General features: G+C 40.6%; 1 protein-coding gene and 1 long non-coding RNA gene across 3 annotated transcripts; both read right to left on the bottom strand.

Moving 5' to 3' along the window:
- Positions 1-20,198: 20,198 nt before the first annotated feature.
- LOC136306714 (uncharacterized) lies at positions 20,199-45,811 on the bottom strand. The gene is made up of 3 exons (XR_010725662.1): positions 45,757-45,811; positions 36,744-36,820; positions 20,199-20,672 (listed from the first exon to the last, which is right to left on the bottom strand). It is a non-coding gene; the product is annotated as an uncharacterized lncRNA (long non-coding RNA).
- Positions 45,812-50,650: 4,839 nt separating this feature from the next.
- KIF5B (kinesin family member 5B) lies at positions 50,651-115,588 on the bottom strand. 2 transcript variants are annotated; one of them, XM_066233830.1, is made up of 26 exons: positions 115,045-115,588; positions 102,267-102,354; positions 83,769-83,842; positions 81,927-82,031; positions 81,365-81,413; positions 80,756-80,811; positions 80,572-80,659; positions 79,912-80,036; positions 76,261-76,365; positions 75,857-76,002; positions 75,027-75,175; positions 74,397-74,590; positions 73,480-73,548; positions 72,839-73,045; positions 71,858-72,001; positions 66,327-66,515; positions 65,578-65,695; positions 64,965-65,030; positions 64,761-64,866; positions 62,859-62,960; positions 61,495-61,555; positions 61,309-61,382; positions 60,990-61,092; positions 58,851-59,067; positions 58,179-58,329; positions 50,651-53,065 (listed from the first exon to the last, which is right to left on the bottom strand). In XM_066233830.1, exons 1-25 carry the CDS (start codon positions 115,168-115,170, stop codon positions 58,199-58,201), a joined length of 2,892 nt encoding a protein of 963 aa, XP_066089927.1. In that variant the 5' UTR covers positions 115,171-115,588; the 3' UTR covers positions 50,651-53,065; positions 58,179-58,198. The 2 variants fall into 2 exon arrangements, 1 of the variants encoding a protein (XP_066089927.1); XR_010725711.1 differs by lacking the exons at positions 50,651-53,065; positions 58,179-58,329 and having other exon boundaries at positions 58,930-59,067; positions 60,990-61,096; positions 61,312-61,382.
- Positions 115,589-131,771: the final 16,183 nt, after the last annotated feature.

The raw sequence follows: 131,771 nt of genomic DNA, 5'->3' as shown, positions 1-131,771 counted from the left end.
TTGTAAGCATGACAAAATACAGTAAATGCTTTTGCTCCATATGCAGGAGCATTTTCAGTTTAGCCAGTTTAGGAAATCCAATAATAGAACAATGCATACAGACCATGAGCTATAGCATGCTTAGCAGCCTCTCCTGTTCTGACAGAGGTTACTATAGATCCGGTATATGAAGCCACTGTAATGTGGACATACGACTGTTTGCCAAATGAAGGTATATGAGTAACATCCATCTGCCAAAGTTGTCCTGGTAGGGGTCCTTGAGGGTTAACTCCAAATGAGGGGGCAGTATAGGACCCCTTGGACAGGATTTCCCAATCTGCCGTGCTGCTTCTCGAGAAAGTTGAAACTGTTTACACTGGGCTGCAGCGTTCTGGTGACAAATAGTATGAGACTGACTTGCTCAGTCTGTCATGGTTGCTCCATATAATTTTCTTTTGGGTAGCTTGATCAACAAGGGCATTCCTAGGCCCTGGCCTGTTGGTTCATTGCTAGACCATTGACCTGGTGTGCAGGATTCCTGGGCCAGAGCACACAGGAGAAGCGCCCATCTACTTCTCAACCCCTCCCCCTCTCTCTCCTTTCCGTCTCTCTCCTCCCCTCCCACAGCCAAGGCTCCACCGGAGCAAAGCCACCCCGGGCACTAGGGGTGGCCCCATGGCCTCTGCCTCAGTTGTTAGAATGGCTCTGGTTGCAACAGAGCAACACCCCAGATGGGCAGAGCCTTCCCCCCTGATAGGCATGCCAGGTGGATCCCAGTCAGGCGCATGCGGGAGTCTGTCTGACTGCCACCCCATTTCCACCTTCAGAAAAATACAAAATAAATAAAAGAAAAAATACAACAAAAAACAAAAAAAGAAAAGTAAAAAAAAAAGCATTCCTTTGTGTTAAACCTTCAGGGAGCATGGAGTGAGCTTGAATATGTCCTATGAAACATGGACCTCTATGTTGACATACAAGTCTTTGAAGAAGGAGGAACTGCTGAAATAGTTCATCAGTATTTGTCCCTAAGACAGCAGTCCTTATAGTGGAAACACCATAAGTAAATGTTTGCTGTCTGTCTATAGATTAAAGGGGGAATATGGCAAATGCTGAAAAGCCATGATCTTTGTGCCCCTCCCCTCCCCAACCTCCTCCCTCTCCTCCCCCCACCCTGTAACCCCAACACTGTTGTCCATGTCTCTGAGTCTCATCTTTATGTCCCACCTATGTATGGAATCATATAGTTCTTAGTTTTTTCTGATTTACTTCTTTCGCTCAGTATAATGTTATCAAGGCCCATCCATGTTGTTGTAAAAGATCCTATGTCATCATTTCTTATGACTGAGTAGTATTCCATAGGATATATATACCAAAGCTTTTTAATCCACTCGTCCTCTGACGGACACTTGGGCTGTTTCCAGATCTTTGCTATTGTGAACAATGCTGCCACAAACATGGGGGTGCATTTCTTCTTTTCAAACAGTGCTATGGTGTTCTTGGGGTATATTCCTAACAGCAGTATAGCTGGGTCAAAAGGCAGTTCAATTTTTAATTTCTTGAGGAATCTCCATACTGTTTTCCACAGTGGCTGCACCAGTCTGCATTCCCACCAGCAGTGCAAGAGAGTGCCCTTTTCTCCACATCCTCGCCAGCACTTATTCTGTGTTGTTTTATTGATGAGCACCATTCTGACTGGTGTGAGATGATATCTCATTGTGGTTTTAATTTGCATTTCTCTAATCATTAGTGGTGTTGAACATTTTTTCATATGCCTTTTGGCCATCTGTGTGTCCTCTTTGGAGAAGTGTCTATTCATTTCTTTTGCCCATTTTTGGATTGGATTGTTTGTCTTTCTTGTATTAAGTTTTACAAGTTCTTTATAAATTTTGGTTATTTAACCCCTTATCAGACGCAATGTCAAATATATTCTCCCATTGTGTAGTTTGTCTTTTTATTCTGTTCTTATTGTCTTTAGCTGTGCAGAAGCTTTTTCGTTTGATAAAGTCCCATTTGTTTATCCTGTCTTTTATTTCATTTGCCTGAGGAGACAAATCAGCAAATATATTGCTACGACAGATGTCAGAGAGCTTACTGCCTATGTTTTCTTCTAAGATGCTTATGGTTTCACGGCTTACATTTAAGTCTTTTATCCATTTTAAGTTTATTTTTGTGAGTGGTGTAAGTTGGTAGTCTAGTTTCATTTTTTTGCAGGTAGCTGTCCAATTTTCCCAACACCATTTGTTGAAGAGGCTATCTTTACTCCATTGTATTTCCTTACCTCCTTTGTCAAATATCAGTTGTCCATAGAGCTGTGGGTTTATTTCTGGGTTCTCTGTTCTGTTCCATTGCCTGTTCTTATGCCAGTACCATGCTGTTTTGAGTACAATGGCCTTATAATATAACTTGATATCCAGAAGTGTGATCCCTCCTGCTTTATTCTTCCTTTTCAAGATTGCTGAGGCTATTCATGTTCTCTTTTGGTTCCATATAAATTTTTGGAATATGTATTCTATATCTTTGAAGTAAGTCATTGGTATTTTAATCGGTATTGCATTGAATTTATAAATTGCTTTGGGTAATATAGACATTTTAATGATGTTTATTCTTCCTAACCATGAGCACGTTATATGCCTCCATTTATTCGTATCTTCCCTGATTTCTTTTATGAATGTTTTATAATTTTCTGAGTACAAGTCTTTAATGTCCTTGGTTAGATTTATTCCTAGGTACTGTATTTTTTTGGTTGCAATGGTAAAGGGGATTGATTCCTTGATTTCTCTTTCTGACAGTTCATTATTAGTGTATAAAAATGCCTCTGATTTCTGAGTATTGATTTTATATTCTGCCACATTGCCGAATTCATTTATCAGGTCTAGTAGTTTTTTGACTGAGACTTTAGGGTTTTCTATGTACAATATCATATCATCTGCAAATAATGATAGTTTTACTTCTTCTTTTCCAATTTGGATGCCTTTTATTTCTTTTTCTTGTCTGATTGCTGTGGCTAGGACTTCCAGAACTATGTTAAACAAGAGTGGTGAAAGGGAGCACCCCTGCCTTGTTCCTGATCTTAAGGGGATTGCTTTTAATTTTTGCCCATTGAGTATGATGTTGGCTGTGGGTTTCTCATAGATGGCCTTTATCATGTTGAGGTATGTTCCCTATATTCCCACTTTGCTGAGAATTTTGATCATGAATGGGTGCTGGATTTTATCAAATGCTTTTTCTGCATCTATTGAAATTATCATGTGGTTTTTCTCCTTTCTTTTGTTTATGTGATGAATCACCTTGATTGATTTGCGAATATTGTACCAGCCTTGCCTCCCAAGAGTAAATCCCACTTGATCATGGTGTATAATTTTTTTCATTTATTGCTGGATCCGGTTTGCTAATATTTTGTTGAGGATTTTTGCATCTATATTCATCAGAGATATTGGCCTAAAATTTTCTTTTTTTGTGTTGTCTTTGCCTGGTTTTGGAATCAGAATTATGCTTCCTCATAAAAAAAGTTTGGAAGTCTTCCTTCCTCTTGAATTTTTTGAAATAGCTTGAGAAGGATAGGAATTAGTTCTTCTTTGAATACTTGGTAGAATTCACTTGTGAAGCCATCAGGCCCAGGACTTTTCTTTTTTGGGAGTTTTTTGATAGCTGTTTCAATCTCCTTTGTTGTAATTGGTCTGTTTAGGTTTTCTGATTCTTCCAGATTGATTTTTGGAAGATTATATGATTCAAGGAATTTGTCCATTTCATCTAGGTTGTCTAGTTTTTTGGCGTACAGTTCTTCATAGTATTTTCTTACAATATTTTGTATTTCTGTTGTGTCAGTTGTTATTTCTCCACTCTCGTTTCTAATTTTTTTTATTTGAGTCCTCTCTCTTTTTTTCTTGATGAGTCTTCTTAAAGGTTCATCGATCTTGTTTACCTTTTCAAAGAACCAGCTTCTGGTTTCATTGATCCTGTGTATTGTTTCTTTAGCCTCTATGTCATTTATTTCTGCTCTGATCTTTATTATTTCCTTCCTTCTACTACATTTGGGCTTTACTTGCTGTTCTTTTTCTAGTTCTTTTAGATGCAGGGTTAAGTTGTTAATTTGAGCTTTTTCTAGCTTCCTGAGCTATGCCTGTAATGCTATAAACTTCCCTCTCAGGACTGCTTTTGCTGTGTCCCATAAATTTTGAGTTGATGTATGCTCATTATCATTTGTTTCTAGGAATTTTTTAATTTCTTCTTTGATCTCAATGTTAACCCATTCGTTATTTAGTAACATGCTATTTAGTTTCCAAGTGTTTAAATGGTTTTCAATTTTTCTATTGTGGTTGATTTCTAGTTTAATGCCATTATGATCAGAGAAAGTGCTCAATATGATTTCAATCTTCTTAAATTTGTTGAGACCACTTTTGTGCCCTAACATGTGGTCTATTCTAGAGAATGTACCATGAGCACTTGAAAAGAATGTATATGCTGCTGTTTTAGGGTGAAAGGTTCTGAAGATATCTATTAAATCGAGTTGATCTAATATGTCCTTTCAGTCTGCTTTTTTTTTGTTAATTTTCTTTCTTGAGGATCTATCTAATGATGTTAATGGGGTATTGAAATCCCCTACTATTATAGTATTGCTGTTGATCTCGCCCTTTAAGTCCATCAAAGTCTGCTTTATATATTTAGGTGCTCCTATATTAGGTGCGTAGATATTTATAATGGTTATATCTTCCTTTTGGATTGCTCCCTTTATCATTATGTAGTGACCTTCTTTATCTCTAACTATGGTCTTTGTTTTAAAGTCTATTTTGTATGATACAAGTATTGCTACCCCAGCTTTTTTTTCATTTCCATTTGCATGAAATATTTTTTTTCCATCCTTTTATCTTCAGTCTGTGTCCATCTTTTGATTTCAGATGTGTCTCTTGTAGACAGCATATGTATGGGTCCTGTTTTCTTATCCACGCAGCTACCCTGTGTCTCTTGATCGGATCATTTAATCCATTAACATTTAAGGTTATTACTGATACGTAATTGTTTATTGCCATTTTATTTTTAACTGCATTCCTCTTTTCTTGTATTCTTTTTTTCCTTTGATCTGTGTACAACAGGTCCCTTAGCATTTCTTGCAGCCTTGGTTTGGTTGCACTGAATTACTTGAGGGGTTTTTTTGTCTGTAAAGCTTTTTATTTCTCCTTCAATTTTAAATGATAGCCTTGCTGGATAAAGTAGTCTTGGTTGTAGGTTCTTGTTCTGCATTACTTTGAATATTTCTTGCCATTCCCTTCTAGCCTCAAGTGTTTCTGTTGAGAATTCAGAAGTCATTCTTATGGGGGCTCCTTTGTAGGTGATAGTGTTTTTTTCTCTAGCAGCTTTTAATATTTTCTCTTTATCACTTAGCTTTGGTATTTTAATTATGATGTGTCTTGGTGTTGGTTTCTTTGGGTTTCTACTTAATGGAGTCCTCTGTGCTTCCTGAACATCTGCAATGTTTTCCTGCCTTAATTGGGGGAAGTTTTCTGCTATGATTTGTTTGAACAAAGTCTCTATCCCTTGTTCTTTCTCTTCTTCTTCAGGAACCCCTATGATGCGGATGTTGTTTCTCTTCATGTTGTCACAGAGCTCTCTTAAGAGTTTCCTCAGACTTTTTGAGTCTCTTTTCTTTTTTCTGCTCTGCTTCCGTGCCTTTATTTATTGTGTCCTCTAACTCGCCGATTTGATTCTCTCTTTCATCCATCCTGCTTTTAATTTCTTCCATTGTATTCTTTATTTCAGATATTGTATTTGTCATTTTTGACTGATTCTTTTTTATTATTTCAATGTCTTTTTTTATATTTGTTATTTCTTTATTTAGGTTTTCATAATGGCCATCTATGGTTGTTCTAATGTCTTTTAGCATCCTAACAATCGTTATTTTAAACTCTGCATCTGGTAATTTGGTTATATCTGATTCACTTAGGTCCTTTTCTGGGGATTTCTCTTGGTTTGTGTTGTATTTCTCTGCCTCCGCATTTTCTCTTCACGGGAGTGGCTGTGATCACTCGCTTGGGTGTACAAGCGTTGATGGCCTTTGCCTTTGCCTTTGCCCCGCCCCCGTGTGTGATGTTATGCTCGGTCCTGTGGGCACTGGCGAGCACCTTTGCTCAGCTGCGGGTCTCCGCCTGTTTCCAGGCTTTCGCCCTGCCCTTGCAGGAGGAGCCCGCTCGAGGAACAACTGCTAGCCTTGGGTCTACCTCCGGGCAGGAATGCGTGCCCAAGCTCAGCTCAGTAGCGGAACTCCGCCTCTTCTGGGCTTTTGGCTCCACCCCCGTGAGAGGAGCCGGCCACCGAGTCAGACCTCAAGGCTGTGCTCCTCTGCCCTTGCCCTGGGGCTTTTCTCCACCCTTTCCAGGGTTCCCGCCCTTCTCCCGCAGGCTGGATTACAGGCTGCCGGCAGCTGAGTTTGACCGCTTTTGCACGCCCCCTTCCCTGAGCCAGGCAAGATTGAGCCCACACCTGAGCCGAGTGGTGGCCAGCTGGCTTCTGCCCCTGCCAGCAGAACCGTGCTTTTGTCTCCCGCTGCCGCTGGCCCTCCGGCGAGCCCTCAGCTGCGTGGGTGGGGGTGTTGCTGCTCGGACCCTAAGACTCACTGCTATAGACCGAAAAGCTCCCTCCTTCTATGCGACTCTGCTCTGAGTGCTGCGGGGGAGCTTGTTTGGCTGCTCTCCTGCTTCCCTTTGCTGGTATTGCTGTTTCCGAGGGAAATATTCACTTCAGCTTTGGAGAGTGACTCGTCCCAGGGGTTAGGGTGGCTATCTCTTAAAATGTTTCTCCCTGTGCCTCCCAGATTATACTCTCTTCCTGTCACTCTGGTCCTCTCCCCTCTCCCTCCGTCCCCAGGAGCCTCAGGTGAGTGTTTGTGAGAGAGATGTTCTGCGTGGTTCCTTTAAGAAGGATCCTGGGTCTGAGAAATCAGACTCTTTCTCACAAACAGTATCCTGACTTATTTCCAGCTAAATACTGTCCTTACGCCTCTTCTGGGCTCTGGGGCTACAGGCTCGGGCTTTGTTCCTGGGGCTCAGGACCCTTCCCCCTCTGCTAAACTCACTTCCTGCCACGCAAGTCTCTCCCTGCTGCTGTTCGCTCAGGGGAGCTGGGCAGCCCTCTCCGCGTTTCCGCTTTTCCTGCCAGTCTTGGTGTGGCTTCTTCAGTGTTCCTTGGTTGAAGAGTCCTCTTAGTTTAGTCCAAAGTTGGTTTTTCCAGATGATAGTTCCAAAAATTAGTTTGTATTCCACTTTGGTTCTGGGAGGTAGATGTTGGTACATCCGCCTACTCCTGCGCCATCTTCCCCCATCTCTCATTGCAGTTTTGATTTGCATTTCTATAATAACTAAAGAAGATGAGCATCTTTTCATATATCTGTTGGCCATTTGTATTTCTTCCTAGGAGAAGTGTCTGTTCATGTCCTCTTCCCATTTTTCTATTGGATTGTTTGTTTGTTGTTGAGTTTTATGAGTTCTTTATATATTTTGGATATTAGGCCCCTATCTGAGCTGTTGTTTGAAAATATCATTTCCCATTTAGTTGGCTGTCTGTTTATTTTGTTATCAGTTTCTCTTGCTGAGCAAAAACTTCTTAGTCTGATGTAGTTCCATTCATTAATTTTTGCTTTCACTTCTCTTGCCCTGTTCATTGTAGTGCACTATTTTGTGAGTACTTTTGCACTCCATTGTCCTTTGCTACTGTTAATCTCCATCCTCTCCTCCCTCTTTCTTTTTGTTGTTGTCACAGTTTAAATTTGGTATTATTGTGTTCTTCCTGGAGCTTTTACTTGTGACTTTGTTTTTTTTTTTGTTCTTTGTATCTGATTGGAGAACCCCCTTTAGTAATTCCTGGAGTGGGGGTTTTCTGATGATAAATTCCCTCATCTTTTCTGTATCTGTGAATTTTTTTATTTCTCCTTCATATTTGAAGGATAGCTTTGATGGGTATAGTATTCATGGCTGAAAGTTCCTCTCTTTCAGGACTTTAAATATTGGGGTCCACTCTCTTCTAGCTTGTAGAGTTTCTGTTGAGAAATCGGATGATAATCTAATGGGCCTTCCTTTATATGTTGTATTCTTCTTTTCCCTGGATGCCTTGAAAATTTTTTCTTTGCCATTGGTTTGTGCCAATTTCATTATGATGTGCCTTGGAGTAGGTTTGTTGGGGTTAAGAAAACTCGGAGTTCTGTTTGCTTCTTGAATTTGAGGCTTTAGTTCTTTCCACAGGCTTAGGAAGTTATCATCTATTATTTGTTTGAGTATGTTCTCCCTTCCATTTTCTCTCTCTTCTCCCTCTGATATACCTATTATTCTTATGTTATTCTTTTTGATGGAGTCAGATAATTCCTGTAGGGCTCTTTTTTTTTTTTTAATTTTTGAGTCTCTTTCTTCTTCTCTCTGTTGTGCCTCAAGTTGCTTGTCTTCTATTTCATTAATCCTACCTTCTATCTGGCCTGTTATATTAGCTAAGCTTGTTACCTCGTTTTTCAGCTCGTGTATTGAGTTTTTCATCTCTGTTTGATTTGTTTTTATAGTTTCAATTTCCTTGGAAATATATTCTTTGTGTTCATTGAGTTGTTTTCTGAGCTCCCTAAATTGCCTTTCTGTGTTTTCTTGTATATCTCTGAGTATTTTTAGGATTTCTATTTCAAATTCTCTGTCATTTAACTCCAAGGTTTCCAATATATTACATTTTTTCTCCATAGATTTTTCCTCACCTATCTGTTACCTTTCTTTCTTTTGTATCCATGATATTCGATTTTCTCTTCCTTAATGGCATCTGAGGGTGGTTTTGTTGATAGTATTAATGAGATTTAATAAAGAAATAAAAAGTTAAAAAATAAAAATAAAAAAAATGTTTAAAAAAAATTAAATAAAGAAAAATAAAATTAAAAATTAAAAAAAGGGAAATTATTCCCCCCCTCCTTTTTTCCTCTCCTCTCCTCTCCCCTCTTTCTTGAGAAAATCTTGTTGTGAACTGTGAATTATATTGTACTAAATAGAACAAACAATGCCTGTACTGGAGGGCCTGAATTGGGGAGAAGTAATAAAGGGGCAAAAAAAAAACCCAGAAAAAACAAGGGGGTATGGACCCACAAAAAGCAAATAAGGAAAAAATTTGGGTCAAGAATAAAATGATTTGCTTATAGGTGTTGGTTGACTAAGAGTTATGATGAGAGGAATAAGAGGGAAACAGGAAAATGAGGGGACAAATTAAAAAATTACTATTATATTTAGTGGAACAAGAACTAGATAAAATGGAGAGCCAGGGATGGGAGCACTGCTAGTGAGTTAAAAAGGTGAAGTAAAAACCCCCAAAATGCCACAAACATAAGTTTGAGTCCCAGATAAGATAATTTGTTCATTATTGAGGTTTGAATGAGAGGAGACGTAAAGGAGAAAGGAAGAAACTAATATAGAGGGGGAAAAGAAAGAGAGAGAGAGAGAAAAAAAGAAGGAACCACTAAAAGAAGAAAAAAGAAAAAAGAGGAGAGAGAGACAGTTAAGGTTTTTGGAGTGCAACCCTCATAGAAAGGAAGAGGAAAGAAAAGATAATGGGAGATGTAACACTTATGGGTAGTGTAGTTCAAGGAGAGGAGAGAGTAAGACCAGCAGAGAGTTAAACAACCAAATTGGAGGAGGAAAAAAAATCAAGAATGAAGATAAGAGAAAGAAACAAACAAATATAATAAAATGGGATAGGTTATAAAGTCTGCGGATTATTCTTGATTTTGAGAGGTTATCTTCTTGCTTTTTCTTTTCTCTCCCTCTTCCTGGTCGGTGACTCTGTACCCCGGGTTCTGCCCCTTTGGCATGCTCAGGTAGAAGTTTGCAGTTGATAAGTCTCTATGGTGATGTCATGTATTGTGCTTCAGTCTCGTTGGCAGTCGAGGCTCATTAGCATTTGTAGGCTCCAACAGTGAGAGTCCGTGTTCCTGGAGCCTTTCTCCTAGTCTTTCCTTCCTCAATTAGTAGCCTGATAATCCAGCTATGGGGTTGCTGCTGCCTCTGCCTGGATAGTTAGAGGCTCAAAGAGGTGGCCATTTCCCACTCTATTCCCACTCAGCACAGGGCTCTGGGTAAGGCTCAGTCAGTCAAAGCTGCTAGCATAATCAGGCGGGGCTTCCGCCCACTCAAAGACCTCTGGCTCTGCCACTCTGTCCGGTAACACAGGTGGGCACCCACTCCTGGGGCCCTTGGAGGAAACTCTTGCTCACTATCTGTGCGCAGACCAGGATATCAGGCCGGCAGTCTCACCCTTTGAGTGAAACCCCTCCCGCACGGACAAGTTGCAGCATTGGAATTGGCTCTCGCTCCCTCCCCGTGCGCGGCTCCCTCAGGGCGCTGGGGCAGCCCGGAGATTCCACTTTTGGCCCACACAAAGGCCCCTGACTCTGCCTCTCTGTGGGACAACACGAGTGTCCACTGCTGAGGCACTTGGAGGACTCTCTCGCCCACTATCTGCACACGTCGACCAGGAGATCGGGGAAAATGGCTGCCCCGCTTGTCTTTCTTTGTCTGGGTTTGGCATGAGTCTTAGCTTGTATTGACTTGGTTGCCACAGGCACAGTTTTTCCTCGGCTTGGATCTCCGTACCACAGCCTGGTTCGGCCGTTTGTGCCGCGGCCTGGATCTATTCACCCCCTTTACCCGCCTCAGTTTCTATATTCTCAGTTCCCAGTGAAAGCCGCCCTGTTAAGGTTAGTGAGGAAAGTGGAGCATTTCTTACTCTCTATTTCCTTCGGGGTTTGATTATAAATTTAGCCAATTTTTCGCTCGACCATACCTTCGGGTGTATTGCGAAACATCTGGAAGCTCCAAGGATAGGTTTTTCTGTTTCTGGTTGAAGATCTTGTTGAGTTTTGGGGGAGATTTATCGGTATCGCTTCCTACTGCGCCATTACACTGACGTCATCTCCTCATGTAAATTTTCAATCAGAAACTATAGTGAGCTCTGCCTGGGATGCTTTGAGAAACTAATAAAATTGTTATGAAGCAAATACTCTGCATAGCAAATCATGTGAAACCAACAGATAAGTATCAGTATTCTTTTATACAAATGGTGCCTTTAAAGCCATTCTCTATTTGTTCTTTAATTAGGGTTATTTTGTAGGACTAGAATCAAAAAGATGTTTTAAAAGCATAGATATTGAAGAGTTTCTAAATGAGATGATTTTTTTGTTCATTATTTGAACGTTTTCTCTTTTATATTGGTATTAAGTCTAAAGTGGTCATCTAAGTACCTAAAGTGTATATATGTGTTAGCATTTTCTTTTTGGTAATTTGTAGAGCAATTTTGACACCATAGGTCTGTTTTACTTTTCAGAATTAAATAATTGTGATAAATTTTAATATTAAATGATCTTTTAATGTAAAGTTTTAATTCTATTATAGTTCATTGAATATGGACTACAACCAAATTTAATTGCTTGTTTCGTAAGTTCGTTATGTCACATCACAAATTTAAAAGGTAGTTTTTATTACATTTTACAGATAGTCAATTACTTATCATTGTCATTTTTTAGTTAAAAATAATTTTTTCATCCTGGCCAGATGGCTCAGTTGTTTAAAGCATCATCCCAAAGTGCAGAGGTTGCTGGTTCGATCCTTGGTTACGGCACATGCAGGAACAGATCGATGTTCCTGTCTCTCTCCCTTTCTTTCTATCTAAAGTCAATAAAATAAACATTTTTAAAACGGTAGAAATGAGCCTGACCAGGCAGTGGCGCAGTACATAGAGTGTCGGACTGGGATGCGGAGGACCCAGGTTCAAGACCCCCAAGGTTGCCAGCTTGAGCACGGGCTCATCTGGTTTGAGCAAAGCTCATCACTTAGACCCAAGATCGCTGACTCGAGCAAGGGGTTACTCGGTCTGCTGAAGCCCCCCCACCCCCCCGTCAAGGCACATATGAGAAAGCAATCAATGAACAACTAAGGTGCCACAACGAAAAAATAATGATTGATGCTTCTCATGTCTCTTTGTTCCTGTCTGTCCCTACCTATCCCTCTCTCTAACTCTCTCTCAGTCTCTGTAGAAAAAAAAAAAGATAAAAATGAAAATATTTTTTTATTTTTTGTAGCTATTACTAGGCTTTTATTCAATAGCTTTTATCCTCAATGAGTTTATTTAGCATAGGAAAGTTATACATCACTCCAGATTTAAATCTCACTAGTATAATTCCTAGAGTTATTGCCCAACTTTAGGGAATTGGAGAACTTGCGAGAGACACTAGGAAAACTGTATAATCTTTTTCATTCCCAAACCTTTAGTCATCATAGAGAAAAACGGCAGCTGAAGCAGGACTTTCTCCCTGCTGTCATTTCCTGCTTGCCTCTCATTTTTGCTATGGGCTATAGTTAGGTGACAACAGAATTCAGTTGTTTCAAGTCACTTCATAGCCCTAGGAATTCCTTAACCTTAAAAGTACAGCTTGACCCTGGCCAGCTGGATAGAGCATCAACCCAGCATGCAGACATCCTGGGTTTTATTCCTGGTCAGGGCACATAGAAGTGACCGTCTGCTTCTCTCTCTCTTCCCCTCCCGCAGTCAGTGTCTCGGTTCAAGTGTTGGCCCCAGGTGCTGAGGATAACTCCATTGATCCAAGCATTGGCCCCAAGCTGAGTTGCCAGGTGGATCTCAGTTGAATGCATGCCAAGAGTCTGTCTCTATGTTCCCATCTTCAAAAAAAAAAAGTGCAGTTCTCTCAGTTCACCTGGATGCAAGGACTCTGTGTCTAGTGAAGTTACAGAACCCCTTGCACTGTTTATGCCAACTCTTCAGGGAAGAAAGTTTCCGAATCTTTTAGTTACTCAAGTGGTTCGACAGTGGACTTTTAAATGTCATCATGTCCTGGATAAAATGTCCTGCAAGAAAATCTACTCCCATTGCTCTAACCACCTTTCTAATAAATAATTTAGTGTCCTACATATCTTATAATCCAAAAGGAGTTGAATGATGCTGAATTCTACCTCTAATACGTAAAGACACATGCAGCCCCATGTTCATAGCAGCACTGTTCACAGTGGCCAAGACATGGAAACAACCAAAAAGCCCTTCAATAGAAGATTGGATAAAGAAGATGTGGCACATATACACTATGGAATACTACTCAGCCATAAGAAATGATGACATTAGATCATTTATAGCAAAATGGTGGGATCTTGATAACATTATACGGAGTGAAATAAGTAAATCAGAAAAAAACAAGAACTACATGATTCCATACATTGGTGGAACATAAAAACGAGACTAAGAGACATGGACAAGAGTGTGGCGGTTACCAGGGGTGGGGGGAGGGAGGACGCAGGAGGGAGGGAGGGAGAGATTTAGGGGGAGGGGGAGGGGCACAGAGAAAACTAGATAGAGGGTGACGGAGGACAATCTGACTCTGGGCAAGGGGTATGCAACATAATTTAATGACAAGATAACCTAGACATGTTTTCTTTGAATATATGTACCCTGAATTATTAATGTCATCCCATTAACATTAATAAAAATTTATAAAAAAAAAATTCTACCTCTAGAAAGGAATTGGTTACTTCCCTCTCTCTGTCCTACTGTTTGATGAAGTTCTCTTTCTGGTTATGCATCAACCGTTAAATAGTGTCTGCACCTGGAAGCCTATAGGTGGGGTGTGAAATGCAGCGACGACGTGAACATTCTGCTGTCTCTGTCTTGGGTCTGTCGGACTCTTGAGTGTCAGCAACTTAAATCACAAAGTGGTGCAGCAGAGTAGGGCCAGCAGAGCATGCCAGAAGGTATCGAGTTAAGTCCAGAAGGATCAGGTAAGGTGGGATCAGAACTAAAACCAAGAACTTGAGATCTGGCCTGACCAGGTGGTGGCGCAGTGGATAGAGCATTGGACTGGGATGCAGAAGGACCCACGTTCGAGACCCCGAGGTCGCCAGCTTGAGCGCGGGCTCATCTGGTTTGAGCAAAAAGCTCACCAGCAAGGGGTTGCTCGATCTGCTGAAGGCCCGTGGTCAGGGCACATGTGAGAGAGCAATCAATGAGCAACTAAGGTGTCACAACGAGGGACTGGTGATTGTTGCTTCTCATCTCTCCGTTCCTGTCGGTCTGTCCCTGTCTATCCCTCTCTCTGGCTCTCTGTCTCTGTAAAAAAAATAAAAAAATTAAAAAAAAGAACTTGAGATCTGGAAGCCAGAAAAAGGGTCCCAAAATGATTTCAGGATCTAGGTATAGCAAAAATGGGGCAAGGTGTTTAGGCAGCTCCCTTGTGAGGCAGGGGCTCCTCCCATGCTGGGACTTAGTCTGAAAATGTGGGAGAGCCTGACTTTGCAAAGGGAGACAATTGGGACCCACATAGGTGGGAGTGCTGAGGAGGCAGCAGCGGGAGAGGGTGGAGGCAAGGGGGAGGGGCCACTTTTTCTGATTCTAGGAACTTTCCAGGTCACAAAATAACGCTAGGCCTCTTTCCTGAATGTTCATTTCCACTCGAATGCCATCTAGGGAGGTATCCTACGTAGATCCTTAGTTGAGAGGAATTCACATGTTCCATGAGAATTAGCTCTTCTGTTCAACACATTCACTCACACAAGAGCATCCAGGCTCTACATTTAACCTCTGTGAGCCTCAGAGCTGAGGCTGGTGGATAAAAGAGACCCTAAGTTGGGGACTTTTTCATTCACTTAGTTTTGATTCAAGAGCCCTTTGATTTGGGATAAATGGCTTTCTCTTAGGAGGTATTATTGTTGGGCTGGCAGTGGTTAATAGGGCATAAGTGTGGCTGATAGATGCTGAGTCCACGTTCCTACCTTAAGGAAACCCATGTTCCCAACTCTGGACACAATAGCTCTAATACTGGGTTCTTAGCCCACAGGTAGAAGTGAAAATGAATTGTGGGACCCTGTGCAAAATAAAAATATGGTGCCTCTTGTTTCAAGATGGCAACAGCCCTGGCTGGTTGGCTCAGTGGTAGAGCGTCGGCCTGGTGTGCAGAAGTCCCGGGTTTGATTCCCGGCCAGGGCACACAGGAGAAGCGCCCATCTGCTTCTCCACTCCTCCCCCTCTCCTTCCTCTCTGTCTCTCTCTTCCCCTCCTGCAGCGAGGCTCCATTGGATCAAAGATGGCCCGGGTGCTGGGGATGGCTCCTTGGCCTCTGCCCCAGGCACTGGAGTGGCTCTAGTTGCAACAGAGCAACGCCCCGGAGGGGCAGAGCATCGCCCCCTGGTGGGCAGAGCATCGCCCCCTGGTAGGTGTGCCGGGTGGATCCCGGTCAGGCGCATGCGGGAGTCTGTCGGACTGTCTCTCCCCGTTTCCAGCTTCAGAAAAATACAAAAAAAAAAAAAAAAAAAAAAAAAAGATGGCAACAGCAGAGCATTGAATAAATGTGAAGGTCCTCTGTGTGTGACCAGAGCAACTGCATAGGTCACAACCCATGATACCAACCCTGCCCACAGGTTATCTTTAGACTTGACATATTGAAATTATGTGACAGTTTTCCCTTCCTTGAACATTGTTTCTCCACTTATCATATTTGCCGGGGAGGAGTGTGGCTAGTAATTGTCCAAGTACTGAGTGACAATGGTGTGGAATGAAGAAATAAACTCAGAGAAATGAAGTGTGGGACCGGGAGGTCTCTGCAAGCCGATAGCAAGCCAGAGCAGAGCAAAGCTTCGGGTCTGTTTTATTATATAGTGCAGAGCCATATGCAAAATAAGGAAGTCTGCGATACAAAGTCATATCTGAGGCATAAACAGGAATCCATTTAAGGTGTAAAGAGGAATCCCCCCCACCATGCATAAGTGAAATCGTCCAACATTGGAGCAAACAAAGGGTGAGAAGAAGGGCATGTAAATTGCCTCTAGCAACTTAATCTGAGGTTGTGGGAAGAGTTTAGCCTTTAGCAATTTAAGCAAGTGAGGTAGGGGGTTGGGCAGCAAGGACTCTGTCAATTTACAGCCAGTCCCCCACACCTCTGTCCCCCAAAAATGTAAACTGTAAGGATCTTATCAGCTTGCAGTCTGCCACATAACCCCCTTCTATATTTTTTTAATTTTAGCTTGTGTGCTGAGATTTGCACTCATCTGATTTCCCGGATTCTGATTCAGAGACATACTGGAAAAATATAGAATAAACACAAAATTAACATAGCCAATGCTAACAGATACCAAAATGAGCATCTTAATACATTAAAGGGATTATTAAAGCTGTTGAATTCACCAAGCGCAAGAACAAACGTCGGAGACTTTCAGGGGTTTAGATCTTACTTTATTGGCCAAGTTTAACCTGTGCAGGGACGAACTCTCAAGGTGTCCGGAGACACCGTACCCACAAGGGGCTGCAAACAAGAGTCATGCCTGGTGCTTACAACTAGGTCCTTATATATCCTAAGTGAGCAAGCATTATACAGAAGCAGATGTGGCAGTTAGCTATTCGCTAGGGAGGTCGCGTGCAGCATAGCAACAGGGGAAGGGTTTAGCTTAGTGTAGAATTTCAAACATAAACTTCTGATAAGGGCCTCTAACCAATAGAATGCAGGATGTTTGTCCAGCTTTGTGCTGATCTCTTTGTTCTCAGCCTCACAGGGATCCTATCAGCCCTTCCCTGTTCCTGCTCCTCCAAGAGTTAAACTCCGGCAGCCACTGCACACCTCCCCGAACCTAACAAAAATCTTTTAGATTATCAAACAAATTCTTAGCCAATACAACAGGATCTATAATAGAGTCTTTGCTATTTTGGATGTCCTTAATATGTTCAAGTCCATGTTGACACCATCACTGTTCCACATTCCCTGCAGATGCAACCCACCCCACTGCAATCCCATTGAGAACTGTCACAAGGAGCAGGAGTCACACTCAGGAAAAGTCCGCAAGGCCCTGGAACTGTTCTCACATTCTCACTCTGTAGCTCATTCCAAGTCCCATGATCACTGCTTCCAGCACATTAAGCTTTTGCCTTAAGCTTAATGGGCATTCTGGATCTCTGGAACCAGGTTGCTTTCCAGGGGCTGGTGTCAACCTATGATGAGGTTTCACGTTCCTTTTCCTCGCTGGCATTCAAAGAGGACCTGTTGCCAACAAAATTGGAACTTATCCTCACCCCCAAGTTAGTAATTTGAATTTTGCCACTCAGGACCAGCTAATATCCTGGTATAACATGAGGGACTTAGGCGTTGCTCAGCTGGTGTAAAATGCCTCTTGGCTACAGTAAGTCCTGAGGAACAAATGGTCAAAAAACTTAAAAGTAAAATAAGCCTTATACAATTGTTCTTATAGGGTGAGTCTCTCAGCCTGACTCCCCCTTTTTTGTTTCTTAATTTATCTTTAAACGTTTGATGGGCATGCTCCACAATGCCCTGGCCCTGAGGATTGTAAGGAATACCTGTCTTCAGGGTGATTCCAAAGTCTGACAAAATGTAAATGCTTTTCCTACTTTTGCAGGAGCATTGTTAGTTTTAATCATCTTAGGGAGTCCTAAAGCAGAAAATGCATACAGTTGAGCTGTGACATGCTTAGCAGCCTCTCCTGTTCTGGCAGAGGTTACTATAAATCCAGAATATGTATCCACTGTAACGTGGACATAGGACTGTTTGCCAAATGAAGGTATATGAGTAACTTCCATTTGCCAAAGTTGCCCTGGTAAGAGTCCTCGAGGGTTAACTCCAAATGAGGGGACAAACTGTAGCACAGGAAATTCTGGGCAGGATTTAACAATCTCTAGTGCTGCCTCCTGAGAGAGCTGAAACTTTATGCAGGGCTGCAGTGTTCTGATGATGAATAGTATGAGGCTGGATTGCCTGATTTACTACAGTTATTCCAATAATTTCCTTTGAGTGGTTTGATTAGCAAGGGCATCCCCTTGTGCTAAAGCTCCAGGGAGCACAGAGTGAGCTCGAATATGTCCTCAAAACATGGAGCTTTATGCTGACTGTTGGTCAAATAAGTTTGTAAATCTGATATATATGTTTGCTCACTTATAGTTTGCATTGGGTGAGGGGGACAGGCTGTAAGCAGGCAGGGTCATTTTAGACTAAGGCTTAGTTTTAAGACTAAGCCTTTCCCACCCCAAGTGACTTCGTATCAGAGACTTCCTTGTTTGTATATTGGATTAAAGGTTTTGATTTCTACACTGTAAAATGGGGCAGAGGAGCCCATGCTGGGGGAGAGCAGAGAAAGACCATGTGGAGGAGAGGAGAAGCAGCCAAGATGACGGAGTGCTGAAGGAGAAGCCAGTTTGTGCAGAGAAAAGGAGATGGGGAACAGAGGTGAATAAGTCTGGTGAGGTATAAACTTTGATTCTAGGAAACTCGAATAAGTCAGTGGCTTTGGGAGCCCTGAATGAAAAGGGAGTGTTTTCCCACTGTGTGTATTTCTTGCCCACCAGGCACAAGCTAGGATAAAGGTAATGGCCCACCAGTTCTTGGCTCTGTTGTTTCAAACAGAATCAAATGTGAACCTGCATGGGCCAGGCTGCTGTGATGGTGGCTGTGGCTACTGGCCATACACTGACATACAAGTTTTTGGAGGAGGAGAAATTGCTGGAATTGTTCCTCAGCAGCAGTTGTCCCCAAGTCAGCAGCCTCTATAGTGGAAACAACCATAAGCATATATCTGCTGACTCTATACAGATTGTTGTAAAGTACCCTTACTTCAATTCCACGGGTTTACATAGAGACATCAAATCCGATGAATTTTTTTTTTTTTTTTGTATTTTTCTGAAGCTGGAAACGGGGAGAGACAGTCAGACAGACTCCCGTATGTGCCCAACCGGGATCCACCCGGCACGCCCACTAGGGGCTACGCTATGCCCACCAGGGGGCGATGCTCTGCCCCTCCGGGGTGTCACTCTGCTGCGCCCAGAGCCACTCTAGCACCTGGGGCAGAGGCCAAGGAGCCATCCCCAGCGCCCGGGCCATCTTTTGCTCCAATGGAGCCTTGGCTGTGGGAGGGGAAGAGAGAGACAGAGAGGAAGGAGGGGGGGGTGGAGAAGCACATGGGCGCTTCTCCTATGTGACCTGGCCGGGAATCGAACCTGAGTCCCCCGCACGCCAGGCCGATGCTCTACCGCTGAGCCAACCGGCCAGGGCCAAATCCAGATGAATTTTGAAGGGTTTTATTAAAGGAGGAGATTTCTTAAATATGCCGGCCACACATGACTAACACGGGGCATTGCAGACCCAAATCGTGTGTGTCAAATACATTTCAGAGGCTGTTTATATACCCTTGATCACATACAGGCTGGGGGGAGCATGATATCATGGCATAAGCTTATAATATTTGTTTAGGGAATTTATAGAAACATTAAAACTTTTAAGGTAACAAAATCAAAGACATTTACAAATCTTTCAGTGTCTATCTCTCCTCCTTTGCCTAGAGGTATGTTACTCTCAGGATTCCAGGAAGGGAGAAAGAGCCAAATCAATGTAGGGTGGTATATAAATTCTGTCTCTTATTGTAAGAGAAAAGGAGTTCCTCAAACAACCTTTACTCTTTAGTTAAATGACCGATTGTCCTTACAAGCCAGAAACTTCTACATTCTTCCCCCTCCCCTCCCCAAAGGAAGGACGGGACAGGAAAGCCTGACCTTTCCTCTTAAAATATCAATATTAATTTTGCAGCTTTTAGGTACCTTACTACATTCCCCACTGGTTTTGTATTCTAAGTCAAATCTTTGACTTAATTTAATGGTAGAACATGAGGCTGCTGAGTAGGAATATTAGCTTATAACATGTAACAGATATTTAACAGACAGCATTAATAGCAATACAGTTCATTAAAGAAGCAAATGTGGCCCTTGCCGTTTGGCTCAGTGGTAGAGCGTTGGCCTGGCGTGCAGAAGTTCCAGGTTCGATTCCTGGCCAGGGCACACAGGAGAGGCGCCCATCTGCTTCTCCACCCCTCCCCCTCTCCTTCCTCTCTGTCTCTCTCTTCCCCTCCCGCAGCTGAGGCTCCATTGGAGCAAAGATGGCCTGGGTGCTGGGGATGGCTCCTTGGCCTATGCCCCAGGCACTAGAGTGGCTCTGGTCGCAGCAGAGCGACACCCCGGAGGGGCAGAGCATCGCCCCCTGGTGGGCAGAGCATTGCCCCCTGGTGGGAGTGCCAGGTGGATCCCGGTTGGGCACATGTGGGAGTCTGTCTGACTGTCTCTTCCCGTTTCCAGCTTCAGAAAAATACAAAAAAAAAAATTATGATGAAAAGAAAAAAAAAAAGAAGCAAATGTTACTGATTAATTTTTTATAAACTGTATAAATTTTTGCAACTTACATAAAATTAACTGGCCTTTATAACAATTTATTTTTTCTTTTTTTTCTTAAAGTCTAATTTAAAGGAGGTTCTTAGTGAGTTTCTTCATGCATTAGCCATATGTAGACCAACCAGCTTCCAGTTTGTAGTTGGAGTAGGGCATGCTGTCCTTCTCAGGGTTCACTTACAAGGGTTGGTGGGGTCAGTCTCCGCTGTCCATGAGGGTGTCTCTGCTGGGACTGCATGTTTCAATCAGCTATGGTGGACCCAGGTGGGCATGCCATCTACCTTGGCTGCAGTGGAAATGGTCAGGATCACTGTGTGTGGACCTGTCCATGTAGGAGTCAATTCTTGGGTGGTGTACTCCTTTACCCAGACTGAGTCCTCAGGCTGAAAAAGATGTACTGGATCTCCTGGCAGTGCTGGAAGTGCCTCTCGGACAGTCCTTTGAACAGCCTGCTGAGTAATTTGCAGATCCTGCAAGTACTTAAGGAAGGAGTGGTTACTTAACTAAGCTTTTCTTTCTTTTCTGAGTTTTGGTAGTAATGGAGGGGGTCTTTTAAACATTATTTTAAAAGGCATAAAATTTTCTCTATAGGGGGTACACCTTGCCCTAAGGAGGGCTAGTGGGAGTAAGGTTGGCCAGTTTTCACCGGTTACAAAAAACAAATTTAGTTAGAATTTTTTTAAGGTCTGATTCGTACGCTCTATCTGACCTGAACTTTGAGGCCTGTAGGCACAAAGTAATTTTCACTTAATATTTAAGATTTTGGCTAAGTCCTGGGATATCTTGGCAATGAATGCCGGCCCATTGTCAGAACCCATGGCTGTGGGGAGGCCATATTGTGGAATTATTTTATGAAGTGATTTCCTAAGTACTGTGGTAGCAGTTTCTGACCTAGTGGGGAAGGCTTCTACCCACCTGGAGAAAGTGTCTACACAGACTAGGAGATACTTGTACCCTGCATGGGGTGGCTTTATTTCAGTAAAATCAATTTCCCAATGTTCTCCTGGCATGATTCCTTTTTCTCTAACTTCTAAGGGTGTTTTCCTACTTTGTTTTGCATTTACTCATGTGCAGGCCTGGCAACGTCCTACAACGCTACTTAGTATCTGGTCCAGGCATGGTATGAAATACCTGGATTGGAGCAATTTAGTCATTTCGGATGTGCTGAGGTGGGAGGCTTGATGTATTTGGAAGGCTATTGTCTGCCTTAATGTCTCTAGAATTAAGATTCTTTCATTTGGTAGGATTCACCAGCCATTGACATTTTCAGTAGCTCTTTTCTCTTCAGCTAAGGTAGTTGCTTCCTGACTGTAGTGAGGGGTGTCATGCAGCTCAGGCAAAGTCACTAAAACTTGGAGAGCCCCACTGGTTTTATGGCTACTGCTCGGGCCTCTAGGTCCACTGCTCAGTTTCCCCGGGCTTCTCTTGAATCTCCTTTTTGGTGCCCTTTGCAGTGAGTGATTGCTACAGCTGAGGGGAGTTGGGTAGCTTCTAGTAATATTAAGATTTCTTTTTTATTTTTTATATCCTTCCCAGCCAAGGTAAGTAGCCCTCTTTCTTTATAAATGGCACTGTGTATGTGTGCCATAGCAAAAGCTACCTGCTGTCCATGTAAATGAAAACTGCCTTTCCTTTTCTCCATCTGAGGGCCTGGGTAAGGGCTATTCTGCCTTTTGTGCTGAAGCTCCCCGGCTCAACACCTGTGACCAAATGACCCAATCCAGGGTCACTACTGCAGTCCCCACGTACCTGAGGCCGTCCTGTGTGTAGCTGCTCCCGTCTGTGTACAGTACCTCATTGGTGTCAGGCAGCTCAGAGCCCTTTAAGTCTGGTCAGGCAGTCTGTATGATGTTGATGACCTCTGTGCAGTCATGTAATGGGATGTTCAGGTCGTCATCTGGGAGTAGGCTCGTGGGGTTAATGGCAGTTGTTTTCTGAAACCGTATCCTGGGCTGATTTAGGAGTGAAGCTTGGAACTGGGTTACTCAGGTGTTAGACATGTATCTCTCTGGAGTCCCCTTTAGGAGTGCTTCCACTGCATGTGGTGCTGTCAGAGTTAGCTCTTGACCTAATGTGAGCTTGTCAGCTTCTTTAACTAGGATTGCAGTTGCAGCTATGGCCCTCAGGCAGGCAGGCCATCCAGCCGCTAGGACAGGTAGGTAACCAGTCGTTTCCAAGGTCCTAAAGGCTGAGTTAAAACCCCTTTTGTGATTCCCTGAGCCTCATGAATGAATAGCTGGAAGGGCTTCGAGACATCAGGTAGGGCAAGAGCATCTGATCCTAAAGCCCTCTTAAGGTCCTCAAAGGCTTTTGCTCTCAGTCCAGTTTAGGGGTTGTGACCCACCCGTGCAGGCATAGAGAGGCTTTGCTAGTTTGGCAAAACCTAGAATCCACAGTCTACAATATCTTATAGCCCCAAGGAATTCTCTTACTTGCCTTTTAGTTGTTGGAGTGGGGACCCGGAGTATGGCCTCGATGCGTTCATAAGACAGAGTTCTTTGTCCTTCTTTGACCCTGTAGCCCAGTGTTTCCCAACATTTTTTGTGCCATGCCCCACCTTAACCTTTCTAAAATTTTTATGTCCTCCCCCATGTAACATACATAATTTTTAACATTAAAAAAATTGATTTGTTCACTTAATAAACATAAATGATAGGTTCTAGGAAGAAATCACTATGAAATTGTTAACAAAACACAGTAAGTAAAATTTCAAAACATATAATGAAAAACAGAAATTTAAATTCCAAATAATTTTAATACAGATTTTTCTATATTAATTTATTATTTTAATTTAGTGTGATCCTTGCGCTTGATGCTTGCTGCACAGAGATTTTATATTAGGTTCCTATTTGGTTAGCTTTAGTCTCAAGTCTCCACATTGTGTTATATCCAGCCGATTTCTTTTTTTTACCAGTAAATCATTTACAGCACTAAATCCACATTCAGCTAAAAATGAAGATGGAAATGGTAGCAATAGTTTTCTTGCACATTTGGTTGAATTTGGGTATTTGATTTCTGTTTCCTCACAAAGCCATGCCATCGCTCCTTTGATATTAAATAAAGCTTTAACTGACTCATCATTTTGCAATTCTGTGAGTTCTTCTTGATACTGCATATTTGATATATCAAACAAATCCACTAACATTGGCTGCATCATCCATGTTGGGAAATCATTTTGTTTTAAATCAGAAAATCTTTCTTTTAAATCAGCCGATAGAATATTCAAATGATTGACAATAACAAGTAAAGCGGTATCAGTTACTTCACATTTTTGGAGCCAATGAAACTGTTTAAAGTTTTTGTCGTTAATATGTTTCTGACATAACTCAATATTGGTAATGAAACCAAATATCTTTGCTTTTGCATCGACAAGAATTTTATTTGTTCCTTGAAGTTGCTTATTTAATATATTTAGTTTTTCAAAGATATCGGCTAAATAACTCACAAATGCTTTACCATCTATTGTTAACAGATACTTCATTTCAGGTTTGTCGCTTAAAAAATCACTAAGAGGCCCTGGCCGGTTGGCTCAGCGGTAGAGCGTCGGCCTAGCGTGTGGAGGACCCGGGTTCGATTCCCGGCCAGGGCACACAGGAGAAGCACCCATTTGCTTCTCCACCCCTCCGCCGCGCTTTCCTCTCTGTCTCTCTCTTCCCCTCCTGCAGCCAAGGCTCCATTGGAGCAAAGATGGCCCGGGCACTGGGGATGGCTCCTTGGCCGCTGCCCCAGGTGCTAGAGTGGCTCTGGTCGCAACATGGCGACACCCAGGATGGGCAGAGCATCGCCCCCTGGTGGGCAGAGCGTCGCCCCATGGTGGGCGTGCCGGGTGGATCCCGGTCGGGCGCATGCGGGAGTCTGTCTGTCTCTCCCTGTTTCCAGCTTCAGAAAAATGAAAAAAAAAAAAAATCACTAAGAGTATCAAACAGTTCCATAAATCTTTTCAAACAGTTTCCTTTAGATAGCCATCTTACTTCAGTATGAAGGAAAAGTCTCACATGGTCTTCATTTTGTTCTTCACAAAATAGCTTGAAAAGACGCTCACATTTGGCATTAGCTTTAATAGCATTAACACACTTTATTACTGTATGTAATACTTCATTCAGAACAGGCGAGATGTTTTTAGCTACCAAGTTTTCCCTATGAATAACACAATGCACAAGAATCATTTCTGGATTCGTATCTTTCATCAATTTTAAGCAGCCATTTTTCTTGCCCATCATATTGGGAGCACCATCTGCAGCACAAGATGTTATATTTTGCATTGGTATATCATTGACATCTAAGTTGTTTTTTAGCTTATTATATATATCTTTGGAGGTAGTGGTGCTTTCTAATCTTTTACAGAACATTTCTTCAGCAAAATGTCCTTTATCAATATATCTTACGTAAGTTATCAATACTGCCTCACTGTCTCTCAAAGTTGATTCATCCATTTGCAAGGAGAATTTTCTTGTTTTCAGCTTTTCAATAAGTTGTTTTTCAATATCCTCACTCATTTCGTCTATTCTTCTGCTAACAGTATTATTACTGAGTGGCATAGCTTTTACATCTTTGTCATCTTTTTCAAGAACCATTTTAAGAAATGCTGATATTAAAATATGTGTTAAAATATATTCAATGTGACATAGAGTAAACGTATACTAAAAATTCATATTTATTTAAATGTATATAACACCATTTACTACACTACCACCACAAATCAAAAGGTATCTATATTTTTCCACTTGACAAAATTTTCTGGAAAGTTATGCTTCTAAAATTAAAATTGTCATGCATGCACTATTATAGCCCCAATAATATTTATAAAATATTATTGCTTTCTAGCCCCAATGCAAGAAGTACTTAATAAAGAGTTTAATATTGATAAAAATAAAATCAAATACTTACCAATTATATCTATACAATATATATATGTATATTTATTAAATCAACGAGCTTTTACAACAGTTTTGACTGACACTTATTTCAAATTAACACCAACTGAATGATGTGAAACACTACAGAAGTTGTGATGGGCCGATTAGGTGAGAATAACTGCGTTGTTTAGCGAGTTTTTAAAACGTCCGGGGTTCCCCGCGGCAGATGGCAAGCTCCGCGGTGAACCCTGGACAAAGTTTACTTGACGACGCCAATCACCCAGTTGATATTTTGGTCTCGTCAAACGAAATTATACTTAATAATTATTTACCGCAATTATTTAAGAATTACATTTTTTGTTAAATTTGGCACCGATATCTAGCATTGCATTTAAATGGCCCAGGGCGAAAGAGTTAAAGTCCTGTTGAGTCCATTTTTAAATTGCCCCCCTTAACTATCGAATTGCCCCCCTGTGGGGCATGGGCCCCATGTTGGGAAACACTGCTGTAGCCTAAATAAGTAACCTCTGGGGTGCTGAGTTGAGCCTTTTTAGCTGACACTTGGTACCCTAATACTTGTAGTGAGGCTAGGAGGTCTCGAGTGGCCTCGAGACAGCGCTCCTCCATAGATGCTGCCAGTAGTAGGTCATCTACGTATTAGAGTAGGGCACAGTCTTGATGTTCCTGCTGGAAGGCTACTAGGTCTGTGCTTAGGGCCTCATCAAAGATAGTAGGAGAGTTTTTGAAGCCTTGAGGCAGTCTAGTCCATGTTAGTTGGCCAGAGAATTCTCCTGCTGGGTCTATCCACTCAAAGGCAAAAACAGGCTGGCTTTTAGGGGCTAGCAGGATATTGAAGAAGGCATTTCTAAGGTCTAGGACTGTATAGATCCGGTGCTCAAGGTGCAGGAGGCTGAGCAATGTGTACGGGTCATGGACTGTAGGGTGTATGGTCTCTATCAACGTGTACGGGTTAGGGACTGTAGGGTGTGTGGTCTCTATCAACGTGTACAGGTTAGGGACTGTAGGGTGTGTGGTATCTATCAATGTGTACGGGTTAGGGACTGTAGGGTGTATGGTCTCTATCAACGTGTATGGGTTAGGGACTGTAGGGTGTGTGGTCTCTATCAACGTGTACAGGTTAGGGACTGTAGGGTGTGTGGTCTCTATCAATGTGTACGGGTCAGGGACTGTAGGGTGTATGGTCTCTATCAATGTGTACGGGTTAGGGACTGTAGGATGTATGGTCTCTATCAACGTGTATGGGTTAGGGACTGTAGGGAGTATGGTCTCTATCAACGTGTACAGGTTAGGGACTGTAGGGTGTGTGGTATCTATCAATGTGTACGGGTTAGGGACTGTAGGGTGTATGGTCTCTATCAACGTGTATGGGTTAGGGACTGTAGGGTGTGTGGTCTCTATCAACGTGTACAGGTTAGGGACTGTAGGGTGTGTGGTATCTATCAATGTGTACGGGTTAGGGACTGTAGGGTGTGTGGTCTCTATCAACGTGTACGGGTTAGGGACTGTAGGGTGTGTGGTCTCTATCAACGTGTACAGGTTAGGGACTGTAGGGTGTGTGGTATCTATCAATGTGTACGGGTTAGGGACTGTAGGGTGTATGGTCTCTATCAACGTGTACGGGTTAGGGACTGTAGGGTGTGTGGTCTCTATCAATGTGTACGGGTCAGGGACTGTAGGGTGTATGGTCTCTATCAATGTGTACGGGTTAGGGACTGTAGGATGTATGGTCTCTATCAACGTGTATGGGTTAGGGACTGTAGGGAGTATGGTCTCTATCAACGTGTACGGGTTAGGGACTGTAGGGAGTATGGTCTCTATCAACGTGTACGGGTTAGGGACTGTAGGGAGTATGGTCTCTATCAATGTGTATGGGTTAGGGACTGTAGGGAGTATGGTCTCTATCAACGTGTATGGGTTAGGGACTGTAGGGTGTATGGTCTCTATCAACGTGTATGGGTTAGGGACTGTAGGGTGTGTGGTCTCTATCAATGTGTACGGGTTAGGGACTGTAGGGAGTATGGTCTCTATCAACGTGTATGGGTTAGGGACTGTAGGGTGTATTGTCTCTATCAACATGTACGGGTTAGGGACTGTAGGGTGTATGGTCTCTACCCATTTGTTAACTTCTCAAAGGTCCTGGACTAGTTGGTAATCCTTTGTTCTGGGCTTTACGACCGATAATAAGAGACTGTTCGATGGGGATTGGCAAGGCACCAAGATTCCTGCTTCCCAGAGACACCATATGTGGCAGCTATTTCCTCCTTAGCTTCCTGACTCATTGGATATTATTTTATCACTACTGGAGTCGCAGTGGATAGCCATTGTATGACCACAGGTGGCTGGTGGGCTGCTAGTCTAGGAGGGTTGGTTTCAGCCCATATTTCTGGGAAACTTTCCTGAAGCTACTGGAGTAGAGATGGGCTGTGGGTATTTTCCAGTTCAGCTGATTCCTGATAAAGGTATTCTTCAGAGAGGGGGCAGGTTAGGAGTAGCTGTAACCCAGAGTTTGAAATTCCCTTATTGTTTCCTATAGTTAAGGTGGTATTTTCCCCCTTAAAGGAGATTGTGGCCTAGAGTTTTTGTAACAAGTCCCATGCTATCAGGGGATAGGGGCACTCTGGTATGACCAAGAATGAGTAGGTGACCATTCCTCGCCCTAGATCAGGAGTAAGGAAACTTTTTGGCTGAGAGAGCCATGAACGCCACATATTTTAAAATGTAATTCTGTGAGAGCCAGACAACAACCCGTGTATGTTACGCATTATCCAATAAAAATTTGGTGTAGTCCCGGAGGACAACTGTGATTGGCTCCAGCCATCCGCAACCATGAACATGAGCAGTAGGAAATGAATGGATTGTAATACATGAGAATGTTTTATATTTTTAACATTATTATTATTTTTTATTAAAGATTTATCTGTGAGCCAGATGCAGCCATCAAAAGAGCCACATCTGGCTCATGAGCCATAGGTTCCCGACCCCTACCCTAGATTGACTGTCCGCTGGGTGGTCCATGGGTAGCAAGCAGTTTTTCCAGTGGCCCCTTGTACTGGAGTTTTGTGAGTGGTGATGGGCCCCAGAGGCTTAGTTAAAACCAAATGTGTTGCTCCAGTGTCTATTAGAAAGTCCCCAGTTTTTTCCATTTCTGCGGTTACCATAGGCTCCCGGGGGTTCAATGAAAAGAGCCTTCGCCTCATCAGTCCTCGAGGTTCAGGATCTTAGGACCTGCCTTGGCTGTTTGTAATATGGGACATTTATTTTTCCAATGCCTTTCTTCCTTACAGTAGGTGCATTGATTCTTTCTTAGCAGAGTCTTATTCCTCCTCAAATTTCTTCCTTCTGTATTTCACTCTCTTGGGGGCCCCTTGCCCTTAAAAGAGTTTGTCTCTTGGAGCGCTGCTAACTACTGTTTTAGCTATTCTTTTATTTTGTTTTACCTCAATTGTCTTCCTATTATGAAAAACTTTCTGAGTTATTGAAATTAACTGGGACTTACTCATGTCCTCAAACCCTTCTAGCTTTTGAAGTTTCTTTTTAATATCTGAGGCTGACTGCATGACAAAAGCCAAATTAACAGCCACGCTGTTTTCGGTAGCATCCGGTCTATGGGGGTTTACACCCGGTATGCTTCACAAAGGTGTTCAAAAAATGCGGCAGGGGATTCCTGTGGATTCTGGACAATTCCTGCAACCTTCGAGAGGTTGGTGGGCTTTCGGGCTACCGCCTTCAGTCCCAACAAGAGATATGGGTGAAAACCGTCCAGCGAGGCTTTTCCCCCCTGGGAGTTGTGACCCCATTGAGGTCTAGTGGAGGGGAAAGCCGCCTCGATGTGATCCCTATTTTCCTCCATTTATCTTCCTCCCAGCCTTAGGACTGCTTTTTTACCTTCTTGTCTAATTCAGTTTCCTCAGGGGGCTCTGTAAGGACAGGAAGTCTTGGGGCTGTTCTTATATTCCCTTTCTGCTTTAGACTCAAATCTGGCCTAAGAAGATGTGGCACCCTCTTAGTATAGAGCATGCTCTTAGCCATTGTGGCGAATTCATTGTTAATTTTTTTTCCCCCCAGAGAGAAGGATAGATAGGGACAGACAGACAGGAACGGAGAGATGAGAAGCATCAATCATTAGTTTCTCGTTGCGCATTGCGACACCTTAGTTGTTCATTGATTGCTTTCTCATATGTGCCTTGACCGCGGGTCTTCAGCAAACTGAGTAACCCCTTGCTCGAGCCAGCGACCCTGGGTCCAAGCTGGTGAGCTTTTGCTCAAACCAGATGAGCCCGCGCTCAAGCTGATGACATCGGGATCTCGAATCTGGGTCCTCGGCATCCCAGTCCCAGTCCAACGCTCTATCCACTGCATCACCGCCTGGTCAGGCTCATTATTAAATTTAGCAATTGATCAATATATGGAAACTGATCAAGGTGGCCTGGATCCTCAGTTATGATGTTGCAAACTGCCCTGACTAGCCGGGGATTAAAAGTTCTGGCTGATGGCCATCCAACTCCAAGGGAGGGCCATTCTGATTCACAGAGAGTGTGAAGCCTTCTCTTGGACCATTTAATTCCATACCTGTGGCTGTCTCCATAAGCTTCTTGAAAGTGCTTCAGGAGACAACAGAAAGGGGTCTTTTGTGTACTGGGCCTTCTTTCCATGTTTAATAGCTAGGGCCACCAATATACAAAATTGAAGCTGTCCGAGAAAATCTAGGAATTAGCACACTAATAAAAGCAAGAAAGATAAGACAGACAATAACTAGCACCTAGAATAAAGGATGTTTGCACAAGACAAAGGAAAGGAGCCAACTGAAGAGAATAAGTTCTTCAGGGGAGAAATCAGACAGAGCCCTGAAGCCAGAGGTCTTGGATCCAAGAACAAAGAGAATCTACAGTGTGAACAATTCACTATTTAAGATTGCCTTCTAGTATTAAGCCAGAAGCCTCCAATTTTTGACACAAGAACTTAAACCAGCAACATTTACCTCTAGACAAAGGGATTATGAGCCCCTTGCATGAACATATATATTCTGTAAAAGGTATATAAGATGTAAGGAATCTAACTTCGGGAAGCTCGTGGTTTATTGCCTCTTTTGGGGTCATGCTGCTCCACCAGCTATTAAAATCCTACTTCCTTATCAACTTGTCTGGGCTTCTCTTTCCCCTTTGATTCCTGCTACATTCCCACACACTCTGATGTCATGTCAGTGTGCTCTGTTTTGCTGTTCCTTCCATTGGAAACACTCTTTCCAGCTTCCTAATGTTACCTCCTGTGTATGCTGAATCATGGCCCTCAAAGATACCAGGTCCTCCTCTCTGGAACCTGTGAATGTTACACATGTGGCAGAAGAGACTCTGCAGGTGTGATTAGTTTTGTTTTGTTTTTTCAAATTATGAGAAAGCTTATTTAGAAAGTTACAGAAGTAGTAGAAGTGAGCCAGCTGGGCTGCGTGGGCTCCAGAATCTAGTTACAAAAGCAGAAGAAGAGCCCTTGGAACTTAGAAGAGAGAAAGCAAAGAAAATGTACCTGGGGGAAAGAGCAGCGGGGTGGGGGAGATTTGGACATGCTGCAGAGGGAGTGTGTGCCTGTGATTAAAGGGCTTGGAGATGCGGAGATTATCCAGGATTATCAGGATTTATGAGTTCAGGGTTTTTGTTTTGTTTTGTTTTTACAGAGAGAGAGACAGACACACAGACAGACAGGAAGGGAGAGAGATGAGAAGCATCAATTCTTCATTGTGGCTCCTTAGTCTCCTTAATTGTTCATTGATTGCTTTCTCATATGTGCCTTGACGGGGGGGGGGGGGGCTACAGCAGACCAAGTGACCCCTTGCTCAAACCAGCAACCTTAGACTCAAGGCAGTGACCTTGGGCTTCAAGCCCGCGAGTGACCTTTGGGCTCAAGCTAGCAACCATGGGGTTCTGTCTATGATCCCACGCTCAAGCCAGCGATCCTGTGCTCAAGCTGGAGAGCTCGTGCTCAAGCCAGATAAGTCTGCACTCAAGCCAATGACCTCAGGGTTTTGAACCTGGGTCCTCCATGTCCCAGTCTGATGCTCTATCCACTGCACCAGTGCCTGGTCAGGCTATAAGTTCAGTTTTGATGGTACAAAAAGTGTGCTATGGGAATGGCTGGAAATGTGTGACTACCTGGCTAAGGCAAGCTTATGAAAGATGTAGATTACATCCCATAGGTCTTGGAAATTTATCAGATAGAATTTAGCTGCAGAGAGCAGGTGACCTAATTAACAGTGGCTGAAATAATAGGTGAGAGAGAGAAAGAGAGAGAAATATTTATTGGTCACTTCCCATATATGCCCTGACTGGGTATCCAACCCACAACTTTGGTGTTTTGGGATGACACTCTAACTGACTGGCTAACCAGCCAGGGCTGGAAACCCAATTTAATTCCATAATTTTATCATGCCAGAAGCATGTTTGGTTTTAATTTTTTTTAAATGCTATTGGTATCGTACACATTGGCTTATTAATAATTAAGGTATTTTGAGCCCTGGCCGGTTGGCTCAGCAGTAGAGTGTTGGCTGGGCGTGTGGAAGTCCCGGGTTTGATTCCTAGTTAGGGCACACAGAAGCACCCATCTGCCTCTCCACCCATCCCCCTCTCCTTTCTCTCTCTCTCTCTCTCTCTCTCTCTCTCTCTCTCTCTTCTCCTCTGGCAGTCAAGGCTCCACTGGAGCAAAGTTGACCCGGGTGCTGAGGATGGCTCCATGGCCTCTGCCTCAGACGCTAGAATGGCTGTGGTTGTAACAGAGCAACACCCCAGATGGGCAGAACATCGCCACCTAGTGGGAATGCTAGGTGGATCCTGTCAGGCGCATGTGGGAGTCTGTCTGTCTGACTCTCTGCTTCCCACTTCAGAAAAATATAGTAATAACAGTGATAATAATAATAATTAAGGTATTTTGTATACAGAGTCCCTAAGTGTGGACAAAAACTTTCAGTGTTATTTGCTATGGGGTTTAAACAAAAGTCTTTTAATTTTTTTTAATTAATTAATTAATTAATTTATTTATTTTTTTTCATTTTTCTGAAGCTGGAAACAGGGAGAGACAGTCAGACAGACTCCCGCATGCGCCCGACCGGGATCCACCCGGCACGCCCACCAGGGGCGACGCTCTGCCCACCAGGGGGCGATGCTCTGCCCATCCTGGGCGTCGCCATGTTGCGACCAGAGCCACTCTAGCGCCTAGGGCAGAGGCCACAGAGCCATCCCCAGCGCCCGGGCCATCTTTGCTCCAATGGAGCCCTGGCTGCGGGAGGGGAAGAGAGAGACAGAGAGGAAGGCGCGGCGGAGGGGTGGAGAAGCAAATGGGCGCTTCTCCTGTGTGCCCTGGCCGGGAATCGAACCCGGGTCCTCCGCACGCTAGGCCGACGCTCTACCGCTGAGCCAACCGGCCAGGGCTTTTAATTTATTTTTTAATTTATTGTGTTGACATGGTTTCAAGTGTCCTACTCGATATAACAATCTGCATACCACATGTGCCCCTCATGCCTCATGCAAAGTCTCTTTTCACTCCTATTTTCTCCCCCTTTACCCCACTCTCCTTAGCTAATATCCTTTCCCTCTGGATAGTGCTACTCTGTATGCATGGATTATGTATATAGGTTCTTTGGTCTTTTCAATGTAGAAAATAACTGCACACATTTGAGTGTAGTGGAGTAATCTATTGCATGACCTTGGATGGGAACACAGCCAACAAGAAAAGAATGTTTTGCCAAGAGAATTGTTTTGTGATTCTAAGGCGAGTCACTGAAACAAGTCTATGTGACTGAAAGTGGTTGCTAGACTCTCTTCTCAGTAAAACATTCTCATAAGATTTTACTGTTCCCTTCAAGGCTATTCCTTGAGATAAAGAGAGGAATGTTGTGAGAACCATAGAAGCAATAACAGTTAATGTTTTTTGATATTGTATTGTTATTAAGCTATCATGCAGATGTAGTCCATGTATTCTTAATTAAAGGTTATGCTTGATGCTATGCCAATTTCTAAGTAAACAAGCTTTTTGAAATCTTGTGAATAAAAAATAGGACACAGCGCAAACTCGAAGCCATTTGCCTGAGTGAGCGGTGGTCCTTTGCTAGTTCACTGACATTTCGCCTGCTGATCTCTCTCTCTGTGCCTCCGACTCACAACAACATTTGAGTGTTTTGTTTTTTTCTTTTTCTCTTTTTAAGTTACAGGAGGGGAGATAGATTCCCACATGTGCCTCATCCTGGATCCACTTGGAAAACCCCATCTGGGGCTGATGCTTGAACCAACTGCGCTATCCTCAGTGCCTGGGGCTGACACTTGAACCAATCAAGCCACTGGCTGTGAAAGGGGAAGAAAAAGAGAAGGGGGAGAAGTAGAGGAAGAGAAGCAGACTGTCACTTCTTCTGTGTGCCCTGATCAGGGATTGAACCCAGATATCCGTATGCTGGGCCAATGCTCTATCCACTGAACCAACTGGCTAGGGCTGACAACCTCATTTTTTAAGTGCTGAAAGAAAGTAACCCTCTCAACCTAGAATTCTAGGTCCAGTTCAAGTATCTGTAAAAAATAAAGACAAAATAAAAGCATTACTTGATCCATGGTCAAAGAAGAAGTCACAGGATAATAGGAATGTATCAATATTTTGAAATAAATGATCAGAATACCCATCATATAAAAACTTGTAGATACAGTTAAACCAGTATTTAAACAGAACTTTATAGCATTAAACACTTTCTTAGAAAAGAATAAAGGTTTAAATCAATACCTTAACCTATCACCTTTAAAAAACTTGAAACTAAAAAGAAAATTTATCTCAAGGTAGAAAACAAGAAGGAATAAAGAGCAGAAATCAATGGATTAGCAAATAGGGAAATAATTAAAAAATTAATATTCAAAGTTGGGTTTTGGAAAATAAATTTATAAAATCAATGATTTCTTGACCAAGAAATACAAAGGATGTATAATAGAAATTACTGATATCAAATCAAAAATTGTACATCAGTAGAGACTTAAAATGATAAAATAATCTATTGGTAAAAATGGATGAATTTCTTGTAAGACAAAATATACCAAAATTGACCCAAAAAGAAACAAAATAGCTGAATAGCCTTATTTGTTAAAGAAAATGAATTTGCAGAAAAACTCCATGCAAAAATGACTTCATTGGTGAATTCTGCCACACATTTAAGGGAAAAGTGAAGAAATGCTATTAACTATACATCATATATTTCAGAAAATACAAGAGGAGGAATATTTACTGGCTCTTTTCCTGCAGGCAGCATAACCCTGATATCAAACCTGAAAAAGGTGTTACAAGAAAAAGAAATAGCAGGCTAACATTCCTCATGGTCATAGGAACAAATACCAGTGACAAACTGTTAACAAACAAAGGCAACAATATATGAAAATAATAATGTGTCATGACCAAATGTGAGTCATTTTAGGAATGCAAGGCTGGTGCAAAATCATTCAACATAAATTGCCACATTCACCAATTATAATAGAAAAAATGTCACAAAACTCTTAAAAGATGGACAAACATTATATGACAAAATTCAAATGCCATTCATGATCAAACATGTCAATTAACTCTGAGTAGAAGAGAGCTTCCTGCGTCTAACAGAAATGGCTATGAAATGCCTCCAGGCAATTATCATACTTGATGAAATATTGACCATGTTTGCCACAGAGTTGGGAACAAGGAAATGATGTCTGCTCATAGTACATTTTCCCACGTTTTTCTGGACATTTTAATCCAGTACTATAAGGCAAGTAAGAAATAAAGATTACATAGAAAGAAATAAAATGGTCTTTATGTTACCTTTACATAATTTTGTAAAGAAAATGTTTCAAAATGCAAGAACTGATAAACCTAACAAGGTTACACTATATAAGGTAAGTATTCTAAAACCAATTGTATTTTTGTGTACTAATAGAAAACTGGAACAGGAATTTAAAATTAGTATTATTTTAAATGTCATAAGAATAAAAATATTGGCCCTGGCCGGTTGGCTCAGTGGTAGAGCGTCGGCCTGGCGTGCAAGGGGTCCCAGGTTCGATTCCCGGCCAGGGCACACAGGAGAAGCGCCCATCTGCTTCTCCACCCCTCTCCCTCTCCTTCTACTCTGTCTCTCTCTTCCCCTCCCGCAGCGAGGCTCCATTGGAGCAAAGATGGCCCGGGCGCTGGAGTGGCTCTGGTCGCAACGGAGTGACGCCTCGGAGGGGCAGAGCATCGCCCCCTGGTGGGCAGAGCGTCGCCCCTGGTGGGCGTGCCGGGTGGATCCCGGTCGGGCGCATGTGGGAGTCTGTCTGACTGTCTCTCCCCTGTTTCCAGCTTCGGAAAAATACAAAAAAAACAAACAATAAAAATATTAGAAGTAAATCTACCCAAATGTATAAGATACTCTTGAGAGAAATTAAAGAACACACGTAAATAGAAAGATAAACTATGTTCACAGATTGGCTGCCAGAGAGGAAGAAGTTTTGGAGGGAGGTGAAAAAGGTGAAGGGATTAAGTACAAATTGGGTGGCGACAGTGGACGGAGCATCAGACTGGTATGTGGAAGACCCAGGTTTGAAGCCCCAAAGTCACCAGCTTGAACACAGGCTCATCTGACTTGAGTGTGGGATCATAGACATAACCCCATGGTCACTGGCTTGAGCGTGGGATCATAGACATAACCTCAGGGTCACTGGCTTGAGCCCAAGGTCACTGGCTTAAAGCCCATGGTTCCTGGCTGGAGCCCAAGTTCGCTGGCTTGAGCAGGAGTCACTCGCTTTGCTGTAGCTCCCAGGTCAGGCACATATGAGAAAGCAATCAATGAACAACCAAGGAGCTGCAACAAAGAGTTGATGCTTCTCATCTCTCTTTCTTCCTGTCTGTCTCTATCAGTCCCTCTCTCTCTGACTCTCTCTCTGTCTCTGTCAAAAAAAAAAAAAGTAAAGTACAGCATTGGAAATATAGTCAATAATATTGTAAAACTATGTATGGTGTCAGGTCTCTAAACACTGTTTCTCCATAAAAGTAGATAGACTTCCTGCCCAGGACAGAGCAGATACAGAAGAAGCTGCAAGTACCCTGTCATGCCGGAAGGAAAGAGAGCCATCAGAATATTAGGACAGCATAAAAAGACAGTCACTAAAACACATTCCCACTCACTAAAGATGGGACAACATGGACACAGAAAATAATGATTACAGAGCATTAAAAACATAAAATCTGTGTTATCAATCTATGGAATACCACGAATTCATAAAGATAACTAAAACTGAAAGTAGAACTCTAAACAACTGGAAGTTACTCTTCTGAGAGCTGGTGATGAAAGAAAGAGAAGGCTGTTCAGCTTTCCTCACACAAGCTGTAGGTCAGAGTAATGAACTGGACTAGGGAAAGTCCTTCATAGAACTGTTCACTTACTCCACCAACTTTATAGCTGTTCACTTACTCCACCAATTTTAGGACAAAGCATTAAAAAAAAATCTACCAAGTTGAGTGAGTTGACCGTGCCCATCAATCACACTTTTAGACTGACAGACTAGGGTTGTGAAGACTCCGGCTGCCACAGGGCTCTGCCAGGACGGGCACCACAGACAGTCATGGCGGGGATAGCCCACGGGGCACAGGAAGCAGGATGGGCATTGGCATTACAGAGCCCCATGAGAACAAAAGGGTCAAATAATTTCCTACCTTCTTTGGAAATGACTTAGAAGGTTACCTTCTTTTTCTGCAAAGAGCCAGATAGATGGTCTGTTGAGTAGCCATAGCTCGTACGTAAAAAAAAACTTAAAAAGGAAGTGGTTGTTTGGGTTTCAATAAAACTTATTCACTGAAATTCAAATTTTACATAACACAAAATATTCTTCTTCTTTTGATTTTTTTTCAACATTTTAAAAATGCAATAAAGTATCCTTTGTTTCTATGCCAGTGGTTCTCAACCTTTCTAATGCCGTGACCCCGCAATACAGTTCCTCATGTTGCGGTGATCCCAAACCAAAAAATAATTTTGGTGGCTACTTCATAACTGTAATTTTGCTACAGTTATGATTCGGAATGTAAATACCTGATATGCATTATTTATTTTCCGATGGCTTTAGGCGACCCCGCCGGGGTCGCGACCCAAGGTTGAGAACCGCTGCACTAGGCTGTACAGAATCAGTGGGTCAGGGTTGGCCTATAGTTTGCCCACCACTGGCTTTCGAGTTGGGGAGTCAGTTATTCTCACTGGTTTTCACCTTTTTACCACTACTATATATTTTGTCGACTCAAACTGTGAATCATCCTAAAACATAGAGCCTCATCTCATGTTTTCTCAGAACCAAGGGGACTCCTGAGAGGCTGTCTTTGACCTTGATCTGAGGGTGAATTCCAATACAAATTTGTACCTCTCTCTTTTTAAAAAAATTCATTTTAGAGAGGGTGGAGAGAGACAGACAGAAGGAGAGAAAGACAAGAGAAGGAGGAAGAGCAGGAAGCATCAACTCCCCTATGTTTCTTGACCAGGCAGGCCAGGGATTTCAAACCAGCGACCTCAGTGTTCCAGATTGACACTTTATCCACTGCGCCACCACAGGTCAGGCAAATTTGTATCTCCAACATCTTTCCCCAAACATGACCCAGCCTTATTGCCCCGAGAGAAGGTCATGACAACCAGGTACTCAGTTCATGCTAAGATATTCACTGGAGTGTTGTTTAGAATAATTATTTAAAAAAAACAACCAGATAGAAATTATGAAATTCATAAATATGTGTAATTTTATCAGGTCACCCCTAAGTGAAAAAAAAACTGGTAACGGAATAGTAATTATCATATGATCCCATTTCATGCATTCACTAAACAACTGTGGTTTGTATCATTTAACATTAGTCTAAATGTACTCAAGATTTACTGAAAGGTTAGAAATGTATCTAACCACCAGATACCAAAGGAGTCTTAGATTAGACTCTATTTTTTTTAACCTGTCCTAATGCTAAGGTTCATAGGGTGAAGCTGTATTTCGTGGTTTTCCGTATTCGAGTTCTGTTCGATCTCAGGCTCTAGATATAGCTAAAGCTTTAAGTGTGGCACAGTTATGTTCCACTGAGTTGCAAGAGAGCTCTAACATACCAAGGATAACAGGTTCCCATGCTTAAAAGCAATCAAGTCAGGAAAGGAATGATCCTTCTATTGACAGAGATATAAATTCCATGTCTAAAATATACATCCTAAAGACACATTGCTTCACAGGAAACACTGGTATATACCAGTGCCAGCTGCTGCTTTAAATGAAAAGAAAGCGCCTCTCAAAGTCCACACACGCCACATCCACCACTTCCTAACATCTTTCTTATCACACACCAAACATTACATAATATTTCTATGATATATCCTTTCATAAAAATTAGTGAATTTTACTGGGACTTTCTTGGACCTATCTTTCTGCTGAAAGAATTAGGTTTTGCTCTAGGCTCTGAAATGGGACAGTCATTAACTGAATGATTTCAATGGCCATTCCAAATTCAAAGACATTTTCTGTCAAAATAGTGTCCAGACATATTTCCCAGTATAGCCTCTTAGAGTTTCTGCAATGAGATTAAATAACAATGTTAAGATATTAAAATTAAATATTCCAAATTAAATTAAAATACTTCCCAAATCATGTCAACATATAGTGATGCTCTAAAAATATAACCCTTCCCATTAATTTCCTAGTGATATAACTAAAGGTTAAAATCTTAAAAAATTAAAATCTAAAATCTTTCTGTTAAAGCCAAAAGCTAAAACGTAAATTCTAATGTCCTTGTGCATAATTAATCCAGAGAAATTAAAGTCCCAAATCCCAACTTCAAGTCTGAAATCGTTCCCTGCAGCTTCTCCTTCTGCTCAATTTCAGTGAGAGGATTTGGGAATATCTGCATCCTTGTAGCAGCAGCAGCCTTCCTGGAGCAGGTGCAGAACAGGACATCAGAGCCAAGTTTGTTCTCTGCTAAGCAGCTCAGGAGCCTCACTCATAAGAATTCAAAGCAAAAAATATACACAATAATTGTTTCCCACACCTACACACTTTAGAAAACAAAGCAGTCCCCAGGTTCTATTAGAGTTATCGCAAATGGGTTTTCCAAAACCTAGTGTTTTCAAAGAAAAATAACAGAAAATCAGAACTATCTAATAATAATAATAAGTTTTAATTTACCAGGATGTTTATCAACCCATGATGCTTATCTGGACCTGTAGTCATGACCCTGAAAACCAATTAGGATTTTACTTGAATGTTCATAGCAGCATTGTGCGTAATAGCCAAAAAGTGGAAACAATTTATGCCCATGAACTGATGAAAAATGGATAGACAAATGTATATTTCATCTAATGAAATATTATTACTTAGCTCTAATAAGAAATGAGGAATGCTGTCTGACCAGGCAGTGGCGCAGTGGATAGAGCGTTGGACTGGGATGCCAAGGACCCAGGTTCGAGACCCTGAGGTTGCCATCTTGAGCGCGGGCTCATCTGGCTTGAGCAAAATAAAAAATGCTCACCAGCTTAGACCCAAGGTCGCTGGCTCAAGCAAGGGGTTACTCAGTCTGCTGAAGACCCGCAGTCAAGGCACATATGAGAAAGCAATCAATGAACAACTAAGGAGTCCCAACGAAAAACTGATGATTGATGCTTCTCATCTCTCTCCGTTCCTGTCTTGTCTGTCCCTATCTATCCCTCTCTCTCTCTCTGACTCTCTCTCTCTGTCCCTGTAAAGAAAATAATAATAATAATAATTTTTAAAAAAAAGGAATGAGGAATGCTACAGGCAACAATACGGATGAACCTCGCCAACATCCTGCTAAGTGAAAGAAGCCAGTCACAAAGGCCATCCAATGATTGGTTCCATTTGTATGAAATGTCCAGAACGGCAAACCCATACAGGAAAAAGCGAGTATGCGGTGGTCAGTGGATTGCAGAGAGGAGAATTCAGGCTGGCAGGTATGAGAACAGGGTTTCTTTTTGCTGTGATGGAAGTACTCTGAAAGTTTGGAGTGATGATGTTTTACAACACAGTTGTACTAAAAATCACTGATTTGTACACTTTCAAACACTGAATGTTATGTTATAGCCCAATGTTTGAAAAGCAATTGGGAGAAACCACCCATGAGAGGTTAAATTCAACATTGGGATTTAGTCTCTTATGTGTAAACAAGATGTAATAGGGACTGGAGTTCACTCATCTGTTTCCTAGGGATTGTCATTTAAGATATTCCTGCCTTACATTCTTTAATGCTGGCAGTGGAAGCAGTTGCAGGTATCGAGTCCTAACCAGTGGTGGGATTCAAATAATTTTACAACCAGTTCTCTGCCCTAATGACCATTTGAAGAATAAAAAAACTATATTATGCCAAAAAGTAATTTATTATTTCATGCATTCAATACTTACAAAAGAACAATAAAAGAGGTACACAAAACTAGATTATAAGAGTTTTAAAATATTAATAAAAATATTAAATAATACCTGACAAAAAACAATAAACCTGTTATATAACACATTTTCAGTGACAGCTGGTACCTCCTGGTAGTTTGGTACTTTTTCTCCTTACATTATATGTTTGTTTACTGAAGTAACAAATACGAGGGAATTAAAATGTAGTAGGTCATCAAAGGTATAAGTTTTATGAAATGAATAAATAAATATTACAAGCATAGTTCTGTCAAAATTTTTTTCACCTATGGACGGAATGAACATTACTATGGGTGCTTAGAATATGCTGTTGCACAGATGAACATTAGAAAAGAGTAAGGAATGTAAATTTGTGATTTCCACATTGGACATCTGCTCAGGCGCCCACCTTAGAGAGAGCCCTGATTAGGTTATCGGTTCTGTGGAACTGGTGCGAACTGGCTGAATCCCACCCACCACTGGTCCTCACTGAGACATTCTTCCCACCAGCACTATCAGTCCCTCAGTTTATTGTTTTTGTTTTGTTTTTTTAAATTTTTTATTTATTCACTTTAGAGAGGAGAGGGGGAGAGAGAGAGAGAGAGAGAGAGAGAGAGAGAGAGAGGAGAGACAGAGAGAGAGAAAGGGGGGAGGAGCTGGAAGCATCAACTCCCATATGTGCCTCCCAGGCAAGCCCAGGGTTTCGAACCGGCAACCTCAGCATTTCCAGGTCGACGCTTTATCCACTGCACCACCACAGGTCAGGCAGTCACTCAGTTTTGACTTATCCACTGAGTGCCCTATTTCTGGCATTCTAATGCTGATTTGTGGGTGGACTTCAACTTTTGATGTCCTCTCCACTTTTTTCCATGAACCAGTATTTTTGTTCCTGAGCCACAATGGCTGTTGCTACTCACTATGGAATTGCTCAGGCCCTGGAAACCTGCCTACCAAGGAATGTTCTCTCACCTCCTTTGACACCAAAACTGTTTCAGCTGGAGAGCCACAGCAAGTAAGCAAGTTCTGAGATGAAGTTGCTTTTGAAGAAGTGCGCCCTAATGGCCTTCTGTGTCATTACTACTCAAGAGAAGTGTTCCTGTCTGCAGCATCCTTCCTGCTGGATGCCTGTTCTGTTCAGTTTTCTCTCCTAGAAGTTTCAGGGAGACAGCTGATTAACCTTCTTCATAGGTTCTTTCCTTCTCGACCTAGTGGGTCCATGTTGTTTTCTGGATCTGAGTACTTTCTTTTTCTTCTCCACTGATCTTTGCTTTACACATGTTTTCCAATCTATTCCTTTGGCTTTTATTTTATGCAGTTTTCCATAGTGAGATATGTGAAAACATCAAGTTCTGGGTCTGCCAAAGCCATCTGCTATTTTTTGTTTGTTTGTTTGTTTTGTTTTGTTTTTACAGAGACAGAGAGTGAATCAGAGAGAGGGATAGACAGGGACAGACAGACAGGAACAGACAGAGATGAGAAGCATCAATCATTAGTTTTTCACTGTGCGTTGCAACACCTTAGTTGTTCATTGGTTGCTCTCTCATATGTGCCTTGACTGTGGGCCTTCAGCAGACCGAGTAACCCCTTGCTGGAGGCAGCGACCTTGGGTTCAACCCATCTGCTTTTGCTCAAACCAGATGAGCCCGTGCTCAAGCTGGCGACCTTGGGGTCTCGAACCTGGGTCCTCTGCATCCCAGTCTGACGTTCTATCCACTGCGCCACCGCCTGGTCAGGTGCCATCTGCTATTTAAACAAATTTTGTCCACATCCAAATTTCCTGGGTCAGATAATCCCTCCCAGAAGGGATGCTTCAGTCAGACAAACATGTATCACGAAATCAGTAACTCAATAGAATAGTCTTTTCTACTACCCTCCATCCCATATAACTCATCTTTTCTTGTGCCTTTCCTCAAATCCTAATCATAACTTTTTTAGAATGTTTTCCCAGGATACAGCATAGATTAAGTGGTTATCTTAAAAGTTATTGACCAATTTTTGAGTTTTTTCACTGATCTGACCCAACTTCCTCTCAAAACTGTCCTGATAGCCTGTAGCCAATTCATATTGTTGTCCCAATCCTCCTTGCTACCACTAGGGAGTGTCTCTGCATCTTTCTGACACATCCTGTAACGGTCACTCTAGTCAGCTGAGATCATGCTCTTTTCCGCTCCTCTGGCCTGCTCACTCTTTCTGATCTAGTAACAATGAAAACGCACCTGTTTTCTGAAACCTTGTTCAAGAGCAGATGCGTCATTCATATCTGTCTATCCCAGGGGTTGGGAACCTTTTTAGCTGAGAGAGCCAAAAACGCCACATATTTTAAAATGTAATTCCGTGAGAGCCATACAACGACCCATGCACATTACGCATTACCCAATAAAAATTTGGTGTTGTGGAGGACAGCTGTGATTGGCTCCAGCTACCCGCAACCATGAACATGAGCGGTAGGAAATGAACGGATTGTAATACATGAGAATGTTTTATATTTTTAACATTATTATTATTTTATTTTTTGGTATTTTTCTGAAGCTGGAAACGGGAGAGACAGACAGACTCCGGCATGCGCCCGACCGGGATCCACCTGGCACGCCCACCAGGGAGCGACGCTCTGCCCACCAGGGGGCGATGCTTTGCCCCTCCGCGGCGTCGCTCTGTCACGACCAGAGCCACTCCAGCGCCTGGGGCAGAGGCCAAGGAGCCATCCCCAGCGCCCGAGCCATCCTTGCTCCAATGGAGCCTCGCTGCAGGAGGGGAAGAGAGAGACAGAGAGGAAGGAGAGGGGGGGGGTGTGGAGAAGCAGATGGGTGCTTCTCCTGTGTGCCCTGGCCGGGAATCGAACCTGGGACTTCTGCACACCAGGCCGACGCTCTACCACTGAGCCAACCGGCCAGGGCCTATTATTATTTTTTATTAAAGATTTGTCTGCGAGCCAGATGCAGCCATCAAAAGAGCCACATCTGGCTTGCGAGCCATAGGTTCCCAACCCTTGGTCTATCCTGACCTTACAAGGCTCAATTCCACTTCACATCGGGTGAGTCTGATCCTCAAATCTTAACCTTTCTCATGAGAACATCTGTTGCTTTCTCCAGCTAAATCAATCTGAATCTCTTTATTGTGTTTTTTTTTTATTAATCTTTGCATCTATTCTTATAGCAAGGTTGAAGCACACTTTTCAAATCACTCTGGTTTCTCTTTGCAAACTGATTCCTTGAGACTGAGCCCTCCAGGCATAGGATTTCTGAATTACTTTTGGGGGCTTTGGGCTTGAAATAGCTTCACAGAGGTGTTTCTCTACCTCAAACCAATAATGTGCCGTGTGTGTGTGTGTGTGTGTGTGTGTGTGTGTGTGTATTCTCTCATTATGCACTTTTCTATGGTATGTGACATCACGGTATAAAAACATGAACAAGTATAAATGCTGTACAGACTTTGTTTCTATTATGGATACAGTTAAATCACTTTAAAACCCTCGCCTGACCAGGCGGTGGCGCAGTGGATAGATCGTAGGACTAAGATGCCAAGGACCCAGGTTTGAGACTCTGAGGTCACCAGCCTGAGCACAGGCTCATCTGGTTTGAGCAAGGCTCACCAGCTTGAGCCCAAGGTAGCTGGCTCAAGCAAGGATTCACTTGGTCTGCTGTAGCCCCCGGTCAAGGGACATATGAAAAATCAATCAATAAACAACTAAGGAACAGCAATGAATAATTGATGTTTCTCATCCCTCTCCCTTCCTGTCTATTCCTCTCTCTGACTCTCTGTCTCTGCCACAAAAACAAACAAACAAAAAAACAACTCAGTAAAGTGCTCTTTAAGGGGTATTATGAGTGGGTCCTTTGCTGGGAACCAAAAAGCCAACAAAGTTTTTTTGTTTGTTTGTTTGTTTTAGTGGGCCATTCTTTTTAATTATTATTATTATTTTTGTATTTTTCTGAAGTTGGAAACAGGGAGGCAGTCAGACAGACTCCTGCATGCGCCCGACCGGGATCCACCCAGCATGCCCACCAGGGGGCGATGCTCTGCCCATCTGGGGCATCGCTCTGTTGCAACCAGAGCCATTCTAGTGCCTGAGGCAGAGGCCATGGAGCCATCCTCAGTGTCCGGGCCAACTTTGATCCAATGGAGCGTTGGATGCAGGAGGGGAAGGGAGAGACAGAGAGGAAGGAGAGGGGGAGGGGTGGAGAAGCAGATGGGCGCTTCTCCTGTGTGCCCTGGCCGGGAATCGAACCTGGGACTCCTGTACGCCAGGCCGACGCTCTACCACTGAGCCAACTGGCCAGGGCTCCAACAAGGTTTTGGCAGTTTAGATTTTTGGGGGATAGAGGTGTGGGGAACTGGCTGTAAGCTGGCAGTTTACCCAACGCCCCATATCATTTGCCTGATTAAGTTGCAAAAGGCTAAGCCCTTCCCCACACCTCCATGTTAGCTGATACTCATCCTACCCCCCTTGTCCCCCAGAAAGACTGGAGGCAAGTTTCTTCTATCTTATTTTGTGTATAGTTAGGATGCTACGTATGGTGGAGGTTTTCTGCACTTGGCAAAATTCTTAGATTGCTTGGAAACGTAATCAGAGATCTCACTGATTTGGTAATGGCCCACTTTGCCCTATAAATAAAGCAAGATGCAGTTTTGGGGCACACTCTCTTCTTGCCATCAGCAATTGTAGAGCCGTTCCAAACCCATTCTTTAATTCTTTAAGCGTATTTTCTTAATTCCGCGCCATTCCCACTTGGGACCTGGAATTACTAGTCACGCTGGTTCGCCACAGTCCTTAAGTTTTGGTTTTTGCTGCTCATAAAGTCAGCCTGAGCCCTAGCCCCCAGGAGAGGTCTCCATCACCGTGCTACAAAAAGCGCAGGTGGGAAGACAGCCAAGCGCCGGTGACAGGAAGGCTGAGCTCCACCTGGCTGCACCCCGGCAGGTGAACACTTCTCCCAGGTGTGTTCACCGCCTGGAGAAGAACACCGCCCCCTCCCGGTAACCAATGGCCGCCGCCCCGCTGACTCGATTACCTGTTCATTCTATCTCTATCATCTACGCCACTTATCAAAACAAACAAACAAACAAAAAAAAAAAACAACCCACAAACAAACCATAATCAGCTTCACTCTCCGGACGTTGCCGGCCCCGGCCCCGGCCCTGGCAGCTTTGTGGATCGTTCCCGATCTCTGCCTCGGAGGCGGAGCGCGAGTCTTCTGCCTCCCGCGCTGCTGCTCCCTGGGCTGGATGTTAACAGCCTCTACCTCCCCACAAAGGGGTGCATCTTCACCGCAAAGAAGCTATAAGCTTAAGAGAAGACTCACCTCCTCTGCTTTTTGCCCCTCCTGAGCACAATAATCTTTCTCCTGAAGAGCCAACCACCTCACGCCACCATTTCCCAGCAGCGTAGTCTGGCAGTTCAGAATCTCTGCCCTTAGGCTCAGTAACCAAGCAACGCCACTAAACACAAGTGCGCATGCGCCTGCCTCAGCCAATGACATCAGTGCAGGTGCACAGAGGTCCGGTGGTACCCAGAGAGTATGGGCTAGGTCCAGGCATCGCAAATCTCAGGGATTGCTTGCGGCCAAGTCTGGGTTCCGTTCAAACATCCGTGGGAGTTGCTCAAGTGTTCCCAGATCCTTGCAAAAATCAGACTCACCCTAGTGGAAAAACGGTCTTTGTCTACCTAACTGGGGCTAGTGTGGTGTGAAACTTCCTGATGCTCAAGGTCTCCACCCCCAAAGAACTCCCTTTAGAAAAAAATTTCTAAATCTCCTTGTCCCTTAGTTTATTCCTCTTCCACATCCATCTGGGACCCAGCCAATCTCCAGGGAATTCAGTGGACACAACAGCAGGAAGATGTTAATGGTTTGAGATTGTGGCAACCTCTCAAGTGCGAATGGTGTGAAACCGGTATAAGGTCCCCAGATGAAATGAAAGCACATTCCAACATGACTCAATCATCCCTCTTTGGCCCACCCTTGTATTTCCGTTTTATTTCCCCCAAATAAATCTGTAATCCAAGATTTATTTTGGAGTATGGTTGTGAACCTGTAAGAACTTAAAAAAAAAATGGCTGTTCACTTGTCGCAAACCATCTTTTCTTACCTAATTTAAAATACCACTTTACTGTGGCCCTGGCTGGTTGGCTCAGCGGTAGAGCGTCAGCCTGGTGTGCGGGGGACCCGGGTTTGATTCCCGGCCAGGGCACATAGGAGAAGCGCCCATTTGCTTCTCCACCCCTCCCCCCTCCTTCCTCTCTGTCTCTCTCTTCCCCTCCTGCAGCCTAGGCTCCATTCATTGGAGCAAAGATGGCCCGGGCGCTGGGGATGGCTCCTTGGCCTCTGCCCCAGGCGCTAGAGTGGCTCTGGTCTCGGCAGAGCGACGCCCCCTGGTGGACGTGCCAGGTGGATCCCGGTCGGGCGCATGCGGGAGTCTGTCTTTCCCCATTTCTAGCTGCAGGAAAATACAAAAAAAAGAAAAAAAAATCACTAGTGTGCATGAAATTCTCAGGTTGAGCTTTTTGGGTTTATTTTTTTAAGTTCTTTTTAAAGCATCTTATTTATTTAGTGACAGAGATAGTGACAAACAGGAAGGGAGAGAGATGAGAAGCATCAATTCTTCGTTGCGGCACCTTAGTTGTTCATTGACTGATTTCTCATACGTGCCTTGAATGGGGTAGCTACAGCAGACCGAGTGACCCCTTGCTCAAGCTGGCTACCTTGGGGTCTCGAACCTGGGTCCTCTGCATCCCAGTCCGATGCTCTATCCACTGCACCACCGCCTAGTCAGGCGAGCTTTTGTTTTCTGTTGTCCACTGAATGACCTGCTGCTTCCTTCATTAGTACTCCACTATTTTTTCTTTAGAAAATGTATTTTAATATGTTCCAAAGTTACCCCTCATCCTTTTTTAGTATTCTGGCAATGTTTACCTCGAAATTACTTCAAATTTTAGCCAGTATTCCAAGTTAAAAAATAACCGCGAGATAATTTGCTAGAGAACTTTAACTCACAATTTCTTGAAATCAGTGTATCCAGCTAAATATTACATCTCTCAATTTGTTTCTCATTAGCTTTTCAGATTAATCTACATAGCACTACATATATATGTTCTCTATTATCTAAAATTAAATAGAAATTTTCATTTATGTGGTTTTCTATTTATAGTCCTCAAATAAGGCCTATTCTCTAAAAGTATTATTTAAATGATATAAATAATTACATACATAAACTGTATGTAATCCCCATAATAATCTAACTTAAATACTACAAATAATTGACTTATTTCAGATGTGGCATGAGTTTGAAGAAATTCTAAGTAGAGAATTAAAAGGTTTGTAGCCAAAATTTATTAAATTTTGATAGCACTGATTTCTGAAATAGTAAATTGCATTTGATTGCAAGTTTGGATAACAGACACTATTAAATATTTTCTTATACACAGTGAATGAAAAATGTGAAAGCATAAGCATTCATAAAGAATATACTGTTTCTGTATTTATTCGTGTTCCATAGCTTTCAAAAATATCAAGTCCATGTCTCTTTCTGGCCGTCCTCTTCCTCCCCTCTGCCACGTCTACGGACTGTCAACCTGCACACAGAGCTCTGGTCAGAAAACCGGGCTCCATCTTCCTCCCATGTTCTTGCTAGTGACACAGGCCTAATAATTAGACTCATCCAGTCACATTTAGTCTGGCAGTTACAGTTCATGTAGCTGTCACCCGAGGGGCGACATTTAAATCTCCAGTCATTGACTATGTCATTGGTTTACCTTTGATTAAAACCACCAAAATTCATAGTTTTTGCCAAATAATTCAGCTTTCTCTCTGCTAATTACCCTCCTCTGCCCCTTTGCTCTAGCATCTCACCAAGCTGGACTACTTATAATAGCACCAGTGTTCCCCCTCACCTGCAGTCTGGGGGTCTGCTTCATTTTTCTGGCACATTTCATTTTTGTCCTTCAGATACCAACTTACATGTCACCTCCACCAGGAAACCGACAACACTGACACAAAATTGGGATGTCCCTTCTGTGTATCCCAATAGTGTCATTTTTTACTTGTTGTATACATGACTTGTTGCATACCTGACTCAGTGGAAATTGCTGGTTTCCCTGCCTTTTTATAGTACACGGCTGTTCAGGGATGGACCGCGTGTCATCCTCATCTTGTAACTCCAGTGCATGTGACACTATCTTAGCACATGGTTGATGAAAAATGAATCAAGGACGCGAAAACCAGACTTTGCCACTGTAGCAATAAATTCAGTGTGCAATGGGCAAATTATGTTTTAGTATTCTTGTTATATATTGCATTCTCATTCTTAACACTTAATTTTAGATAAAGAATAAAATTCATTTTTGTCCCCAGATATTGTTGAATTTGAATCTGAATCCTATAGAGCTTATCCTGGAAGATCAATAGCTATTCAAATTCGCTTCACGATTTAATTTTGAAAGCATCACAACACTGCAGAGATATTAAAGAAAAAGTGTGTGATAGGACCCAGGTTCGAAACCTCGATGTCGCTAGCTTGAGCGCGGGCTCATCTGGCTGGAGCAAGGCTCACCAGCTTGAGCCCAAGGTCACTGGCTTGAGCAAGGGGTCACTTGGTCTGCCGTAGCCGTAGCCGCCAGTCAAGGCACATATGAGAAAGCAATGCATGAGAAACTAAGGTACCGCAACAAAGAATTCATGCTTCTCATCTCTTTCCCTTCCTGTCTGTCCCTATCTCACACACACACAATTTTTACTGGACTATTTACATAATTTCATTAAACATAGTATGTAAAATCTTATGAAAGAAAAAATCTTTTTGGAGCATGAGTGGGATGAAAACTGAGTTTTTTGTTTATTCAGTGAGAGGAGGGGATGTGGGGCAGAGAGACACTTGGAATGCGCCCAGACTGGGATCCACCTATAAGCCCCCTAAGGGGCATCTGAGGCCTTCCTTCATTGTTCAGAAACTGAGCTCTTCTTTAGCACCTGAGGAGGGAGGCCATGGAGCCATCCTTAGCACCCAGGGTCAACTGGCTCCAATTGAGCCATGGCTTCACAGGATAGAAAGAGAGGGAAGGGGTGGAGAAGCAGATGGGCACTTCTCCTGTGTGCCCTGACTGGGAACTGAACCTAGGACTTCCACATACCAGGCGACACTCTACTGCTGAGCCAACCAGCCAGGACGGAATACTTCCATTCTTAACCTTTAATAAATTGATGAATTGTGTTCTGTAACATCAATGGTGGCTAAAATACCAATGAGACACCTAGACATTATTTGCCACCCGATGGTAGAATACCACCACCTGTGAGGTAATACTGCCCCTCCCAAACAAAACCAACAAAAAAAATGAAGCTGATTAAATCTGTGAATCCAAAAACAAATCTGGAGAAAATACCTAAAGAGGAGTATGTTAAATGATATCAAAAGGATGCAACCAGCAAAACCTGGGAAACACTGCAAGACAAGTAACCTGGTTTTCTTTATAAACTGCAGGGGGAAAAGTAAAAAAAATAGATGAAGAGGACCTCTACTATAATATATGGATTTTAACTGGATCATGATTCAAACAAATTAACAGAAATTAAAATTTTATTGAAAAATTATCAATATTTGGTGATAATGGTATTTTGCTGTGTTTTAAGGAGGTGTGTATTTAAAACTATATACTGAAATATTTATGAAAAAAAGCATATAGCTAGGATTGCTTCAAGATAATATGGGGATGTGTGCACAGAGTGGGGGTTATAGATGAAACAAGATTAGCCATGAGTTGATAACTGTTGAAATTGAGTGATAGGTACCTAGCACTTCATTACTTACTGTCTGCTTTCATATATGATTAAAATTTTCATAATAAATAATTTTTTTTTAAAAACCCAAAAATTCAATTACCACTAGAATCTAGGAAGTCTTTAAGTTTTCTCCATCCAGACCTGAATGACCATTGAGGAATACTGAAGAACAGACTTTAACACTTTCTTAACAAATCAGGTTCAGATGAACAGAATCCCGTATACTCGAGAGAAGAAACATGGTGACACTTTCATTTCTAGCTCTCCATCCTTCCACCTACATATTTCTTACCTGCTTTTCAACGAGTATGCAATTCATTAGGAAACAAAATATACATGAATATGACATATTAGTCACTAGCCACTGAGTTATATAAGAATCAACCTTATACTTCATCAAGTAAGATTTTAAAAAGTCATTACATTTCAAAAAAAATTTTCCTCTTTATTTAAACATAAAACACATTTATAGCATGCAAGTTAAACAAAATTATATGGCATCTTCCCAAACTATTTCTCTTTGAATGCATCTTAAAGCACTGAAAATAAACCAACATATTCCACAGGTAGACTCAGACTCTTCTATCAACTTGCTTGTGTCAAACTGAGTTATGCACAGTAGTTTTCTTAAGTTAGGCAAATAATTTAATGGATCACCATGAATAAATATTACTTTTATTTTACTAAGTTTCCCTTCTGAACCATTAATCAATACCATTCAAAGGAACGTTAATATATTCAGTCAAAAAAAACCCACAAAAAACAAACACCACAAATTGAAATAAGTGTCCATATTCTACATGATCAGAAGTTTTCATCTATAAGAGTACATGCTATGTTATGTGTAAATACCTACAGCAAACGAGTACACTGAAAACAAATTTATGAAATTCCCTGTACACGTTGTGAGCTTAAAATTTTAAATAGAAAAAATCCATTGAGATATTTTTAAAAACCTCACATTGTATATTCTGAACCACACACTAGGTACAACTCGTTGTTACACAGCACCAATGCCCAAGATACAGCTAAAAATGAAACTACCACATTCAGACAAAAGGGAAAAAATTCTGCTTCATTTATGAATATTGACAAAGAAGCAAGTTTTCATTTGCAAACAAAATATAAGTGTCTATGTGAATGCAGCCAAACATTTCTCAATTTAGAAAAGTACCAACATAATAGGCTGTAGCACTTTTATTTCAGTCTTGCTGCACCAAGGTTTCATCTCAATTTTTAGATTGTTTCTTCTGATTACTCCTAAAAGCAACAGAATCATTTTAAAGGTTGCAGACTACAGTAAAGATTTTTGACTGTTAAAAAAATAAATAAATAAATTTATCTTTTAAATCAAAAATTATATAAAAGTGGAAATTACAAGTTAAGGAAATAGAAAAATATGCCAATTATGATCTGAGTCTTCTGACTATGGCTCCAAATTTATTACAAATATGTGTATAAAACTTCTTCAAAAAGTTAATTCTGCCAACTAAATCCTAACACAGAACTTGACAAGTTTCTCTGACGGAATACCCTTATACTCCATTCTCTGCAAATTTCTGCTACTGCAGCTGCAGCCACCCCCCACCCTCATCAATGAAGCAAATATTGACCTCTTTCCCTATTACTTTTACAGCTTTCTAAAAGAAACTGTTGATTTAGTTTAATCATCTGAGGAAGGAGTGGCAAAAACAGGGACACTCAGTATTATAACATTATGGGCTATAACCAACAAAAGAATTTATTTAAGAATTATTAGTGAGTTACGACTTCTAGGCTAAACAAGAAATAAACTAGTATATGATTTAAGTGTAGCAGGTTAAAAATACCTCAAGAATTTGAGACCAAAATTTACCTACACATTTATAAATTCATATTTGTCTGGTTCTTCCACTTTTCTTCTCAATTTCCATAGGCTATAGGTTTATATCAACGAATACAATACTAACAATATAAAATCATGTTTAATCCTATATTATCTTAATTCATTTCACATCAAGTGGATAAATTAATATTCATTCAATTCTTATATTAACTAGCAAGCTCACTCCAGAATAAAGCAAAGTATTTTCATTCCAACAAGCTATGTTGAATATAGAATTGGGGGAAAAAATACAATTCCTTTTGCAAACTCTCTTTCTTAAACTGAGATTTGTTTTCGATTCTGTAAAATATTTCCATTCAAGAAAATCCAGCAACAGGCATTTTATGACATTACAATAAAGTAGGCTTGCTCAGTCTCAAATGTCTTTAGGCAGTTTAAGGTTTCAGTGCTCAAACAGTAGTTTTCAGAAGCAAATATCAGAGAGGATACAAGTTATTTTGACTCTGAAATCATTTTAAGGGAAAATACAGTACTGACAGGATATATTTTGTGGGCATGTAGTGTTGTTAAGTGGTAAAATTTAAGACATTTAATCTAAATGTTTCATTTCCCCTAAAATAAGGAAGATATTTTAATAAGAAAAACAAGAAGCAGTAGCAGCTAGATAATTTGAGGTCAAAACATAAACACACACAAGAAACAAGTACAAAAAGCACAATCCTATATGGTACAGTTAGCTTGGCACGATAAAGACTAAATTTAAGACAAAAAAGACAAACTGTGTAATAAATAGGGCCACAGTTGTAAACTGTCATTTTTCCCTTCTAAGATGCCAAAAATGCACTCTAGTTGTGCTGGGAAGCAGCAGAGTTTACAAGAAAAGTGGGCAGAAAACAGCTGTACAGGTATAATTTATACATTTAAAAAAGTTATAATTCTATTTAATTCTCAAGGGATAAAGGTTATAGTCACTGAACAGTCACTTGATATTATGTCCTCTTCATACTTCAACACCTGTAAATGGGAGAAAGCATATGGAAGATTTTTTATTTGCGTAACACTTGTGTTTGAAATAATCATGAAAGAAATTAATTATTTCAGCCAATAGCTTTGACTACTTTTCCTCCCCAAATTTAAAAAAAGATATTTCTTCTATAATTTACCTCTTAAGTAGAGCTATTTACAAACAGTATAAAAGGGTCAGTTTTTCATTTGTTTTTATTTTTCCCAAGAGAATTAAAAGTAAGCTGGTGTATAAATTATATTTAAAAAAGAAAAAAAACAGATGAAAAGCAGCCAACAGTGTCAGTGACATTTCTTTTGTGTGTGTGACAGAGAGAGGGACAGATACAAAGAGGCAGGAAGGGAGAGAGATGAGAAGCATCAATTCTTTGTTACCGCACCTTAGTTGTTCAGTGATTGCTTTCTCATATGAGCCTTGACCAGGGTATTACAGCAGACCGAGTGACCCCTTGCTCAAGCCAGCAATGTTGGGCTTCAAACCCCTTTGGGCTCAAGCCAGTGACCATGGGATCCCATGTTCAAGCCAGCGACCCCGCGCTCAAACTGGTGAGCCTGCGCTCAAGCCACCAACCTCAGGGTTTTGAACCTGGGTCCTCTGCATCCCAGTCGGATGCTCTGTCCACTGTGCCACCACCTGGCCAGGCGTCAGTGACACTCTTAAGCTAAGGTCTATTAACTAGCAATGTTATATATACTGCTCACAAAAGTTAGGGGATATTTTATAGCTTCATATTCATTTTGAAATATCCCCTAATTTTTGTGAGCAGTACATATGGTAGCTATTAAAAAAAAGGGGAGAGGTGTGAAGGGATGGGGTACATAGAAGGTACATATGGTAGGAGAGTGACAGTAAAATAAACAATTTTAGCAGCTGTTACCTGGAGGCATCCTTGTGTTAAACTACTTACAAATGACTCAACTTTCAAAGTATTATGTAAGCTAGAAGACAAGCCATTTAAAACTCCGTACACTAAAGGTATCAATATTAAAATTACATTGTCTTTGTTCCCAAAAAGAACCCCAGTGTTTTTTCTTGATAATTAAAAGAATAATTTAAAATTTTCTCCAGTTTTTTCCCAGTAATTTACCACTTAAATAGATTATATGCTCCTCAATTGTGGTTTAAGACGGACTAATGTACAAGTTAAAAAAAACAACTACTACAATCTTTGGACCAGCAATAAGATAAATTTGTAGATTTATATTTTTAATTACTTCAGGTCTTGAAAACCTAGGTTAGCAAGGTTAGCAATCTCCCTCATGAGCTGATTACACTGGGATCAGCATTCTATGCAAATGAGGTATGAGTTCAAAGGTTACATATGAATTGTAATCTGAGTACAATATCCAAAAAGGATAAACTTTTATCTGTATCTGTATTTTATGCTTCAAAGAAACCCTTGCTTTATGTCCTACTTCCTGAAAAGGACTTGGTCTGTACTAGGTAATAACATTGTGTTTTAAAAAGATTTATTGATTGATTTTACAGAGAAGAGAAAGGGTGGAGAGTGAGAGGTTATCAACTCATAGCTGCTTCACTTTAGTTCACTAATTGCTTATCACATGTGCCTTGACTGGCAAACCCAGGGTTTTGAACTGATGATCTCAGTGTTCCAAATCAATGCTTTATCTACTGTGCCACCACAGGCCAGGCAGTAATGATATTTTAACTTGTGTAATTATTTTTTTAAAGATTTTATTTATTGATTTTGCGGGGGGGGGGGGGGGGGGTGAGCAGAAAGCATCAACTTATAGTAGTTGCTTCTTTTATATGCCTTGACCCAGCAAGCCCAGAGTTTCAAACCCGTGACCTCAGCATTCCAGATCAACACTGGATCCACTGAGCCACCACCATAGGTCAGGCAACTTGTGTAATTCTTAAGAATGACTTCCATTTTACTAATAAAGAGGTGCATAAATAACATCATTTTGTTCAACACTGTTTATTTCATTATAATGTTGATAAGATGCCATAAGAACTTTAACTTTTGTTTATATCAGGGGTAGTCAACCTTTTTATACCTACTGCCCACTTTTTTATCTGTTAGTACAATTTTCTAACCGTCAACCAGTTCCACAGTAATGGTGATTTATAAAGTAGGGAAGTAACTTTACTTTATAAAATTTATAAAGCAGAGTTACAGCAAGTTAAAGCATATAATAATAATTACTTAACCAAGTACTTTATGTCGGATTTTTGCTAAGTTTGGCAAAATAAGTCTTATAAAACAACTTACATTAGTTAAATCTATCTTTTTATTTATACTTTGGTTGCTCCGCTACAGCCCACCATGAAAGCTGGAACACCCCACTAGTGAGCAGTAGGGACCAGGTTGATTACCACTGGTTTATATCAATCAGCCAGTGTTAAAATGGGTGTCACCGTTTTGCTTAAAGTCAAGGAACCTATACAAATAGTGTTAGTGAGAACTTCCTATTTTCCAAAGAGGGAAAACAGAAGTCATCCCTAACTGGCAGAAAAACTAGCTGACATTGTGTCTACTAATAACATATTAAGCACATATTACCTTTCATGCAGTCTTGTTAAAAAGGTTTGCACTGAGTCTAATAAACGCTTGTAATATAGAGAATAGCAGAACAAGGCAACTACACATAAAATAATGAAACATATCCAGAAGGTGGCATTTGGCCAAAATAACCAGCCAGTCTCTTCAGTAAGTCAATGTCATTAAAAAGGGATGCTTCTAGATTAAAAGAGACTTCAGGGATTTAACCAAATATCAACAGGAGCCCTAATTTAGACCAGTGGTTTAGACCAGTGGTTTCCAAACAGTGTGCTGCCAAGAACTTTTAAAACATGTACTAGCTGACTATTTGGTCAAAGGCACTGATCTCTCTTCCCCTTAGACTGTCAAATAAAATAATGACAACAGCCACACAATAGTCATCTGGTGTAAATGAGTCAAAACTATATTTTTTTGTCAGATCAGCAAAAAGTATATTTTTTGGTGTGCTGCAGAATTTTAGCAATTAGTTTATGTGTGCCGTGAGATGAAAAAGGTTGAAAATCACTGGTTTAGACACATCAGCACTCTAAGGACTTGAGAAAATAGAAGTCTGAATATATGTTGGTATTAATTAGAATGCATTAAAATGTTTTAGTTCTTTAACAATATTTTAATGATAATGTAGCTATTAAGAAAAATGTTTTAGAGATACATTAAACAAATCATGAATACATAATTTATTTTTACATTAAAGAATTTTATAAGGAGTCAAAATGAGAAATCACTAAGAAAAAGTAACTTGCTGAAGTTCATTCATGAAAGTAGAAAAGTTAGGATTCAAACTCAGAACTTTTCAAGTCCTTACTCTTTTCACTTTACTATTACTGCGTGGACAAAAAATTATATTATCCTTCAGAATATTGCTTAATTCTCCACTCAAACCAAGAGCCAATGTTACATAAAATGCCAAAGTAAAACCAAGAAAGATTAAAGTAAAGTGATTTTAGAATGTATCAGGAACAAGTTAAGTACCATAATTACCTAGTATTTTTAGTTTCCAAAATACCTACACACCTAGGTCTTCCTAAATCTAATGATCTAAAGTTCCTAAATCTGAGTTCTTGCCATATGATAATATATTAGGCAGCTATTAACTAATTAGATTGTAGAAAAAATGTTCAGAATATATTACTGAAATAAAGAAGCAGGCTATAAAGTGGTGTAGCACATATAGGAGTAGTATGTTATCAGAACCTTTATCAACAGTTTAAAACGTATGTAAATAAAGCTCTACAAAGATATAAACAATAGGGGAGGGGAGTGAGAGACTGGATGAAAGAAGGTGCAACAATTAGCCAAAACCACATATACATAACACAGAGGGTGGCAATAGCCAGAGGGAGAGGGGGGGAGGTAGAAGTAAGAGGAAAAGGGCAAACTGGAGAAAAATAAGAACCCAAGCAAAGACGCTTTGCTTGGGGTATGAGCTGTGGTGTGTTGTCGGTGTTATAACAAACTATACGCTTGAAATCTGTATGGTTTGGCGAATCATGTTATCCCAATGAATAAAAACAAAAAAATGATACACACAATATATCTAGTGGTATCTTAGATGATATTTATGTCTATTTTGTGATAGTTTTTAATACCCTGCAAGAAATAGATATTATTTATATAGTTAAAAACCAAGCAAATAAATATACGAGAACTCATACATCTGTTTGGAAAGGACCACAAATAACTCATATGTGGGCCAATAATATATGGAAAAAAATTCAACTTCATTAATAAACCAATGAAATCCTTATGTTGGCTTATTATATCAGAAGCTTTAAAACTATCAAAACTCAATGCTGGCAAAAATCCAACAAAATGGACAATGTCTTTGTCTAAAATGCAACTTGGCACAATCTTTTAAGAGCCTGAAAAATGTTCACTTTCTTGCAATTCAACTTTTGGGATTCATCTGAAAAAAACTAAAAGGTGAGAGGGTATAAAAAGATTTTCACATTTCAAATTTCACGTGCAGAAATTTCAAATATGGAAAAAAATTAACATTTAATTACATGTCCCATACAAGGAAATAGTGATAAACCATGGTATATCTATTACACAGAACAGCAGTATCTTTTTAAAATGATCCATTGTTAGGTTAAGAATATAACTTTGAATAAATCTATGTAAATTATGAAAAAAGACTAGAAGAAATTGTGCCGTTACTTTTATAATTATGTACATTAAGAAAATCATGCCTGACCATGGATAGAGCACCGGCCTGGGATGCTGAGGACTCAGGTTCGAAACCCCAAGGTTGCCGGTTTGAGTGCGGACTCATCAGCTTAAGCGTGGGATCATATACATGAATGACTCCATGGTTGCTGGCTTACACAAGGGGTTAGTGGCTTGGCTGGAGCTCCCCAGTCAAGGCACAAATGAGAAAGCAATCAATGAACAACTAAGGTGCTGCAACTATGAGCTGATGCTTCTCATCTCCTTCCCTTCCTGTTTGTCCCTCTCTCTCTCGCTTAAAAAAAAATCATGACACTAACATGAGAATCCAAAAAAGTATATAATGACCAAAGGTTGAACATTTCCATTTACACCTATAATTCAGAAGTCAGACATAAGTGACAAACCTGTGGATAACATGTAATGCCTACACTTGTTTGCCTCCTCCACCTCGTACTGCCACTGGCTGGCTGTTCAGAGTCAATGCTCCCCCTCCACGAACTGCACTTGGATGGGTTGGAGAAGCTGCTGGATGTTGCCCAGGACGAATAGGTTTAGCTAATACAAAAAACAAAAACTGACTTTAGAATAAATCTTAACAAATAACTGTTAAAAGCTTTTTAGGTCTCTTCTCTTTATTTACAACAAATTCTTAAGTGTTTTGTTTTTCTCTGCCTTCTCATTAAATTCCTCTTTTCAGTCACATCCTTTTTTTCCACGACCTCCACAATCATCAGCTTTTTAAAAACACCTTAACCCTTCATCAGTGATTATTCTGAAGCGTGAAATAATGCTGACTTATTTTCTTGCAATTCTTTCTGCTTTCATAACATTACTTAATATAGTTTTTTATCTCCTATCCTTGGCTATTGTCCCATGCTTATCTAGTTCTTAGACTCTTAATGTGGTTATTCCTCAATTTTGTGCTGCTTTCCCAACAATGCCCCTTTTTGGAAAGCTAAAAAATAAAAACAGACAAATACCATCAATACAGCACACAGCTAATCAGATTATATTGTCAAGTAAATGGAAACATTCTAACCAAGTAAGGTTTAAAGGTTTTCATGTGCTCTACTAACCAATCTGTGCAGAGTGTCCTCTCCTGGCCATGTTCTTTGACCTGACAGCCTCCTTTATGCGGTCTACTTCTTGCTGATAGCGTCTGCGGTCACGAGATGCGTTTTCTTTGGCCTCTTTCAGCGCGGACTCCAGAGCTTTCACTCTCTCAGCTGTAGCTCTCAAACGCTTCTCCAACTTAGGAAGTTCACAGCGAAGATCTGCATTATCACGTACCAACTAAAGGTACATAAAGAAAAGCAGGATTCTACCTTTAACAAGATACTTTGAGAAAGTAGGCACAGTTCATAATGTCTCTAGAAAAGGACCACTTTTTTTTTTTTTTTTTAACAGAGACAAAGATAAGTCAGAGAGAGGGATAGACAGGAACGGAGAGATGAGAGGCATCAATCATCAGCCCTTCCTTGTGCATTGTGACACCTTAATTGTTCACTGACTGCTCCCCCATACATGCCTGACCGCGGGCCCTCAGCAGACCGAGTAACCCCTTGCTGGAGCCAGCGACCTTGGGCTCAAGCTGGCGACCTCAGGGTCTCAAACCTGAGTCCTCTGCATCCCAGTCCGACGCTCTAACCACTTCGCCACCACCCGGTCAGGCAGGACTACATTTTATAGTAAGGTTTTCAATTACCTAACTTAATTTAGGCAGCAACAAGCAAGAAATACATATACTCATACATATAATAAACACATATTTCTTATGAAGATAGAATTTCATTTAAATTTTTTGAGGGGGTTCTTTCCCCTACTAATCAATGACAATATAGTGTTAGGTTTCTTCAGGAAGATACTAATCTGGTGGAAATGAACATCCTTTCAGACCCATAAATTTAGCAAGCCCCTTAATAACAGAACTGAAAACAAAAAAGGCCTAACATTTCTTTAACCTTACTCTAGTACAAACACCTAGTGTAAATACCCGGTTAACAATAATGAAGATATACAATTTAGTGTGCTAAAAAATAATTCTTTTAAGTAATTAAATCACTTATGAAGTCATAATTAAAAATAAGACATGGTAAGCATTACTTTTTTTTTTTTTCTGAAGCTGGAAACGGGGAGAGAGTCAGACAGACTCCCGCATGCGCCCGACCGGGATCCACCCGGCACGCCCACCAGGGGGCAATGCTCTGCCCCTGGGGGGGGGGGGGTCGCTCTGTCGTGACCAGAGCCACTCTAGCGCCTGGGGCAGAGGCCAAGGAGCCATCCCCAGCACCCGGGCCATCTTTGCTCCAATGGAGCCTCGGCTGCGGGAGGGGAAGAGAGAGACAGAGAGGAAGGAGAGGGGGAGGGGTGGAGAAGCAGATGGGCGCTTCTCCTGTGTGCCCTGGCCGGGAATCGAACCCGGGACTTCTGCACGCCAGGCTGAGCTCTACTACTGAGCCAACCGGCCAGGGCCAGCATTACTTTTTAAAAATACAAACTGCTTCATATTACTGTATTTCATGCTTGGGCCATTAAATATAAAAGGACAAAGAAAAATTGCATTTCAGCTGCAGAAACTTATTTATCAGAAAATTTTAATTATCATGAATAAATTAAGAAAAGTGACCTAAAATTCCAAAAATATTTTCATTGGCCTCTTTTGATAAAGGGTTGTTAAAAATATTAACTTCCCTAAAAATTGCTAGTTGTTTTTTTACATACATTCCTGACAAAATAAGGGAACGGCTTCATTAAATAAAAAAATTCGTCCTGGCCGGTTGGCTCAGTGGTAGAGCGTCGGCCTGGCATGCAGGAGTCCCAGGTTTGATTCCCGGACAGGGCCCACAGGAGAGACACCCATCTGCTTCTCCATCCCTCCTCATCTCCTTCCTCTTCCCCTCCTGCAGCTGAGGCTCCATTGGAGCAAAGATGGCCCAGGTGCTGAGGATGGCTCCATGGCTTCTGCCTCAGGCGCTAGAATGGCTCTGGATGCAACAGAGCGACGCCCCAAAGGGGCAGAGCATCGCCCCCTGGTGGGCATGCCAGGTTGATCCGGTTGGGTGCATGCAGGAGTCTGTCTGACTGTCTCCCCGTTTCCAGCTTCGGAAAAATGCAAAAAAAAAAAGGAGAAAATAATAAAAATTCAAAATACTGCCGCTCTTCAGTTTTTTCATTCTTACAGTTTTGCAGCTACCACAAAACATAGTCTTTATTACCTGTTTATGCACTTTAGTGAGTTGTTCAAGATTATTTTCAAGAAAGGAGATTTTCTGTTTCTGAGCGGCACTGCCTCCGGTGTCATCAGAATCAATCTCTGCACTTTAAGTAAAGAAGGGTGATAAAAAAAAAAAGGGTGATGGATGCTATGAACAAATTTAAAACTAAACAAAACAAACAAATCCAAAACACTTAATCTTCACTAAACAAAAATTGTTATGACAACATAAAATTATTTCACTTATGCATGCAAAGAATTACTCACCTATGTAGGTACCATTTATATACCAATACCCACACTCAGTAGAATTTAATTACCTTTTTTTTACTCTGGTGGCTAGGTCCTGAACAAAAAGCTTCCGCAGGTTGTGTAGAGTCTGAAGTTCTTTTGCCTTGAAATAAGAACAGCAGGTTTTTTTAGAGTTCAGACTTCATATTTAGTATAACCCAGGGGAAAAACCATTAAACATTCTCCAGTCCTATTTATTTTCAAGTTTTTCTTACCACTGTCTCTTCCAAACCCTTCAAGTCTTGTCTTGCTTGTTCTCGTCTATCTTGCATAACCCTAGACAGGGGAAGAATATGCATGTAAGGTTTTCAACTTAAAAGTCCATAAAATTCTAGTTTTATTTAGTACAAGAATTGAAACAAACACTTATATAAAAGTATTCTTAAATTCAAATAAATGAAAGAAACTTTACTCATGTTGTATCTTACAAAGATATTTTTATAATGCCTACAAGTCCTTCTAAAGTCATTATTAGAAGAAAAATTCCCTATACAGCAATAGAAGAGATAAATTAAAACGTGGCAGGCCTGACTAGGCGGTGGCACAGTGGATAGAGTGTCGGACTGGGATGCGGAGGACCCAGGTTCGAGACCCCGAGGTCGCCAGCTTGAGCGCGGGCTCATCTGGTTTGAGCAAAGATCACCAGCTTTGACTCAAGGTCACTGGCTCAAGCAAGGGGTTACTCGGTCTGCTGTAGCCCCACGGTCAAGGCAGATATGAGAAAGCAATCAATGAACAACTAAAGTGTCGCAACAAAAAACTAATGATTGATGCTTCTCATCTCTCTTTGTTCCTGTCTGTCCCTATCTATCTCTCTCTCTGACTCTGTAAAAAAAAAATAAAATAAAAATAAAAAATTAAAATGTGGCAGAATCAAGAGCAAGAAGTGATTCTTATATTTCTATGTCACACACAGCATACTGCTTTTACCCAAAATAATTCTGATTAATTGGTACAGTTTATGAATTATTGAAATTAAAATATTCTACACACTGTACTTAAAAATTAATATAAATAAATTATGGCTGAGATTCAGCAGACTATTAATAAAATCAATTCTTGAGCAGGTCCTGGTAATGTTACCGTTCTAACAGCAGCTCATTTACAAATTATCTTGTAAATTCCAAGGTATGTGAAAATTATAATTGAGTTTTCTATCTATCTGCTCAGCTTCTAGAAAACTGAGCATTGACTCTTAATAAATTAGAAAAAGTAAACAATGAAAAACCTCTTGTTCAAAAAACAAGGTTAAAACAATATTCTTTTGTGCAAGATCAATTAATTGGGACAAAAATTCAGTTTTTATGACAGATCAATCTTAAAGTAAAATGGTGGCACAGAAATAGCAAGCAGGTCGACAAAACAGAAATCTGAATCTTGACCTCCACTGAAATACAAGACCTTGCTTTCACTAAAGTACAAGAATACATTGTAGGTTTTTAGGTATAAATCAAACACTGAAGACAGTAAGAAAAACACTCTTTGTCCTATGCAAAGTGAAAAATATATCCACTGGATATACCCAATAGTAATGTCTACAACACTCTAATTTTAAACTTGAAATGAAACATTTACTCACGTGAGTTCATGTAGTTTTCTGCTCTTTTCCTGATCTGTAGCTTTTAACTTCTCATGTTCTACTCTCAGACGTTCCTGCTCTAACATCATTTTCTGGTTTTGGCTGAAAAAAGAAAAAAAATCAACACCAGTTTTCTGAATGTTGTCATTAAAACTTTTTATACTCTTATTCTATAATCTCACCATTCAAACAACCAAGGTGCCCTGTGATCTCATCTACCACAGGGGGAGTAAGAGTACCTGGCTACTTTCAGCTATATAATGCTTTTCATATTTTGGTTTAAAACCATGATTTTGTTCTTTTTTTTTAAAATTTATCTGAAGTTGGAAACCGGGAGGCAGTCAGACAGACTCCCGCATGTGCCCGACAGGGATCCACCCGGCACGCCCACCAGGGGGTGATGCTCTGCCCATCCTTGGGCTTCGCTCTGCCGCAATCAGAGCCATTCTAGTGCCTGAGGCAGAGGCCACTGAGCCATCCTCAGTGCCCGGGCAAACCCTGCTCCAATGGAGCCTTGGCTGCGGGAAGGGAAGGGAAGAGAGAGACAGAGAGGAAGGAGAGGGGGAGGGGTGGAGAAGCAGATGGGCACTTCCCCTGTGTGCCCTGGCCAGGAATTGAACCCGGACTCCTGCATGCCAGGCCAACTCTCTACCGCCGAGCCAACTGGCCAGGGCGATTTTATTCTTTTTTATTGTTCATCTCCCCAAATCCTTGTCCCTAAATCCATACATATCAATAACAACATCCACATCCAAGCTTTGTCTTCATTTTTTCTGATGCTTCTCATGATCCTACTCAAATTATGATTTAGATGCAGACCTCCAACTTCCATAAATTATGTGCTATTAAATGCATACATTTATAAAAGTGGGAAAAATATCTTCTTCATAAATGAAGACTTCTATTTAAAAAAAATTTTTTAAGCTCACAGTGTCCAATAAAGTTATTGTCAGTTAAGATTTTTTTAAAAGAAAGGAAATGGTTTGAAGGAAATTGTGATTTCTATTTACACTACTGGCTGAAGTTGGGTTTTCTTTTTTTCACTGAATAGTTACATCAAAAGTTCCCAAAAATATGCATGACTAAGCAGTGGCACAGTGGATAGAGTGTCGGACTGGGATGCGGAGGACCCAGGTTCAAGACCCTGAGGTCGCCAGCTTGAGCGTGGTCTCATCTAGTTTGAGCAAAGCTCACCAGCTTGGACCCAAGGTCCTTGGCTTGAGCAAGGGGTTACTCAGTCTGCTGTAGCCCCATGGTCAAGGCAGATATGAGAAAGCAGTCAATGAACAACTAAGGTGTCGCATTGAAAAACTAATGCTTCTCATCTCTCTCCATTCCTGTCTGTCTGTCCCTCTCTCTCTCTGTGCTAAAAAAAAAAAAAAGTTCCCAGGAACTCAGAAGTTGTACTAACAAATGAAAAAAATTATTTTTCAAGTCAAAAATTATAATTTCCTTGTCTAAATAGTCAATCTTTTTGAGTTAGTGTAGAAATATGCTATGAAAACATGCAGTTGGGGTAAACAATAAGAGCCAGAGAGGCGCCTTAGGGCAAAAGCCCTGAATGGACAAGAGTCCAGGGCCTCTGACCCTGTGCTGGAAATAGCAAAACAGCAGGATAAGATTCAATAACATAAATAGCTAGACTCTCAGAACAGAGATTAGAAGTCAGCATGTTCTTTGTCCTTTACTTCACCCACTGAAAACTTCTTTTGTCTGTTTCCTTGAATTTTTTTTTAACTGGCTAATAAATATCTGAGTAAGGCTGGGGATGGGGATTCAGTGCTTTGGTCTGAGGACCAGGGCTGTTGCTTCCCCTTGGCCACCTGGAGCATCTCATCTCTGGGCAGTTCACTGTCGGTGTGACAAGTTTTCAATATTTAGAGGAAAGAAAAGTATACTTACTCTTGAAGATCAGTAATAAGTTTTTCTTTTGCCTCAACTTCATCTCTCAAACTACTAATTTGTTTTTGATGAGTTTCTCTGTGGCTTTGGATCTGTTGCTCAACAGCTTGCTAAAATTATTGAAGAAAAAGGACATTAATTCAGACTAATAAAAGATTAATAATGATGGATAAAATCAGCCAAAAGAATACAATTACTTCACACTTGCCTTAACTTCATTTGCAGTCTGAACCTTATTTAAGTGCTCCTTTTCCATTTCATGCACTTTCTCTGTTTGGGTAGGGTGAGAAAATGAGAAGAAATAAACCTGAAAGTTCCTTATACACACCAAGGAGAAAATGGGTTTTATGAGGGATATGTGCCTTTCAGTTCCTGATTTAAACTGTCCAAATACCACACAGTAAACTCTTGTGATGTTTAACAACATATTTACTAATAATTTTTTATTTAAATCCCTTATGTTGATGTTATCGTTTCATTTATTGTCTTCACCTAATGCCAAAGCAAATGGATTAAGGCATGGTAAGAAAACGAGAAAATGAGACAGCTTTGTAAGTTCCTATGTCAAGGTTTGTGTGTGTCAAGCTCATATATCTGTATAACTTCATAATTTTATGGGAAATTCCCAGATTGGCTATGTCCACATTCAAACACTACTTCAAAATTGTTTCAGACTATATTAAAACGTATTATTTGTTTACTATTCCAAGTTATCCAGATTCCTACTCTTCTCTATCAGTGCAAATTTACTACAATTATACTACATAGGGGGAAAAATTAATATAGATAGGACTTATTAACAATTACAAGTTAGTACCTTGAGCTCGAAGCTGGACGAGTTCTTCACTGAGGGAATCAACAGACTCCTCAAGCTGTCTTTTCTTCTGCTCCACGTTTTGAAGGTATTCAGTCAATGACTTAATTTTGGCTTCATGCTTTTGGGGAAAATGTACTGATATGAAGTGGCAAAAAAATCTCACGCACATAACTTTCTTATTAAGAATATTTGAAAATAAGTTTTATCAGTGTATATTAACATATAATATACACTTAAGGGTACTTAAACCTAATATGTTCAAGGGCCAAATTTACAATGAAAAACAATTTAAAAATGAAGTGTTCATCTACATAGCTAGTAAAATTTGCAAACAAAGGCAATGAAGGCTGAAAAAATGAGATATTCTTATTGTTTCCTCCATGACATGACCCTCTTCCCTCCATCTACAATTTCTATCTTGGTGAATGGCCTCATCAATTTACTTGGCAAAGCTAGAAAACTGGCCCTGCAGTTCTTTCCACCCTACAATTCCTCAGATTCTTCAAAAGTCACATCAGTACAATCTTCTAGTAAACCTGTATACTTAACATATACATGTTAGCAAACATAACCCAGTTAAATTGTTCATGTTACTATATGCAGCTAGACTAGGAAAAACTGATCAAATTAACTTTTTTATTTGTTACTCAAAAATAATTTACATAAGTTCATTTTACATAAAACTTTTACAATAAGTAAAACTTACATATAGCTGTTCAAAAAAACCACCTTTGTTTGTTAATACATACTTGAGAGATGCGGAGCTGGCATGCTGCTAACTCCTTCTCATTCTCTTCCATTTTCTGGTTGCTCTCCGTCTGTGTGCTTTCTAGTTGTTTGCAGCGTTTGACCATCGTTTTCACTTCTGACTTCATTTTGCTAATGTAGAGCCGTGCAACAGTGAACTCTTCATCTATCATGCCGGTCCCCTCAGGCTGCTGTGAGAGAACAGTGGAGGAAAAAAAAAAAAAGGACACAATGTCCAGTGTGTATTTACTACATTAGACTCAAACCTTAGAACAAAATTAAATGTACTTTAATATTACCCAATATTCATAGGAAGTCTGGAGGTTTATTAAATATTGTTTGTTTGTTGTTGTTTTTTTTGTATTTTTCTGAAGCTGGAATCGGGGAGAGATAGTCAGACAGACTCCCGCATGCGCCCGACAGGGATCCACCCGGCACGCACACCAGGGGTGACGCTCTGCCCACCAGGGGGCGATGCTCTGCCCCGCCAGGGCATCGCTCTGCCGCGACCAGAGCCACACTAGCGCCTGGGGCAGAGGCCAAGGAGCCATCCCCAGCGCCCGGGCCATCTTTGCTCCAATGGAGCCTTGGCTGCGGGAGGGGAAGAGAGAGACAGAGAGGAAGGAGGGGGGGTGGAGAAGCAAATGGGCGCTTCTCCTGTGTGCCCTGGCCGGGAATCAAACCCGGGTCCCCCCACACACCAGGCCGACGCTCCACCGCTGAGCCAACCGGCCAGGGCCTAAATATTGTTTTTAATAAAGGGTAAATAATATAATATAGAGCTTAATTTTTGCCTTCCTCTCTAAACTTCATGCTAATACACGCCTGCAAGGGAAAAAAGAACGCACACCTAAAAACAAACAAAACCCCTGATGAACTCTGCCTCTTTCAGTATCTGGACTTCTCCTTCACAGGTCCTTTTCAGTAACTCTTATTGTCAATCACGTGTGATTCCCAGTTTAAAACTGAACAGACGAGGATGCTCAGGTGACACAGAAAGGGTGACTTTTAAAGCTCACCAAAAAGAAATTGTGGTTACTGTACATTCCATAATTTCACGGGTTTGACTATAAAATTCCAGTATAATATTGACTGCAAAAGTTAAGCGGAGCTTGAGAAGAAAAAAAATAAAACTGTCTTTATTTATAGATGACATATTTATTAAAGAAACTCCAGGAACTAATAAGCCATCATAGTAACGTGGCAGAATATGAGCTTAACATACTAAAGTGAATTACTTTTCTATAGTATACCAGCAATAACAAGTGAAATTTGAAATTAAAAACACAGTACCATTTATATTAGCACCAAAAAGAAAATAGAAACACTTAGGTATAAATTTAACATAATACCTATTAAGATTTGTATGAGGAAACTATAAAATATAAAACACTGACAAAAGAAATCAAAGAACTAAAAAAAGAAAAGAAAAAAAAGAAATCAAAGAACTAAACAGATGGTGATATTCCACATTCATGGGTAGAAATCATGTTAAAATATCACTCCTTTCCAACTTGATCTATGTATTTAATATAATCTCAATCAAAATTCCAGCAAGATATTTTGTGAATATCAACAAATTGATTCTGAAGTTTATAAGAAAGTCAAAAGATCCTGAACAGCCAATACAAAGAACAGCAAAGTTGGAACGCTATCACTACCCAACTACAAGATTTACTATAAAGCTACAGTAATCAAACTGATGTGATAAAGGCAAAAGAATAGACAAACAAGTCACTGAAACAGACTAGAGCCCAGGAATACATGCACACAAATATACTCAATTTCTGAAAAAGGGACAAAGATAATTCAGTGGGAGAAAGAATAGTCTTTTCAACAAATTTACTAGAACAAGTGGCCATCTATGTAAAACAATGAATTCTAACAGACTTTATACCTTTCAGAAAAATTAACTCTGAATAGATCATAGACCTAAATGTAAATATAAAACTAAAAAACTTCTAGAAGAGGATATCTGGGTGACCTTGTTTGGAGAAGAGTTTTTAGACATAACATCAAAAACATAATCCATGAGGCCCTGGCCGGTTGGCTCAGCGGTAGAGCGTCGGCCTGGCGTGCGGGGGGACCCGGGTTCGATTCCCGGCCAGGGCACATAGGAGAAGCGCCCATTTGCTTCTCCACCCCACCCCCTTCCTCTCTGTCTGTCTCTTCCCCTCCCGCAGCCAAGGCTCCATTGGAGCAAAGATGGCCCGGGCGCTGGGGATGGCTCCTTGGCTTCTGCCCCAGGCGCTAGAGTGGCTCTGGTCGCGGCAGAGCATCGCCCCCTGGTGGGCAGAGCGTTGCCCCTGGTGGGCGTGCCGGGTGGATCCTGGTCCGGCGCATGCGGGAGTCTGTCTGACTGTCTCTCCCTGTTTCCAGCTTCAGAAAAACAAAACAAAACAAAACAAAAAACCATAATCCATGAAAGAAAAACTTAGTAAGTTGAACTTTGTTAAAATTTCTGCTTTGCAAATGACACTGTCAAGAGAATGAAAGGACAAACAACAACGAGATAAAACTATGCATCTATTAGAATGAGTTAAAACCAAAAAAAGTAATGATACCAAATACTGGTAAGAATGTGAATTAACAGGAGTCTCACTCAATGATGGTGGCAATGCAAACCGATAGAGTCACTTTGGGAGTTTCTTACACAGCTAATATAGCTTTAACATACAATCATACTTGTAGGTACTTTTACGCAATTGAATTGGAAACCTTTGTTCACAGAAAAAGTTGCACATGAATGTTTATAGAAGATTTATAAATGCCAAAAATTGAAAGTAACCAAGGTGTCCCTCCAATAGGTGAATGTATAAACAAATCGGTACATCCATACCACAGACTTCTTTTCAGTGATTAAAAAATGAGCTATCAAGCCACAAAAAGACCTGAAAGGACCTTAATTGCACATGGCTAAGTGAAAAAAGGCCAGTTTGAAGAGGCTATATAAACCCTGGCCAGTTGGCTCAGCAATAGAGCATCGGCCTGGCATGTGGAAGTCCCACGTTTGATTCCCAGTCAGACCACACAGGAGAAGCGAACCATCTCCTTCTCCTCCTTCCCCGCTTTCTCCTCTCTCTCCTCCTTCCACAGCCATGGCTCTACTGATTCAAGCATGTCAACCCCAGGCGCTGAGGACGACTCCATGGAGCCTCTGCCTCAGGTGCTAAAATACCTCTGTTTCGAGCATGGCCCCAGACAGGGATTGCGAGTGGATCCCAGCTGGGGCACATGAGGGAGTCTGCCTATCTCCCCTCCTCTCACTTAAAAAAAAAATAAAGAAAATAAGAAAGAAAACGCTACATACTGTATGATTCCAACCAAATAAAATTTTAGAAAAGGTAATGTTATTGAAATCTTTTTAGATGAATGTTAGTTAAAGCTTCAGGAAAGAGGGATGACTAGGTAAAGCACAGAAGATGGTAGGGGATGTGAAAATGGTAAAATTATTCTATGACACTATATGTCAAAATCCATAAAACTGTACACATAAAGAGTGAAGCATAATGTAAAAACAAGTTCAGTGGAGCTCAGCAGGGTTTAACTGATAACAGGAAAAAAATTATGTGCAAATGACAAAAAACACTGGGGATTTATAGATTTATTTTTAAAAGAAATCTATCTGCAAGAACCTGCTTTCAAAAGGCTTTAAGACAGGGGTAGTCAACCTTTTTATACCTACTGCCCACTTTTGTATCCCTGTTAGTAGTAACATTTTCTAACCGCCCACTGGTTCCACAGTAATGGTGATTTATAAAGTAGGGAAGTGACTTTACTTTATAAAATTTATAAAGCAGAGTTACAGCAAGTTAAAGCATATAATAATAATTACTTACCAAGTACTTTATGTCATATTTTCACTAAGTTTGGCAGAATAAATCTTTTTTTTTAAGTTTATTTATTTATTTTTAATTTATTTATTCATTTTTAGAGAGGAGAGAGAGAGGGAGAGAGAGACAGAGAGAAAAGGGGGTAGGAGCTGGAAGCATCAACTCCCATATGTGCCTTGACCAGGCGAGCCCAGGGTTTCGAACTGGCGACCTCAGCATTCCCAGGTCGACGCTTTATCCACTGCACCACCACAGGTCAGGCTCTGGCAGAATAAATCTTTATAAAACAACTTACTATAGTTAAATCTATCTTTTTATTTATACTTTGGTTGCTCCGCTACCGCCCACCATGAAAGCTGGAACACCCACTAGTGGGCGTTAGGGACCAGGTTGACTACCACTGCTTTAAGAATATAGTGAAAAAAGCAGTCTGCCTGTACTTGATCACTCTGCCACTAAACATAGGCCATTTCCACTCTTTATTTTCTGTCTTGATCACTTTTTCACCTAGATTAAGATTATTTGAACATGAAATAAAAGATTTTTCTAAAAGGAAGCCGCAAATCTACAAAGCAAGTTTTGAACACCTTTCAAGTGCTCAGTGATATGAAATAATTCTACTTCTCCACCCCCAAAGACTTCCACATAACTGTAACATTTCCCATTATTTTACCATGAAAAGGACAGGACAGTATGTTCAGACTGATGGTGAAGAGAGAGCAAGTGAAGTCAACCAGTATTTTAACAGTAACTTTTCCTTTCTTTCAATGAGGTGAGGGAACATTAAGAGATGGCACACAAGGAAAGAAGTTTCAAGAATCCTTGCCTCCATCAACAGACAGGAGCTATGAATAACAACCAATAGAAGGAACATAAACTCCATACTGAAAACCTTTATTTCATTTTCAATTCTTGTTAAACTTGGCTTCTTAGTGTGCTCTCACATAAACCCAAGTATAAATTTGTTCAGTTTGTAGTTATAATTAGGCTTTAATCAAAAGGTGAAGTCCAAATAAATACTTATGCAATATAAAAAACCTTCATGACATATACATGTTTTACAGTTAAGAGTAATAGTTTACCTTTCTGGTCTAAATTTTAAAATCTACCTCGTCACTAAAAAGTTTTTTAACCACATGCCTAGTGATAACACAACCAATATTATTATCTATAAAAGAGGTAATAGAAAAGAAAAAGGCATACATAAACTAAGTATGGCCAAATTTTCATAACTGATAACCTAAATTCATTTTTATTATTTTTCATAATAAAAATTTCACAATAAATTTTTAAAAATTAATCAGCAATGGTAGTCTTTTTCTTTATAAACAGTTAAAGCAACTACAGGCCAATTCATTTATTAGTTTACTCCCTGAGGTCATCTTCATTATTGTTCCAATTATTTATTGTCATGTATGGTAATTCATAAACATAATTTCTAAGTGCAAAATCTTTATACAGTAGAAACTATACATAGAGTCCAACTAAATGCTACTCGCTGAATATACATCCACTCAAATACCCATTCTTTTTTCCTCATCTATTTAAAATAAAGATAATACTATTCATCTATTACATATGACTATTATGAGGAAGAGCTAGCTAATGGATTAAAAAAACTTAGTAAAAAAATTAAGTAGTATACAAAAGTATGAGCTACATGCAGGAAATGAAACTTCATATTTGGTTATAACATTTACCTTTACATCATTATTTCCTACAGCAATTCCTATTTCTGCCAGGTCTTTCAGTAAAGATGCCATCATCTCAGCAGCTCGTTTTTTCTGGTGGTTAGTCATTTCCTTAAGTTTCTGAAGCTCAGCATCTATACTTGCTAAAGTCGCCTAGTAAATTCAAATATAAAAGGTACAGTTAAAACTATTAAATGAAAAATCAATTTAAATACTGACAAGTATTTCAAGTTTTCACCTAATATTCACAAAATTATTTTTTGCTTTTCATTTTCTTGAACTATCTAGCTCTAGAACAGCTCCTGGCTCAAATTTAGACCTAATAGACAATGTAAAGTTACCACTCTGTGTTCCATTAAGAGTGGCAGTTTGCATTACTTCATTAATTTTGAGACTGGATAATGTTTTCTGCCTTAAATAGAAAACTTCCAAGTTAACTAGATTCAATATTCATTTACTGCCTTAGGTCTGAGTAAATTAATGTTAAAATGGAACTGACAATTTCTTAGACGGCAGGCATACTTTCTATACCAGGGGTTGGGAAACTTTTTGGCTGAGAGAGCCATGAACGCCACATATTTTAAAATGTAATTCCGTGAGAGCCATACAACGACCCATTTATGTTACTCATTATCCAATAAAAATTTGGTGTTGTCCCGGAGGACAGCTGTGATTGGCTTCAGCCACCTGCAACCATGAACATGAGTGGTAGAAAATGAATGGATTGTAATACATGAGAATGTTTTATATTTTCAACATTATTTTTTTTATTAAAGATCTGTCTGCGAGCCAGATGCAGCCATCAAAAGGGCCACATCTGGCTCGCGAGCCACAGGTTCCCATACTGTTCCATACTGTTCACAAATATTAGGGGACATTTCAAAATGAATATAAAGCGATAAAATATCCCCTAATTTTTGTACCTACTTAGGTAATTTTTCAATTAAAAATACAGGTATAGAAGTATGAAGAAAGAAAAAAATATCTTACTGATTTCTGATTTAGTTCATCACTAAGCAATTCATATTCCTTAGTTTTATCTTCAACTTCCTGAGACTTCTGATCATAGTTGACAGCAAGCTCCTCTAAAGCTTGTAAAACTTCTTTTACTTCCTCTTTAGAGGCATCGTTTTCTGCTTGAAGGCGATTCAGCTCAGCTTGCATGTTATCTTGATCCCTTCTGGTAGATGCCAGAAGCTACCGGAAAGAGTAGTCACCAAAAGTATACAAGTTATAAAAATATATATTTGCTAAGCACAAAGAGGAGGCAACATGGATGCTGTTAAGTGTGATAACATTGATTTAGTCACAGATTTACTGAGTGTCCACTATGTGCAGGCTAGACACTGTGGGAGACAGGAGGGAAATCAAATGAAAACTTGGTTATTGAGGTATATAAATGAGAAGTACATAAATAAATGGAATACAAGATGGAATGTAAGAGCCATAAAGGAAGGACAAAACATGACAAAGTGCTTAGTAGTAAAAGGGGAATATTTCTGTAGGGAAAGCCTTTTGTGTTTTTCTGAAAATAATATGGAAGGTCTTCCTGATCCAACATCTGTGGTCTTCAATTTCAATGACAAACTATAAAAGTTTGCTGGGAATAATATGGAAAGTATTCAACTTACCTCTTCCTGATCCAACATTTGTGTCTTCAATTTCTCTACTAACTGGCTCTGTTGATTAATTTCTTCATCCTAGAATTTTAACGTAACAAGTAGCTCATAACCTGGATGAAACTGTTTCCTAACACAAAATGTAAGATAACTACTAACACCCCATCAAATATTTCAAAATAATTTCTCCAAATTCAACCTAGCTTATTCCAATCTCTTAAAATGTTGAAACAGATGCAATCTTCCAATTATATAATAATTGTAACACTTATATCATGCTATAAAGGGTGGGGGGGCTTAGAAAATAATTTTTATGCAATAAGAAAAAAAGTTCCCCGGCCAGGTTGCTCAAGTTGGTTAGAGTGTTGTCCCAAGACGCCAAAGTTGCAGGTTTGATCCTCGGTCAGGGCACGTAAAAGAACCAAATATTTTAAATGCAAAAAATAATTAACATGTTCAAAGCTATTATTGAAAATAATGGCCAAGCAACCACATCAAACCTGCCATCTCTGCATAAATACATAAAAATACCACCTAAAAACAAAACTAGAACTATTTTTCTCTATTGCATTTACTGTTTTTGTATTTTCCTTCTATTTGGTTCATAATTTGCTATTTTTCACACTACTGCAGGAAGATATATGAACTCTAATTTTGACCCAATGCCAAATTTCCTTTAGAAAGAAAGTTCTTTAGCTTAAATATGGGGGCAGAGGGGAGGAAGACATGCCATGCCTCATACAGTTTCTGCGTAGAAACAAATTGTAATTTTCTATTTGTTGTTAATACAATGATTTTCAAAAGGCTAACAGATATCAAGAAAGATGTATATACAGGTCACAAATGAGGACCAATCATGTAAAATTATAAAATAAATATATCTATATCAGTGATATTCTAGAACAAAATAGATGATGAATGATATCTACCTTGTCATCAAGTTGTTTGTACAATTTAGCAATTTCTTCTTCACACTTTCTCCTTTCAGCATCGGTCAAGTTTCCAGTAACGCCAATTGTGGCTGCTGGTTTATCATTGGCAACAGCAATGTCCTTATCCACTGCAAAAGCTTCCAAGTTGGCTTTCTCTTTGTCAAACTGTTCATCAATAGGCACTGTCTCGCCTAAAATAAGACAATAGAATGGTTAATAAATTCACCTGCCTAAAACTAATTTCAATTTTATTCAATATCAGCAGCTCCTACCAACTTGCTTATCTGCTCAGTCCCAGAGATTTTAAAAGTTGCTAACACCTCTGACTCTCCCTCATCCTTATAATCTAGCTATCAGCTAGATTATTACTTCCATCCCAATCTAGACACCTTCCCATGTTGTGACTTTATAGCTTCCAAGTTGGCCTTCTTTGTACCTCTATTATTTCAGGTAAAATCAATTTAATGTAAAAGACTTTATTCATTTTTATTTGATGATCCCTATGCCAAAAAAAAGTGGAAATGGATATGCATTATTTTATTTATATTCATACCTGAATCTCAAATTTATAAAATAGCTCTAAATCTGTATTTAACAACTAAAAATGACAAATTCGTAAGTTATTACCATTACGCCACCGGTTGAGTTCATTTTCAAGCCACTGAATAGTGTTCCGCAGGGTCTTATTCTTTTCTTTTTCTCTTTCATACTTCTTTTTCCACTGCTCTGCAGTTAACTCTACATTGACACAAACTGTGTTCTTAATTGTTTTGGCCCTAAGAGAAGTGATTGGGCAAAAAAAGAATGTGACTAGAATTATTTTCAATTGATACCTACTCACTCTATGTAATATATGTAAATAAGTCTAGGTAGTTTAATGTAACCATTCTTGTCCAGTTAACTCTGACTAAATACCGCAAGCTATAATTAGTATAGTGCTTATTCATACCCCAAATTTGGGTCAGTTCCAACATCTGTGTATATCTTTAAAAAGAAGAATCAGCAACCTGATGAGGATAAAACATGAGGGTGTATATTTTCCAATTCATTTGCAGGACTGAATTAAGAAATTATTGTTGAAGGACAAAGATAAAGCCACCATTATTTTCCTAGGCTATTATTTTAACCTCATCACAATGCCAACAAGCTTAACAGAATTATATGTAACAGACTTGTACTGTATTACCTGATTTAAATGCTTATTTTCCTTAATGCTGAGTTAAAGCTTCTCACATAAATCTGACTAATATTAACAATTTACTTTAATGTGTACTAAAACTTCATTCAAATCCAAGCAGTCTGAAACCTGGACCTCAATTGTACTATCTGTCCCTCGAATTAAAAGTTGTGTTTAGCATAAGAACAATATGTATTAATTTGAATAATATTTACCTATTTCCCTAGATTTAATAAACATAATGCCTATGTTCACACTCTGTATTTTCTTAATAACAAACCTTTGGCCAAAAAGGAGTGTAGATTTTGTTTCAGATTCATTGTACGATGATGGAGAGCAGCAAATTACAATAGTGGTTCTACAGTTCCCACCTAATGAATCTTGAAGGATTCTTGTCATTTTACTATCTCGATATGGAACATATGTCTACATACAAAAACAAAAAACATAGAAGACCAATGGGTTTCTACATAATAAAAATGTTACCTAAATATGCTATACTACAGTGATTTGTTATTTTATAGTAAGATGCGAACTTGGACATACATACCAATACTATAAATTTCTGAGACAAATTCATACACATTGACTCAAACACAGTAAATCTCTCTCTCTCTCTCACACACATACTTCTCTCTAAAGTAATTCCCCATAAGAGCAGGGAAATAAAAGACATATACTTACACTGCCCTCAGCCAAAGCAGAAATAACATTTCCGAGAGCAGAAAGGGATTTGTTGATGTTCTTAGCTTCATCCAGCACAGCACCTTCAGCTCCAGTTTTACTAACCTACACATAAAATTAAAAAATAGAAAAGGAACAAAATGAAAAATTTAAGACAATTTTCTTTGAATTTTCCATCAAGTCTTGAAGTCATAAATAACTAGAGGAAGGCAGGGAGGAAGGAAAGGCAGGGAGGAAGGGAAGGAAGGGAAGGAAGGGAGGAAAGGGAGGGAAGGGAAGTGAGGGAAGTGAGGGAAGTAAGGGAAGGGAAGGAGGGAGGGAGGGAGGGAAGGAAGGAGGGAAGGAGGGAGGGAGGGAAGGAGGGAGGGAGGGAGGGAGGGAGGGAGGGAGGGAGGGAGGGAGGGAGGGAGGGAGGGAGGGAAAGAAGAAAATGAAAAGCTTCATGACTTTTTTTGCCAAGTGTTCATTTCCAGGTACCACTATTTCTCAAGTATTACTCCTTAGAGAATTTGGTTAAGTAACTATATGCATAACCTGAATGTAATTAAAAAAGATATCAAATTTATTCGTAGTTTGTGGCTCCTCAAAATAACCAATTTACATGTATAGGTACAGTTTACTAATTTGTTAAGTTTTCTTTGCTGCATTAGAATAAAGGGAACCTTTTAAAATTTGCTAGAGCATAATATTATTGACAAAATCACTAAAAAACAGACTCAATTTAATTATATATATAAAAAGCACACTTGCTTCTTTCTTTTTTTAATATTCCTAACAGCTTTAATTAAAATAACCAAAATCAGGCAATAATAACAATCAACAAGAAAATGGACAAAATAAATGCCACGGTTCCCATACTTGGTTCTTTAAAAAAAAATAAGTAAAATATATAAAACAACAAAATCAGTGGAACAGCAAAAATGGTCAAGATAAACATATAAAACATTTAAACTTATTTTGATATAAACCAGAGTCAAATGATATAGGACAGTAATAATGAAATACTCATCCAAAGGAAAGAAATAAGTACAACCAAACTAAAAGGACTAATGGATAGTAGCCAGTTTTCATAGGGAGACTCTTGACAATATGGATAAAAAAATACAAAAATTAGGATACCTAATAAAATTCATAATGACATAAACTGAAGTTCTCAATAAAAACATACATCATACGTCAAAGTAATACCTATTGGTTGAAGTGAACTACGGTCCAAATAACAGTGATATGAACTGATTACTGAGTTCATGTAATCAGCCTGACCAGGCAGTGGCACAGTGAACAGTGTCAGCACAGAGTCACTGGCTTGAGCGTGACCCCATGGTCGCTGGTCTGAGTCCAAAAGTTGCTGGCTTCAGCAAAGGGGTTCGAGCAAGTTGGTCCTGGGCTCAGCTGGAGCCTCCCGGTAAAGGCACATACGAGCAAGCAATCAATGAAAAACTAAGGTGCCACAACAAAGAATTGATGCTTCCTATCTGTCTGTCCCTATCTGTCCTCTGGCCAAAAAAAAAAAAAAAGAGAATGGAGCCAGAGGTATCATACTATCTGACTTCAAATTATACTACAGAGCCAAGATCATCAAAACAGCATGGTAGTGGCAAAAAAACAGATACAAAGACCAACAGAACAGGACTGAGCCCAGAAATAAACCACATATAGCAGGGGTCCCCAAACTTTTTACACAGGGGGCCAGTTCACAGTCCCTCAGACCATTGGAGGGCCAGACTAAAAAAAAAACTATGAACAAATCACTATGCACACTGTACATATCTTATTTTAAAGTAAAAAAACAAAATGGGAACGAATACAATATTTAAAATAAAGAACAATACAATATTTAAAATAAAGAACAAGTAAATTTAAATCAACAAACTGACCAGTATTTCAATGGGAACTATGCTCCTCTCACTGACCACCAATGAAAGAGGTGCCCTTTCCAGAGAAGTGTGGTGGGGGGCCGGATAAATGGCCTCAGGGGGCCGCATGTGGCCCGCGGGCCGTAGTTTGGGGACCCCTGATATATAGTATATATGGCCAAACAATCTTTGACAAAGGAGACAGAAACACACAACGGAGAAGAGAAAGCCTCTTCAATATATGGTGCTGGGAAAATTGGAAAGCCACATGCAAAAGAATGAAATTTGACTATAGTTTGTCCCTCTACATAAAAATCAATTCAAAATGGATCAAAGACCTAATATAAGATCTGAAACAATAAATTACATAGAAGAAAACATAGGTACTAAACTCATAGACCTTGGATGTAGAGAACATTTTATAAATTTGACCCCAAAAGGAAGGGAAGTAAGGGCAAAACTAAATGACTAGGATTGTATCTAAAATGTTTCTGTACAAGAAAAGAAACTGAAAACAAAACAAATGCCAACCAAATGGGAGATGATATTCACAAACAACAGCTCTGACAAGGGGTTAATACCTAAAATATATAAAAAACTCACAAAGCTCAACAACAAAAAATGTGGAGAGGAACTGAACTGACACTTCTCTCATGAAGACATAGAAACAACAAACAGGTATATGAAAAGACGCTCAACTTCACTAGCTACAAGAGAAATGGAAATCAAAACTATAATGAGACCCCACCTCAGTCAGACCTGTTAGATTGGCTATTATTATACACGACAGGTAATAATAACAAGTGTTGGAGAGGTTGTAGAGAAAAGGGAACCCTCATTATCTGCTGCTAGGAATGTAAACTGGTACAGCCAGTATGGAAAACAGTATGGTGGTTCCTCAAAAAATTAAGAAAAGAACTGCAATATGACCCAGCAATCCCTCTACTGGGTTCCTAGCTAGGCGACCCCTGTGTTTTGGTCGTTCGACCCCCACCGGGGTCGTGACCCACAGGTTGAGAACCGCTGCTCTACTGGGTATCTACCCGAAAAACTTGGAAACATTAGTAAGCAAAGACAATATTATTCTGGTACAGATGTTTTTAATTAACATTTAAATAGTTCTGGAAAAATTATAGGTTCTTTATGATTATTTGGGTTTGAAAATGGTAATCAGATCACACACACAGGCAGAATAAAAAACAGAGACTCATGGACAGAGATAAAAGTCAAGTGGTTCGGCCTGGCGTGCGGGGGACCCGGGTTCAATTCCCGGCCAGGGCACACAAGAGAGGCGCCCATTTGTTTCTCCACCCCCCCCCTCCTTCCTCTCTGTCTCTCTCTTCCCCTCCCGCAGCCAAGGCTCCATTGGAGCAAAGATGGCCCGGGTGCTGGGGATGGCTCCTTGGCCTCTGCCCCAGGCGCTAGAGTGGCTCTGGTTGCGGCAGAGCATCGCCCCCTGGTGGGCAGAGCATTGCCCCTGGTGGGCGTGCCGGGTGGATCCCGGTCAGGCACATGCGGGAGTCTGTCTGACTGTCTCTCCCCGTTTCCAGCTTCAGAAAAATACAAAAAAAAAAAAAAAAAAAAAGTTAAGTGGTTACCAGGGAGAGGGAAGTAAAGAGGCACAAATACACAGTGATGCAAAATGATTTGATTTTGGATGATGGGCATAGAATGCAATCAATAGTTCAAATGCTATAGAGATGTTTACCTGAAATCTACGTATTCTTACTGACCATTGCTACCCCATTAAATTTAATTTCTAAATTTAAAAAAAAATGCTTATGTATATATTTACCTTTTCACTGCCAGCTAAATCAACCAGATAAAGTTTTCCACTCAGCTTTTGCTCCGTTTGCGTGTTCTCTTGTTTTACATTAATAAGAAATATACTGTGACTCCTAGAGCTATGTTCATTCATATCTGCAATGAAATTACACAGAAAACTATAAACAAACATGGCTTTCCTTTACTAGTAAGTTCTAAAGCATTATTTAACATTAAAGTCTCATAATCGGCCCTGGCTGCTTGGCTCAGCAGTAGAGCACTGGCCTGGTGTGTGGAAGTCCTAGGTTCAATTCCCAGTCAGGGCACACAGAAGTGCCCATCTGCTTCTGCACCCCTGCCCCCTCCCCCCTTCTCTCTCTCTCTTCACCTCCCACAGCCACGGCTTGAATGGTTTGAGCAAGTTGGCCCCGGGCACTAAGGATGGCTCCATGACCTCGCCTCAGGCACTGAAATAGCTCTGTTGCTGAGCAATGGAACAGCAGCCCCAGATGGGCAGAACATCATCCTGTAGGGGGCTTGCTGGGTGGATCCTGGTTGGGGTGCATGCGGGAATCTGACTCTCTCCCACCTACCCACCTTTTATTTAAAAAATAAAATAATCTCACAATCAACTTGATAACGATAATTTAAGGCAGTTTTTATACTTTAGTGTTAATACTATTTGACTTACTTGTAACTGCTACATGTCTGTTGGATTTTCCTTCATCTATGGTATCCATAACTTCATCTGGACTACATACAAAACGCTCTGTGCATCCCTATAAAATAGTTTTTTAAGTATGCCAACATCCTTACAAATTTTTTATTTCAGGGCTTTTCTAAGTAATAATCATTGTACTTTATTATATTAGTACCTTTACATAGGGGACTCGGTTTTTATCTTCATGAACTGAAAGGTTGGTCTTTGAAACTGGAAAATAAATAATATTAGTAACCCTTTACTAAAACTCTAACACTAGATGTGAAGTTCTGTTGTTTTCTTCCCAAAGCAGCATGATAACAATAGGTAAACTTTAAGAATATAAAAACTTCACTATTAAAAGAAGATTCTGTAGAAACAGTAGAAAATTTACATAGAAACCAATGCAGCAACATAGACCTTTAGGTCCAGTCAAACCTCTACAGCCCACACTTTGGAAATAAAAACATTAAGCCAGAGTAGTTCAATGGCTTGCCCCCAAACAATGTCTAATTGATAGCTGACAGAAGACCAAGGCTCATGTTCTCTAACTCAGTTCAATGCTCTAATTAGTACTTAAAACGCATTGGTAAATATCTGCTTTAAATAAGTTATTTCATGTGTCAAAAGGCATTCAATTAAAACTTAAAAAAAAAAGTAAACGTATGTTTCCTAAAACTTAAGTCAACTTCATATGTATAAATAAGAAATGGCCTCACATCTACTACTAAAAAAAGTAACGCATGATATTTTAAAATGATCAAAAGGCAAGAATTTAACTTACCATCTAATAGGTCCCTTATCTTATCCAAATAAATTTCAAAATATGAAACCTAAAAGGCAAAGAAATAAAGGAAAAAAGATTAACCAATTAAAATTACAAAATAATTTATTCACTTATTAAATATTTACTAGGGTCTGAGTACCACATACCATCTATACTAGGAGGACAGGGCTATGAACAACTGCCACAGCTCATATTCTAACCAGGAGACCAAAATTCACTAAATTGCTTACATAACTAAAAAGCAATTTCTATTATTTATCGTCATCTAATGACTTAAGATTGGTATAAGAACTTTTAAGTTCCACAGGAAAACAAACTCCTTCATTTTACAGAGAAGGAAGGTAAGGCAGGAGAGACTTGGCTAACTTGGATAGGTCATCTGATGGCAGATGAAGTATCCAAGTGTACTAACTCTAATGATCTTCAATAATACTTGTCCATAAAATAATTCTCAAATTTTATTTTAAAAACTTTAAGGAAATTAGCATTTATTGTTTTTTTAAACAGAATTATTCTAGGCATAATAAAAGAAAATATAATTTTTCCCCAAAGACTTTACCTTAATATGAAATTCTAAATTTTCATCCATGGAATAAATATAATTAAAAATATCTTGTACTATTCTTGGAATAATTCCCATGCCTTCTGGATCATGAAGTTTTCCCTAAACAGAAGACAAAAGAAGACTTTTAAAATAGAATGTAAAAGTATGAATTAAAATTCAAATTTTTCACCTGACCAGGCGGTGGCACAGTGGATATAGCGTCGGACTGAGATGCAGAGGACCCAGGTTCGAGACCCCGAGGTCGCCAGCTTGAGCGCAGGCTAAACTGGTTTGAGCAAAAGCCCATCAGCTTGAACCCAAGGTCGCTGGCTCCAGCAAGGGGCTACTCAGTTTGCTGAAGGCTCGCAGTCAAGGCACATATGAGAAAGCAATCAATGAACAAGGTGTTGCAACGCGCAATGAAAAACTAATAATTGATGCTTCTCATCTCTCTCTGTTCCTGTCTGTCTGTCCTTGTCTATCCCTCTCTCTGACTCACTCTCTGTAAAAAAAAAAAATTCAAAACTTTCAACATATAGCTTTATAGTCAGTAAATAGCAAATAGGATACAGCCTGACCAGGCAACGGCGCAATGGAGGGAGCGTTGGACTGGGATGCAGAGGACCCAGGTTCAAAACCCTGAGGTGGCCAGCTTGAACACAGGCTCATTCAGTGTGAGCAAAGGTTCATCAGCTTGCACGCGTGGTCACTGGTTTGAGCTTGGGATCATAGACATGACCCCAAGATCACTGGCTTGAGCCCAAAGTCGCTGACTTGAGCAAAGGGTCACTCTCTCCTCTGTAGCCCACAGTCAATGCAATGCACATGTGAGAAAGCAATCAATTAACAACTAAGGTGTTGCAATGAAAAACTGATGATTGATACTTCCCATCTCTCTCCTTTCCTGTCTGTCCCTATCTGTCCCTCTCTCCATCTCTCTGTTACAAAAAAAAAAAAAAAAAAAAAAAGGAAAATAGGAATTATAATTGTTGACATTTTTGGTGAAAATGGTTCTAAGAGTATGTAAAAAATCCAATTCAAATATTACACATTTGGTAAGTTACATATAAATATTGTATATATAAAGACTTTGGTAAGTTATATGTAAGTACTGTATAGCCACATGCTTTACCAACTAATCTTAGCTTTTGTTTAATCATTAATTAACATCCATATTTGCAAATGAACATATTCTAGGAAAGGGTTTTAGCCTCTTTCCATATAAATCTGCATTGTTTCTTCTACCTCAAGTCAAATTCATATAAATGCTAGAAATGTCCTCATTGTCAGATTTTGTGAAAATGAATTAACGAAATTAAAAAAGCTGTCATTTACTTTATACAGTAAGCTCAGATAATTGATAAAAACAGATGCTCTGTAGCACAGGTAAAAAGGTTTCCAAGAAGCAAAGCACAAACAGCTCTACAACTATTATTAATAACAGCAACGATGATTGTGAAGACAGTCTTATCAGAGAAGAGTGGCATGTATGGGGGGATGGAGAGGACCAAAGAGAGGAGTAAGAAATTAACTGATCTGAATAGAACTGAAAACACACACTCAGAATTTCCCATAATAAAGTAAAAGAAAATTCCTGTTTCATTCTAAAATGTTCATAATTTTGTGGTTATGCCGATAAAATTTAGCTACAGAGGATTTAAAATATTTATATAATTTCACTATTCAAACTCAAGAACTGATTAGATTCCAACTAAGAAGTTTCTTGTGTATATTCAAATGAGCAAAAGCAAAGAATAAAAAGAGTAATAAATAAAGATGCTTAAGCATGGTAAAATAATTTCATAAATAACTATGTAGTGCCTGTACTGCATCCAGGTACAGATTATAAAATGTTACCTCCATTGTGTGTGTCTTCCCTGAGGATGTCTGTCCATATGCAAATATTGTTCCATTGTATCCCTCAAGTACATCTGTAAGAAAGAGATTGCATAATTTAGGGGATTCTTTTCCTTAAGCAAGATTCTTTTTTTTTTAAATAATTTTATTTTTAATGCAAGATTCTTAAGAATGTTAGAAAACTACTCAAAAACCCCCCCCACACACACATTGACCTCATTCCTTATCCATGAATAATCATAAGATATTTGTGGGAAGTATGGTGAAGACTGAGATTGTCTTTACACTAATATAACAGAGTCCATCAAAATCAAAATTTACTATATGAAAGATTTATAAAGACACTAAAGGAAACAATGATATACTATAGTTAATGCTAACTTTCTTAGTGATGACCCATGTAAAGCAATTTCTTTCTCTCCAGCCCAGATTACTTTCCGTGGTAAACAACAAATTTAAATTGTTGCTTATAAGCATCACTTATGTCAGTGTACATCTAAAATGTTATTTCTATAATCTCAAACTTCATGACCTAAAAGGAAAAATAATCTGCCAGTTTACATACACATATTAACTAGCTTTAGAAATAGTAGTACTGATTTGTGGTTAAACCTCACAAACCCACACATTTCTCTTACATAAAGTATAACAAGCTCAGTCCTACCTCAAAATCAATTATTAGGAAGTTTCCTGTGCTTAATTGCCCTTTTTGTACTCCAAACCTATTAACACTTAAGTATTCTCTTTTACGACGCTGCAGGGAAAATAAACATGAGTGAACAAGAAGATGACCTTTTCATTTCCAGTTTTCCGGGTGTCAGTTCGGTTGTGGTTTTGGTGACAAGAAAAAGTATAAAATTCCACCCTATTCTAAAGGAAGCCTATGTAGAGAGAAGCCTCTGTGGGAAACAGCAGATGGTAACAGTGAAAAAGTAAATTAGCAAGCAAGCCAATCCTTGTTTCTTCAATTATCGTTATTTTGTTTTTTTTTTAAAAAGGAGAAAAAAACTATCCCAACATTGGGTACAACTAACTAGATAATAGATTTCGTACAGAAACATGTACTAATGAGAAAAAGATGGCATCAGTACTGACTTCCCTGAAAATTTTAAGAGATCTACAACATTTAAAACTTTTTCTCAAAATCACTTCAGTTTTAAGAAGGGAAGCAAAATAATTTCAAGAATCACATTTAAAATAGATGGACTTGCAGTTCTTTTGTCAGAAACTCTGAAGAAGAAATCGTCTGGAGAAAACAACACTGGACCCTTTTCATTCACAATACACAGTCTTTTCCAGCATGGCTATGCCACACCTTCTGCTTAAGATCTTTTAATCAATCACATAAAACCTAACCATAAATTCCAAAATTTGTTATAGCTGTAAGGTCCATTCATGACATGATCCAATTATCTAAAAACTACTACAATGGGTAGTTAATATTTGCAGATAAATGAATAAGTAGCCTAAGTCTATATGGTATTATAGTACATTCATGTTACATAAAACTATGTTATGTGAGGTCTCCCAAGATAATAAACGCATGCAGCACATTTGTATTTTGGACTGCAAACACAACTTTAAGAATTTTAGATGATTATACAGACTTGGAAATATTCAACATTCAAATATACTGCTCATAAAAATTAGGGGATATTTTATAGCTTCATATTCATTTTGAATATCTCCTAATTTTTGTGAGCAGTATATTTACTGAGGACCTGCAACAATCTAGGCTCTGCTCTGGGTGCAGGGGATATAGCAGTGACTAATTAGGTGATCTCTAAACGTGCCACATATCATCCAAAGTAATAAATTTATAGCTATTAGAAAAAGAATCACTTTTTCACTAACTTAGTCTTAATTCTGCTTTATACAGTCATTCAACTCCCAATATAGTTTTAAATTCTTTAAAAATTCACTGATTTGAGAGATAAGAAGGGAGGGATGGAGAGAGTGAGATACAGAAATATTGATCTGTCCCTGCATGTGCTTCAACCAGGGACCAAACTGCAAACCCCATGCATCAGGATGATGCTCCAACCACAACCAAACCAGCCAGCCAGGGTCCAATTATTTCATTACATTTCATTTGTTTGTTTGTTTATTTATTTATTTATTTATTTGAGACAGACAGACAGATGGGAATATCAATCTGTTCCTGTATGTGCCATGACCAAGAATCAAATCCGCAACCTCTGCGCTTTATGACGACACTCCAAACTTCCAAGCTATCCAGCCAGGGCTTAATTTTTTATTTATTGATTTTTTCTTAGAGAGAGAGAAGAGTGAGAGAGAAAGGGGAGGGAGGGGAAGCATTCATTTGCTGTTCCACTCAGTTGTGCATTTACTGGTTGCTTCCAGTGTGTGCCCTGACCGGGGATTAAATCTACAACCTTACCATTTTGGGATGATGCTTTCTCTAACTGACTGAGCTAACTGGCCAGAGCTCTAATGTTTTATTTATTTTATTATTATTATTATTATTTTGTATTTTTCTGAAGCTGGAAACGGGAAGAGACAGTCAGACAGACTCCCGCATGCGCCCGACCGGGATCCACCCGGCACGCCCTCCAGGGGCGAAGCTCTGCCCCTCCGGGGCATCGCTCTGCCGCGACCAGAGCCACTCTAGCGCCTAGGGCAGAGGCCAAGGAGCCATCCCCAGCGCCCAGGCCATCTTTGCTCCAACGGAGCCTTGGCGGGAGGGGAAGAGAGAGACAGAGAGGAAGGAGGGGGGGTGGAGAAGCAAATGGGCGCTTCTCCTATGTGCCCTGGCCGGGAATTGAACCCGGGTCCCCCACACGCCAGGCCGACGCTCTACCGCTGAGCCAACCAGTCAGGGCCACCTAATGTTTTATTTTTAAGAAATCTAAACATACAGAAAAACTGAATAAACTTTAGAGAGAACACCCCTATATAACCACTACCAAGATTCTACCATTAACATTTTATTTTATATTTATTTTATTTTTTATTTTTTGTATTTTTCTGAAGTGAGAAGTGAGCAGGCAGGCAGACAGACTCCCACATGTGCTCAACCAGGATCCAACCGGCATGCTCACTAGGGGGCAATGCTCTACCTATCTGGGGCATTGCTCCATTCTAGCACCTGAGGTGGAGGCCATGGAGCCATTCTCAGCGCTAGGGCCAACTTTGCTCCAGTGGAGCCTTGGTGGTGGGAGGGAAAGAGAGATAGAAAGGAGAGGGGGAGGAGTGGAGAAGCAGATGGGCGCTTCTCCTGTGTGCCCTGACTGGGAATCGAACCTGGGACATCCACACATTGGGCTGGCACTCTACCGCTGAGCCAACCAGCCAGGACCAACATTTTATTATTTTACTGTTTGTTTTAATCATGTACCCAGCCTTCCATCTTATTTCTTAATGTATTTTAAAGTAAAATGCAAACTTCAATACATCTACTTAAATACTTTGCCTTGCATATACCATTACCTAGAATTCAGTATTTTATAGCTTCATTCCTCTAAGGTAAAATTTACATATAATGAAATGCACATTATCTTAAGTGCAGATCTTTAAAAAATACTTATCTATTTTAAAGCATCTATTATCAAATAAAAGTAGGCCTTCTTTAAGACAATTTTTATAAATTTATTTTAGAAAGAGATGAAGAGGGGGTGGAATCTAGATCTGTTCCTGTATGTACCCTGACTGGGAACTGAACCTGCAAGTTCTGTGCTTCAGCATGATGCCCTAACCAACTAAGCTTGATGCCAGGGCAAATTAGGCACTTTTTCTTGTGGCTCTTGTTTGCTTTTTCAGCCCCATCTCTCACCATTCTTCCTCTCACATTGCTATTTCTGTTGGTAAAAATGGTCACATCTGACAATTTCATATGGTTCAACTTCACAGTCACATCATAATGTATGTTGTTCCCCACACAGAGGACACTCTTCACATATGGACATGCATTAGTCCATGTGTCCTCTGCCTGAAAGGCAACCTCGCTCTTCCTCCTCTTCATGCATCCTTTTGGCTGTACTCCTTCTTCCAACCCAAATCCCAAATAAATCTTGGTAAAAGCCCCATCCTACAAGTTCTTTCAGTACCTGATTTAACTATACCATTTCTTGTTGCGCACTGCAACTATTACTTGTCTGCCTTCCTCACCACAGTATGAACTCCTTGAGGCCAGCCCGTCTGAACTCCTAACATAGTGCTTGGCACTTAGTAGGAACTCAAATGCTTGCTGAGGGTTTATTATCATCAATAACACAAAGCATGTTTCTAAAGCCTCCTTTCCCCCTTTAAATCTATCTACTTTTGCCATTCTTGTGAGAAACAGGCAGACAACTGCAAACAAATACAACTTCTCTCATATTTTGTCCAAAAAAAACCATAATATTTAGCAAGTGAGACAACAGCACATCACTTTCTAAAAGTAGCTTAACCTTTCTGAACTTTACCTTCCTCATTAACAAAATGTTTGCTTAGGAGAAAACTAAAAATTATAAGTCACCATATGAAATTATTAAATGTTAAACTCAATGTGCCAGACTCTAATAATTTTTCATGTATTGTAGTAATATATTTAATCCTTACAACACCGTGTTCAAGGTACTATTTTTAATTAGTTTCATTTTACTGAGGTATGGAGAGATTAAATAATAACTTGCCTATAGTTCCACAGCTAGTAAGATAGAGCTGGGATGCAAACCCAGAAAGTCCCTTAACCACTCAAAACATGCTCTTAACCACTACAATGTATTATCAAGTAACAAGAGAACTTGCATAAATATCTGGCAGGCTACATCTGAAAAACTGAAATGTGGATTCAGTGTTAGACAGTTCAGATCGGGAAACCATGGTAGAAAACTGGGGAATCTATGAAGGCCTGGTATGATGCCTGGCATATAGCAAGTACTGAATACAAGGGAAACAAACTTGTAGATAACACTCAGACTCTGAATTCAAGAGACTAGCCCCAGCTTAATAGCTCAGTTGGTTGGAACATCGTCATGAAGCGCAGAGGTTGCCAGTTGGATCCTGGTTAGGGCACATACAGGAACAGATCAGTGCTGCCCTGTCTCTCTCTCTCTCTCAAATCAATAAAAAAAATTTTTTTTAAAAAGAGAAAGGGCCCTGGCCTGTTGGCTAAGTGGTAGTGTGTCGGCCTGGTGTGTGGGTGTCCCGGCTTTGATTCCTAGGACATCAGGGCACACAGGAGAAGCGACCATCTGCATCTCCACCCCTCCCCCTTCACTTTCTCTCTTCCCCTCCCTCCTGCAGCCATGGCTCCATTGAATTGAGCGCATATCAGCCCAGGTGCTAAGTAAGGATGGCTCCATGGAGCCTCTGCCTCAGGCACTAAAAATATACCGTTCACAAAAATTAGGGGATCAGGAAACGTGCAGATACTCCAGCACTTTCAGCCTTTTGTATAGTGCCTTGGTAGGCAAACCGTGGCTCGTGAGCCACATGTAGCTCTTTGGCCCCTTGAGTGTTTATCAAAGGCCAGCTTAGGAGTACCTTAATTAATAACAATGTACCTACCTATATAGTTTAAGTTTAAAAAATTTGGTTCTCAAAAGAAATTTCAATCGTTGTACTGTTGATATTTGGCTCTGTTGACTAATGAGTTTGCCAACTACTAGTATAGTGCATTTTCACCAATTACATAAAAGTTGGTCTTGCATCTCATTTGCATAAACAACTTTCTTTGACTTGTCTGCTTTTCTGATGTTGTTTATAAAAAGAAATCAAATGCTTTTTTTAATCGCTTCATATTCATTTTGAAATATCCCCTAATTTTTGTGAGCAGTATAGTTCAGTTGTGAGCATGGCCCCAGATGGGGCTTGCCTGGTAGATACCAGTAGGGGAGCATGCAGTAAGTGGTCTATCTCCCCTTCTCTCACTTGGAAAAGAAGAGAAAAAATGAGAGAGAGAAAAAATACAGGTCTTGTTTAAAAGAAAAAAAAAAATCTGTCTATTGAGCCTATATAAAGTTATATACTTATTGATGAAAGGTAACATCAGTGTACTGTCAGGGGCCGAGAGAATACTAGCCCCTTTCAGGTCATTCCTGGTAACTTGCTCATCAAATCCACAATTCAAATGAAATACCAGTTGGTCCATCACTTTGCTTATCCTTACCTACCAACAGTTCCTATCCATGACTTTCTACTTGATCTGTTTACCAATGACTGTCCCAAGCATGTATTTAATTGGTTTACTGTCCTCATACCTCACCAGACACCATCACCTAACCCTGCCCCATCTCTGTCCTTATATCTATCTATTTAAATTGGTAATTCTACCACATTCACATCCATGTCCAGGTCAAGATCCACTACCTACTTACTATATTCAGGTTCCTCCAAAACAACAAAGAGCATTTGGGTAAAGATAAAAGGAAAATGTCACAGCCAGGTGATACTTTTCTAATATGAATTACAAAGCTGGTATAGAAGCAGGAAAAAGATAGTGACAGAAAGCTTGTATTTCAACAAATGTTAAAGTCTAATTTTGTAGAGGGAAAACATCCTAGTCTTTGAGTTGTCCCAAATACAATCATGGTTAATTAAATTATGAAAAATAGCCCTGGCTGGGGAGCTCAGTTGGTTTGCACATCATCCCAATACTCTAAGGTTGCAGGGTTAGGTCCCTGATTGAGGCATATACTGGAATGCATAAATAACTGAACGATAAACCGATGTCTCTCTCTCTCTCTCTCAAAATCAATCAATAAATAGAAAAACTTAAAAAAAAACTATAGAAAAAAATTTTTTTTTCTTTTCAGAAGATCAGGGAACAAGTAGCAGTTGATACCTGTTGTGTGTTTACTTTGGCCCTGGGTGCAGAAATCATCTTTATAAACCCTCACAGTACTCTTGTTTTGTAGAAAAAGTAGAGACTTCAAGATTTAGAAAGGTTAGATAACTTGCTGAAAGTTCCATAGCTACAAAGTGGCCAAGCCTAGACTTCATTCCAGGTTTGTCTGATTCCAAGCCTGTGCTCTTAACCATACTACAAAGAAGGAAACTGCTATTCAGAACTTGATTCCAAACAGTAAGAGACCAAAATTTTAAGAGAAGGTGGAAAATGTTCAGGAAAAGAATGATGTAACCTTAGAATTGAAAACAGTAATAAAACAAAACAAAATGAGTAGAAACATGTACCCCAGACTTCAGGATGAAAGATTTCAAAGAGTTCTAAGAAAGATAAGTATAAGATTACTAAAAGACTATATAACTATAAACAAAAGAGATTTTAAAAAAATCACTAGAACAATATGAGAAAGGTAAAAACCCACTATAAGTGGATCTTACAAAAACTGAGGCCCTAAAAAGAGCTTTCAAAATATGCAGAAAAATAGTAATAAGACCTGCATTACTTAGAAAAGATGAAAAGCATGTTAACCGATGACATAAGGAAATAGTATTCCTATTTTATTACCATCTACTACAACATTATCTCAAAGTGGAACAACAGAACAAACACTGTCAAGAGACTCGGAAATTGAGGTGGGTAGGACAGCCAAAGAAGAGTTTTAAATGACTCCAAGTTTTTAGTTATAAGAGACTAAGATCCCACAGGTAAAAATTTCACAGCTACTATAAGTTTTAAAAGCCATAGACAACAAAGGTAACACAAGATGAGCAACTTGAAAATGTTTTATTTCTTTTCAAAGAGGGGAACAGTGATAGGATCTAGGCAATGCAGACAAGATACCAAAACTTCACTCAGGAAAAACTATGATTGAACTGACCTCATCTTCTGTTTACATAGTCATTCAACTGGTACTTCGGTGAAATCAGAGTCATGTACCATGAATTCATAAAAAAATCCAAGTTTTTCATCATATTCTTGTGGATATGTTTACAAGCTAAGAACTAGATTATAGCTGAGAGAATCTGAAGCTGGCTGAATATAAAGTGTGAATTAATTAATTGCTAAGGACCATGCCCACTAAGCATTTTATAAATGACTTAGAGCAATATTTTTCAAACTTCAATGTCCTTAAATAAAAACCTTAAAAATAATCCAATGTCCTTGACACCATAAAACACTTATCACATATATTGATAACCAACTTAGATCCCTTGTAACATAATTATAAAAGCAAAAAAATATAATTATAAAACTCAAAATATCATAAAGAGCTAAAATGAACTGGAATTGCTCTCCAATTAAAAACTTCAACACTTATGACCCATACATATGCTGTCTACAAGAGACACACCTTAAATCAAAAGATGCACACAGACTGAAGATAAAAGGATGGAAAAAAATATTTCACGCAAATGGAAATGAAAAAAAAGCTGGGGTAGCAATACTTATATCAGACAAAATGGACTTTAGAACAAAGACCATAGTTAGAGATAAAGAAGGTCACTACATAATGATAAAGGGAGCAATACAAAAGGAAGATATAACTATTATAAATATCTACGCACCTAATATAGGAGCACCTAAAATATAAAGCAGACATTGATAGACTTAAAGGGCGAGATCAACAGCAATACTATAATAGTAGGAGATTTCAATACCCCATTAACATCATTAGACAGATCCTCAAGAAAGAAAATTAACAAAGAAACAGCAGACTTAAAGGACATATTAGATCAACTCGATTTAATAGATATCTTCAGAACCTTTCACCCTAAAACAGCAGAATATACATTCTTTTCAAGCGCTCATGGTACATTCTCTAGAATAGACCACATGTTAGGGCACAAAAGCGGGCTCAACAAATTTAAGGAGATTGAAATCATATCGAGCACTTTCTCTGATCACAATGGCATTAAACTAGAAATCAACCACAATAGAAAAATTGAAAAACATTCAAACACTTGGAAACTAAATAGCACGTTATTAAACAATGAATGGGTTAACATTGAGATCAAAGAAGAAATTAAAAAATTCCTAGAAACAAACGATAATGAGCATACATCAACTCAAAATTTATGGGACACAGCAAAAGCAGTCCTGAGAGGGAAGTTTATAGCATTACAGGCATACCTCAAGAAGCTAGAAAAAGCTCAAATAAACAACCCTGCATCTAAAAGAACTAGAAAAAGAACAGCAAGTAAAGCCCAGAGCTAGTAGAAGGAAGGAAATAATAAAGATCAGAGCAGAAATAAATGACATAGAAGCTAAAGAAACAATACAGAGGATTAATGAAACCAGGAGCTGGTTCTTTGAAAAGGTAAACAAGATCGATGAACCTTTAACAAGACTCACCAAGAAAAAAAGAGAGAGGACTCAAATAAATAAAATTAGAAACGAGAGTGGAGAAATAACAACTGACACAACAGAAATACAAAATATTGTAAGAAAATACTATGAAGAACTGTACGCCAAAAAACTAGACAACCTAGATGAAATGGACAATTTCCTTGAATCATATAATCTTCCAAAAATCAATCTGGAAGAATCAGAAAACCTAAACAGACCAATTACAACAAATGAGATTGAAACAGCTATCGAAAAACTCCCAAAAAAGAAAAGTCCTGGGCCTGATGGCTTCACAAGTGAATTCTACCAAATATTCAAAGAAGAACTAATTCCTATCCTTCTCAAGCTATTTCAAAAAATTCAAGAGGAAGGAAGACTTCCAAACTCCTTTTATGAGGTGAGCATAATTCTGATTCCAAAACCAGGCAAAGACAACACAAAAAAAGAAAATTATAGGCCAATATCCCTGATGAACTTAGATGCAAAAATCCTCAACAAAATATTAGCAAACCGGATCCAGCAATATATGGAAAAAATCATACACCATGATCAAGTGGGATTTATTCTTGGGAGGCAAGGCTGGTACAATATTCGCAAATCAATCAATGTGATTCATCACATAAACAAAAGAAAGGAGAAAAACCACATGATAATTTCAATAGATGCAGAAAAAGCATTTGATAAAGTCCAGCACCCATTCATGATCAAAACTCTCAGCAAAGTGGGAATACAGGGAACATACCTCAACATGATAAAGGCCATCTATGACAAACCCACAGCCAACATCATACTCAATGGGCAAAAATTAAAAGCAATCCCCTTAAGATCAGGAACAAGGCAGGGGTGCCCCCTTTCACCACTCTTATTCAACATAGTTCTGGAAGTCCTAGCCACAGGAATCAGACAAGAAAAAGAAATAAAAGGCATCCAAATTAGAAAAGAAGAAGTAAAACTATCATTATTTGCAGATGACATGATACTGTATATAGAAAACCCTAAAGTCTCAGTCAAAAAACTACTAGACCTGATAAAAGAATTTGGCAAGGTGGCAGGATATAAAATCAATACTCAGAAATCAGAGGCATTTTTATACACTAATAATGAACTGTCAGAAAGAGAAATCAGGGAATCAATACCCTTTACCATTGCAACCAAAAAAAATAAAGTACCTAGGAATAAATCTAACCAAGGAGATTAAAGACTTGTACTCGGAAAATTATAAAACATTGATAAAAGAAATCAGGGAAGATACGAGTAAGTGGAGGCATATACCGTGCTCATGGTTAGGAAGAATAAACATCATTAAAATGTCTATATTACCTAAAGCAATTTATAAATTCAATGCAATACCAATGAAAATACCAATGACTTACTTCAAAGACATAGAACACATATTCCAAAAATTTATATGGAACCAAAAAAGAACACGAATAGCCTCAGCAATCCTGAAAAGGAAGAAAAAAGCGGGAGGTATCACACTTCCAGATATCAAGTTATATTATAAGGCCATTGTACTCAAAACAGCATGGTACTGGCATAAGAACAGGCACATAGATCAATGGAACAGAACAGAGAACTCAGAAATAAACCCACAGCTCTATGGACAACTGATATTTGACAAAGGAGGTAAGACAATACAATGGAGTAAAGACAGCCTCTTTAACAAATGGTGGTGGGAAAACTGGACAGCTACCTGCAAAAAAATGAAACTAGATCACCAACTTACACCACTCACAAAAATAAACTCAAAATGGATAAAAGACTTGAATATAAGCCGTGAAACCATAAGCATCTTAGAAGAAAACATAGGCAGTAAGCTCTCTGACATCTGTCGCAGCAATATATTTGCTGATTTGCCTCCACAGGCAAGTGAAATAAAAGACAGGATAAACAAATGAGACTTTATCAAACTAAAAAGCTTCTGCACAGCTAAAGACAATAAGAACAGAATAAAAAGACAAACTACACAATGGGAGAATATATTTGACATAGCGTCCGATAAGGGGTTAATAACCAAAATTTATAAAGAACTTGTAAAACTTAATACCAGGAAAACTAACAATCCAATCCAAAAATGGGCAAAAGAAATGAATAGACACTTCTCCAAAGAGGACATACAGATGGCCAATAGGCATATGAAAAAATGTTCAACATCACTAATAATTAGAGAAATGCAAATTAAAACCACAATGAGATATCACTTCACACCAGTCAGAATGGCGCTCATCAATAAAACAACACAGAATAAGTGCTGGCGAGGATGTGGAGAAAAGGGAACCCTCCTGCACTGCTGGTGGGAATGCAGACTGGTGCAGCCACTGTGGAAAACAGTATGGAGATTCCTCAAGAAATTAAAAATCGAGCTGGCTTTTGACCCAGCCATACCACTGTTAGGAATATACCCCAAGAACACCATAGCACTGTTTGAAAAGAAGAAATGCACCCTCATGTTTATGGCAGCATTGTTCACAATAGCAAAGATTTGGAAACAGCCCAAGTGTCCATCGGAGGACGAGTGGCTTAAAAAGCTTTGGTATATATATACTATGGAATACTACTCAGCCATAAGAAATAATGACATCGGATCTTTTTTCTTTTTTTTTTTTTTTTTTTTTTTTTTTTCATTTTTCTGAAGCTGGAAACAGGGAGAGACAGTCAGACAGACTCCCGCATGCGCCCGACCGGGATCCACCCGGCCCGCCCACCAGGGGCGGTGCTCTGCCCCCCAGGGGGGGATGCTCTGCCCTTCCTGGGCGTCGCCATATTGCGACCAGAGCCACTCTAGCGCCTGAGGCAGAGGCCACAGAGCCATGCCCAGCGCCCGGGCCATCTCTGCTCCAATGGAGCCTTGGCTGCGGGAGGGGAAGAGAGAGACAGAGAGGAAAGCGCGGCGGAGGGGTGGAGAAGCAAATGGGCGCTTCTCCTGTGTGCCCTGGCCGGAAATCGAACCCGGGTCCTCCGCACGCTAGGCCGACGCTCTACCGCTGAGCCAACCGGCCAGGGCGACATCGGATCTTTTACAACAACATGGATGGGCCTTGATAACATTATACTGAGTGAAAGAAGTAAATCAGAAAAAACTAAGAACTATATGTTTCCACACATAGGTGGGACATAAAGATGAGACTCAGAGACATGAACAACAGTGTGGGGTTACAGGGTGGGGGGAGGAGAGGGAGGGGGTTGGGGGAAGGGAGGGGCACAAAGATCATGGCTTTTCAGCATTTGCCATATTCCCCCCTTAATCTATAGACAGACAGCAAATATTTACGTATGATGTTCCCACTATAAAGACTGCTGTCTTAGGGACAAATGCTGATAAACTATTTCAGCAGTTCCTCCTTCTTCAAAGACTTATATGTAAACATAGAGTTCCATGTTTCATAGAACATACTCAAGCTCACTCCATGCTCCCTGGTGCTTATAGCACAAGGGAATGCCCTCCCCCCCTTTTTTTTTTTAGTATTTTTTCTTTTATTTATTTATTTTTTGTATATTTCTGAGGATGGGGATGGGGAGGTAGTCAGACAGACTCCTGCATGTGCCTGACTGGGATCCACCTGGCATGCCTACCGGGGGGAATGCTCTGCCCATCTGGGATGTTGCTCTGTTACAACCGGAGCCATTCTAGCGACTGGGGCAGAGGCCATGGGGCCATCCTTAGTGCCCAGGGTGGATTTACTCCGGTGGAGCCTTGGCTGCGGGCGGGAGGAGAGAGACGAAGAGGAAGGAGAGGGAGAGGAGTGGAGAGGTAGATGGGCGCTTCTCCTGTGTGCTCTGGCCAGAAATCGAACCCGGGAATCCTGCACACCAGGCCAATGACTCCGACGGGTCTACCATATCATGCTTTTTACTTAAAAAAAAAAAAAAAAATTTACATTTCTTTTGAATGCTGATGAACAGGAGACACCAAATCTTTTTCACCTGCAAACTACTACCTTCTTTATTAGATCTAGCTAATAACACTGTTCTGTCTTTTTTCCAAATAGCTCCAGATATATGGAAAAGATTTATACAGGCGGAAGGGGATCCTCAAACCCCTCAGCGAGATCTTCTGAGAATGGCTTTTAAGATACCTAGAGGCAGAAAAAGCCCAATAGAGATCAGGGGAACTACCAGCTTTTAGGATACACCCTTAAAGGCTCCAACACCCCAAAGGGTCTCATAGGATGCCATCTGGGTCCTGCTTCAATAGTGGAAAGGAAGGTCATTGAGCTAAAGCCTGCCAGGCTTACACGCCTCTGCTGTGAGGAAACAGGGACACTGGAAGGTGTGCTTCCCCCTCGCTCCTCTAAGGGAGGGTTCAGTCTCTTCCAGCCCTGCTCCAGCCACCTATGACCTAACCTTGCCCAGAAAGCTGGGGTTTGCCACTGAAGGCTGAAGGTGCCCAGGGCCGTCGACCCCATCTATGACACTGTGGACGAGCCTAGGGTATTTCTTCCAAGAAGCAGGTAAACTGATCTCATTCGCACAAGGGCCACTTAACTATGTTTTGCCTGAATAGTCAGGTTTTTTATTTTTCCCTCAAAGATCTCTGTTGTGGGTGTTGATAGTCCTATTTTCTGCTGCTTTGCTTAATATATAGTGTTTCCTTTATCCCTCCTACCTCAATGCCCCACTCATATTTCAGGCTGGGACCTACTCTTAATTTAGAGCTCTCTTTCCTCCTTTTGCCAACTTGTATTATGAATTTACCTTTGCCACCCAGCTTAGTGTATCCCAAGGTTCTCTTTACCAGGCCACAGTCACAGAGCTCCAGGGAAAAGCAACCTGGTCTCAACTCTCCAGGCAGAGGAGAACAGAAGCTCCATATCCATGCATGCTGCAAATGGCTTTTTACAGTCTGCCTGAATCATTACCAGCTAGAAGCAGCGGTCATTGGGACTTGGACATGAGCTGCAAAGCACAGAATGGTGACAACAAATCCAGTGCCACGCGGACTTTTCCTGTGGGGAACTTTCCTGGACTCCTGCTCCCTGTGACAGCTCCTAACAGACTGAACTGTGGTTGGGTTGCATTTTTCAGGGATTTGGCATGGTGATGGGGCCAACTTGGACTTGGGGAACATGTTAAGGAAACTACTCATTCATGGATTCTTGCTGTATTGGCCAAGAGTTTGCTTAAAGGCTGTTAATCACTGTAAAAAAATAGAGGACTGGATGAAGAAGATGGGGCACATATACACCATGGTATATTATTCAGCTAGGAGAAAGGGTGACATCGGATCACTTATAGCGGAAGGGTGGAGTCTTGGTAGCATTGTGCGGGGTGAAATAAGCAAATCAGAAAAAAACAGGAACTGCAGGATTCCATACATTGGTGGGACATAAAAGCGAGACTAAGAGGCATGAACAGGAGTGTGGTGGCTATGGGGGGTGGGGGGAGGGAAGGAGGGAGAGGGGGAGGGGGAGGGGTACAGAGAGAACTGGATGGAGGGTGGCGGAGGACGATCTCTCTTCGGGTGATGGGTATGCAACAGAACTAAATGACAAGATAACCTGGAAATGTTTTCTTTGAATGTATGTACCCTGATTTATTGATGTCACCCCATTAAAATAAAAATTTATTCATAAAAAAAAAAAAACTTCAACACTCGCCGCATCAGGTGGTGGCACAGCAGATAAGAGTGTCGATCTGGGATGCTGAGGACCCAGGTTTGAAACCCCAAAGTTGCCTGGCTCATCCAGCTTGAGCACCAGCTTACCAGTTTGGGCATGGGATAAGTGGCTTGAGAGTGGGATTATAGATATGACCCCATGGTCACTCGCTTGAGTTCAATGTCACTGTCATTGGCTTGGCTGGAGCCTCCGGTCAAGGTACGTATGAGAAAGCAATCAATGAACAACTGAAGTGCCACAACCATGAGCTGATACTTCTCATCTCTCTCCCTTCCTCTCCCCTCCTTTTTTTTTTTTTTTTTTTTTTTTTGTATTTTTCTAAAGCTGGAAACAAGGAGGCAGTCAGACTCCCGCATGCATCCGACCGGGATCCACCCGACACACCCACCAGGGGGCAATGCTCTGCCCATCCGGGGCTCGCTCTGTTGAGACCAGAGCCACTCTAGTGCCTGAGGCCGAGGCCACGGAGCCATCCTCAGCGCCCGGGCCATCTTTGCTCCAATGGAGCCTTGGCTGCGGGAGGGGAAGAGAGAGACAGAGAGGAAGGAGAGGGGGAGGGGTGGAGAAGATGATGGGCGCTTCTCCTGTGTGCCCTGGCCGGGAATCAAACCCGGGACTTCTGCACGCCAGGCTGATGCTCTACCACTGAGCCAACCGGCCAGGGCCATCCTCTCCCCTCTTGATAAAAAAACAAAACAAACAAAAAAACAACAACAAAACCCAAAAATCCTCAATACTCAAGTATGGATAGGGCCTGATCAGGCGGTGGCGCAGTTGGATAGAGCATCAGACTGGGAGGCAGAGGACCCAGGTTTGAAACCCCGAGGCTACTGGCTTCAGTGCGGGCTTATCTGGTTTGAGCAAAACTCACCAACTTGAGCCCAAGGTTGCTGGCTCAAGCAAGGGGTCACTCGGTCTGCTGTAGCCCCCCCCGGGTCAAGGCACATATGAGAAAACAATTAATGAACAACTAAGGTGCTGCAACGAAGAGTTTATGCTTATTTCTCTCCCTTCCTATCTGTCTGTCTGTCCCTCTCTCTGTCACCAAAAAAAAAGTATGGATTTGGATTTCATGCTGGCTGCAACAGGTATAAAAAAGCTCTGAACATTTAAATTACCTAGCCCTGACCGGTTGGCTCAGCGGTAGAGCGTCGGCCCAGCGTGCGGAGGACCCGGGGTCGATTCCCGGCCAGGGCACACAGGAGAAGCGCCCATTTGCTTCTCCACCCCTCCGCTGCGCTTTCCTCTCTGTCTCTCTCTTCCCCTCCCGCAGCCAAGGCTCCATTGGAGCAAGGATGGCCCAGGCGCTGGGGATGGCTCTGTGGCCTGTGCCTCAGGCGCTAGAGTGGCTCTGGTCGCAACATGGCGACGCCCAGGATGGGCAGATTATCGCCCCCTGGTGGGCAGAGCGTCGCCCCATGGTGGGCGTGCCGGGTGGATCCCGGTCGGGCGCATGCGGGAGTCTGTCTGACTGTCTCTCCCCGTTTCCAGCTTCAGAAAAATGAAAAAAATGAATAAATAAAATAAATAAATAAATAAATAAATAAATTACCTATGAGTTCCTGAATCATTAACTTCATAATATTTGGAAAGCCACTGTAACTTTAGGTTGTACTGATGACAAATGTTAAACCACAAAGAATGTAATATAATTGTGTAACATCATGGACAGGTCCATTTGAAAAACTACTTGATGCTTACAAAAGAAAACACTGCTGGTTCCTCTATTGCAATCATTTACAGAATTTCAAGTTAATTCTCCTTCATTTTATGAAGATTTCAGCATCCAGAACACTGTCTCCCACCAATAACGTTCCCGTTTTAATTCTTGGTGGTGTCTATGTCCATGTAGTAGATGATCCCACAAAAATACCTTGGCCTCTCAGATCCTTGACTCAGTTTTCTCTATGACCTTATTCTTTACTCCAGATGCCTTTTCTAGGGTCATGCTTTAGACCTTTTTATTATTAACTACATTGCCTCCCTAATGTCAAAATCAAGTATCCACCTCCCATTACTCCTAGTACAGTACCCTGATATCAAAAATACTTTGACTCTACTGAAACTATATAACACACTTATCATACCACCTTTTATCACTGACCCTCCTATCTGACCCCTCAATTCCCTCCCTTTCCTTTCACCTATCTCAGATTCCATGGTTTACCATTATTACTTCTCTCTTAACATCCTCAATTCTCTTGCCCTTCTCTTCTTTGGTACTTGCCTGGCAAAATCCCAACTGGGTAAATTCAACTCTTCTGGCGGCTAACCTCAGGCGGGCCCTTAATGGTGCCTGACAATATTGCTACATTTCCCTAATGCATTCACTTCTATAGTGATAGCTGACTGCAATCTTTTCCTAGAACCACTTTCTCCACCCTCACAGAGTCTCTGTGATGACTCTGCTCCCTACATCATAAACAAAATGAAATTAATATGAAAAGAACATCTATATTTTCCCTCCATTACATCTATAAATCTACCCCCTCTATCAATAAACGACCTTCTCTCCTATTACTGGATAAACTGTCTGTGCTCCTACTTAATCCTGACCTCTGAATCCCAACCTCTCTACCCTGATGAATGCTACAATAAGACAGATTTTGGCACAATCTAGGTAGTACTTATTAACAATTAGAGCTATCAAAAAAGGAGTAAATCATAAAGTAACAGCTACATTAACTATAAGATCTCTTTGAGAAAAGGCACTTCTATAACTGGAAGTCCAGATCATCACTTAAAACCCTCTCAGCTCTAGAGTTCTATAGTTTTAGAAAAGATAAAATTAAAAAAATACACTAGCGTAACTAACAGTTTTAACTGGAATGTACATACTTTTCCTACCCTTGGTGACCAGTGTTAAATTCCTCGAGGCTTTCTCTGCTGTCTATAAAGCAAATCTTTGGGGAAAATACAAAAATGGAAGAATAATAGAATGCTATTATCTACTTTTTAGAAACTTGCCTAGTCATCTTATTTTCATTCTCATGTTGTTCTATTTCTAAAATTGCTACATTAGAAATTCTCCTAGGAATATCTAATAAACTTGCATCTTACAGTAACAGTACAGCTAATACTCTAATTCTTACATCATTCACTAGGTACTTTATAAAAATTAGATCATGGAACTGGAACCAATTCTAATAGTATTTGACTTTTTTTTTTTTTTTGTATTTTTCTGAAGCTGGAAACGGGGAGAGACAGTCAGACAGACTCCCGCATGCGCCCGACAGGGATCCACCCGGCACGCCCACCAGGGGCGATGCTCTGCCCACCAGGGGGCGATGCTCTGCCCCTCTGGGGTGTCGCTCTGCTGCGACCAGAGCTACTCTAGCGCCTGGGGCAGAGGCCAAGGAGCCATCCCCAGCGCCCGAGCCATCTTTGCTCCAATGGAGCCTTGGCTGCGGGAGGGGAAGAGAGAGACAGAGGAAGGAGGGGGGGGGGGGTGGAGAAGCAAATGGGCGCCTCTCCTGTGTGCCCTGGCCAGGAATCGAACCCAGGTCCCCCACACGCCAGGCCGACGCTCTACCGCTGAGCCAACCGGCCAGGGCCGTATTTGACTTTTTATTAGTTAACTGTGGAAGAAAGTTGTTTAAGGGAAAGGGACATTAAAATGAAAAAATGTTAACTAACAAAAGTTTACTTATTGCAGCAACAACTTAGCAGGTTAGATATAGTCACCTTTAACAATCTTCTTTGCACAGTCATTATATACTTGCTCTTGAGATGTGTTTGACTGGAACACCCGATCAAATGCATAAGGCTTGCTCTGAAAAACAGAAACAAAGGTTTCAACCACACAAATTTAAGATGAACAGATTTCTAAGCTCCTTTAACAGGATCATAGTATATTTAACCTTCACAAGAGGATACATACTATGTATCACTTCATGTCATAGAATCTTTGTGGAAAGAACCTTAGTGATCATGAAATACTATACAAATCCACTAAAATAAACTCCACAAAAACAAGAATGTCTGTTTTAATCTTTGAAGTATTTCCAGGACACAGTACAGCAGTAATTATAATTAGCATTATTATGGTAGGCACTCAAACATTGCTATTGAATTGATTTAATGTTGTCTACTTTGGCAAGGGTTGAGATTGTGTTTTCAATACTAATATCATTTGCAGATAAGGGAACTATAGAATCCTGAAAGGATTAAAAGTTGTAATAAAAATTAAAATTCAAACCCAAATCTTCAGTCTTTCAGTTTCGGGCTCTTTCCATTACTCCCATTCAGCTTCACAGTTTACTGCAAAAGCTTTTCACTCATTCACTCACTTATCAAATATTGATGAAATGCCTATGATGCTAGACATAATTCTAGAATAACCAAGACAGATTCACTCTCTTTAATGAAACATAACTAATAGTGAGGCTGACATCAGACAAATAATTCAGTGACTAGAATTCTGACTCATGCAACAAAGTGTTATAAAAATACTATGAGAGTCCTGACCAGTGGCACAATAGACAGAGCATCATCACAGAGCACCAGTTTGACACAGGGGGCACCAGCTCAACCGTGAGGTGGTCCGGTTTGAGCCCCAGTCAGGGCACGTATGAGAAGCAATCAAGGGTGCATACTAAGTAGAACAATGAGTTGATGCTTCTCTTTCCCTCTCCCTCTCTGTCAAAAAAAAAAAAAAAAAAAAAGAGAGCGCATTTAACAAGAGAACCTGAGTCTGAAGGAAGGCAGAAGAATGTCAGAAAAACACTGAAGGAATGTTTAAGAACTGTAAATAAATAGCACCTAGCTCACTGTCGGCCCCTTCTATATTAATCAGAGAAGGGATGAATGTGGGTAAGTAGGCTATGCATCAGGAATAGGTTGCTTCAAGAACCTAAGGCAGAAAGGAGCTTGTAGCATTCAAAAAACCAAAATGAGTAAAATTTAAAATATAAAGGAACAAAGGTCAAATGCAAATGTCAACACAGTAAAAAAGGTAAGTAACATCTTAGTGTTATTTTGAAAATATTTACTTTTAATTTTGTGGGCATCCAGGAAGGATCTTGGAGACTCCATCTTGGGGATCAACCACATTTAGAGAACTGCTGATGTAGTCTGAGAAGGAGCAAGAGGCACAGACTGAAAAATTAGAATATTGGGTTCATTCAAATCAAGGGAGAACTTTCAAGGAGAGTGTTTGTGTCTAATATAGCTGTGAGGTCAAGGCAAAACTGGAAAGTATCCAATTTCAAAGATTAGATTGGACCAGATTGAAAACAGAATGGAAGGGTACCAAGTATTGGGTTGGGGAATAAGTTCGTAGCGTTTTTATATTTTCTTTTATTTTACAACAATTTGTTTGCTGTTTGGCAAAGGGTAAGTATTCATTCGATAAAACTCTTTTTGCTCTACAAAACTATGTTAATTTTATTTTTGAGTTATTTAATTTTTTATTAGTTTTGAGGCTTAGAAATGGAATACCCAGGAGGCAAAAATCAACATTTTCGACACCTGCTCTTCTTTGCTTTTCATCGAAGTCAAAAAGCTGCTGAAGCAGCCCGGGACATTTGCGACGTGTATGGAGAAGGTGTCATAGGCGAGTCTACAGCACGGAAATGGTTTGCAAAGTTCAAAAATGGCGACTTTGACGTTGATGACACGTGCCGCAGCGGAAGGCCTTCTGAATTCGATGAAGAACTGGGAAATGCTCAAAAAGAATGCCACGGTCAGCCCTGGCCGGTTGGCTCAGCGGTAGAGCGTCGGCCTAGCATATGGAGGACCCGGGTTCGATTCCCGGCCAGGGCACACAGGAGAAGCGCCCATTTGCTTCTCCACTCCTCCGCCGCGCCTTCCTCTTTGTCTCTCTCTTCCCCCTCCCGCAGCCAAGGCTCCATTGGAGCAAGGATGGCCAGGGCACTGGGGATGGCTCTGTGGCCTCTGCCTCAGGCGCTGGAGTGGCTCTGGTCGCAACATGGCGACGCCCAGGATGGGCAGAGCATCGCCCCCTGGTGGGCAGAGCGTTGCCCCATGGTGGGCGCATGCGGGAGTCTATCTGACTGTCTCTCCCTGTTTCCAGCTTCAGAGAAGTGCAGAAAAGAAAAAAAAAAAAATTAAGAAATAAAAAAAAAAAAAAGAAAGAAAGAATGCCACGGTCAACAAGGAGCTCTACATTGCCCAGCTACACCGCGTGAATGAGGCTATTCGACTGAAAAGACCTGATCGACATGTTCAAACCATACTCCTTCATGACAACGCCAGGCCCCATGTTGCACAAGTCGTCAAAGCTGCACTCCAAGAGCTCGAATGGGAGGTCCTTCAGCATCCGCCGTATTCTCTGGACCTTGCACCTACCGATTACCATCTTTTCCGCTCCCTGTCAAACCATATGAAGGGCGTTACCTTCGATAACAAAGAGGTCCTTAAAAACTGGCTCAACAACTTCTTTGACACCAGATCAGACGATTTTTGGCAGAACGGCATCAACAAATTGGTCGAGAGGTGGGAAGAGGTTGTAAACAGCAACGGCGAATATATAATTGATTAACTTATTGATATAATTATTGTTTTTTGTTTAAATAAAAGTCTTCGGTAAAAACGCTATGAACTTATTCCCCAACCCAATAGAACATATATATGGCTATGGTTCTAAGATTTTTTAAAAAACTTTTATTTTACTCCTTTTTAGAAAGAAAGGAGAGAGCACAAGAGATGGAGAGAAGGAGGGGAGGAACAGGAAGCATCAACTCCCATATGTACTTTGACCGGGCAAGTGCAGGGTTTCGAACTGGCAACCTCAGCATTCCCAGGTCGATGGTTTATCCACTGCACCAAAACAGGTCAGACCCCTAAGATTTTTTTTTTTTTTAAGCAAGAGACAGAGACAGGAAGAGGGAGAGATGAGAAGCATCAACTCATAGTTGTGTCACTTTGTTGTTCACTAATTGCTTCTCATATGTGCCTTGATGGGGGTGGGGGACCTCTAGCCAAGCCAGTGACCCCTTGCTCAAGCCAGTGACCTCAGTGTCCTAGGTAGACATTCTATCCACTATATCAACACCAGCCAGGCTAAAATATATATTTTTTAAGATGGGCAGGACCTGAGCAAATTTTAATGCTCATAGAAACAATCTATTAATCTAAGAAAGTAACACTCTACAGATCAAAGAGAAGGGCAAAGGAGTTCTGCTTACTTGAAAGTAAATGTCTGCCTGGCCTATGGTGGCACTGTGGATAGTGTCAATCTGGAATGCTGGAATTGCCTGGTCAATGCACATATGACAAGCAAGTAATGAACAACTGAAATCAAAGCCAACTATGAGATGATACTTCTTGTCCCCTCCCACCTCCACCTTCTCTCTGTAAAATCAATAAATTTAAAAAAAAATTAAGTAAAAGTATCTGCCTGTTATTTAGTCTCTCCTAAAGGAAAAGAAGTGAGCTGGGCCCTAAAATACATAATAATGATGACTCCAGAAAAAATCCATAGCATAGAATACTTCCTAGGTCTTAGCTTAAACACACACACACACACACACACACACACACACTCTCTCTCTCTCTCTCTCTCTCTCTCTCTCTTTACTTTTTATCCCACAATCCTCCTCCTCAAAGTTTAGAATAAACAGTAAGAATGAAGTAGATACTCCTAAAGGCTATCCAAAGCCATTTCCAACTCCCCTTCCCCGTGCCACCTCCCACTGGATAAACTGGAATGCTAACAACCATCTTCTCTAGCCTAGTAGTCTCTTTGCAACTAGTGCCCACATGACCCAGTTCTGGATTATGAAGTCATGGTCTGCTGGGATGTCTTGGAAAAAGGTTTTGTCAGCTCTGATAAAAAGGACCATCTCAGCTGAGGCTGCCATTTCTCCTTTCTAGAATAAATGTCTGGACAACAAAAATGATAACGAAAAGTTAATAACTAAGAAAGACAAAGGATCACAGAGTCAGTAAGTAGTAGCAGTAAGATCCTATCTCCAGACTTTTTATGAGAAAAATTACCTCTTATTTATTTAAATCACTATTTGCTGTGTCTTTCCCCTTGGCAGCTGAAAGCATTCCTAGTAGATATACTAAGATGTCCAGCTCTGGTGTCGACTGGAAGTAGACATCTCAATGTCTGATCATTCTTTAGCTGAAACATACATAAACGTGCCCTCTGCCTGACCAGGCAGTGGCACAGTGGACAGAGCATCAGCCTGGGATGCTGAGGACCCAGGTTCAAAACCTCGAGGTCACCGGCTGGAGTGTGGGCTCACCAGCTTGAAGACCAAAGTAGCTGGCTTGAGTAAGGAGTCATTGGCTCAGCTGGGACCTCCCCATCAAGGCACATATGAGAAAGCAATCAATGAACAACAAAGGAGCCGCAACAAAGAATTTATGCTTCTCATCTCTCTCCCTTCCTGCCTGTCTCTTTCCATCTCTCTCTTGAGGGCACGTGCACTTGAAAAAATAAAGTGTCCTTCTGTTAAGATGCTACTGAGAGCCCTGGCCGGTTGACTCAGCGGTAGAGCGTTGGCCTAGCGTGCGGAGGACCCGGGTTCGATTCCCGGCCAGGGCACACAGGAGAAGCGCCCATTTGCTTCTCCACCCCTCCGCCGTGCTTTCCTCTGTCTCTCTCTTCCCCTCCCGCAGCTAAGGCTCCATTGGAGCAAAGATGGCCCGGGCGCTGGGGATGGCTCTGTGGCCTCTGCCTCAGGCGCTAGAGTGGCTCTGGTCGCAACATGGCGACGCCCCAGAGGGGCAGAGCATCGCCCCCTGGTGGGCAGAGTGTCGCCCCATGGTGGGCGTGCCGGGTGGATCCCGGTCGGGCGCATGCGGGAGTCTGTCTGACTGTCTCTCCTTGTTTCCAGCTTCAGAAAAATGAAAAAAAAAAAAAAAAAAAGATGCTACTGAGATATTAACATTTAAACCTACAGGTGTGACCCTGGCCCATTGGCTCAGCGGTAGAGGGTCAGCCTGGCATGTTCCCAGGTTCGATTCCCGGCCAGGGCACACAGGAGAAGCGCCCATCTGCTTCTCCACCCTTCCCCCTCTCCTTTTTCTCTGTCCCTCTCACAGCCAAGGCTCCACTGGAGCAAAGTTGGCCTGGCGCTGAGGATGGCACCCCAGGTGCTAGAATGGCTCCCACTGCAATGGAGTAACGCCCCAAATGAGCAGAGCATCGCCCCCCTGCTGGACATGCTAAATGGATCCCAGTCAGGCCCATGAAGGAGTCTGACTGCTTTTTTGTTTCTAACTTCAGAAAAATACAAAAACAAAACAAAAAAACCTACAGGTGTGGCTAAAAAAAAAAGCACCAATCTATTGCTTCATTAATTATACAAGATGTATTCATGATAAACAATTCTGGAAATAAACAAAATACCTTTAAATTAACAATCACCACCCAGAGATAAACTATGTTATTTTTTCTAGGCTAAAAGAAAATAATTTCCCTCTTCATTTATCCAGCAAACATTTATTTAGCACCTGTAAAGTATCATATATTGCAAATGAGAAACAATTTTAAATGATATTTAACTAGTACAGACTTGTATTCAACAAATAATAGAGGATAATAGTAGTCTTGAATAATGAGCTAAGAAGCTTTGTATTAGGATCTAAATAATATAAAGAGATCAAATAATGTTAACTAAATTGAAATGGTAATAGTCTCTAGCCTTAAAGAACTCACAATCTGGTAAAGAATCAAGAATAGATTGCAACTAGCCAAAATATACATTTAATAACATATATATAAAAAAATAATGCAAAAGCAAACTTTAAACAATTACTGTAACTCGAATTTTGCTCTCAAGAAACAAGTTAATCAAAACAAAGTATGAAAACAACTGCATCCCTCCAACGTAAGTCAAATAATAAAATTTTGTTAAAAAATTAAAAAGAACACTTCTGAACTTGAAGTTCTTATCTCCATTTTTACATTAATAAAGAACTATGCTTACAAACCATATAGAAAGATATGCTAAAAATAACGGTAACAGTAAAGCCTACCTTAAAAGTAAACTAACATCAGCACATAGCAAATATGCAAACTACCTCTACCACCTTATGAGTACAACTATGAACATGCAAATGTAAGAATAATCAAGCTCAGACTGAGTGATTTGTTTAGAAGTTACATCACTGTTAAATAAAAAATTTAGGTGCTTAGCATTAGGTTAATACAAAAGCCTTATTTTAATTCCAAAACTACATTATAATTTTATTAAGGCAAAGTTTTGATTAGAGATCTAACCACAAAGTCACTAACTGACCTTGGCTTCCTGGGATGAAAAACAAAACGTGTGAAACAAAACCTATTTCTAACGGCCTAAAATTAAGGCACATCTCAGAACTAATAATCTTTCAAATAAATTAAACAAAGGAAAATCTCAATATCTGGACATTATAGTTTCTATATACTTTTCTTTTTACAGCTTTTTTTGGACATCTATATTTTAAAACCTGGTTCTTAGCCTTAAAATGTATATTATGCACTCTATTTCTATGTATCTTCAAAGACACTCCAAGTCACAAGATTTATTGACATCTGATTTAGGCTTCAAGAGGGCAAAACCAAGTAGGAATGTTTATAATATCTGAACTACAAACCACACCTTAGATTTCTTAAGTCAAGTGGTTCCTGTCTGAGTCTCCACAGATCAGGTTGAACACCAAATTAGGTTACAAAGGAGACCTTCTGGCAGTGTTATGTACCTCTAGAATTCTGAATAGTAATCTCAGATCATGTGGAATTATAGGATACTTTAAATTGACAATGATTATGGGCTACCATCCATAATTGTAAAGGTATGTGATGATGGCTCCTTATTAATTTTCACATAAGATAAATTTTCTGATAAGATAAACAGATCATACACCAAATCATTCTCTCTCTCTCTCTTTCTCCCTCTCTCTGTGACAGAGACAAACAGAGAGAGGGACCGATAGAAGAGACACAGGAGATGAGAAGCATCAATTCTTCACTGCAGCACCTTAGTTGTTCATCAATTGCGTTTTCGTATGTGTCTTGACTTGGGGGGGAGGGCTACACCAGAGCGCCAAGTGACCCCTTGCTCAAACCAACAAACTTGGGCACAAACCAGCAACCCCGTGCTCAAGCTGGTGACCTCAGGGTTTTGAACCTGGTTCCTCTATGTCCCAGTCCTATGCTCTATCCACTGTGCTGCCTGCTCAAGCAAATGAAATCATCATTCTCTTAAGGAAAATCCTGCGGTGCTGAAGGCAAGGAACTGGGCAAGACAGTCTAATTAGGTGTATTCTCCTCTACTTCCAATGAATTACATACAACAGCCTGTTTTTGGTTCTGGCAGCCTCTACAGCAGGGGTCCCCAAACTACCCCGTGGGCCACATGCGGCCCCCTGAGGCCATTTATCCGGCCCTCGCAGCACTTCCAGAAGGGGCATCTCTTTCATTGGTGGTCAGTGAGAGGAGCATAGTTCCCATTGAAATTCTAGTCAGTTTGTTGATTTAAATTTACTTGTTCTTTATTTTAAATATTGTATTTGTTCCCGTTTTGTTTTTTTACTTTAAAATAAGATATGTGCAGTGTGCATAGGGATTTGTTCATAGTTGTTTTTTTTATAGTCCGGCCCTCCAACGGTCTGAGGGACAGTGAACTGGCCCCCTGTGTAAAAAGTTTGGGGACCCCTGCTCTACAGTATAAGGAACAAGGATTAGTAAAGATACCTAATAAGCCTGACCGGGCGGTGGCGCAGTGGATAGAGCGTCAGACTGGGATGCGGAAGACCCAGGTTCAAGATCCCAAGGTCGCCAGCTTGAGCGAGGGCTCATCTGGTTTGAGCAAAGCTCACCAGCTTGAGCCCAAGGTCGCTGGCTCGAGCAAGGGGTTACTTGGTCTGCTGAAGGCCTGCAGTCAAGGCACATATGAGAAAGCAATCAATGAACAATTAAGGTGTCGCAACGTGCAACGAAAAACTAATGATTGATGCTTCTCATCTCTCCGTTCCTGTCTGTATGTCCCTGTCTAACCCTCTCTCTGACTATCTGTCTCTGTAAAAAAATAAATAAAATTTAATAAAAAAGATACCTAATGAAAATGTGAATGTTCCACTTAATGATGCACAAACAAAGGAGTAATTTGTTTATTGTTATAGATTTTTTTTTTTGCAGCAGACTCATGTGAACTACATAAGGAGTTTCCCTTGTCTTTCCTTATTTTGTGGATACCAAGTTCTCTTATTTAAAGCAAATAGATCTTGCATGTATCATTTAAAAGTTTTAATAAGATAATTTACTTCTTTCAATTCAATGTTATATTGGTAGCACTTCACTAAACTCAAAAAACTATACAAAAAATGGCAAAACACAGACAAACATGATAAAATTACAAGATTTGCCTGCCATGTGGTCACGTGATACTAAAATAACTGATTACATGAGTAAAAGAAAAAAAAATTTGGACAAAATATTAGAAACCGAACTTAAATGAAAATCAGAATCCTTAAAAAAGTTTCTACATAAGCACTGATTACACTTAAAATTCAGTAACATTATAAACCAAAATACTTAAAATTTTGATTTAACTAGAAGACCGTAAACAAACCTTCTAAATCATATTTGAAATACTGTAGTTTAAAATTCTGCCATGCAGCAATTCCTTCTTAAACTATTTTGAATCAGGACCAAAATCCAACAAAATGAACAAAACAAACCATGATAAGATTTTATCTATAGGCTCTTTAATTTACTTCCCCCAGCAACCCTTATAAATTCCCAAACAACCTTTAAAAAATTAAATAATTCATTTAAAAAAATTGAAAATGAGCTTGACCAGGTAATAGCACAGTGGATAGAGCATTGTCCTAGGACACAGAGGACCCAGGTTCGAAACCCAAGGCTGCTGGCTTGAGCACCAAATTGCCATCTTGAGCATGGGATCATAGACATGACCCATGGTGGCTGGCTTAATTAAGCCCAAGGTCACTGGCTCCAGCAAGGGGTCACTAGCTTACCTGTAGCCTCCCAGTCAAGGCACATATGAGAAAGCAATCAATGAACAACTAAGGAGCTGCAACAAGGAATTGATGCTTTTCATCTCTCTCCCTTTTTATCTGTCTGTCCCTATCTGTCGATCTGTCTCTCTCCCTTAAAATAAAAACCTATATCTATAGAAAACGAGACCTTGAAGTAATTAATGACACATTACTACATGCAAAAGGTTAGTTCCGGAAAATAATGATCTAAAGACTTTATCACTCAGTTGTAATGTTTTTCTGGTTTTAAAAAACCAGACTAGCCCTGGCCGGTTGGCTCAGCGGTAGAGCGTCGGCCTAGCGTGCGGAGGACCCGGGTTCGATTCCCGGCCAGGGCACACAGGAGAAGCGCCCATTTGCTTCTCCACCCCTCCGCCGCGCCTTCCTCTCTGTCTCTCTCTTCCCCTCCCGCAGCTAAGGCTCCATTGGAGCAAAGATGGCCCAGGCGCTGGGGATGGCTCTGTGGCCTCTGCCCCAGGCGCTAGAGTGGCTCTGGTCGCAACATGGCGACGCCCAGGATGGGCAGAGCATCGCCCCCTGGTGGGCAGAGCGTCGCCCCTGGTGGGTGTGCCGGGTGGATCCCGGTCGGGCGCATGCGGGAGTCTGTCTGACTGTCTCTCCCTGTTTCCAGCTTCAGAAAAATGCAAAAAGAAAAAGAAAAAAAAAAAAAAAAAAAAACAAAAAGAAAACCAGACTACACTGGCCAGTTAGCTCAGTGGTAGAGTGTCGGCCTGGCATGTGGAAGTCCCGGGTTCGATTCCTGGCCAGGGCACACAGAAGAGGCATCCATCTGCTTCTCCACCCCTCCCCCTTTCCTTTCTCTTTCTCTGTCTCTTCCTCTCCCGCAGCAAAGGCTCCACTGGAGCAAGGTTGGCCCAGGCGCTGAGGATGGCTCCATGGCCTCCACCCACCTCAGGCACTAGAACAGCTCTGGTTGCAATGGAGCATTGCCCCCTGGTGGGCTTGCCCAGTAGATCCGGGTCAAGCGCATACAGAAGTCTACCTCTCTGCCTCCCCACATCTTACTTCAGAAAAATACAAAAAACAAACAAACAAAAAACCAGATTAGCCTGACCAGGCAGTGGCGCAGTGGATAGAGCGTCAGACTGGGCTGCGTTGGAGCCAGTTTTGAAATCCCAAGGTCGCCTGCTTGAGCACGGGCTCATCTGGTTTAAGCAAGTCTCACCAGCTTGAGTCCTCCCCGCACCCCCCCAAGTCACATTTGAGAAAGCAATCAGTGAAAAACGAAGGTGCAGCAATGAAGAACTGATGCTTCTCATCTCTCTCTCTTCCTGTCTCTCTGTCCCTATCTGTCCCTTTCTCTGTCTCTGCCTCAAAAAAAAAAAAAAGATTAAAATGCTTGCCAGAGTACCTGAAGGCCAACTTAACTGTTTATCACTGTTTTACAGCTCAAACATCTATCCATTATTTCTATTATTTAAATTTATTTACATTACTAAGTAAACATATAGGAAAGTTGTAACTTTATCCAAAGGAAATAATTTAGCATAAATGTGTACTTCCTATGGTAATTTTTTTAAATCCTTTCCTCATATTTTGTCGTATTAGGGCTACATCAAAATGTTGCCCTCTAATCCAATCTTAATACATTTTGTGAATCCTAAATTCTAACATTCCAAAAAAAACCTTTGGTAATACTTACAGATTTGTGTAATCATACAAAAAAATCTGAAGACATTCTTAACACAGAGAAGGAAATAGCTTTGATGTATCAAGCACTGTTGAAGCTGAGTAATCACAAAAATTCTATGAGAAAATATTAGCCTCATGTTTGCCAAAAACCCAAGCCTTGCAAGCATCCTGAATCTATGTAAAATATATCATTCCAAAGGAAAATAATTACTACCGTATCTCCCCATGTATAAGATGATCCTATGTATAAGACACACCTTAATTTGGGGGCCCAAAATTTGGGAAAAAAATGTACTACATAAAGTTATTGAACTCAAGTTCTATTCATCATAAAATTCTTACAACTCCTCATCAAGTAAAAATAATCTACAACCACTGTATAAGACGCACCTAGTTTACTACCCCAAATATTTCAGGGAAAGGTGCGTCTTATACATGGGAAAATACGATACTTCTGTACTTCTCGGCTTCACTATGATGTCACTCACTGCAAGTTTTTCTTGCGGACTTGTTAATAAAGAGCCAGTGTGCAGTCTTCATACACAAAAAAAGTAGCTGACTTGTAACTTAATGCCTCTTTTGCCAAAAGCCCAACAAGCATCATGGACCAACATTCTAGAGTCTAACTTTGGAAACTCTAAAGCACTTTAGTCCCATCTTACACATCAATACTTTTAATTATCATTGCACACCTTCTACGACCCTTTGTCCTATTTCCAAATTAAACTGTCCAAACAATATGCTAAATATAGAATGCCATTAGAAAAAACTAACATTAAAATTTTGTACCATATCAATGCAGAACAACTGCTCTGTATGCAGTATCTTAGTATCCATTTTAACTTCCTTGAGCTGGGAGTGCTGACACTTGTCCATGGCAGAGATCAGACCTCAGGAAAAGCCAATCTTACATTCTGGTCTCCATGACAATGATTCAGCCAACACGGACTCTATTATGTTTTATACTACAAAGAAACAACAAACATCTCACCATCCTTGGGATTATCAAAATCAACTTCCTTATAGGTAGGTCAACTATAGAAGCAGGGATCTAATACTGACATGAAATCTAGTTTACTGGTGGAATTTTGTTTTAAAACTTTTCTTTCATAATACTCTGATATACACACAAGAAGTTAACAGTCTTACCTAGACTGGAACCCGGTAAAACCCAGTTAACAGTGAGATTACCCGGTCTTTGCTGGTATTTGCTCAACCCAATCTGGAGTGGCCACATTTGCCGTAAAATTAAAACTGATCATTCTGATTTTGAGAGAAAATTCACTGTTTTTACATCGTTCTTTTAAGTTTTTTTTAAACTGTTAACGAACAGTGGGTGGGTAAACATTTGAGACAGCGTTATTTGCGGTTTTCCGGTAGTTTGTCCTTCTCCCGCGTGGAAAACAACACGGTTCACCGCGTCGTTGTACTTTTCTCTACAAGTTAAGCGTCCCCGTTGTGTACGATGCAGGAGGGCTGGAATCATAAGGCCACGCTGCGGGCTGAGCTTTCAGAGTACACGTTCCCTGAGTGACACATGGGGGGACGGCCCCAACCCTACAGCCCTCGGCAACAGCACCACGCGCACGGGCACGAGCATACACCCCCCTTCCCCAGGGAAGTGCCCCGCACCCCAGGTGGGGGGCTGTCTCAGGCGGACCCCGGTGCCCTCGAACGCGGAGCCCCTCCCGGGCCCCAGTTCGCCGGCCTGGCAAAGCCCACCAAGGAGGATCGGTGAACCCGCCGCTCCCTCACCTCCGGCGCCGAGCTCCTCCCCGAACCTCCGGGCCCGGCCCGGCCTCAAGCGGCGCAACGGGGTGCCGGCGGGGGTGGTAGCGGGGTGACTCACCGCAATCATGACCGTGTCTTCTGCCTGAAACTTGGCGACGTACTTGTCGCCGCGGTTCACCTCAGACTCGTTGAGCGGCCTGAAGCGACACATCACTTTGATGTTGCACTCGGCCGGGTCCGCCATCTTCCTCGCCGCCGGGGCCGGAGGCCACGAGCCACTCCCAGCAGCCGCTCAGTCTGGGGGAAGCAGCCGGAGCGGAGGGTCTGAGGGCGCGGCGGCAGCAGGCCCCGGCGCTGCGCGCTCGGCAGAGGGGCGGCTGGGGGACCGGGTCTGTAAGCGCCGGTGGCCGCGCCCTGAGGCTCACTTCCGATCCATCATGGCAGCCGCAGCGGTGGTACCGGCTGAAGCGCCCGTGGCTCCTGGTTTCCCCTTCGCCGGCGGGGGCTGACGGCGAGGTCTGGGCGGGGGGGAAGGAAGCCCCTTCTTTTCTTGGATAGAGCAGGCTGGCCCACCGGCTCCCCGCCCAACTGACCGCTTCCCGGCGTGCGGGATATACTCGGTCACTCTTGACGTCCCAGACGCGCGACTGGACGGCGGGATGGGCGGTACGGGGAGCACTGCGCAGGCGCGGGGACCGCCCCGGCGACCAATCCGCACGTGCTCCGGGCCTCCCCGCCATGCCCCGCCCCACTGCCGCTCCGCCCCGCAGGCCGTCGCAAACTCAGGTTTTACTGGCTGCTCACTCCTTCAAGTTCAGTCAATCATAGCACCTTCTACTGCTGTGGGGCCGCAGGGCCGACGGGCTTAGCTTCCTCGGGGCCACGGTGGATTTGTTAAAACCTGTGCTGAAATACTGCATTCCGAGAATGTTCGCTTTCTCTTCCGTCTGGAGATAAAATTGGTCACTAGACCGCCTTTTTAGAGCACTTTGCCAGAAAAGGGAAGATTTGAATGGGACCGGCTCTCTGGTTGGAGCGGTTGCTCTTTCCTGAGAGAGCTGGTTGGGGAGACAGGAATAAAAAAAAGAAAAAGGAAGTTTCTTCCAAGGAGTGAAGAAGTTTTCTGGAGAAACGTGGAGAAACAGGCTGAGGGGGGTGATGGCCTGCGGTCAGCTGGAGTCCCCTCTTCCCCAATAATCAAAGGATGGCCCCCATCAGTCCCAACCCCGGAGGTGTAAAGATGGCTTCAAAGGGCTGGGTAACAACGCTAAGGAACACCACTCCGTAGTTGATTTTGGCTCCAATTTTTAAAAGGAGGCCACCATCATGGCTTTTCACATGGAAGTGGCTCTGAGGTGCTGTTGAAGAAGAATTGCGAAGATAATTAGGAAGCCTCCTTCTGGTTCCCAGAATTTGTAAAATGGAGGTTTGGACTGTGAAAACCTTTAATGTCCTCTGCACTTGCCCAAGCAGTCTTAACACCTCCAGAAACAAAGCCTTTGTTCAACATTTTCGGATTTTGAACCGCTGCAATGAGTGAAAGGGCACACAACATCCCCCCCCAAAAAAAGGTGTCAATCTGTGGTTGTTGGCATCCATTCAACACCAACAGGAACCCCCAATTTGGGATGTGATGAAGAAGGAAACTTCATTGCCAACAGCTCAATGGTAATACCGCATGGCTGTGAAAATAGCACTGCTGTGGAACAGCTCAAAGCAGGCTGGAGAAACGTAGGTTTACAGCTTTTCATATAGGAACTAATGCAATAAGTAATAAATGATAATACAAGAATAAACTGTGTTTCTGGTACTCACAACTGTACACCTACTTTAGCCCCACCCTGTATAGCTATAGCACAGCTGTGGAGTAGCTCAATAGTGCTACAAGTGCAGGTGGGGGGCGGGGCCAGGCCCCTCTACAGTTAGGAGATGGTCCGCTTTGCTCTGCCCCACTCTGCGCTTATCTGCTAAACTCGGCTCCACTGCAGTTCCCCACTCCATGCCACTCCCTGAAGGGCCACTCCAGCTCCTGTGGGGGAGAGTGGTGTTCTAGCCAGAGCGGAGCTGGCTCATACAGACAAATCCGTACCCCAGGTTCCTAATTGGTCAGAATAGAGCCACTCTCTGGATGGGGAAAGTCTGAATGCTATTGTTTGAAATAGGATTCCAGGAACTCCTAAATAAGAAAGAGCTGGTTCAGCTGGCAGAAACACTATACGCGCAGGTACTTTAGCGGTACCTGGCAGGCAGCGTAGTACAGAGGCTTCTTCACACAATGGTTTTGCTGAGAGGTTCCTGTGCAGAAACAGCTGCTAGGCTCTGCCTTTTTTTTTTTTTCCAAGTTAACCGCCTGGAGATCTTCTTAGTCTTCAGGATTCACAAAGGATGAAGTTGTTATATGGCTTTGGGGAAGTGTGGAGTTTAGGCAAAATTTAAATGAAGCTGTGTTTGACAGTGTTAAAGAAAAAAAAAAACCCACAGGTATAACTGCAGAACTAGCTAAAACTGGCCTTATCCTGTTCCTAACAAGATGTTTAGTTGATTTTCAGGAACAATAGACCAAAGCTTAAGTAGAGGAGGGAATTTTGACCTCCAATAACACTTGGAACCAGGTTCTCTCTCTCTCTCTCTCTCTCTCTCTCTCTCACACACACACACACACACACACACACACCTCAAGGAACTAAAGGGCCCCTTTCAGAATCAAAGGATCTGTTGTCTAGAAAGATTCAATGCTGAAACCCCTTACCATGCCTTGCAATAAATAGCCAAGTTCCCAGTTTCCCCAGTTGAAACCTGCGCTGCCAGTGCTACCGCAGACCTGCCTGTTCCCTTTAGCCCCCGAAATTGCACTCTGAATCCTGGATAAAGAGATAGATTTGAGCTCTGCCTCTTGTCTCCTTGCTTGTTGACCTCACAATAAAGCTCTTTTTTTTCTTTTCTTTAAAGCAGATGCTGCCTGGGCTGAGTGGCTCAGATGGTTGGAGCACTGTCCCTATATAATAAGGTTGCAGTTTTGATCCCCAGTGGGGGCACATGGAAGAATCAACCACTGAGTGCATGGATTGCGGAACAACAGATCGATGTTTCTTTTTATTTCTCTCTTTCTAAAATCAATAAATAATTTTTTTAAGTGGGTACCACAGTATCAGCTTCTATGCATGTCGCACAGTGAACCTTTACTTGATAACAGAGGCTCAAAATAGTGTCACTGTTGCTAAAAGCCCAGGATACCAAGCCTAGGTTTAATACCTGATCTAATTGCAGTTTCAACCTCTTCCAGAAATAATCTTAATCAACTAGTATGGAATTTTCTAGTTAAGGACCAGGAAGGTAATGTCACATAAGCCTAGTCTATCTCTCATAGAAAGAAGAGGCAATCTACACAATAAAAGAAAGATGTAGTGGCCTACAAATATTCTTTATTTATCTTTTGGTAATAGCTCCATTGCCCCAACCTTCTTCCTGTGAAATGTTTCCGTTTTGTATAGCTCCTCAGAGCTAGTTGCTGGATGGGATGCTCCCTGATATGTGAATCTCTTAATAAAGCCAATTAGGTATTTAGATTTACTCAGTTCACTTTTGTTTTTTAGTAACACACTCCGAACAAAGATAACCTGTGACATCAGGTCTGGACTAAAAATGCACCCAAGGTCCTCTTTCCTTGGAAACTACAAAGTTAAGGTATATGTGGAATGTTGTCTTCAGAACCCCTCTCCCAAAACTCTGCACTTGGCTAAAAATCAGTCCAGACTTCTTCTCTATGACTTAGCTCCTCCAGGCAACTGTGGGATGTTTTTGGCTTACTGACATAATTTCAAACAGTTTCTTATAGTTTCCAGTGAGTAAGGAAGCAGTAGTCACCAAAAGAGGAGGCTGTGGCAAGCATGCCACCAATTTTCAACAGGATCTCATGAAGGCTCTGCTCTCAGCCCTCTGTTTTTTTCTCTCTGAACTCACTTCTTTAACACTTGTTAGAATCCCTTATCTATAACTCTGAACTTTTCTCCTGGGTGACATTTCCCTTTTTCCAGCTGCTTACAGGCCACCTTTTTATGGTGTTTTACCTGTGAATGAAAAAAAGGAGTTTTACAGCAAGTAGCCTCACAAGGTGATATTATCATAAATTTCTAATTGGTGATGGTGGGTAGTAATGCCCTAGGTCTGAGCCATTTCTGGGCATAACATGGCAAAACATAGCCTGCTGTAATATACTGGTAACAAATGCAAAACAATGAGTGCAAAAACAAGTGTGAAAAAGCAAGAAATGCAAGTAAAAAATAAAGTATAACCACTGTATAAGACACACCCAGTTTTTAGACCCTAAATTTTTCAAAAAAGGGTGCGTCTATTACATGAGGAAATGCGGTAATCCCCCTGGAAATTAACCCTCAAAACAGCATATAATCTTGTTAACTGTCATGTAATCCAATTCCATCCTTTCAAATGTATACAAGACACTGCAAAGCTGTTATTCTCTGGAGCATCTGAGACTTCACTCCCCAGCGTATGTGGTCAGTTTTGCTCAAATAAACTCTTATAAAAAGTCTCTACAGGTTATGTTTCTTACATTGACAACTTCACATTTAGCATCCCAGAGACGAAGTTCATTATCCTCTACTCCCTGCCAATTCTTAATTCAACTACTCAACTTTCTAGTTTTGATGCAGTATCAGCCTTCTTTCATACTCCCAAGCTAAAAAAGTTTCAATTTCTTATAGCCGCTATTTTCTTCACCCTCTATACATGCAGAAGAAAAACATGGTAGTCTGTATCTGAAGTTCCTCAACTTCCAGGCCACCTTTTTCGTTTGTTACCCAACTCAGAAGACCTGAGGAACAACCAATCTAGAGCAGGGATTTTCCATTCCTACTCCATGGAACATTGTTTGAAAGAGGTAAGGGAGATTTGTGGGTAAGGGAGAGGAAAGGAGGTGGTGGATGAAAGGGCCAAGAAGTGAAGTTCTCAGAGCCTCTGCTGCTTAAGGCACATGGGTTGCCTTTGAACTCTTGCTTCTTCCTTCCTCCAGCACCACAGATTCTGGAAGCTCAGGTTTTATGAAAATACAACCCAAAAAGAGAAGTGTCTGCAAGAACCTTCTGCTTTCAGATTTTTTGTGTGTGACAGAGACAGAGTTAGAGAGATGGACAGATAAGGACAGACAGACAGGAAGGGAGAGAGATGAGAAACATCAATTTTTTGTTGCGCCTCCTTAGTTGTCCATTGATTGCTTTCTCATATGTGCCTTGACTGGGGGGCTACAGCAGACCAAGTGATACCTTGCTCGAGCCAGTGACCTTGGGTCCAAGCTGGTGAGCCGTGCTCAAACCAGATGAGCCTGCGCTCAAGCTGGCAACCTCGGGGTCTCGAACCTGGGTCTTCCACATCCCAGTTCGATGCTCTATCCACTGCGCCACTGCCTGGTCAGACTGCTTTCAGATTTGACATGCTCACTTCTCCGAGGCAAGGAAGCACAAACTGCCTGACTCTGCACAGGACCAGAAAAGAGGAAAATGCTACATGAAAAACAAAATATTTCTAAAACTGGCCTGTCACACTAGTGAGGAATAGTGATATCACACAGTAGGATGTAGGAAATATTTTCTCAGGGAAACAAAAGATTGATTTAAAAAACGCAACTGTTTAATCCTAGTTTTTCTTTTAAGTCAGGGGTAGTCAACCTTTTTATACCTACCACCCACTTTTCTATCTCTATTAGTAGTAAAATTTTCTAACTGCCCCCCAGTTCCACAGTAATGGTGATTTATAAAGTAGGGAAGTAACTTTACTTTATAAAATTTATAAAGCAGAGTTACAGTAAGTTAAAGCATATAATAATAATTACCAAGTACTTAATGTCAGATTTTCACTAAGTTTGGCAGAATAAATCTTTATAAAACAACTTACATTAGTTAAATCTATCTTTTTATTTATACTTTGGTTGCTCCGCTACCGCCTACCATGAAAGCTGGAACGCCCACTAGTGGGTGGTAGGGACCAGTTTGACTACCACTGTTTTAAGTACTGTATAGAAAAGATCATGGTTATTCAACATTGGTAGAGAAGCAATAGGTTTCCTTGAGAGTACAGTTTGAGACTCATTAACATAACCTTTTCTCGTGAAAATGTGAGTGGTATGTGCAGCTATACAGATTTAGAGCAATGATTCTCCATTGTGGAAGTTAGCCACCAAAGGTGGTGCTCTGATGGACCATCCATACCTGGATTCTCATAGTTGTGCAGACTCTCTCCTTAAAGGCTGGCCTTTGATTCACTTGCAACCAGTAAAATGTGGCAGTAGTGTGACAAGGCGTGCTATTTGAGACCAGGTGGAAAGAAATCCTGAAGCTTTGACTTAGATGTCTCAGAACACTCTTCTAGCAAGCTCTGAACTGCCAAAACTAACGACCCTGAGAACACCATGCCAGAGAGGCCATATGTATGTAGGCACCCTAGTCAATAGTTCCAGCTGATTGCCGCCTTCTAGCTGTCCCCACACAGGCACCAGCTGTGTATGAGATGCCACCTTGAATGGTCCAGACCAGCATATCCACCAGCTGAATACCAGTGAGTCACCTGAATCGACACCCTTGGAGCAGAAGAATCACCCCACTGAGGCTTCTCAAATTCCTGATGCATAAAATCATTAGATCTAATAAAATGATTATTGGTTGAAGGTGCTCAATTTTGAAAATGTGAAACATAGCAATAGATGACTGGAATAATATTGGAACTTAAATATTTATCTCCTGGAAATGATCTTATAAAATGTTACTTATTTATAATAGATGTAGTTAGATTGGACTGTATTTTCAATGAATTATAGTTGCGGGGGGCGTGTCTCTAAGAACATAACCACTGCTTATAACATTATTACTATAAGAAATCAGTTTTCTATTTAACGTGAAGTGACTTTTTAAAATGGGCATTTAGACCAGGAAATTATAGCATTTCTCTTTTTCAAGTCTGTACAAGAGACACCTGTTCTTTCCATTTCCACTACCCCTTCCTAGTCTGAGGCTTTCCTCTTGCACGCCAGCCTTCCTGCCACACCTGTCAACCTCTTTCCCATCTGATCATGCAATAAACAGGAGCTGAGCTCCTGCTATGAGCTAGGTGCCGAGATAACTACTGGGGACACATTTGTGAAAAAGGCTAAACAATCCCCTTCCATATTCACTGTTGTGCATACACTTTTCAGATTAAATTTCCTAAAACACTAAAACATTGCTTGTGTTACATCATTTCATCGCTGAAGAAGCTACAACTCCCTTTTTCCTTAACTATAACAAGCTCAAATTCCTCAACTTAAATGCCAAGACCTATTATCATCTGACTTGCCCTATGGAAGCAGAATTTTCCACTACTTCACAGCTTACTTTCTATAAACTTTTCAGCTAAATCTTCCCATTTTCATCTCTATCTTCACCACTACCTCCTGGTAGCTATAATTCCTGAGACCTTCCGGTTTTCTGTATGAAGAATTGACTTCCTTCTGAGCTTTCTGCCTGGCAAGTTTGGATTTTAGCATTCTCCGGGCTAGTTAGGCAGTTACACATTTCCAACATTCTGCTGAAATTCTGTTTGCTAATGGTATTCTTTCAAGTTTTCCTTACATTGCAGTTTTAGCATTTTTGTATTTCTTTACTTATTTTAATGGCATGTCAGGGGAATCAAAGATAAATATGAATATTTAAATTGCCATACATAATTGGCCACCATTAAATGGTATTTAGCTGTTTAAGTATATTGTAACCCCCCAAAATATAAAAGTATGTTATCACACCCAAAATACTTCCTTGAGGGTGGTAATTGTGACTCATTTTCTACAACACTGAGTGCTCAGGATCTCATAAGTGCTAATAAATCCTGTACTGATGGAAAATGAAATTCAACAAGTGCTTATTAGTAATTGTGACCTGCTGAAGACATGGTGGGATTCAAAGCCAAATAGACCTAGTTTAGTGGGGAAGTTATAATAAGTACAAATCACAGAATAGGTTCTATGAAAGCAGTGTTAGGAGGTAGTGCCAAGAGTGGGTAATTTTGAGAAACTTCTTGGTCTTTTGAAGTTAATATCAGGGATGATGGTTAAGATCTTTCACAAAATATGCTTCTTTTATTGAACCATGGTTGTACCATGGTTTGACCAGGTGCTTCCTGGTCATGTTTTTAATGCCCACGTTTTAATTCTTATTCAGGAGTCATTCAATATAAGGAATTAAATTATGAAGAGAACACACATAATTGAGAAAGTAACAACAGAAGGGTCTCACCTATTTATTCATGTATTTACTCTGATTTGGCAAGATTGTTGATTCTGTTTTTTAAAAACCAGACTTGTGTATGTTTCACAATTATTAATTTTTTCAAACTCCTTTTTAAATTAGCATATGTATAGCCAAGTCTATACCACTAGGATTAAGCAGATAGATCCACAGAAAAACCAGCAGAGATTTTCCTGCAGCCAGTTTATTCACTCAAATCAAATTAATAAAGTGATAATTCACAATGATATTAAAAAGAGTTTTTTTCTTTTTCTTCTTTTGAACTGTTGATTGTGCTATGTGCCCATCACCCAAAGTCAAATCATTTTCCGTCACCATATATTTGTCCCTCTTTACTCCCCTCTGCCTGGTAATCACTTCACTTTTTTCTATGCTCATTTTTAATCCTACCAAAGAATTTTCCCTGTGTCTCAGGTTGAGTTTGGTGTAGAAAAGTCTCCAAGGCAGGAATTTGTTTGCAGGAGGTTAATTGGGGTGTGCATTCTACAATACCACCTGCAAGAAAATGAGGGAAGCAGTATTAGGCAGAGAAACTGAACCATGATACAGTTGCAACAAAGACCTCAAATGATTTTATGGAGAAGCTCTAGAGCAGGAAAAGCTTGTCAGGGCAGTTCTAATTGAGAGAAAAGGCTGGCCATAGGATGCTGTCTGTTCCCAGGAAGGGGTATAACCTTAGGTGAGGCGGCCCCCTGCTATAGAGGGCAATTTCCAGGGAGGAACATTACAGCATCCTTGGGCACTTAGAGAGTCTTTATATTGGCTATTTCTACAAAGACTTGACTGTTACTATAATATAATAAGAACTGTCAGTCCATTTCCTTCCACCAAATGCTCTTTTCTTTACCAAAGAACAAAATGAAAATCAAATGTCTAAGGAGCTGAATTGAAAAGCAGACAACTTGGAGCTGATTTTCAGTGACCAGCTTCCCAGAGTTCAGGTACTTTGAGCTTTTCTAACTGGTATATATAATAATTCTTCCTAAGTGTGTTTCTTAATGTTAAAGAACCTTTAGAACCTTGAACTTTGATGTGTCACCACTGCTCACCTGCCTTTCAGTTTGTTCATTATGGTCACCCCCACAAAATTAGAAGTCAGGACAAATCCTATTTCTAAAAGTAATAAAATTTTCTCTCTTATACAGAAGGCCTTGAAGTATGACAATTACTAACAATAGAGTTTGCTATTTGATCATAAACATCTTTATCATAGACATTTTAGTTACAAACAAGATTAAAGTAGGGGACTCTTTAAATCAGGATGGTAAGCCTGACCAGGTGGTAGTGCAATGGATAGAGCATCGACCTAGAATGCTAGAGACCCAGGTTCAAAACCCCGAGGTCGCCGGCTTGAGCGTGGGCTCACCAGCTTGAGTGTGGGGTCGCTGGCATCATAGACATGACTCCATGGTCTCTGGCTTGAGCCCAAAGGTCATTGGCTTGAAGACCAAGGTCGTTAGCTTGAGCAAGGGGTCACTGGCTCGGCTGGAGCTCCTGAATCAAGGCACATATGAGAAGCAATCAATGAACAACTAAGGTGCTGCAACTATGAGTTGATGCTTCTCATCTCTCTCATTCCTTTCTGTCTCTGTCTGTCTGTCTCTCTCTCACAACAACAATAAAAAAAGAAGACAAAAAAAAAAAAGAAGGTGAAGCTTCTCTCATCCTAGTCCTAATCATGTAACATTATTCTAGGTATTATTCTTTTGCTGGAGTATATGGACAACTTCAGCTTCACCATTGGGTTTTAGCTTACAAATACACAAAGTAATCAAGTTATTTACTATGGCAAAGCTCTATAAACACAATCTTTATAAGGGTAATCTTTTTCAAGACCTCGGAACTATAAGTATATCATATATGGGTAGTAATTAAATAGTGCTGGCAATCTGGCCAGTTGGCTCAGTTGGTTGGAGTGTCGTCTCCATATGCCAAAGTTGCAGGTCAATCTTCAGTCAGGGCACATACAAGAGTCAACCAATGAATGCATGAATATGTAGAACAACAAATTGATATTTCTCTCTCTCTCCCTTTATCTCTCTCTCTCTCTCTCTCTCTCTCTCTCTCTCTCAAAAATCAATTTAAAATACTTTTTTAAAATTGTGCTGGCAGTAAAATAATGTTATAATAGCTGTTGTTAAGTGACCCTACTAGGCATCAAACCTTTTATTCACAATATTTTTTTTTAGATTTTTTTTTCTTTATTTATTTTAGAGAGAGGAGAGAGAGACAGACAGAGAGAGAAGGGAAGGAGGAGCAGAAAGCATCAACTACTGTATGTGCCTTGACAAGGGAAGCCCAGGATTTCGAACCAGTGACCTCAGAGCTCCAGGTCGACGCTTTTACCCGCTGCGCCACCGCAGGTCAGGCTTATTCACAATATTAAAATAAATATGATTGATGTTTCTAAAAGCAATTTGTACTCAGCACTTTTGCAGTTGGTAGTTCTATTCTTGAGAATAAAGAGCTGACTTTACTATTGATGAATGAGTAAACCACCAGAAAGAAAATATGTCATTTTATTCAAATCAGCAGTAAAAACAAAGATGTGGGGTAAGGAGGATCTTTGCTATTAAGCATTTCTTCTACTGGCAACATTTCATCTTTGATTTCCTCTAACAGTTCTTTGAATTTATGTATTAAAATAAAGGGAAGAGTTTTTTGTTTTGTTTTGTTTTGTTTTGTTTTTGAGACAGAGACAGAGAGAGGGACAGATAGGGACAGACAGAATGGAAGAGAGAGAGATGAGAAGCATCAATTCTTCGCTGCAGTGCCTCAATTGTTCAAGGGGGAGAGCTACAGCAGATCAAGTGACCTTTTGCTCAAGCCAGCGACCTTAGGCTCAAGCTGATGAGCCTTGCTCAACCCAAATGAGCCCATGCTCAAGCTGGTGACCTCGAAGTTTCGAAACTGGGTCCTCTTTTTTTTTTTTTTAATTTATTTATTCATTTTAGAGAGGAGAGGGAGAGAGAGAGAGAGAGAGAGAGAGAGAGAGGAGAGACAGAGAGAGAGAGAGAGGAGAGACAGAGTGAGAGAAGGGGGAGGAGCTGGAAGCATCAACTCCCATATGTGCCTTGACCAGGCAAGCCCAGGGTTTAAAACCGGTGACCTCAGCATTTCCAGGTCAACGCTTTATCCACTGTGCCACCACAGGTCAGGCTGAAACTGGGTCCTCTGCGTCCCAGTCTGATGCTCTGTCCATTGCACCACTGCCTGGTCAGGCAGGAAGAGTTATTATGCTAAAAATTGGTTTCCCTGAGAAAACACAAAATGGATTCCTATTCTTTTAATTAAAATCATATATTTTTCATATTAGTTGTCTACAAAATACACAATAATCTATGTAATATACAGTAATACATAGAATATTTGTCAAGTTTTTATTTTACTTTATGTTATAATTGAAGAAAGCCAAAGATCTATAGAGTGGTGGTTTTCAAGCTTTTTATATTTGGGAACTGGTGAAAATAAGAGAATTATTTCAGGGATCACTAAGGCAGAAATCACCCTGAGTATAAGTGAATTCAAGATCATTGGGTCTATAATCTTCATACAACATCAGGTGGTAAACTCTTTCACAGACCAGCATGACATTTTGGTAGACTGGCACCAGTCTGTGGAACAGTGGTTGAAAAACACTGCTAATAGAGTACTTTTATTTGGGTTATCTCTTTAACTGTTAATATTTAGTAGAATTCATGGGTATGTTGAGCACAGCATGAGAAATATAGTCCATGATATACTAATAATTATGTATGGTGCCAGATGAGTACTTAAAATATTGAGGGGATTACTTTGTAAAGTATATGATTGTCTAACCACTATGCTGTCCACTTGAAACTATTACAAAATAGTACTGAGTATAAACTGTAACTAAAAAATAACAATCCCCAGATTGTTACTAGATTTACCAGGGCAATCATTTTATAGTTATATAAATATCCAATCACTGGGTTGTACACTTGAAATTAATATAGTATTGTACATCAACTGTAATTGAAAAATTTTTTAAAATCTTAAATAATAATGTTTATGATAAAATAGAGCAAACACACTTTGATTTAGCAAGGCATATGGAAATTCTAAGGAGGGTATCTATAATTCACATTCAGCATTTCCATTTAATCATTGGCATGCTGAGAATAAGCGCATGACTTCCCAGCATTAGAGGATAATGTGTGCCCTGACTACAAAAATCTTTAAATCAACATGTGAAAGTAGTTCAAAGGATCTTTTGCCAAATTCGACTCCCTGTGAAATAACTTGCTCTCCTTTTTCAAGGTTATAAGGAAGTGTGTGTATGATTTGGCTACGTTTATAACAGAATTTTTTGCTATCACTTTACTTACATACACAAATATGTAATACATGTAACATATACATATACATTTATAATACACATACTTTTGATATATGTGTTATGTATGTATAATCTGTAAGTTGGAATGCATTATTTATTTCTACATCATTTCCTCTTCATCCCCTCATCCCAAAACCTACTCCTCCATCCCATTTGTCACAGCTGTAGGCAGAGGCGAATTTAATGGCGTGCGCCCTGGGCCCCGACTTCTGAAGGGCCCTGAAAAACCCAACTCTACACAATTTTCTAATGACACCAAGTTTGGTTTCATATGTGCAATTTTGACATTAATAGTACATAATATTTTTTATTTATTTTAAAATACGGGTTAGCCTGACCAGGCGGAGGCGCAGTGGATAGAGCATCAGACTGGGATGCAGAGGAGGACCCAGGTTCAAGACCTCGAGGTTGCCAGCTTATGTGTGGGCTCATCTGGTTGGAGCAAAGCTCACCAGCTTGGACCCAAAGTCGCTGGCTTGAGCAAGGGGTTACTCGGTCTGCTGAAGGCCCATGATTAAGGCACATACAAGAAAGCAATCAATGAACAACTAAGGTGTCGCAATGTGCAACGAAAAACTAATGATTGATCCTTCTCATCTCTCCATTCCTGTCTGTCTGTCCCTGTCTATCCGTCTCTTTGACTCTCTCTCTGTCATTGTAAAAAAAATAAAAAAAATAAAAAAGAACTTTAAAAATACGGTTAACATGTATTTTTATTGATATTTTCCCTGTCTCTTTTTTTTTAAGGGGCCCAATATTTTCTTCTCCGCCGGGGGCCTCAACCTATTTTAATCCTACTCTGGCTGTAGGAAGAGCAAACAGCTTTAAATTCTATTCCTGCAAGTCTTCAAGGAAGCTCTGTCAGCTGCTGAGTGATGTTATGACAAACTCATAACACTCATCATCAAGTTTGCTTATTTGTATTCAGGAGTCAGCATGGCAGTTGCTTTATCTAAGCTGATAAGGAACAAAAAAGATGGTGAACTCAGAATTCAACTACCTAGCTCTTACCACCAACCCTTGGCAACAGCATAGATCACAGAAATCCCACGATCCACAGTGGATCTTCCAGGACTGAGGTCCTCATTTCTTACTCTTCATTCAACAACCATTTATTGATGAACCAGGAGGCGCCAGGCACTGGGGTTATAATAGAGAGGAAAAAAAGAGCTGGAGGAGCCCAGTGAAAAAAACTAGACTATCAGACTGAGATAGGTATCTGATTTTTTTCTTTTATGATCTGCTTTTTTCCAATTAAATTGCAGACATCAGTACATTTTTTCCTGAATACAATATTACACTTTAAAGTTATTATAATTTTTTTTTGTATTTTTCTGAAGTTGGAAACAGGGAGACAGTCAGGCTTCTGCATGCACCCAACCGGGATCCAGCCGGCATGCCCACCAGATGCTCTGCCCATCTGGGGCGTCGCTCTGTTGCAACCAGAGCCATTCTAGCGCCTGAGGCAGAGGCCACGGAGCCATCTTCAGTGCCCGGGGCCAACTTTGCTCCAATGGAGCCTTGGCTGCGGGAGGGGAAGAGAGAGACAGAGAGGAAGGAGAGGGGGAGGGGTGGAGAAGCAGATGGGCGCTTCTCCTGTGTGCCCTGGCTGGGAATCGAACCCGGGACTCCTGCACGCCAGGCCAAGGCTCTACCACTGAGCCAACCGGCCAGGGCCAAAGTTATTATAATTTTATAGTGAGTTTATAGTTTCACTTTCATCACAATTGAATTTCTTAAATTATAATCTCAGAAGCTTTGGTATTTAAAGTTTTTCTATTAAGACTATGAAGAATGAAAAAAGTTGGAATGTTGGAACTTTGAACGTTGGACTTGTTTAGTTAAGGCTAAATTGAGCTTTTACACTTTTCAGTTCTAGTATATAAATCACTTGGAGGGGGAAAAGCTCAGATAACTTGACCCTGATTATCTGAGTCCTGGAATCTTTAAAACTGAGATACTTATAATTGAAAGATTCAGATTCGTGCTGACAGAGGAGAAGGCTTAAACTTATCTCTGTGGGTACATTGTTTCCTTATTCTTCTGTTTTTCAAAGGAAAGTAAAAATAAACTTTTCAGTAAAGAAAGATTCTGTTTTGAAATAAGAGATTCAAGAAATTGAGAAAGTATACTATTCTAGTATTTTCAACATTCTTCATTGTGGAAATTATATCCCTGCACTTTATGATTTCTTTATAATAATGTTTCTTTCTTAAATACAATTTGCTCTTTTCTGTCCTTAGAATATATTGATTGTTCATGCAGATGCATCTGTGTGTCTGTGTGTTCTTGTTTAAATGAAGGTCAAAGTTCCTGGCATGTAATAGGTACTCAATAAAAGTTTATTTTATTAATAATTAAAATACCAGACTTCCATTAGTCATTCAGGGTGGAGGCTGAGTCCACTCATATTTCAGCAGAAAAGGAAGTGAGCTCTTACAAGGCTGCGACGTTAGGCATATCTGAGTTACATATTATTGTAGAACATTATTACTGCCTTGACCTGAAATTATTGTGGTTATTTAATTTTCCAGAGAGATGAATGTTAACTTGTGGTAAATTATGATTAGGGGTTCCTGCTTGAGAGTCAGGCTGATAAACAAAGGAAAGCTTTCAAAGATGGGGAGAATGCAGGGGATCAGAGAGGATTATAGGACAGGAGGGAAGAACTCAGAATTTCCAGTCGGACAACTCCCTCCTTTCTACACTCAACTGCCCTATCTTTCCCCCTCCCAACCTCTCCTCACATAGAGAGTTTTAAACTTAGTTACAAAGAGGTATAAATTATTTACTGTATGAAGTGTTACCCTTTCCCAGGGATATGAGCATTTTAACTGGAATTAGATTTTAATTTAGCCCCTATAGGGCTGCCTGCAAAGGGCTAGGCAGGTAACATAAATGAGCAAAACAGCCTAGTCCAAGACTACATGGTTGGGGGGACTGGGTAAAAATTCAAACTCTGTTTTTAAAAATCACCATGCTACACAAAATGTGTTGGAAGACCTGACTCAGCTTGCAGCCTACTGGTTTATCTCTTGTGTGTTAAAGAAAATCAAAATGTGAAATTATAATTATTATCCAGTGGGTGGTTGAAAATGACCTGTATGTGAGTCCTTTCTCTGGGGGGAGTAGGAGAAGGACAGGAAGAGCAGAGAGTTGACTAGCTTTTCCAGGTACAACGTACATGGTTCCTCATGGTTCCTTCATCTTAATCAACACAAAGAGCCCAGGCTTGCAAGGCTATCCAGCTGTGGTTTCAAATTCCTGTTGAGTTTAACCATGTACTTGCTGTAGGATCTTAAGCAAGTCACTGAAGCTCTCTAGTTTACTCATCTGTCTAATGAGAATAGTTTTCACTCTGGGATTATTGAGAGGAGTCAACCAGATGACATACACAACCCCTGCTTCATTAGAGTAGTACTCAGCACATTCAATCAACAGCTGTGTACCAATTCCTAATCATGTCAGCAACCTTGGTAAATGTCACACTTTCCTTGATAGTGAGAAATGTAAGCTTTAAGACAAATACTTAGATACGTAAGTATTGGGTAAATGTTAGGGCCATTCCAAATGGGTATAAGAAATGATCCCATCAACCAAGTGTACACAGATACATTTTACCTCTCTCAATACATATGGATGGGAATGATTAGCTAGCTACATTGCTCTTGAGATGGTTCACTCTTACAGTGGCATCTATAAAAAAATAACTTTTGTAGTTATCGTCGTCAAGGTCTGCTCCAATATGAGAAATGCCTTCATGATTTTCCTGAAACAAACAGGTAAGACTCTAGTCAAGGCTAATCCATCAAGAAATAATTATTATATTTCAAGTAAGAAAATGCACAGCGGTAAGGACTCCAGGGGATACCAGCAGCATGAAATCTTCAACCTTAAGCTATCAGGTTGTATATTTTAAAACACAACCCACTGTTAAAGTCTGCCTCAGGCACGATTTAGGTTTCTTCTTCTTCAATGTGGATATGAGGTAGGTATAGAACTGAAAGTTAATGTATTACTGGCTATTAATTGCTGAGATCTGTGGTTTATTTTAAAATGGAAGACTACCTGATTATTAATCCTGTAATATTTTTGTAACTAACACTTCTATAGTATAAACAAATATTATGACCATGGAAGATCTTAAGCTCTGAAAATCGAGGGAATAAATTCTAATAGGAGAAGGGTCCTAAGACC

The sequence above is a fragment of the Saccopteryx bilineata genome, chromosome 5 (assembly GCF_036850765.1).
Source record: "Saccopteryx bilineata isolate mSacBil1 chromosome 5, mSacBil1_pri_phased_curated, whole genome shotgun sequence".
In the NCBI taxonomy this organism is placed as follows: domain Eukaryota; kingdom Metazoa; phylum Chordata; class Mammalia; order Chiroptera; family Emballonuridae; genus Saccopteryx; species Saccopteryx bilineata.
Note: the sequence above shows the minus strand (reverse complement) of the source record. Positions and strands in the feature narration are given on the sequence as shown.

Excerpts from the sequence above, each read along its gene's own strand:
- KIF5B (XM_066233830.1), bottom strand. The coding sequence starts at position 115,170 with ATGGCGGACCCGGCCGAGTGCAACATCAAAGTGATGTGTCGCTTCAGG. Across the intron at positions 102,355-115,044 it reads AAGACACGGTCATGATTGCG|AGCAAGCCTTATGCATTTGA; the intron begins GTGAGTCACCCC and ends TCTGTTTTTCAG. Across the intron at positions 59,068-60,989 it reads TCACTAAAGTGCATAAACAG|TTGGTACGTGATAATGCAGA; the intron begins GTAATAAAGACT and ends ATGTACCTTTAG.